The 126,725-nt window shown below is 48.1% G+C and overlaps 2 protein-coding genes across 3 annotated transcripts; both read right to left on the bottom strand.

The window, feature by feature from the left end:
* Nucleotides 1-21,202: 21,202 nt before the first annotated feature.
* Nucleotides 21,203-23,265, bottom strand: GBX2 (gastrulation brain homeobox 2). Of its 2 annotated transcripts, XM_035006562.1 has the most exons (3): nt 22,715-23,265; nt 22,393-22,401; nt 21,591-21,726 (listed from the first exon to the last, which is right to left on the bottom strand). In XM_035006562.1, exons 1-3 carry the CDS (start codon nt 23,263-23,265, stop codon nt 21,639-21,641), a joined length of 648 nt encoding a protein of 215 aa, XP_034862453.1. In that variant the 3' UTR covers nt 21,591-21,638. The 2 variants fall into 2 exon arrangements, with proteins under 2 accessions (XP_034862452.1, XP_034862453.1); XM_035006561.1 differs by lacking the exon at nt 22,393-22,401 and having other exon boundaries at nt 21,203-21,726; nt 22,743-23,265.
* Nucleotides 23,266-41,401: 18,136 nt separating this feature from the next.
* ASB18 (ankyrin repeat and SOCS box containing 18) lies at nt 41,402-102,341 on the bottom strand. The gene is made up of 6 exons (XM_035006798.1): nt 102,102-102,341; nt 82,528-82,647; nt 78,524-78,791; nt 59,427-59,931; nt 43,571-43,684; nt 41,402-42,838 (listed from the first exon to the last, which is right to left on the bottom strand). Exons 1-6 carry the CDS (start codon nt 102,307-102,309, stop codon nt 42,653-42,655), a joined length of 1,401 nt encoding a protein of 466 aa, XP_034862689.1. The 5' UTR covers nt 102,310-102,341; the 3' UTR covers nt 41,402-42,652.
* Between the last annotated feature and the right edge of the window lie 24,384 nt (nt 102,342-126,725).

Here is a 126,725-nt window from a genome sequence, read left to right as displayed (position 1 = left end):
CAGACACACACCAGACACACACAGCACAGACACATTCACACACCACACACAGCACACACCACACTCACACCACATCCACGTTCACACATATACACCACAGACCCACATACAAACAGAGCACACAGACATTCACACACACACACACACACTCGCAGGGTTGAGGGGAACTCGGCACTGCTGCTGGCGGAGGAATTCGGTGATTAACGTGTGTGCAGGGCTCTCTCCCGTGAAATACTCAACGGATCAGGCACCAGAGCGGCTGCCGGCTCGGGGCAGTCTGTCCAGGTGACTCTGCACCGGGCAGGCTGGGGAGAGTGGCCCGGGACCTGTGCCCTGGTTGTGCCCCAGAGAGCTGGGGCTGCAGCTCGTCCCAGCCCCTGAGCTACTGGGCATGGAAAAGACATGACCTTCGAACGGGGGAATACCATGCTCATCGCCAAAGCCACGTACGGGGCTGGTGAAGGCGGGGGCTGTGCACCCAGACAACCTGGGCTTCCGAGGCCCTCTGAGCGCTCATCTGTCAAATGGGTGTGATTTGTGAAGACAATGAGTTAATAATACATGGAAAGAACTAAGAACCATGCTTGGTCCTTCAGGAGCTCACAGTAAGTATTAAAACTCATCATCATCATTATTGTCACAGAAAATTTGGAACATCCAAATAAGGAACATTATACATAACATTGAAATTCTCCCTAATCCAGGGGAGCCTGGGTGGCTCAGTTGTTAAGCATCTGGCTTCGGCTCAGGTCGTGATCCCAGGGTCCTGGGATCGAGCCCCACATCGGCTCCCTGCTCGGCGGGAAGCCTGCTTCTCCCTCTCCCTCTGCCACGCTTGTGTTCCCTCTCTCGCTGTGTCTCTCTCCGTCAAATAAATAAAGTCTTTTAAAAAATTAAAATAAAATTCTCCCTAATCCATATGCAAGCAAAAAAAAGTTATCCAAGATGGAAAAATGTTTATAAAGCAGAAGGAGAATGCGCAAAAACAAGTTATCAGCATGGATAGTGTGAGTCCTTTCTTAGCAGGAAAATATATAGAATTACATACATGTAAATGTCTATATACATAGAGACCCTCCAGAAGAACATGCAACAAGTGTTAATAGGAGTTCTCACGAAGATTAATCTTGATTTTAATTTGTTCTCTGCCTGTTTGAATTTTCTGATTCATCTGAACATCGATGACTTCCATAACTATTCTTAAAATAAAGAAAATGAAATGAACAATTACCACCCCCCCCACCCCGGAGAGTCACTCCCCACTTGAATGTGTGTCTTTCAGCCTTCTAAATTCATATATATATGTACTTTTATTTAAAACATAAAATAGGGGCACCTGAGTGGCTCAGTCGGTTAAGTGTCTGCCTCCGGCTCAGGTCATGATCTCAGGGTCCTGGGATGGAGCCCTATCTCTCCCTCTCCTCCCCGCTCATGCTCACTCATGCTCGCTCATCTTACTCATGCTCTCTGTTGCTATCTTTGTCTCTCTCTCAAATAAATAAATAAAATCTTTAACAAAAAAAAAAGAAAATGAAGTGAACAATTACCAATCCCCCCCGATAGTCACCCCCACTTGAATGTGTGTCTTTCAGCCTTCTAAATTCATATATATGTGTACTTTTATTTAAAACATAAAATAGGGGCACCTGGGTGGCGAAGTCAGTTGAGCATCCAACTCTTGATTTCGGCTCAGCATGATCTCAGCGTTGTGAGATCGAGCCCCGTGTTGGTCTCCACACTCAGCGCAGAGTCTGCTTAAGATTCTCTCACTCTCCCTCCCTCTGTCTCTCCCCACCTCTCTCAAACCAAATAAAATAACATTCTTCAAACTATTTTGTAGCTGACTCTTCTCTTCAAATATTGGTTTTGAAGGTTTTCAAGCCAACAGAAAAGTTGAAGAATGGAATACTTCAGCGAACACTCAGAGAAACCTCATCTGCATTCACCAATTATTCACATTTTCACATCTTGGTGATGTACAGATAGAGGATACACAGACGGTACGTAGACGATACCTAGATGACAATGAGTTCACACACTTGCTGAGCCATTTGAAAGTAAATTACCAACATCATGATTTTTCACCCTTAAATAAATAAGCACAAGGACTTTCTCTGTCGTAACTACAAGACCATTATCACTCCCCAGATAGTTACCATTGATATGATATAATATGCAGTCCATATTCAAATCTCCTCAATTGTCCCAATAATGTCTTTTATAGCTGATTTTCCTCTCATCCAAGATCCAATCAATAATCACACAGAGCCCTTAATTGTCACGATAACCTACTTCTTTAAACTTAAATGAGCATGAACAACTTTTCATGTCAAAAAAAAAAAAACTAATATGATTTAAACACTCACCAGCCAGGAAGGAGGCTGCCTGGTTCCCGGCACTTCACCAGCACCAGCACTAACATTTTATTTAAGTTTTTCCAATTTTAAAGGCAAAAATTAGGATCTCTTGGTTTTTCTGCATTTCAACACTGCTGGGTTGCGATTTTGTATGTTTAATAACACCTGGCATTTTGTCATTGTTCCCCCGGCATCTTCTCTGCTCACTTTCCTCTTGGGGCATTTATCTTTCTCTTAATGATGTTTGAACTTGAAGGGCCTTACCCCCTCATATGTCACATGTTATAAAATGTTTCTCGTGGTTTTATTTCCCTTTTAAACTTTGCAAATTTTTAATGTGCAGAATTTTGACACTTGTGACCTTAACTCAGCGTTTACTTTTATGATTCTTGGCCTTAGTGCTACAATTAGAACGTCCTTCCTCACCTCCATTTCTCTTCTAGTACATTCCTGTTGTTTTCTGGTACTTCGTTACAGTTAAACTTTTCAGCCCTCTTCCGTTTGTGAAAATTGTATGTTTCTCCAAATGGTTAGCTAATCATACCAATTCCATTCATTTTTCTTTTACCAATTCCATTTATAAACAACAGGAGGGAAGTCCTTATTAAATGAATGACACATAAATTATGGAATTTCCATGTAATGGACTAATAATTGGCCGTTAAAAAGAATAAGGTAGACAGATAGGTCTTACAAGGGAAAAACAAAAATTCAGGCTGCAGAGCAGTGCACATACACGTAGCATGTGACCCCCAAAGCAAAGGTGTATTTGTGTGTACACACGTACACACACAAAACACGCTCTCTTGTCCCTCCTGCTCTCCTTTGCTGACTGTTCCTCCTCCTCTTTTGCCTTCCAAATATTTGGAGTCCCAGGACTCAGGCCTTGAGCTATTCTGTACCTTCAGGATCTCCGAAATGACCTCATTTAGGCCCATGGCTTTCAATATTTGCCCCTAACTTCCAAATTTATCTCTAGCCTTCCCTCTCTCCTGAGTTATAGACTCTTCTATCCACTGCTAAGTAGATATTTGGATAGTTAGGAATGCTTTTGGCTACACAGAATACTCAAGTAAACAGAGGCTTAAACAGTACAGAGATTGAATTGTATCACATAAAATATTTTGAGGCAGAGAGTTCAGGGCTGGTGCTGTGGCTCAGCAGTGTTATTAAAAAAAAAAAAATCAGGTTCATTCATGCTGTTATTGTTAGCAAGATGGCTGCCACAGCTCCAGACATTGCATTCACATCCATGGGATAAATGGATGGCAAAAGCCACATCTATGCTTTCTATCAGGAAAGCAAAGATGTTCCCAGATTTTCCACCATCCTCCAGCAAATTCTCCCTATATGACAGTCTCACTGGGCAGAACTTGGTCATGTAGCCATACGCAGAGACATTGTAAGAGAAAATATGGGAGCTCTCTTTCCAGCCTCTGTTCTGTGGGTGGGAAAGAGAAAATAGAGGCTGTGAATAGGTGTTGGGTATGGCCAATAAGTCATAGAGATGACTATTATCTGTCATCTCAAGTGCAGTTTCCAAAACAAAAATCCAGTATTCCTTCCCAACACAACCCTCCCACATATGCCTCATCTTAGTAAGTAGCACCTCATTCTCACCAGCACCTCTTGCCCAAATGCACAGGAACCATCAGGGACTTCTCTCCTTCTTTATCAGCCTGTTCTGTCTTCTCCAAAGATACAACCTAGCGCTGACTGCGTCTCATTCTCTCCAGCTTGGCACCCCTATCAAAGCGCCAGGTTACTCCCATAGCTTCTGCTGACCTCTTTGTTGAATCTCCATCTGGAAGCCAGAATAACCCTTTTAGTTTTTTTAAATTTTTTATTAACATATAATGTATTATTTCTTTCAGGGGTACAGGTCTGTGATTCATCAGTCTTACACAATTCACAGCACTCATCATAGTACTTACCCTCCCCAATGTCTATCACCCAGCCACCCCATCCCTCCCATCCCCCTCCACTCCAGCAACCCTCAGTTTGTTTCCTGAGATTAAGAGTCTCTTATGGTTTGTCTCCCTCTCTGGTTTCATCTTGTTTCATTTTTTCCTCCCTTCCCCTATGATCCTCTGTCTTGTTTCTCAAATTCCTCATATCAGTGAGATCATATGATACTTGTCTTTCTCTGATTGACTTATTTCGCTTAGCCTAATACCCTCTAGTTCCATCTACGTCGTTGCAAATGGCAAGATTTGCTTTTTTTGATGGCTGTGTAATATTCCATTTTATATATAAATGTGGTGTATATATACCACATCTTCTTTATCCATTCATCTGTTGATGGACATCTAGGCTCTTTCCATAGTTTGGCTATTGTGGACACTGCTGCTATAAACATTGGGGTGCAGGTGCCCCTTCGGATCCCTACATTTGTATCTTTGGGGTAAATACCCAGTAGGGCAATTGCTGGATCGTATGGTAGCTCTATTTTCAACTTTTTGAGGAACCTCCATACTGTTTTCCAGAGTGGTTGCACCAGCTTGCATTCCCACCAACAGTGGAGGAGGGTTCCCCTTTCTCCGCTTCCTCACCAACATCTGTCATTTCCTGACTTGTTAATTTTAGCCACAGAATAACCCTTTTAAAATGTAAGTCAGCTCCTGAAACACTTGTGTTCTCAATGCTGATGGCTTCTAGCATCCCTAGAATAAAATCCAGTTGCTTACCTTGTCCTGCAAAAGTCCCAGGCAGTCTTGCCCCTCTCCTCCCCTGACCTCTCCTCCACAAACTGCCCTCCTGCAGGTGCCCTGGTCTTGCTCTTTCTCAAATGTGTCATTTGATGGCCTTCCCATCTTTGCACATGCTGTCCCCTCTCCCATTCTGTTCCTTGTCCTGTAACAAAGAGATCAAAGTTTTATCTATGTTCCAGGAAATGGACCAGAGACATGGGAATTTAGAATATGATCAAAGTAGCACTTCACATCAGTGGAAAATACCAACCATTTAATAAATGAGGAGGGACAATTGGCTATGCATTTAAGGTCAAGTATACTTCAGCTCTTACCCCACCATGTGCAAAAATAAATTCCAGATAGATTGAAGCAAAACATAAAAACAGAAGGTACAAAAATACTAGAAGTGTATAGAATATTTTTATAATCCTGGAGAAGCCTTGTCTCATTGAGATATAAAAACCAAAAGCTTAGAAAAATGGACAGAGTTTGACTACATAAAAATGAAAAGTTCTTATACAATAAAATGCATTATTTTTCTTTTCTTAGAGCCATCCCATGCCCCAAGGACTTTAATTACCTATAGAAACACACAGGACAGAGAAAGAAACACTATTTGGACAATTCTAGTCAGGAAGGCATTCTGTAAGAATATTCGCCTAAAGCCTTCAAACAGTCAATGTCAGGGTCCCCTGGGTGACTCAGCAGTTAAGCATCTGACTCTTGATTTTGGCTCAGGTTGTGATCTCAGTGTCGTGAGATCAAGCCCCACATTGGGCTCTGTGCTCATGTGGAGCCTGCTTGAAATTCTCTCTCCTTCTCTCTCTGCCCTTCATGCTTGTGCTCTCTCTCTAAAATAAACAAATAAATCTTAAAAAAAAAAAGTCATTGTCAGATGTGTAAATCTGGAGTAAGAGAGACTAAAATTTATAATAACCAAGTGCAATTTATGAACCTTGATTGGATGCTGGTCTTTCATGAAGCTATCAAATGTGAGATGTGGGGGAGGCACCTGGGTGGCTCAGTTGATTGGGTGTCTGCCTTTGGCTCAGGTCATGATCTCAGGGTCCTAGTGCTCACTCTCTCTCTCTCAAATAAATAAATACATAAAATCTTAAAAAAAGAAGTGAGATGGTTGAGGAAATCCAAACACAGGCTGGGCATTGGAGAATTCCTGTTAGCCTTCTTAGGCCAGTGATTGTTCAAGTAATGTGGGCCCATGTCTTTATTCTCAGAAGATGCATGAAGGTTTAGAGTGATTCAACAGCCATAAATAATAAAAATAAGTTGCTGACAAATGGAGAATGTAAGCAAACGGTATACAGATGTTCACATGTTGTTCTTTTAACTTTTCTATATGTTTATAACTTTTCAAAATAAAAACCGGGAAACATTTGTAATTAGATGAGGTGTGATAACAGAATGGAGTAGATGTAATCAGCTATGAAAATGAATAATAAAGTAACCCACCATCCCAGTGCCTCCATTGGAGATAAACACTACCTTGAATTTTGTGCTCATCTTTTCCTTGCTTTAAAAAAATACTTTAGTCATATAGCACGTTGCTTTTGTTTGTTTCTGAGCTTTATAAATCTGAAATCCTATTTTTTTTCCACTTAACTGATTTTCTAAGCTTTATCTATGCTCTGTGTCACTAAAGTTCATCCATTTGTACTGTTCCAGAAAGTGAATGGACCACAGTTTATTTATTCATTCTCCTCCTGATTTGAGGTTCCAGTTTTTGCCATCACCAAGCAGGCTGCCAGGAATATTCTCGTACACTTTTCCAGCGCAGGTTTTTGAGAGTTCCTGCAACCTGGTGTAATGCATCTAAGACCGGGCTTGGTGGAGGGAAAGTGGAAGAGGGTGCCTTGGTGAAAGCAGAATGGGTAGAAAAGAGGACATTTGGAAATTTGATTAAATAGGTTTCCTTAAAATCATCAGTTTCTCATTACTCCTTGGAAAGTCTTTGTATGCACCACTGTTCTAGAATAAATAACTAAAAGTAAAATTGCCACGTGGTTGTGTGCATGTTTGACTTCACAATACAAGAGACAAGTCATTTTCCAACATGGTTGTATGAATTTACATTCCCACCACCATCTGTATGTGAGGGCTCCAGGTCTCCACACCTTTGCTACCACTTAGTATCGTCAGGCTTTTAAATTTTTGGCAATCAGATAGATGTAAAATGATATTTCATAGTGGCCTTAATTAAATTTCTCTGGTTACAAATTAGATTGAGCATATACTCATAAGTTTGCTTGTCAATCATGTTTCTCATCTATGAAATATGTACTTTTCTTATTTCTTCCTGACTAATCTGTTCCTTTTTTACTAGTAGCAGCTCTTTTATTGTTTCTTATACCAATTCCTTACAAAGATTTTCTTGTAGTTTGTGACTTTTAAAAAATGCTCCCATTTCATGAGCAGTACATTTTGTAAACTGTTGAAGAAATCTTTTAGAAAACAATATTCTTCTCTTTTTGCTTCTAATTTTTTTTTTAACATGGGGCTTGAACTCATGACCCTGAGATCAAGACCTAAGCTGAGATCAAGAGTCAGACACTTAACTGACTGAGCCAGCCAGGTGCCCCTGCTTCTAATTTCTTTTAGATTTTGTCTTTTACATCAATATCTTTAATCTCTTTGTAGTTTGTGTGTGTGGTGTATGAGGGAAGCATCAGTTTCATTTTTTTCTGGAGAGATAATCAATTGCTTTGGCACTATTTATTTAAAATGCTGTGATAAACCAAATTTCCATATATACATGGAGTATTATATGCACTGGGCCTTCAATTCTGTTGCACTGTTCAATTTGTCTACTCCCGTGACAATACTACATTTCCTTAATTACCAGAACTTTATAAGACTTGATATCTTATAGGATATACCCCTCCACTCCACCTATTTTCTTCTTCAGGTGTATCATGGTTATTCTTAACCCAAGTTCTTCAAAAATCCTCCTAGGGTTTTGATAGGAATGGCTTTGAATCTTAAAACCAGTTTGGGAAAAATTGACACATTTATGACATTGAATCTTTCCATCCACAATCATGGTGTCTCTCTCCATTTATTTTTCTTTCTTTTTATTTATTTATTTATTTATTTATTTATTTGCGAGAGAGAGAATGAGAGACAGAGAGCGTGAGAGGGAGGAGGGTCAGAGGGAGAAGCAGACCCCCCGCTGAGCAGGGAGCCCGATGTGGGACTCGATCCCGGGACTCCAGGATCATGACCTGAGCCGAAGGCAGTCGCTTAACTGACTGAGCCACCCAGGCGCCCCTCTCCATTTATTTTTATAGTCTCTAATGTCTCTCAAGAAAAATTTGTAGTTTTCCCCAATTACCTTATATCTTTATTGTTTTTACATGTATGCTTTCATTTCCCCCTCTTCATCTTTACACCTTTTAATTTTTCTTATCTTACTGCTTTGGTTAGGACCTCTAGTTACAATCCTGACTAAAAGTACTAATGGTGGTTTTCTTATTCTTTTTTTTTTAAGATTTTATTTATTTATTTGACAGAAAGAGACACAGGGAGAGAGGGAACACAAGTGAGGGAGTGGGAGAAGGAGAAGCAGGCTTCCTGCGGAGCAGGGAGCCCAACATGGGGCTCGATCCCAGGACTCCCAGGATCATGACCTGAGCCAAAGGCAGACAGACGCCTAACGACTGAGCCACCAGGTGCCCCTTCTTATTCGTTTTTTGATAGTAAAGTTTATTGCTTAACAAATTTAAAATAGACTGAGAGAAAAATTTGCCCTACCTCTTGAGCCTGGATCCCTTGTCTCTCTTGCCCACAGCCACCTCTCTGAGTCCTTGAGGTCTGGCTTATGGTGGCTGCTCAATCATTATTTATTGAATGGATGTGCTTCCTCCAGCCATGAATGAGTGGCACCTCACTGTCCTGTATCAGTGTCTGGTCTTACAAACTTTTTATATTGTAAATTCTTCTATTATTTTTTTTTAAGATTTTTTAAAATTTATTTATTAGAGAGAGAGTGAGAGAGAGAGCGCAAGAGGGGGAAGGGTTAGAGGGAGAAGCAGACTCCCCGCCGAGCAGGGAGCCCAATGTGGGACTCGATCCCGGGACTCCGGGATCGTGACCTGAGCCGAAGGCAGTCGCTTAACCAACTGAGCCACCCAGGCGCCCCTATTATTTTTATATTATAAACTTTGTTAAAGGATTAAAGTGTTATTTCATTTTGGTCTTAATTTATATCTCTTTGAGTTTGACCTATTTTATCTTATTTTTTTTTAATTTAAAGATTTTATTTATTTATTTATTTATTTATTTATTTATTTATTTATTTGAGAGAGAGAGAGCACAAGCTAGAGGGGGAGAGGCAGAGGGAGAGGAGGAAGCAGACTCCCCGCTGAGCAGGGAGCGCAATGTGGGGCTTGATCCCAGGACTCTGGAATCATGACCTGAGCCAAAGGCTGACACTTCACTGACTGAGCCACCCAGGCACCCCTGAGTTTGACCAATTTTATATGTTTATTAGCAAGTAAAGAAAAAGTATGCATTCCTCTGCCCAAACCCCTCCAGTGGCTTCCTGTATCACTGAAATAAAATCCAAACTTCTTTCCAGACCTCCATAGCCTTCCACGATCAGATGCTTGGTTACTACCTCTGTGACCCCAGTGTCCCACCCACCACTCTCCTCTTTGCCAGTTTGCTCCAGTCACAGTAATCTCATTGCTGGTCCCTCTGCCTGGATTGTTTTTCCCCCAGATCTGTACGTTTCTTGCTCCCTTCTTTCAGGGAGCTACCCACTGTCACCTTATCAACAAGGTTGCCCCTGACTTTCTTATCTAAAATAGCACCTCCCACCCCCTACCTCTTTACCTAGCCTTGTTTTCCTTCCTATCATCTACTTGTCTGCATAACACCTGGTATTATATGACATTCACTTATTGGTTTGCTTAATGTCACTCTCACCCCCTGGAATGCCAGCTACATCCCAAGACCAGAACAGTGTCTGACAAGTAATGTGTCCCCATAAATATTTGTGGGATCAATGAGTTTGCTTTTCACCTTCCATGAAAGGTCCATCCATGCCCCTTCCCAGCTTCCTTTCCCTTTTATTTTAGTCATTGATGTGGAAACATGTTTCTGACAAAGTATTTTTCCCAGTTCCTCCTGATATTTTTAATTGTTTTGTCTTTTTAATGAAAAGGAGGTTCCGTTTTTATATGTAGACAGCTTTGCTATTCTTTCCTTGTGTCCTCCCCACTCAGCAGATAATTATTTAGCTAATCCTCTTTTCTAGGTTTTGAAGGTTTCCTTTTATACATTGAATTCTGTAATCCATCTGTAATTGATCCATGGTAAGGTGGGAGGTGAAGATCTTCTCTTTTTTCCCAATTAGCCAGTTTTAGCAAATACCATATATGTAATAATTCTTCATTTTCCACAGATTTGTGGAACTTTCTTTATCATAGATTCAATCTTCATATATTCTAGAGTCTATTTCTGAGTATCTAGTCTGTCAATTATATAATGTAATCTCATGAACCCTAACCCTACAGCCCATCTGTTTGGATATATATTCTGAATCTACCAGTTGCTAGCTGTGTGAACTTGGGACCATTACTTAACCTCTCTGTGCCATGGTTTTGCCATCTGCAAAATGTGGGTGACAATAATACAAAATTGCCACTTTGTAAGTTCAAAATGCTAGCAAATACCAACCATTTCATATGGTTAAACATAATACCTACCTCATCAGGTTGTTGTGAGGATTCAAGTAATTAATGAATGTCAAGTGCTCAGAGGAGGGCCCATCACCCATGGATATCAGTTGTTTGCTCTTATTAGAGCAAGTGCCCCTCCTCATTATGCTTGCCTTTAAAAATTCCCCAGTCTTGGGGCACATGGGTGGCTCAGCGGTTAAGCATCTGCTTTCAGCTCAGGTCATGATCCCAGGGGCCTGGGGATTGAGCCCTGAGTCAGGCTCCCTGCTTAGCAGAGAGTCTGCTTCTCCCTTTCTCTCTCCCTCTGCCTCTGTCCCTGCTCATGCTCGTGCACTCTCTCTCTCAAATAAATAAATAAATCTTTTTAAAAAATAAAATAAATAAAATAAAATAAAAATCCCCCAGCCACATTCATCTTTTTGTTTTTTCCAGATGTACATTGGAATCATTTGCTCACTTTCACGTAAGTCTTCTGCGACTCTGGTTGGGACTGCATGGAGGTAATCAGTTCATTTGGGGAGCCCTGGCGGCCTTAAGATTCCTGTGCTCTCCCCAGCCATGGGCTGGTCTCTCTCCAGCTGACTCCAGTCTCCTCCCATGTTTCTGCACAGAGCTGAGGGAGGAATAGGGTGAAGCACTGGGAACTCTCCCACCTGGAGAGGGAGTCCGGGGGTGGGGCGTGGATCTGACCTAAGGGCTGGGGGGGGGGACAGGGGGTCATCTTACTAAATCATTATTTCAAGACCAAGGCAACCCTGTCAAGGAGAAATCACGTCAATGAGAAAATTTCCTGAAAGCATCACCGAATTCCTCCCGCTGAGGCTGGTGGAGGCGCAGGGATGTTGGCCGGCTACGGGCCTCATGTGCTGAATTGCTCGGAATCTGTGGGCTCTGACCTCACCAAGGACTTCGCTAAATGTCTCCAAATTGGGCTGTAAACCCCTCCATTGACTTGGTTGCCAGGTGGCGGGAGCAGGGTAATGCGGGGTGGAAGGACCATTATTATTAGTGGTAGTAGTACTATTATTAGGAGCAGGTGGGGAGCGGGGCCAGCACAGCCCCCAAGAGCTCAGGGCTGCCCGGGACAGACCACCACGGAGGCCCTCATGTCCCCAAGACACACTGATGGCATGGCTGTCCTAAGTCCCAGGAAGTGGGATGCTGAACCAAGTAAGTGTGTCTCAACCTTTGGGAGCAGGAGTGTCTCTGAAGAGAGAAAGACCGCCCCTGAGGTTGGGTTCGTTGTCAGCTCAAAGCCCAGGTGCCCTGAGAGCTGTGTTTCCACAGGAGCTGGCCCAGCTGCTCAGCTCAAATGGGAGACGTGACTCCTATGGCTTCGGAAGCAGGATGCGGCTTATCCAGAGCAGGAACACTGGAGCCAAGGGGGCGTCTGGGGCCTCTGCGTGGAAGAATTGGGTGACCCCTGAGAGCACCGAGCTCTCGGCAGTGAGTCTGGGAGAGGCTTGGACACGAGCCCTGCTCTGTGGATTCCACAGGAGGCCTGGAGCTGCGCTGCACAGACTCATTGCCCGGGCAGCTGGGAGAGGTGCTGGTGAATACCTGCTCATCCCACAGCCACTGCCCAGGCTCCCCCAGCCTGTGTACCCTTTTTGTCCACGCTGGCTGGGGATGAGGGCCTTGCCTTTAGCCTCAGGGCACACTGGTCTCCCCACAGTCAAAGTTGCTTCTCACCCTTGGCTCACCCCGACAGTCCTGTCGGGCCCCCCCATGCCTAGCACAGTGCCAACAGAAGTATTCTCAGCCGGGGACAGTTCCCCTCTCCTTGAGGGCACTTTTGGCTGTCACATGATGGGTCACACCTCTGGCGTCCTTGGGACACTCCCACACCACCGCGAGCAAAGACTGTTGTGCCGCCAATGTCCGGGGGGAGGCGCTCTGCATACAGGTGACGCCAGGGTAGGCAGAGTGCAGCCTCCGGGGCGCCCTCAGGAAGCCGGGACACTACTTGGTCCCCTCATCTCATCCCCGGGCCGCCTCCACTCCTTCTGGAGGGAGAGAGGAATTAGGGGGAAGAATGGAAATCTCCTGACTTTACAAATGTGACTTTGCAAAATGAGGCAGGAAGACAAATCTGTCTTCACTATTATTCATTAAGGAAAGTCCTTTATAAATCCCAAATTAACAATTTCTCATTTAAAGATGGGCGATTATCATTCTTTTCTGGCAGTTTATAGCTTTCAAAATGCCGAAATATGAAAATTATTGGTGAGAAAATTCCAGCCATGGTCATGGAAAATAAGAATCCACTTTGAAACTATTGATAAACATTTAAAAAATGATCCACCCTCTAAAGTCTAAAAGCAAAAATCACATGCCTACATGTGAAAGGACTGCTTTAGTATGTTCCAGATGACCCCATGAAGGTCGACACTCTGGACGGCACAGAGCCCTAGCCAGGTTCCTGGAAAATGAGTCTAGCCAGATGGTACACAACCGGAGATTCACTGACCAAGGATCGTGACACCATGGCGTTTGCATTCTGAGTTTTTCAATGCTCAGGCTCCTATCAGCTTTCTAAATAATCCCTCCAGACACCTCTGGAGGGAGATGGGTGTCTATGCAAAGGAGTAACTGCAAATATTAGAGATGATGAAGGCCTTTCTGAAATGAGACTTCACGACATTAGTCATGATTTACACTTCCACCGAGACCTCCCCTGCCGGTGTCCTGCTGAAGACTGAGAACAAGCCAGAGCAGGACTCCCGTGGACAGCCATGCCCCTCTCCCCGGGGGGCTCCTGACTCTGGGCGGGGCTAAGGTATCCCTGCACATGCTGAGATGGTCTCCGAGGGTTAACAGAAGAGGCAGCCTGTTGAGGTCCGAGACTTTGTTGGCCAAGGATGGGAGCCCAGGCGGTCTGCGTTTGAGGCTGTGTACCTGGCCCTCCATGGGCTGCTACTGTGGCAGGACGTTACCATTCACCTCATCTGAGTTACATCATTAACCTCCGCAGAAACCAAGACATCTTGAAGGTTCCACCCTTGTGCCAGGTCATCAGGTGAAGAGACAACGGTTCAGATGGGTGAACTGGTTTGATCCAGTCTAGCTAAGGGGAGTGTCTACAAGGATCTGCCCCCTCCCTTCCTGTGCCCTTTGCACTGTTCTGTGCTCCATCTCCCCCAAGATCTAGCCAATCCCAAGGAAAGATGCTGGACTCTGTGAAGAGAAGGGGAAAGATGAAACAGGACCAAAGTGCCCCCAGCACCCACCCCACCATCCCAGATCCACCAGCAAGAATGCTGTCTGGAAGCCCTTTCCTTCCACCGGCCTCCTCCGTCTGCCACCTCTTCCCCAACAGGCCCATGGCTCTGCCTCCGCCCCTGACTGGGGGGCCGATGGCCTTGTCCTCAGCGCCCAAGTCTTGTGCAGAGACAGAAATCAGGTTTTGCAGTGATCCCAGGACAGACCCCACTGCAAGCACCACCCAGCTGGAGGCGCCTTTCTAGTGGCCTAGCTACTACCTCTGCAGACAGGGGGCCTCACCCCTGCCTCCCCCAGCGGCTGTGAGATCTGAGTGGGCAGGGAAAGCGCTGAGTACAGGGTGGTGTCATTCCTGATTCTATTTGCACTCTAGGCCCCAGCTACCCTGGCTGGAGCCCTGGGAGAGGTGTCCTGGAAGCTAAGAGGCTGAACCACCCACCTTGGGTTCAGACAGGCTGGGCTGGACTGACCCTGCCTGCAGGGAGGCCAGTCCAAGGCCTGGTGGGGTCACCCCCGCCCCCCCACCACCGCTGGTTTCCTTCCGCCCCCGCGTGGCCGGGCTCGGTTTTTGTCATTCAAAGCCAGGGCCGGCGCTCCCACCCAGGGGTCAAGCGGCCACTTCCAAACCCCCAAGGCGCTCAGCTCCCTGCGGGGTCGCCACACCAGGGGCTTGGGCAGAAGTCGGGCTGGGGGCGGGGAGAGAGGGAACGGGCAGGGGATCTGAGTCCGCCGGAGCCCGGGCCCTCCGGCGGGGTTGGGGAGGCGAGGGTGGGGGAGGGAGGCTTAATGGGATCAGGTTGGTGTAATCCCATTTCAGTCTTTGTCGTTCAGGCGGCTGCGGAGACAGAGCTGGGGGGCCGGGCCCTTTAAGACGACGTGCGGCCACACCAGAGACAGACCAGCACGACAAAGGCCCCGAGGGATCCAGTGGCGGGAAATCAGGAGAGGAAGGCGGGTGGAGGAGGGAGGGTGGGCGCCCAGCGTGACGTCCGCCTCCGAGGCTGGGCTCTGCCGCAGGCGTTAGCCTGGACACCAGGCCGCTCTCTCTAGCCTTGGGCGCGCCTTTGGGCAGGGCCCGCAGTATTGGGCGCAGGGCCCAGGAGAGTTACCCCAGCAAGGTCGGTTAGGGTTGAGAAGGAGAAGCGCACGCGGGATGGGCGGCCGCGCCCACGGACGGCCTCCCCGCCTCCATCGAGCTCTGAGCTGCGGGGGCCCCGGTGCGACCAGATCTGCTCCTCTCTCCTTTAGGGACCATGGGGCGCACGATGGATGGTTCGGGAAGAACAGGCTCTCCTCGTGGTCTGACGACCCCTCCCTGAGCTGCCCAGGCCTTGGCTTTCCCCTCCTTAGCCCAGCGCCTCGCGCAGCTCCAGGGTGGACACGTGGAGTCATTGGGATCTGTTCCAGGAAGAGCACGGTGGGAAGGAGTAGGCCAGGGTCCGCGCACTGGTGCAGGTGGGGGTGTTGGTGGTGGGCTGCGAGGTTGGGAAGGAGGGATAGCCCAGAGGCCACACTCGGGGATAGCTCAAAGGCCAGAGGGGGTGTGACGGAGCAGGACATGGACCTCAGAGGCGGTCATCCCAGAGACTAGAAGGCGGGGTGGTGCCTGCACCGTGGAGGTCAGGGGTGTGGGGGGAGATGGCAGAGGCCAAATGCAGTGAGGGGACACGGACTCTGGGGTAGGGGGGCCAGAGACCAGACTCTGGGCCTCCATGCAGCAGGAAAGAAATAGGGTGGAGCACAGAGGCGCAGGCCCCTCCAGTGGGCTTATGGCGGTGGAAGGTATGGTCCACGAGTCGGAGGAGCCCCGAGGCGAGACTCAAGCGCACAGTGGGTGCTCAACTTCGATGGGCGCCTCTGAACGGCGTTTCTGGTTCCTCCAGTGGGGTGGTTCTCTTGGCCGTTGGGGATCCAGGAAAACGGAGAAACACAGCAAGGTGGGTAGAGACGTAGCAGGGAATTGCACAACTCCACGCGCTCACGCCCCCACCCATACGCACTCACACCTGCGCTCGCCACAGAGCCCACTCCGTGGGGAGGGAGCGCTCGCAGGGACCGTTGGGTCCGAGCTAGAAATCCGACCGGCCTCAGGGCAGCTAAAGCAGCACGCGCGCGGGGGTGGGGGGGTGGGGGGTGTCCTGGGACCCAGACGGGGCGGTGAGCCGCTGCAGCGCCCGTAGTGCCTCTCGCCCCACCGGCACCGCGCCTCGCAGGGCGTCCATGGTTGCGGGCTTGTCCCCCACCCCCACCCCCCCGGGGCGCGGAGCTGGAGTGGGCGCCCTGCGTCAAGTGCGCTTCACGCCCCCGGCGCCACCAGGCCGGTCTGCAGCTCCCGCAGGAGACTCTAGGCCCAGTCACGGGGTCCGCCGCCAGTCGGGGGGACATGCGCTCCCTGACCTCAGACCAAAGCCACGGAGGGCGGAAGTCAGCTGAGGTCTCACTTCTGAACTATTCAAATAGGCAATCAATTTTTATGATGTAATTTATAATTTATGCAGGTTGTCTTCATACATATGGTGTTGCTTTTGTGTGTCGGGGTTTCAGGTGCTTTATTACTCTGACGCTGTGATTTGCATTCATGTTAGGTTACCAAGATCATATTTCTCCTGTTTACACCATAAGGGCCCAAAATGAAGATTAATGCCTCCTCCCTTCGCCCAGGGCCGCTCCCTGTAGACCCCAGACCGCAGCTTCCCCCCTCGACCCCAGAGCCTAGCTCCCCGAGAGCCCCGGTGGGTGCCAAGCTTCCAGAGAAAGAGGCCCTGGCCTCAGGGTCTTCCAGGAAGCCGTGCCCTGCAGAGGGTCCAAGCAGGCCACCTGCTCAGGCTGTGCACGCTGGAGCAGAGGCCTGGGGTCTCCCGGGACAGAAAACAGGGGCACGCATACAGGAGCCTCCTTCCCAGGGAGGCCACAACTGGGCGAGGGCAGGTCACTTGGCTGCATGGTCACTCCAGTATCCCGCAGGCAGGCGAGAGGAGAGCCAGTCGAGGTGGACTCTACTGCTGGGCGGCCGGAGGGCCCCGCCCCCCCGCCGGGGCTGCAGATGGCAGATGAGATCTGGGAAGGCTCAGGATCAGGGAAGGTGGTGACCAGATCCTGAGGTTCACCAGAGTGACCCTCCTGACTTCCAGTGCATCCAGAAGCCCCTGCCAAGGGGGGGGGGGGGACAGCGGATAACTCCACTTGGGACAGACCCAGGCAGAGGGAGCCACCGCAGGGACCCTCTGCTAGGCTTGCCCAACACAACTGAAATGGTTAAGCCAATTAAGCTCAAACAAACAGACGCTAGGCTAAGCGGGCTTTGACCCCGAGAGAAACCGCAGTCTTGGAATGCAGGTGCTCGGGCCAGCCATAGACCAAGAGGGAACTGCTGAGGCTCAGGCAGCCATAGGCTCAGGATGATCTTGGGAGGCACAGCAGACCTGGAGGGCCCCACCCCACCCCAGTCCACCCCAGTTAGCTGAAAAGCTCCTGTGAAAGAACAATCCAGGGGGCTGAAGACTAGGAGGCAAAAGCTGGATGTAGAAGCGTGTGCTAAATCTCAAAAATTCCCCTTGGACTAGGGTTGGGGGAGGATCCAAACGCTGGTGGCCCAGGCTGCCCCAAGGATATCCCCAGCCCCTGCTGGGGAGGGTGGGAGAGGTTGCTTGGGGGCCCAAGACCAATCTCAAGAGGGCTCTGCTCAAGGAAGTGATGTGTTTTCAAAGTACCCTTGGTTCTCCAAAGGGTGGTGGTGTGTGTGTGGGGGGGGGGGTCACCCAACTCCCTGGGGAGCTAGGGCAGAGGGTCCCTGGTAGGGTGGCTGTTCCTTCACCCCCCCTGCTACATACCCCTGTCCAGGTTGGTGGACAAGGGGTGCCGGCAGCCCCGAGGGGCTCTAGTGGATGGCTGGGGGCACAGGGCCGGGAGCTCCCAAGCGTAATTATTTGATCTGCAGATGTAAGTGGAATTTATTGTAACAACAAATATAGTGATGTCAAAACCCAACCTTGGATTAAAGCCGGCAGCCAAAGGGGAAGTGTATTAATTTCCAACAGCATCTCAGGCCAGAGCCTATTAGAACAAGCTATTCTTCAGGCCCCCCCATCAGAATTAATCATTGGGAGTTAATTTGAAGCTCAGACAAGTTGCTGTTAATTTAGTGCAGGGAGGACGGGATGGAATAAAAAGCTGAGGTGCTGGCCGAGCCTCGTGGGTCTCATTAATCAGCCAGCTGAGACGGCCTGGCTTGATTACAATTTGCAAAAAAATTCATTAGGGCCCGGGCGATTGACAATTTTTCTCTCTGCCTGTGATGTGACTCATTAGGCAGCCAAATGAAAGCCATGATGACGGCCATGATGACAGCGGCCATCAAGGGCTGCTTGTTTATCTTCCTCCCCTCGGCCTGTCTCTGGGGCCTCGGCCTCCGCACCGGGCTCTCGGGGGCGCCCCGGCATTCAGGGGTTGGGGAGGGGGGGACAGCTTCCCGAGAGCACAGAGAGGCTCCGCATCCTGTCTGCAGGCTGGGGGAGCCCTGGCCCTCTCCTTGTGCTTCCAAAGGGCGGGAGGGCCGGGCAACTTGGTCCCCCCACACCCCCCAGCCGGGTGGGGATTCCTGAAGGTGGCCCCCAGTTTCTAGGGAGCTTCATTTTCCCGCGGGGTCCGTGTAGCCAAGGCTCTGGGTCCCTCTGTGCCTTCTATCCCTACCTTGGGCTTCTGGAGAAGATGAGTAGGAGTTACACCTGTTATGGTGTCAAGGTGTACGGGAAGTGGGGACACTCCAGGATCTGCCGCGGGTACCGGGCTCTCCATACCCAGGGTTCTTCCCGCAGGCCCAGAGTGCCGAGTGGGGGCGCCCCCGCCCGGGAGGCCGCCGCTCCTTCGGCAGGGACTCCGCACCACCGGCCACCGTTCCGCCGGGGGCGCCTATCCATCCCGCCCCGGGACCGGCTGGCTCGGGGCGTGGGGTCGGGGTGGGGGAACGGGACGTGGTGCGGGCGGCGTCTCCACTAGCCTCGAGTGCGCGGTAGCGGCGTGTGGCCGGGGAAACCTGCCTCGAGCACAGGACGCCAACGCGCGATCCGGGTGCGCTCGCCGGCGGGCCACTGGCGGGATCCCGGCGAGCGGCCGGGCCTGGCGGACCCGGCGCAGCCCCCAACCGCAGGCCCCAGGGCCCTGGGGGGAGGGACCGCAAGGAGCCCCCAAGCTCTGCGCGCCCCGCAGAGCCGGCTGAGGCCTTCGGAGGACTGGCCACTCCGTCTTACTGTGCTCGAAAACCAAGTCTTGGGCCATTTTCCGCCCCTGGAAATCTCGGGAACACGGCGGGAAACGCTGCCTCGGTCGCCTCGGTCCCTCACCTTGTGCGTGAAGTGCCGGCGGACGCCTCAGGCCCCATGGCCCTCCGGCGCGGGGAGGTGACGGGCTGTAAGCCGTGTAAATTAAGTCAATACCGGTATTGACCAAGGGCGACGTGTCTCCCCTTCTAGGGCTGAGATCCGTGGTGGGCACCGCGCGCGGCTGCTTCGGAACCTGCTCCCCACGCGGAAGGCCGAGGGTGGCGAAGCCTCTGGCTTCTTTCTCTTCGCCCTTCAGGCTGCAGGTTAGCGGGCCGCGCTCGCGCTCGCTCCCTCGCTCCGCGCCCCTGGAGCGCCCCGGCCCCGTCCACGACGATCTCCAGTGGGCCTGGCCCCGCGCTTCGGGGTCGGGAAAGGAGCGGGCGTTCTGGGCCGGGCTCCGGGGCGCGGTGCCCGGGGGTGAGGGCAGTGGGACTTGGGGGGCGGGGGCCCTTCCCGCGCCCGGTGGGCCGCCCCGACACGGCGGGGAGCTGCCCAGCTCTCGGGCACCCCTGCGGACCCGGCCGCCACCCCGCCTGCGTTCCTCTCCCCCACCCTCTTTGTGCGGCCGACTGCCCCAGAGCCCTTGGGGTGGGGCGGTGGTCGGGGCCCGCCCCTCCGACCCCGCCGGGAGAGGGAGGTGCCCGGCCCGCCTGCGCTCGCTGCCCGCCTCTTCCTTCGAGCTGAGCGCGGCCGGCAAGTCCAGCTCGGTTGGGTGGGTTTCTGCTCCCGTCGCAAGATAAGGCCCGGAGCCTGATTTATGGGCGTTTGGCCCAGCTTGGGGAGCGAGCACAGCTCCTTTTCCGACCGGGGATGTTGGTTAAGAAAACGCGTTTCCTCCCTGGCAGTGGTCGGTTTAGAACACCAGGAGTTTGTGAAAAGCCGCCAATACCCGCACTCGCTTTCCCTCCTCCCGGCGCCCGCCTGCTCCTCTGGCCGAAGTTTGCCAGCCTCCTAGGTATTGATTAGACCATGCAAAAGGGGAGATGCCAGCTTTCTAAGATGAAAATTAGGCTTCCTTAAATTTATAACCCAAGTAGAGCTCTTGCTCTCCACTTAAAAACCTGGTAAGGTGCAGGGTGGCCCGTGTCCAGCCAGCCTGCAGAGACCAGGTCAGCGGACCTTTATCCAGTAGTGGCCCCAGACCAGCCGCCTGGCCATACCCTAGTAGTACCCTCTAAACAGTCAAATCTGGACACACTTATGCGACCCAGAGATTGGTCCTTTTTTCCCCTTCTCTCTCTCTCTCCTTTTTATTATTCACAAGACTGCGATTGTTTAAATGTCATAAGTTATAAGAAAATAAGCTACATTGAAATAAATTAAACACAACGGAGACGTGATTCAAACATGGCTCAGGATGTGCAACCCCAGGAAAGAAAGCCAGGCAGAACCAAAGCAAAGCAAATTTCCAGGCTGCCCCAGAACATCTGCTTTTCAGTCAACTAAAAAAAAAAACACAAACCAAGATAGAAACAAAAATGAGCGTAAACCCCATGGTTTGTTCTTGAGTGTCATGTTTACCTTTGGAAAAGTATGGAAAGGAGGCTGCTATGCATGGCGGATTACAGCAGAGGTTTTGTTTTCTTCTGGACTGTGAGTGGAGAATGTTACTGGGTAGTTTGGTCCTATAACTTTCAAAATACTGCAGCTGAGATCCAGTTTATATAGATATCTATGTACAAAGTAGGATAGTATAATAAATATTTAGTGTGTCTTCAGGTGTAGCTGTAGCCCCTTCAAAAGCAGTCTTTTAAGCCTTTTTTTAATGAATATACTCTCAATGTGCTTGGGATGTCCAAAGTTGGGGGGGGGGTGACTTTGAGTTTTGCTTCAAACATGGCAGAGGCCACCGTGGTTCCCTCCAGAGCTATGGCTTCTCCACGGTGGTCCAGGCCCTGGCTCTCCCTGGACCCTCAGGGTCGGGCCTGCTCCAGCTGCTGATGCTGACTTCTGATAGCGAACCTGCTGACGTGGACGGGGATGGGGACGACGATCTTGGGGTTCCTGGAGGGCTCCCCTGTCTTGGAATTGGCGTTGCCAGCCTTCACGCGTTTCCACTTGGCCCGGCGGTTCTGGAACCAGATTTTCACTTGCACCTCGCTGAGTTTGAGGGCGTGGGCGATCTGCGAGCGCTCGGTCAGTGAGAGGTACTTTTTGCAGTGGAACTCCTTCTCCAGCTCGAGCAGCTGCTCACTGGTGAAGGCAGTCCGCCGCCGCCGGTTCTTGCCCGTGGACGTGGTGCTGCCCGCGGCCCCGCCGCTCGGCGGGGTCTCCTCCAGCGCATGGCCGGGGTCTTCCTCCTTGTGAGCCGCCTGGCCAGTCAGATTGTCATCCGAGCTGTAGTCCAGATCACTCTCCAGCGAGAAACTCTCCTCCTTGCCCTTCGGGTCGTCTTCCACCTTTGACTCGTCTTTCCCTTGCCCTCTGACAGCCCCGACTGAAAGCAAAACCAAACGGCGTTTTATTACATTTCGCACACTGGCCTTCCTTTCCCCTTCCCACCCTCACTTGGGCCTTTTCCCCCCTTAGCGGATTGTCTTTCTATGACATTAACACATTGTGATTTCCTGGCCTTTGAGGGGCAGAGAAGGGGGGGGGGCGTGAGAAAGCTCAAAGGAGGAAAGAAGACAGTACAGACGACGGCCCTTTGCCCAGAACCATCACTCAAGGGGCCGCCAGGCCACGTCTGCACCCTCCCAGCCTCCGGCAGCTTAAGGCATAAGTAACAGGAGGCGTGAGGCCCAAGAGAGCGTCCTCTTTGTCCCCAGGGTGGGGGCTGGGTGAGGACGGAGGGGGAAATTCATGATCCATCTTACCCCCCCAATGAAAATTTAGTGAACCTCAATTTACATCGCAAAGTGGAGACACAGGGAGGTACAGATCCCAGACCGTGTCTTTTTTTTTTTTTTTTTTTTTTTGAGACAGATAATGTTGGTAAAAGGGAAGTTTTGTAGCCTTAGGAGAAGTTCCCACCAGACACCCCAACACACACGCAGACGCACAACCTCCCAGGAATCCGCTTCTCTCGGGCAAGCCTAGTGAAGGGGTTTAATAGGTCTGGGCGCCCCCTGAGCACACGCACTGCTGAGACGCACAGCCCAACCCGCCACCCCTAAGGGCTGAAACCTATCCGGGATCCCAGGTCACGGCGCGCGGGAGGGGGGATAGACTCATCCAAATTCGCCGCGAGACAGATCAGCCGCCCCGCGCAGCAGCTGGCCCCGGGAGCTAAATGCCATCCCACCCCCTAGCTTGTTGCTCGGCTCTAAATGCCCCCCGGAGGCCTCGCGGCACAGCTCCGCCGCGTCCTCCTGCTGCTCAGGAGGGGGGAAGCCGGGGCGGGAGTCGGAAGGGGGCTCGGCCTCGCCCCCTCGGCCCCAGCGGGAACCTGGAGCTGGCTCGCCCCCGCCCCCTCCCGCCCCCGCGTCCGGGTGGCGCGCGCCGCCGACTCACCGAGCGACGCTTGCACAGCCTCGGCCGCGGAGAAGGCAAGCAACGAGCCCTCCTTGGCCAGGAAGCCTTTGCCGTCCTCAGCGTCGGCTTGCAGCGCCTCCGCCTTGTCGAAGTTGCCGCCCCCCGGCAGCGGCTGCGGCGCGAACTTGCGGGCGGCCGCCGCCTCCTGGTGCTGGGGAGACGCCGAGAAGCCTCCGGGCAGCGTAGCCATGAGCGTGGAGGTGAGCGCCATGCCCTGCGCCAGGCTGGAGCAGAAGCCGGTGGGCAGGCTGGGGATCTGGTGGTGAGGGTGCGCGGGCGGCAGCGCGGGCTGCAGCGCGGCCTGGGGCAGCGCGGGTGGCGGCGGCGGCGGTGGCGGCAGCACCACCGGCCGGTAGGGCATAAACATGGGGTAGCCGGTGTAGACGAAATGGCCAGGGCTGGGCTGCGGCGGGCTGCCGATCAGCGAGTCTATGCTGAAGGCGGTACTACTCCCCAGCGGGCGCTGCATCATCATCAGCGACGGCGGGAACGCTGCGCTCATAGACGCGCTCGGGAGAGGCCAGCGAGAGGCGAAAAGTCCCCGCGCCGCGCCGCCGCCAGGAAGCCCGCCGGGCGCCGGGGGCACAGCCGGGTGCGCCGGGCAGGGGCCGGCCGGGACCCTGAGAGCAGGCGCCGCCGACCCTCAGTCCCGGGCGGGTTGCATGCCCGGCGGGAGCGCGTGTGGGCGGTGCGCGGGGTGAGGCCGTGCGCCCGGGAGTGGAGAGGGCACCCGGGCCCCGCGGGCACGCTGAAGCCTCTGCCCGCCGCCTGCCCGTCGGAGCCCGCGCGCGTCTCGTCTGCCACCCTCGGCCCCGGCTCGGAGCCGTCGGTGCGTCCGCCTGTCGGATCCGCAGTCCGTCGCCTCCCGCGGGCCGCTGGGGAGCGCGCGAAGCTGGCGCACTTGTCTTCGGCGGGCGCCGCCAGCACCTTTAAATCGCGCTCCTCTTTCTCATTCACATTTTGCCTGCTGCCCGGCCGGGCTTACCTCACGTGGGGCCGGGCGCCACCGCCTATTGGCTGAGCCGGGAGGGGGCGGGGGCGAAAGCGGGACTCCGCCCCTTCCAGCAGGGCTGGCGTGGAGCCGCCTGCGGGCGCCACCGGCGGAGCGCGCGGGCCCGAGAGCCGGAACCTGCGCGCCGGGCCCGCGCCGCGCAAACTTGAAAGCGGGCTGTGGGCTCCAAAGCTCCACGGCTCGCACCCCGCGGCCCGACAGCCTTGTCGAGGCCTCCGCCCAGGGCAGCTTCCGGGGTCAGGACCTACCGCGGCCGGGCCGAGGGCGTTTTATTTCTTCCTCAAATGCACTGGAACAAACCTGCCCGCGGCTCACCCTACCGCTGGGTGCTGCTGCTGCGCCCGTGGTCCAGAAGAGGTTCCCGGAGTTGGCAACAAGGTCCTGCCCCTTCACATCCGCCCCTCGGGCCCTGGCCGGGAGCTGGAAGGCCCCAGACACGGGCGGGAGCTGGCCGGGTTGCTCGCTGCGCCCCCCGAGCTGGTTCCCCCATCCCGACCTGGGCCCTCCCGTGAGCGATCCCTTCTCATTTTTCATGACATTCTTAATCATCGCACCTATTTACACACTTTGCCTGCGCGCACCAAAATAACAGCCACGATAATTATGATAATAAAGCCAGTCCTTTATCCGCTCCATCCTCGGGGAGGAAGGGGGAGTTGCTGTGCCTCCAGACTGTATAACGTGAGATTATCCTGATGAAAGCTTTATGATGTTTGCTCAAATAAAAGCTGCGTTTTGTAAATAGGCGCTAATTAAGCACGTTGAGAACGGAGGGAGCGCTCACCCCGGCGCCGCCACCCGGTTTCCTGAATGAGGACTCGAGGGCGCGCGGTTCCCCTTTGCCTACTGCAGGATGGAGCCGATTCCCTCAAGATGTTTCCCCTGTCTCAACAATGGCAAAACCCCAGAATTTGGGAGTAAGGGAACTGGCGGGGAGGGAGTGGGAGCTAGGGAGGTGCTTAGGCCCTTCTCTATGACAAAAACAAAAACTTCCAGTGCTTGAATTTCTCTTTAAAAATGGAATCGTTCGCGGCAAGGGCAGCCCGCGCAATGCGCTCCAGCGCGCGCGGGCCTTCCACGCGCCTCCCGGGCCTGGGCTCCAACTTCCCGGGTCTAGACGTTCGCCCGGAACCGCTGACAAGCACCTGGCTCGCGAGGAGAGGAGAGAAGGGCATTGTTGTATCAGTCATTAAAAATCAGCTCACGCCGAGGAGCTAGTGGTTGGGGAGTTGGCCCGTGTTGGACGTGTGTTATGTATCACTTACAAGCACATTTAATTGGGAGATAAAGATAAATCGATCTTTATGAATTTATCGACCCTATTCTTTGAAGCTCTTCTTTCTCGCTCTTCTTTCTCCCGCTCTAACCCCAAGGCCCCCAGGGGGACGTCTTAATTCCAGACCACCTCTTCAGCCAGGAACCCACTGCCCACCCAAAGGGCCCCTGAGGAAAGAGAGGAAGGTGCATCCCCGGCGCTCCCGAGCGCTGGGAAAACTCGCCGGCCCCGCCGCCAGCCGCCCTCCTCCTGCTCGCCCCCCCCCCCCCCCCCCCCCCCCCCCCCCCCCCGCGCCACCGCCACCCGGACAAAGACATCTCGAGCGCGTTTCCCCACTCCAGGCCGCAGTAATAGATGGCTCCGGCGGCAGGCGGTTTGAAAGGAATTCATTAGGACGCCTCTGACTGCACCGCCTGCACTCCCTTCACGCCCAGACCCCGAGGTGGCTTGGGCGGCGTGAGGGGAATCGTTGGAATCCGCGGGGCAGGAGGTGTCTGTGGGGTCTCTAAGCTCTATCCCTCTTTCTGCACTCCTACAAAAGAAGAAAAGGAAAAGGAAAAAAAAAATCGAAGCCCAGGGCAAAAGGCTGGTTTCTTTATGAGCATAATAAATACTCCATCTCATTATGAGATAGTTAACAGGCACAGAGTCTCTGGTATGGTTACCTTGTTTTTTGAATACTAAGAAAAAATGTTCGACTCCTTGCTTGATTTACGTTGCTACAGCCGGGTCTTTTCGCCGCTTGACACTGGGCCTGTGTAAGCTGTTACTCATTTTACCTAGGCAGATTTGCCATCCACTTTGCTATTTCGCCGGAAAAATATTGTTCTAGGGACTTCCGACGCCTGATTACCCTCTGAGAGAGACAGGCATTCCTTTGATTATTTTGGTGATAATTCTACATTTAAAGTTCAGCAAGAAGATTCAGGTCCGTTGAATTATAGCTACACTTGAAATAATTTGATGGCATATTATTTGCATCCATAAATTGCTGTGGAAAGTATTGACTGCGGGGGTTATAATACTAATCTTCTTTTATTAGTGAGTTCAGAGAATTCTCATCAATATGAATTTTATTTACTAGTGTGCTTTTTCTCGAATGCAATGCAGTAATATTTTCTCATCTAATGCTTAACTGCTCAGAAAACGACTGTTGGCGTCATAAAAGGATTCTTGTGTTTCGCCGTGATTAACAAGATTCATTCGGGGCACCTCAGCTACCTGCAAAGCGTTCAGAGCGTGGGGACTGCGGATAATAAAAGCCCCTAGAGTTCTTCCTCGTCTCCTCAGAGAGATTTATGGGTAGTGAGCGACAGGTACATGGTTTATCCATCCTTCGGATTCCTACCTGCTTACCTCCGAACTGCCTCAAACTGCAGAGCCCTTGGGGTGACTCGGCTCAGCCCAGGCTGCGCAGGAAAACCACCACGCGCAGATCTTTGCAACTTTGCCTTAAGAGGTCCCCCACCCCCAGCTCCCTGGGATTAGAAAAAAGGAAGGACACAACCTCAGGCACATCTGGGTCCTCCAACTCTAGTTAACTTTCCGCAAACTTCTCCCCCCCACCCCCAGGAAGGCTCCCGCGGGGATGAAGGTGGCGCACCCCCTGGGCACTTTCCTTGGCCGGTGCCAAGCTGGTGTCAAGATCGTATTAAGCCACTTAAAACCTCAGACGTCAGTAAAAGTGAGGGTAATTAAGTTGTCTCCACGCTTCGGGGCTGTCCCAGTCAATGTTTGCATGCAGGTGTATGGAGGTTGAGTATAAAATGCTAAATGCACAAGTAAATGAATATTCATGTGGCAAACTTGCTTTGGCCCGCCGAGTCCAGCCCCGAGGAGGAAGCACCGCGAACCGCGCCTTTTCACGCCACCGCCAGGGAGGAGGTCGCGGGCGGTCGTGGAGAAGGGCCAGCATGGGCGCCCCAGGTCTCCGTGGGTGCGGAGACACCCGCAGACCTAGCGGGCCGGCTGCTCCCGCCCGCCGCCCAGTCCCAGGAGACAAGCTGGTTTCTCTGGCAACCGTGTTGTTTTTATTTATAGAGACTTTGAGTGGCCTGATCATTCGGTCATTGCAGCAGCTCTTGCTCCTGGCAATCGTTGGGAAATAGCTTGGGATGGGTTTTATTTATGGAAGGGCAATTGGGATTCACACCCAGCAAACCCACAACAGTCCCTCCCAAGCCCAAGACGCACTTACAAAGGGGTGCTTGTGTAAAATTCCCCATCAGACACACCAATTTGCAAGTAGCAGAAAGCATTGAAGCCTCATCTTTTTTAACTATTTTATTCAGCCTTTTTTTTTTTTTTTTTTTTTTTTAATCTGAAAGCCCAAAATAGACTCCATGTGGTTCTAAGTGAAGTCAGCCCTTGGCTGGCTTTGAAATAGCTCCTGCAATTATGTAAAAGAGCCATTCACTAACAGGACGGAATTAAAAGGGATCTCGCCCGCTTCCCTTTCATTGCCAACTTCTCCTGTTTGGCTTTTCAAAGCACTTCCAACACGATGTCTTTCTCCAGGACAAAAGGCAGAACAAAAAAAGTCCCCAAACTTGTAAATTGAACGTCAAGGGAACTTTAAACAATTTAAAGCCCATAAATAATGATAAAGGGGACTGGCAAAAAAGGCAAACCCATTCAATTAATAGAGTTTCCCAAGCAAAGATCAAGTGGTTTATAAAATGAAAGTCTTTGGTTTCATTATCCTCCTCCTTGACCATGCAGAAAGCAGGACAGGGGGGGTTTCTAAAGCGCCCTGAAGAAGAAACACTTTACGGGACTGTGTGTGCTGCGACATTCTTATGTAGAAAGTTTTGCTTTTTGTCCCCCACCCTCAAAGTAGCAGAAACAAAACCGCAAACCAGAAACGTGAAGGGGAGGAGACTTTTTTTTTTTCCCCTGGTGCATTTTCTTGGGGAAGTTGGAAAATGTTCCCGGCAGGCCCGAGGCCGGGAAACCTGACCCTTAACACCTGCGCCGCCCTCCCCACCCCAGTGCGGAGCAACACGCGGAGCCACGGCCCCCTGGCCTGCGAGCCGTGCCCTCGTGGGATTTAGGGGCCGGGGTGAGGGGGTTCCTGCACCGCCCGGGAGCCTGGGGGCTGCGGGCGTGGACTCGCCGACCTGGCACCCTATCCTGGGCTCGGCTGCAGACCCCGGGCCTAGGCGTTCGAGGGTCCCTTTTGGGAATACCCGTACAGGTTGGAGTGGGGAGTGCGTGACCACTGGGGGTACTGGATGGCCCGGGAAGCCCCGCGCCCGCGCTCAACCGGAGAAGGGGGATCCTCTGCCGGGATTGAGCCCGGCCGCCCCGGGGTTCCCAGCATGGGAAGAGGGCGCGTCAGGCGGAGGGGGGCCCCAGGGCTGCAGTTGGAGAACGGGGGCTGAGGCGCAGACGACAAAAGGGACGGCGAGGGCTCGGGCTGGGCTGCACAGGAGGAGCGTCCACTTGGGTCCGGCCCGGGGCTGGCTGCTCGCGGGGTCCGGGAGGCCGAGCGGTCTGCGAAACCCCGGCTCTGGGGCGCTGGGGGAGGGAGGCGCAGGCCGCGGGGCGTTTCTCACCTGGCTCTGTCTCCTCGCATCTGCCCTCTCGGATCCCCGCGGCCCCACCTTTCAGGGACTTCAAACGACCCCCTGCCACCCGGCGCCCGACTTTCATCTCCCCGCACAGCGGGCATTGTTTGCGGGACTTCACAGATATGCTAATCCGGGGGCCGCGAAACGGGCGGCCTGGGAGGCGGGCAGAGGGCACGGAGGGGTGAGGAGGGGCGCAGCCCGGACTGGGGCCTCGGGGGCCGCCTGTCGAGCAGGCCTCCTGGGATGCCGGGGTCCACTACCGTCCCCGCGGCCCGTCGGCCCGCCTTCTCCTGGAAGGCCCCGGGCTGGACACGGCCGGCGTCCGATGGATGCTGAAGTCGGAAGCGTCGGGCTCAGCCGTGCGCCCCGCGAGCTTCCAGCTCCCAAGATGAGACCGTGGGTCGGGGGAGAGGCCGGCCAAGGACTCGCGCGCGTCTCCCCGATGGCTGGGAGTCGGGAGTCCCCCCGCCCCCCCCACCCCGGCCCTCGCCAAGCAGGGCCCCTGCCGCCGCCCCTCGATAGCCCAGACCCTTGGAGGCGGGTTGTCTTTTAAAAAAGACGCGGTTTACCGCGACTTCATCCATTTAACCCTTTCGAACCCACCCTGGAGGGAGCAAGAGAGTGTTTGGGTCAACCGCTACCCGCATCTGGGGCGGCGCTCCCTCTTTAACTTCTGCGGGGACCGAACAAAAAGCAGCCATGGCTTTTAGACGGAACTCCGCTTCCCCTTCTTCCAGAAATACTTGCTAAGCGGAGCCCGCGCTTGCATTGGTTACCGCCCCTTCCGATTGGAAAACAGAACCTAGAGGGCTCCAGACTGGGGCGAGCCATTGGGTGTAAACACAGGGGAGAGAAGTTGGCTAACTGGGGAGGGAGCATGAGAACGGCCTGTGTGCCTCCTGTGGATTTCCGGGGGAAAGGTCTTTGTAAAAGTGAGCTTAGCAGTAAGCTCATCTAGAAAAACTCCAGGTGGATATGTGTGTACCTGACCAACCTAGCTCCGCTGAGGGTTCCCAGAAGGACACTTGTGACTAGCAGGGACAGCAACTCAAGGAGGGCCACCTTAAATGTCAGGCTTTCCCAAGGAGAGGGTGGAAGGGATGTGTGCCAAGGAGGGCTGGGGAGAACCCTTCTATTAGCCTGCAGTTGGAGGAAGCTAACAATAGATACCACCCCCGCCTCAAAAGGCAGGCGGGGACCCTTGGCTTACAATAGAGCACCCAGCTTACAGAACCGGGGAAAAGAAACGTGCTTGCTCCCAAGCCCCTGGGATGGACGCATTCCACATTGGAGGAGGATCCCAGGGTAGATGTCTGACTCTTGTTTGAGGGGCCAAAAAGACCTTGAGCAGCATAGTCAGTGAGGAGGGCAGGGAGTAGAGACTGGCCACAGGACTTAGTGCTCCTCCCCACCCTCCTTGCCTCACCCATCCCCTTTGCTCACCGATCTGAGGCTAGCTGTAGGCCATTGGCCATAAGGGAGTGAGCCGATTTCCTTCAGTGAGGTTTGAGAAGTGAAAATCTAAGTAGCCACCTGCATTTGCCAGGCGGGGACAATCTAAAAACCATTCCCTAGTTTCATCATACACACTCACCGTCTATTGCTCTCTGCTACTGCATGAGAAGCTTGCAGTGGTACAGGAAGGAGACCGTCCTTGTTTTTAGGCCTTTTAATTCCCTGCTGTCTCAGGTTCCCTAAATATACAGCCCCTCGTTGGTGGGGTGATCGCAGAAATAATTGGATATGCTGACCTGCCAGGCCCTGGAAACAGAAGAATCTTGGTATTTCCCCCCGCTTGTCATCTGAAAAAATGCAGGGGAACTGAGTTTGCCTGATTTTGCTGCCAACAGTGATCTCCCTTATGGGAGAGTTCTGGAACTTTAGGGAAAGAAGGAACCAAGAGCAAGGATGGAGAGCAAACTCTGACATCCCAAAGTATTTTCAGCTAGGGGCCAACCTGCTAGAGCACCTGTGGATCACACAGGAGAAAGGGGGAATGAGGAGAGAGGAGCTCTTTGAGGCCCAGCAGGAAAAAATCCAGAAAACTCGAATGCTGTCCCCATACTGTCCTAGGGGACACTTCTGGGTTTTGTAGGAAATGAAAACTTTTTTTTTTTTTTTTTTGGTGGGGCATGTTGTCCTTGTGTGTGTGTGTGTGTGTGTGTGTTGAGAGTGCCTGCTTTTCCTCCCCCTCCCTCCTTCCTTTCTTCCCTCTCCTTCCTCCCTCCCTCCTTCCTTCCTTCCCTCTCCCTCCCTCTCCCTCTTCCTTCCTTCCTTCCTTCCTTCCTTCCTTCCTTCCTTCCTTCCTTCCCTCTTTCCTTCTGTCCTTCCCTCCCTCTTTTCCTCCTTCAGTCCCTCCCACCTTCTTCCTTCCTTCCTTCCTTCCTTCCTTCCTTCCTTCCTTCCTTCCAACAGAGAGTTAAAGAAAGCCTGCTGTTCATACCTTACTATCTAGTGTTTATTCTGCACAGTGACTTTGAAACACCCTTCGAAGGGAAGTTATTCACGTGGGTGTCCACACTGAAGGTGACGGCTGCCTTCAGGGACATTGCCACAGACACCAGGAGAGGGGTTCGGAGGCTGCTTCTGGGGGCCCCTGTGGGTGTCCGATGCCTGTTCAAACCAGCCCACAGCAGAGCAGCGGTCCAGCGCAGTGACAGACCTGAGGATGGGGCAGGGGCAGGGCTGGTGGCCCTGCCTCAGGCTCTCCTCACCACCTGCCCCCCCCGCCCCCCCCCCCGGGCAAGTGTGAAAAACTAGGTTCTGCTGGGAAATGAGCCAAAGCCAGAAGCCATCCTGCTCGTCTCCACCCGGACAAACCTTCTGTTCTCTGAAGTCTGGGACAATAATGAATGGGAAGCTTCAGAACTAGCAGAAATTGATCATGATGGCTCAGAGAGTGAGGGTGATTGACATCATGTGACCAATTTGATGCATTCACTGAGTTCAGGGACTTCCCCTCCCCCCTTGCTCACCATGTCCTCTCCTTCTAGTCATTAATTTTGTTTTTGAGAAGATGAGTATTTTAGAATCTGTTTGTTATTGTGCTGTGATAGTCCTAGCTTATCTTTTGCTTGTTATAATTTCCCCCTGTTCTAAGTTTCTCTCAGACCCACTTAAATTGCAACAAACACCCACCACCACCATCACCACCACAACAAAACCCAAGAAAACCTCAGGACACTTAAGAAATGAGAGACTTTTAAAAGTTCAACTTCATTCTACCCCCCAAAACATTCAAATTCAGTTCATTCCATATCACTGAATGTTATTTGGAAATTAATACTTTAAAATGTAATGAACTGAATACGTTCTTGTATTTTGCAACACAAATTTCACATTGCACATTTTCAATTTAATGATGTAACGAGGCTATTTCCTATCTGTAAACAGAACTCAAATGTGTATTATGTATTTTAATAAATTAATGAGGGAATGACAGGAAACATTTTTATTTGAGGCTTCACAATTTCCAAAGGATTAACAGCCTGAAAAGACGTGGGTGTGCAGAGCGCTCAGGGATCCGCATCGCCCCCTATAGGCCATGGAAGTAATGGCATCTGCTATAGAGCCTGTTTGGGCTCCGCGGTTCCAGGGGAGTAGACGGATCCCCGGCTCCCCTTCTCAGAGATAAGAAGGCCTGAGACGTCTATTTTTTTCATGTCTACAATTGCATAAGAAAAAGATTCCCAATTTCTTTTCATTATAAACGTCCAGGGCACAAGAGGAGCCTTTGTGACAAACGAGGGGGGAAAATCAGACACACAAAGTACTAGGAGATGTGATCCGATTTTGGATGTGGTAATAGAAACCCCACCTCGGGCTCTCTTTAAAACCCAGATTTTCCTGACTCTGACTCATCCTGAGCAGCCTCATCCAGGAAGTGGATGGATAAGAAACCCTCTAACATCTGGGCCTGACCGGCATGGGCGCACCGCCGAGCTCACCGCGGCCTCAGTTGCCCCATCTGCGTAATGGGCGGGAAGCCCGGCCCTCTCCCACCAGCGGCCAGACTGCATTTCTAAAACGGGGGTAATTAGTATACAGCTTCTGCCTCGGGTTGTCGCGGAACCGAATTAGATCACGTAGCACTCCTGGGCAGGGGCCCCGGCCCAGAGTGGTTGCTCAGTAGGGTGGCTGCCCTGGGCGCCCGACCGCCAGCCCGGGGCGTCGCAGAGTGCTGGATGGATGCGGGGCAGCCAGGGCCGCAAGCCTGTGCGCTCAGAGGGAGGGTGTCAGCTTGAGGGCAGCCTCTGATCACAAGACTCTCGAGCATTTAAAGACAAACCACAGGCCACCAATGGAACAGGATACTGTGTAGTATTTAACACGCACGACTGCTGGGGTGGGGGGTGGGGGTTGCAGGTCCCAGAGCTCCGCCCCCGGGTCGGCTCAGTGTCAGCCCCTCCGCACGCAGAGACCCGTGCAGAGGCAGTTCCCCGCCCTGGGAGCTTCCTCTGCAGTGGGCTCTCATCACCAAATTGAGCACCAGAAGGGCATAAAGCACTATCTTCCTAGGGAGATGGATGGCCTCTATGTCATTTTAGACTATTTTATGTTAAATAAAAGCTCTGTAAATTCTGTTAACGTGCTAAACAAACAAACAGACCCTAAATCCTCAACTCTTTGGGGAAGGGAATAGGCAACCTGTGCACTTTACGCTCTTGCTCCCCCCCAAACTCCATGTCCTCAGGGCTCCCATCGCGATCTCACCGTCGGAGTTTTGAACGTGGCTGGGGTACTGGGGTGGACGAAGCTGGGGGGCCGGACGCGGGTGCGCGACCAGGACCAAGGGCTGACCGCTCCTTTCCTCTCCTGGGCTCCGTTTTCGCGGCAGGACCCTGGCTCGAGGGCGCCCCCTGCGGGCCGCGGTCGGGATCGGTCCCTCGGAGCGGGGGAGCCCGGCTGTGGCTATCCCGACGGGAGGGGCGCCCCGCCAAGGTCCCGGCAGGCTGGAGTCCCCCGCACTCCCGCACTTCTGGTCTCTGAGCAGCAGGGGCCTCGAGTCCTCGTTTCGGGTGTGTGTGCTGGGGGCGCTTTTACCGCCCCCCTCCCCGGCTGGTTTTTTTTTTTTTTTTTTTTGGAAAGGAGCAAACATCTCCAGTTTTAATGTGGCCCAATTATCTCGTTTAAACGACTTAAAATGTTTCTCTTTAACTCATTTCAATCTAGTAAATATGCTTCAGCAAGTAGCTAATTTCTCCGGGATGGCTTCGCCTCGCCATTTGCATATAAAGCGCGTCGGGGGCCGGCCCCCTCTTGGGGTGCCCAGGTCGCAGGCAGCTGGGCCATCTCCTCCGGGGCGGGGGGAGGGGGGCGGAACGCCGGGGTTTGGCCCGGGAAGGCGGGGGCCGCGGTCGGCGATTGGGCCCGGGGACCAGAGCAGCAGAGGGGCGGGGCATCCAGGCCCCCCGGAGGGGGCAACCCCTCCTCCGGGCGCCCCGCTCCGCGCCTGCGGCCTCTGCTTCAACCCCCGGGCCCCCGCCCGCTCCCGTCCCAGGGAGGGGCAGCCCTTTGGATGCCACTAGGGCGCGAGGGTCAGGGGCGCATTTATCCCCAAGTGCGTTTATTAAATCGCGTCTGGAGATAGATGGACGTGGATACAGGAGAGGAAATCGCAGCGCTCAGCTGAGCAATCTTCTGGCTTTAAATTCCGAATAAAAGTCTCAAATATTCCCGGGTCAGGGGGGCACCGTCTCATTAAAACCACTCTCGTCCTGAAACTGCAATGCAGACATTAAAGTGCAGTATTTTTCAATTAGAGCTGACGAATTCAATCAAAATTCCATAGATTAGGATGAAATGAGGCATGGGTCATTTACAGGGGAATTTAATTGCCGAGCCATTAGACAAATAGTATATTTGCCATTCCCGCGTTATCCATCATTTTCGACATCAATACCGGGGCCGCATCTCCCCGTCCGCAGCCGCCCGGCGTCGGCTGTAAACACTCCCTTCCCTGTATCTTCTGATTATATCTGATTTCATTTAGGGCCATGGGGGATTATAAATGTTCACGCAATCAAGTTCATTAGGACTTCAAATCGCATTTCTGATTGGGATCGCTCTGCCGCTGTCCTCGGTGCGCCTTTCAAACCCCAGGACGAGGCTTTCAAAAACATCTTTTTGAATTTAAAGCCGCACATCCTTTTGTCTTCCGACGTCCCCTCCCGCTTCCCGCTCCCCCGGGGCGGCCCCCACGCCCCTCTGTCCTCCTTCACGGGGGAGCAGTCCCGAACCCCATCGCCCCGCGGGCGGGACCCCCGCGCCCCCCCAGACCCGCCTTCGAGACCCCCAAGGCTGGGCGACAAGCCCCCCGCGCGGCCGCGGGGCTCTCAGGACCCCCGAAGCATGAGCGGGGCGCGGGGGGGTCGGACCCCAAACGCTGGCGGATCGGGGGTGGGTACCCGGCCCTGCTGCTCGTGCCCGGGTTGGTCGCCGCGGGGAGCGAGTGGGGCGCCCGGCACCTTGGAGTCTCGGGGCCGCAGGCCTCTTGGCGGCCATCGGGCCCGACCCTGGGGACCGACACATGGGATCCCTTTCCTGGCAGACCCCTTTGACTCCAGAAAGGAGGGCGGGGCGGGCCCCAGCAATTCTCTCTTCCTGTTAGCACGCCCAAGAAACAAAGGAGCAGACTCTTCTGGGGAGAGCTCGGCAAGGAAAGCTCGAGACATCCCTTCCAGCACAGTTGAAAATAACAGCTTAATATTAACTGCTTCTCATAAAAATATACTTTCACAGTGATACAGTTACAAGAAGAAACCCTCATTTTACCCCCGTACTTTGTGCTCATCGCTGTTAGCTGCCTCAGTAATTTAATTGGAATGAAACTTGAGAAATGTGTCATTTTTGAAGAATTTATGCATCACTTCCTAGAAATCTCATTGTGTTAACTAGGAGCCTACTGCGTTCTGTTTAGAACCCATAATCACATTTTTATGTGTCTGTATTACGAGTTAATGTGACCTCCTGTCTTTAGCAGATAAAAAAAAAATATTCTTTTTCCATAACATCTACATCCAACTCCGGTTTGCATAAAGTACCTGGAAACCCTGTTTCCCCAATGTTCTGCAAACTTATCAAGTTTCTCTAGAGCAGGGCGAAGACATGTGAATGGAAAAAGTACCTACTAAATGAATAATTACACACCAAATTAAAACCCTGCATTAAACATAGTCGACAGCAAATACTGCATTCTCAATCATGTTTATTGCTTACAAATTGCATTACAAAGAAATCTACTCTTTTTATTGGCGTGATTAAGCAGAGTGTTAGGACTGCAGAAATACCATTCTGTTAGATTAGATGGAGGCTGAAGCCGGGCTCGTTCCATTGCCATGGTGAATGTATAATTTTGTTAAAGAACGCGTTTAACACACAAATGAGGATTAGCTGTCATTATGGCATCATAATAGAGTCCTCTTAAAGTTATATTTATTTATAAAACATTGCCTATAAAACGTGCATATTTAATACAAAAGAAGTAGGCAATTCCATAATCAATATTTTAATTACTGAGCTTTTTATTACAGCAGCACAATTCTATATGATACGTTAAAATTCTGTAGCTTTTCTATGTTCTCCTCCCCTTTTTCCTGTGAGCTAAAACCTTGTTTTCTTCTCTTCAGTTTTGGGGGGAGTGGGTTGGTGGTCGTGGGGAAGACCGTTTGCTTATGGCGCCACCTGCAGGATTCTATGGAAATGGGTTTCAATCCTTGCACTCCTCCGCGGGGCTCTAGGAATGTCACCTCAGGCTTGTTGCAGCAATTCAGTGAAATTAGTTTTTGTTTTAAAATAGAACGATGTTGGCAGTTTCAAGACAAAATCCTGGGGTTTGAAAAGTATACTTACATCCACAAGTAAGATGCGGTATTGATCACAGTTGATACTTTGGGGTTTCTGAATATCCCAAGGGCACATCGAAAATTTGAGTAAGGAATGGTTTATTCTTGAAATAATGGGATAAAAGGTGCAATATTCCTGGTTTATCACTCGGTCCTTGGGCAGCCCTTAAGAGATGGAAAGCACTTGGCAAGCTAATAATATCTGCGATTGCAGTGATTAAGCTTCCCCTCAGTTGCCCCGCATCAGGACAGGTCACTGGAGCAGACCAGCTCATTCTCCAAGCCTATATTTTATACCATTTTTGTAGAGGGTTAAGTGTTCTTTGCAAAAGTTCAACAGCCTGCCCCATCAATGTGTGTCTAAAGGGTTATTTCAGAGATTGGAAAATGTGACAATTGTATATAGTAACCGGGATTAGCAAATGCTTCCGAAGGAGTCAGTGGTTTTGATTTTCTTCAAAACATGCTGCATAGGGGCACCTGGGTGGCTCAGTCGTTAAGCATCTGCCTTCGGCTCAGGTCATGATCCCAGGGTCCTGGGATCGAGCCCTGCATCGGGCTCCCTGCTCAGCAGAGAGTCTGCTTCTCCCTCTCCCTCTGCCTGCCACTCCCACTGCTTGTTCTCTCTATCAAATAAATAAATAAAATCTTTAAAAAACAAAAACAAAAAACCATGCTGCATTGATGATTATCATGTAACTTAAAATTAAACAGCCACAAAGACACTAAAAGACCGGCCCAATGCTGTGTTCAGAATTTTAGACATGACACGTCCCAGGGTGCCATGTCTACATACTGGCCGCCTGTGGACTGTGGATTTTGTCTGGCCATCCCGCTGTGGACGCTTCGGCCTGTGTGGGGCACAGCCAGGACGCATGGAGGCGGACCTCCTCAGGACCACTGCTGGTGGGGACCCTCACTTGTGTATTTTTGAACTCTCAGGGGTCGGATGACAAGTAGTATCGTCAAAGACACTCAATAAAAGCGGAAGGAAACTATTCCTCTGTTATCTTTTTTTAGTGGAAACAGCATTTACTCTTTTGTTACCTTCTGATTCTTGAGCCATGTGAAACCATCATTAAAAACTAAATATGAAGTTGAAAAAAAACAGTTTAGGTCTTATGGAATTGAGTTTATGTAATATACTCAAAGGGAAAAGTAATGATGTCATCGGAACTGCTTAAGAATGGAAAACATTTTTAGATCCTTTAATAAAAATATACCAGGGTACATTTTGTTCACTGGAAGAGAAGTCAGCCAGGATAATTCTAGCTTTAAAGTAGAATGTCTTGGGGCACCTGGCTGGCTCAGTCGGAGGAGCACGCGACTCTTGATCTCAGGGCTGTGCACTGGAGCCCCACGTTGGGTGTAGAGATTACTTAAAAAATAAAAAAAGTAAAGTAGAATGTCTTTTTGGACAATTTATTTCACCTAGCTTACTTCTCTCCCTCCCTCCTTCCTCTTAGTCCTGTCCTCCCCCTCCCCCTATTTCTCTTTCTTATCTATGTAGACTTTCCCAGTCCCCTTGATATGAGAATTTCCTAATACCTGTAGCACATGCTAGACACAATCATCAAAACAAGTTTTTTTTTTTTTAAATACAGATTTTATTTATTTGTCAGAGAGAGAGAGAGAGAGCATAAGCAGGGGGAGCGGCAGAGGGAGAGGGAGAAGCAGACTCCCCTGCTGAGCAGGGAGCCCCATGCAGGACTTGATCCCAGGACCCGAGCCGAAGGCAGACGCTTGCCCCACTGAGCCACCCAGGCGTCCCAAAACAAGTTTTTTGACAGGTATTTTATTTTTGGCCACACAAAGCAAATTGCTAGCAGTAATTGCATTCTGGAAAACTATGAATGACTTCCATGGGATTTGATGATTAAGATAGCCCCAAACAACCCCACGAGGCATTTTTGTCCCATACAGTCATGACCATCATTCGGGAGCAAATGGATGGCCATGGATGGCCACTAGAACCCAGGGGATTTGAATGAATCTCTAGTGCCGGTGTATTTTCTGCCTTTTCTCGTGAAGCTGCGATGTCATGTTCCCGGTGAGCGTTGCTAGGTTCCTGTCGTGCACTGGTGCAGCCTGACCAAGAGTGTGGGACTGGCTGGTGGAGTGGGGTGAGGATGCTTCTCAAGGAAGTTTCCCTATGGTGTGTGGGACACAGTGGGGAGAGCGAGGGGTGGGGAGGTGCCTGAGCTTCCACCTGTCCTGTGACTAAATAAGCATCTCTCATTTGGTGCAGAGCCAAAGCCAGAGAGGGAGTGGCCCAGAAGGGGACCCTTCCTCTCCACAGCCCACCCCACCATGTGCCAGGTCTGTCCAGCAGTCTGGCTGACAAGTGGGTCTTCTTTGCTTGGCTGTGAGCTGCCCAAGGAGGAGGAGCCCGTGAGCCTGTCTTGTTGATGATGGGCCCTCAGCCCCAAGATGAGCAGGCTCAGTCAGGGTGGGTTAAAGCAATGAGCAAAGGACTGATTCAGTGAGTGAATGATTAAACCGGAGGATTTTTTTTTTTTTTTAAAGATTTTATTTATATATTTGAGAGGGAGAGCACACAAGCGGGGGAGCGGCAGGCAGAGGGAGAGGGAGAAGCAGACTCCCTGCTGAGCAGGGAGCCCCATGCGGGGCTGCATCCCAGGACCCTGGGATCATGACCTGAGAGCTGAAGGCAGCCACTTAACTGACTGAGCCACCCAGGTGCCTCACCCCCCAGAAAAATTAAACCCGAGGAACTTTAGGGATTAGCTCTTCTGAGAACATCTACATGTCCTAAGAAAGTTCTTGGAGGTGAAAACAATGAAAAAGGATGAATTTCCTCCAGGCTGCTATAGGAAGCCATCTGGGCTTCCCGGTGAGAATCCTGTTATCATTTAAGCTGTTATTTGGGAAAAAACATGTTTTGGGAAACCCAATAATTGATCATCATTTATCAGAATTTTAGAAATATAAAGTCAGTATGTTTTAAGGGAGTTCTGCTTTGTTCCAGGATAAAACGTCTGTAAATGTTAGTGCATTTCAGAAATACAACCGAACTGTTTTCTACGGTGGGTGGGCTGGGGAGGGTGGCTGGAGAAGCCATCCTGTAAGGACAGCATGTTTGCTCAGCTTCTCATGTGCAAAATCCAGTGAGGACAGGGCTCCCTGGGGGCTGTTGTAGTTGTGTTTCTTACCCTGGACTCTTGTCCTTCCTGTTTGTTCTTATAAATAACATGACTTTGCTTTTCCACTTTTTATCTCTTTCTCAGGCCATTTTCTTCTAATAATAATGCAATCATATAACAGAAGGAACCATTTATTGGGTTTCTACTCTGGGCCGGCTCTGGATCTGGAGCTTTGCGGTCTCTGTATTCAGTGGGGCAGCCCACCAGGAGCAGGGGTGCCACCCATGCTTATGACCCACACAACCTGCCCCCCCGCCCTCCCCCGTACCTCCAGAGTCAGAATCTGCAATTCAGCAAGATCATTTTAGAGTTGGAGAAGCCCTGCCTTCCAACAGTTCTCTCATGGAATTCTGATCCAACAAGAGGGGTGCAGATACTTGCACCTTCCAGCTGAGCAAATCACATCCGATTTCCGTTAAGTAACCCTTCTTGCTCAATGGGGCAGCCCCATCTCTGGGGGGTCACTGTGGGCTCCCACCTGTCCTGCAGTGTGCTGCATGCCTTTCCAGGACAAAGCCATCTCCCCAGAGTCCCACTGTGACCACATCTACTCACCTGCTCTGTGGATCTTAATGGCTTCTCCAGTGAAGTTCAGAATCCCTAGTCTGAAGCCAAGGCCTTCCTAGTCGGCCCCCATGCTGTCCAGCCCTTTCTTCTTCTTCTTCTTTTTTTTTTTTTAAGATTTTATTTATTTATTTGACAGAGACAGAGACAGTGAGAGCAGGAACACAAGCAGGGGGAGTGGGAGAGGGAGAAGCAGGCTTCCCGCAGAGCAGGGAGCCCGACGTGGGACTCGATCCCAGGACCCCGGGATCATGACCTGAGCCGAAGGCAGCCGCTCAACTGACTGAGTCACCCAGGCGCCCAGCCCTTTCTTCTTCTAGTTGCCAAAGCGTGGGGACCTTCCCTTCCAGGACAAATCTCTCTTCCTCCATCATGTCCTGTACCTTCTGGCATGCTGCCATCTCCCTGGGAGGAGGGGTGTGAGGAATCCTGAAGCCATGTGCACACAGGCCTTTTCTAGGTCAGGTGAGTTGTCTGTCTTAGGGATGTGGGGCGGAGGGGGGCGCGCCTGGGTGGCTCAGTCCGTTAAGCGTCCGACTCTTGGTTTCAGCTCAGGTCACGATCTCAGGGTCATGAGATCAAGGCCCGCATCGGGCTCCATGCTCAGCAGGGAGTCTGCTTGGGATTCTCTCTCTCCCTCTGCCCAAACTCCACTGTCTCTCTCAAATAAAAATAAATACAATCTTTAATAGAAAGGGTGGAATGTGGGTGGGTCAGCTGCAGGTGCTGGGGGATGTGGTCCTATCACCCCCTTGGCCCACTGTGTTGAAATCAAGGCTCAGCCTGGCCACCCGCTTTGGGATGTCTGCCCGCACTGGGTAGGCCCTGTCCGGCCTTCTTTCCAGCTCTGCTGTAGGCTTTGTCATGGTGCACACACTGTCCCACCTGTGGGGCAGGTATTCACAAGGCTGTCCGCTCCTTTCCAGATTGCAGCAGTGGGACGCACGCCCTGCCCCACTAGGTGTGTCTCAGCAACACCTAGCACAGGCTCAAAGAGGGAAAAATGGACTCACTGCTTATCCACAGAGATGATCATAAAGAGCTCTCATTTTAGGGGCACCTGGGTGGCTCAGTCAGCTAAGTGTCTGACTCTTAATTTAGACGCAGCTCATGATCTCAGGGTCATGAGATCGAGCCCCGTGTTGGGCTCTGCACTGAAGGTGGGGCCTACTTAAGGTTCTCTCTCTCCTTCTGCCCCTTCCCGGCTTGTGCTCTCTACAAAAAATATGGCATATTAATAGAAAATTTGAGGTCTAGTAAGGCCAACAGATCAAGAGACAATTGCCACGGAAAAGATAGTTTATTACTCACCATTCCCAAGAGAAGGGGCATATCATACCACGGGGGGCCACATGGGGACGTACCAGGGTTGGTCAGGAGGTCGGGGTAGGGGATGCAGTCAGAAGCCTTTATTGTGGTTTTCATGGATGGAACAGTCCAGGCAGGATAGACAGGCCTAGGATCAGCTGGTCTGAATAATTTCAGCAGGCTCTGGGGTATAAAGGCTGTCCCTATCTCTCTGGCACCTCGCCCTGGGACAGTTAGGCCTGGTGGAAGGTAGCCCAGAGTGTGACAGCCCAGTAAAGGTGGTGCTTAAGGGGGCGGTGTGTCCTCTGGACTGGTTGGTTTGCATTTGAAAAGCATGCTTGGGGGTGAGCTGTCTCTAGGAATTGGCTGACCCTGGGAGGTGCAGTCCCTCCAGGGTCAGCAAGGCCCCGGATGTCAAAGCACCAGAATACAGAAAATAAAAGATAGGGTTTATACCTTTGACCCTTAGAACGTCTCTCTGGTTATGTGATGCTCAGGCTGATGGCAACCTCCACGAACCCGTCTATCCTGGCATCTGTCTTCCTGGACCATTGGCCGCAGCTGAATCCATTGGGGTTCGGTGAGGGTGTCAGATAGAAGACTCACATGGGATCACAATGTTGGGTTCACCACCTCTCCCATGTCCTTTAGGGAGTTCTGGGGCTGTAATGTGCTGAGAAGCACCAGTGGGCTCCCGAAGGGCACACTTGTACAGAAACAGGTGCCCTCTCTCAGTATGTTGTCACGTGTTGGGGACAGAGCCTTTCTAGGTGGCCAGGCTTCAGGAAGGGTGGGGCGCTCCTATGAGGCAGTCTGAAGGCTGAGGGGCAGCATGGATGCTGTCAACACTTTGCAGGGAAAATATGTATACCTTTTAGTTCAACTTCTGTTGAAAAATACTTTCTGATCCAAATACTATGATATTTGCAGTCTTGATCCTCATAAGCAACCCAGAGAGGCAGAAAGGCCTTTTATTACCAGTTCCATTCCAAAGTGACAGTGAAGCTCAGTGAGGCCGCTGCGTTGGCCAGGGGACGTGGGAGGTACCATTCGGGTCTGTCCCTCTTCGCCCGTGGTGCTCTCCTCAACACACAGCCTCCACGGATAGCAGCGGTGAGAGCTAGAGCCTTAGTCCGAACGCTCTGGTTTTCAGTGCAAAACACCCTCTGGTTCCAAAAGGAGGTAATTTTGCAGGGACTTTGGCAAGGGTAACAGGGGTACGAGGTGAAAGCACTTTTTGCCAAGTAATTTCCGAATGGCACTGCGGCCAAGATGCTGCAGACAGCGTGGGGTGTGGGCCAAGGCGAAGAAAGACTGGTAGAAGGCCTGGTGCATCTGGAAGGAAGGCAGATGGAACATAAACCCGAGCACACGGACCCGACAGCCAGAAGACCCCACGTGTGCAGTGCCCTCCACCAAGAGGGTGTGTATATTTTTCGGAGGTACAGTTCCTGTGGGGGTCTGAGGGAAGTCCGTTTGGGGTGGTAAGACAGATAACACAGGTTAATCTCCTCACATCCCTCTCTGCTCCCCCCCGCACAGTGCATTTGCTGTTGAGCCATGTGCATAGAACTCAAGTCAATGAGACATGAGGGGAAATCTTCTAGAGGCTTCTGGGAAAAAAATGCCCTGTTTCTTAATCGACGGTGACTGTGGACTCTGTTGGGTACATATGTGGTGCCTGCCGCTGTGTCGGCCACATCTAAGCTCTCATGGGGAGGAGGCGGACACGTAGGAACAGAGTCTGTGGATTCAGGTGGCTCGGGCGGCACCCACCCTTCTCTGGGGGGATGGGGTTACTCAAGACCTGATGCTCCTCAAGCCGAGCCGGGTGGGTCAGGTTTCTGCTCCTTGCAGCCAATAGCATCCCAACTGTAACAACAGCTCTTGGCTGCATGATTCCTCCCGAGGAAAACCAGCGATGCTCAGCTATGCTTCCACGCTTTCCCTTTCTCTGTCCTTCTTCAGATGCTCTACGGTTCCCTGGGGATAGTGTCTAGGCGCACATGGGGGTGAGCAGAAGCACAAGGCTCTTGTACTGAGGGCAAGGAAGGGCGGCTCCCTTACCTGAGATACTTCCTCAGGAATCACTTCCCTCCAGGACTCGGACACGCGGAGCTGAGGGTAGGCGTTGAACAGAGTCTCAATAACTGTGGGAGCCCGGGCACAGGTCTTCAGCACCTGGTTGGAAGTGGTGGGAGACCAAGCTCACGTTGACTGGGTTTTGGGTTCAGGTGGGGGAAGGGCCAGCAGATATGGCGGTGTGTTTGGGTCTCACTTCTGTCACTTCCTGGCCATGGGACTGAGGACAGTGGGGCCATGGGAGTTAGTTCCCAAAAAGCACAAGGCAGCGCTCTGGGAGGGGCCCTGTCTTAGCGCCATGATGGCTGCACGTCCCAAGTCTGGGCTTAGGAATGGCTTGCTCATTCCTGTGCCCAGAAGCAGAGTGCCCAGAGCTCCATGGGCTCTCCTGGCCTCTGCATTGCTGCTCAGAGCAAAGGGGAAAGTTTGGTCCAAGGATGGTGTTTGTAATTTCTTATCTCAACTTTCTAATATGTCAGGACAGTGAGGGAGAAGAATTGCTTTGCTGTTGAATTTTCTCCTCGCTTGGCCTTTCTATTTTATTTTCCGTCCCCACTGGCAAAGGATTCCTGTTTTCTTATTAGCAAGTTTTACAATTCAGCCTCATCAGTTTCATCATGAAGATGAGAACACTATTTGCTTTTTTTAAAAAATAAATTTCTTGTGATGGTGAATGTCAGTGAGCACAAAAGTAGACCTAATGGTATGATGACCTCCACGTACCCACCATCAACCCATGGCCAGTCCCGTGCCATCCACACCCCCGTCACCTCTCCCAGGACTATTTTAAAGCCAATGCAATGGGTCCTGTCATTTCATCTGTAAATATTTCAGTGGGACTCTTGTAGGACACTTTAGGAGAAACACAACATCCCATATAAGACCTAAGAAATTAACAAGTTTCTTAGCATCTTCTAATATATGGCCAGTGTTTAAATTCACAAATTTCTCTTAAATGCCATTATATGAAAAAAAAATTGTTTGAATAAGAACCCAAGTAAAGGCCAACAGGGTTGAGATTGGTCAATGTATTATCAGAGCTCTCATTTTTGTGTCATGTTATTTATTTGTTGAAGAAACTGGGTTATTTGTCCAGCAGTTTCTCAGTGTTGGGATTTTGCTCCTGGTATTGCTGTAGGGTTTTGGAACATGATGCTCTTTGTCTACTTTTTATAAATTCATAGTTGGATTGGGAAGATTGATCAAATTCAGATTTGATTTTGGGGAGGGGCAGGGCAACTTTATAGTCTTCTGTTTTTGAGGTTTAAGATTTACCAAGTGTTGTAAAATTAGTATTTCTTCATTGAGAAAACTGAGGTTAAGCAATTTTCTTAAGATCAGGCACCAAATATCTATAGCAGACAATTAACAGGCAGGCCCAACAGCTGAGCTCACTGGGGCTCTCTGAACAAAGTCAAATAGAAGACAGACCTAAATCACTCAGTATGGTTGCTCCATTCACAGCTTGCTGAGTTCCCTTCAGATATGAAACCCTTTTTAAATATATTAAAACAAAACAGGAAATTAGTATCTCTTTGTTTAGAGATAAGCACTATTAGCATTTTGTATATACTAATGTTTTACACATTTAGACAAAAAATTAATATATACAGTAAAAGTGGACTAATACTTATGCCTATTATTTTGAAACTTGATTTTTGTCCACTCAAAATCGATTGTGAACAATTCAGAAATTACAAATGAGCATTTCAACATCATTTCAGGAGCCATATATTTTATGAATATATTATAATGTATTCAATGAAGTGACTATTGTAAATGGATGTTATAAACAATGAACACTCTTGAATATAATTCTATCTCTTTCTGCCTCCAACAATTCTTATTTAGATAACAAGATAAATCTGTCCCCTTCTCACACTGAATTCCTGGAAGTAGAAATGTAGGGTCAAGGATTATGTACATTTTAAAGGTTTTTAAAACATACTGTCAAATTGTAAGTTTGTAAATGATCACAACTTTCTGAAGAAATTAGTATGAGAGTGTCTCTTTCTCCCCTACCCAAATCATCTCATTATTTAAATTTGATAGATACAATATGGAATATTTACATTTTTGTTGACCATTTGTCTTCCTTTATAAATTGCTAAATTATGTCTTTTGCTCAGTTTTTCTATAGCATGTTCATTTTCTTTAGTAATTTGTAAATACACTTTATTAAGGTTATTTTTTAGTCAGTCATATTTTTTTAGATTTTATTTATTTTTTTGATGCTTAACAACTGAGCCACCCAGGCTCCCCACAGATAGTCATTTTTACAAATAACAGTATTTTCTCCTCTCAGTATAAATATTTCACATTTATTTTTCTTGTCTTATTACATTGACCAGAGCTTTAAAGTTCAATGCTAAAGATTTGTTTATTTACGAGAGAGAGAGACAGATATATCAAGCACACGTGTGGGCAGGGAGAGGGGCAGTGGGAGAGAATCTTTAAACAGACTCCCCACTGAGCTCAGAGCATGGCCAGGGGCTCCATCTCACAACCCTGAGATCATGACGTGAGCCAAAACCAAGAGTCAGATGCTTAACCAAATGAGCCACCCAGGCGCTCCTAAAGTTCAATGTTAAATAACAATACTGATAGCAGGCATCATCATCTTATTCCTAATTTTTAAAAAATATTTTATTTATTTATTTGACAGAAAGAGACACAGCGAGAGAGGGAACACAAACAGGGGGAGTGGGAGAGGGAGAAGCAGGCTTCCCGCGGAGCAGGAAGCCCAACGCGGGGCTCGATCCCAGGACCCTGAGATCATGACCTGAACCGAAGGCAGATGCTTAACAACTGAGCCACCCAGATGCCCCAATTTGCTAAGATTTCTGTATTTAAGAACTAAATATGGTTTGTCATTTCACTTTTTTAACCTACTTTTGTCAGGTTTTAATGTGACTTTATGCCAACTTAGTCAATTTAGAAAATTTCTATCTTTTTAACACCCTGGAAGATTTTAAAAGTACATACTTATTGGAATTAAGAAGGCACAACAGATCTTGCATTTAACACTGTCAAAGCCTGGCCTTAAGCTGCAGGTAATATCAAGTTATTATCACTTTCTCTTCCATGGTTATTTGGTATACTTTGTTTTGATTTTTTTTTTTTGAAAAATATTTTATTTTTAAGTAATCTCTACACTCAACATGGGGCTTGAACTCACAACCCCAAGATCAAGAGTTGCATGCTGTACTGACTGAGCCAGCCAGGTGCCCCTTGATTTCTTCTTGAATCAATTTTGTTAATGTATATTTCCTGAAAAACAATCATTTTATTTTATTTATTTTTTAAAAAATTAATTCCAGTATAGTTAACATACAGTGTTATATTAGTTTCAGGTATACAGTATGGTGATTCAACAATTCTATACTCAGTGCTCATCATGATGAGTGCACCCTTAGTCCCCTTCACCTACTTCACCCATCCCCCCCATGGCCCCTCTGGTAACCACCAGTTTGTTCTCTATAGTTAAGAGTCTGGGTTTTTTTTTTTTTTTTTTTTTGGTTTGGTTTGGTTTTGTTTTTTGTCTCTTTTCTTCTTTGTTCATTTGTCTTAGTTCTTAAATCCACATATGAGTTAGATCATATGGTATTTGTCTTTCTCTAACTGAACTTACTTCACTTAGCATTATACTCTAGCTCCACCCCTGTTGTTGCAAATGGCAACAATCTTCATTTTAAAGAAATTTAGCATTGCATATGTATCAATCAGGGTTCCAATAGGAAATAGATGACACGTTGATATAGGATCCTTCTGGAAGGAATTTATTTTTTATTGATTTTTATTTTATTATTTTATTTTATTTTATTGATACAAGGGCTATTCAGCCAGGTGTGAGTACGGGGGAAGCCAAGGGACAGTGCACTAATGTGGAGCTGGTTTCACAGCTATTTCCACCTCTGGGCCTAAAGAGTGGAGAGTAAAGTGGGCTGTCCAGCAAGAGTAGTGATCTTGGGCTGGGGACACATAGCCAGCCTGAGGCAGAGAGAGGTCCAAGCAGAGACATCTTCTGACCTCACCCTCCTCTGGCTGTCTGCTGGGAGACTATACTGGTGAAACCCAGGAAGGCAGAGGGCCCAGAGCCTTGTCAATGTGTCCATGCAGGTGGAGAGCAAATCTGGATGGGAGATACCCCACTATATCTAGAAATAAGCACCCTTCTTCATTTGAACCAATGTTCTTCCTTGTTTAATCTTGCTGGAATTTCACTAATTTGTTTTTTCAAGGAATCCCCTATTGGCTTTTGGCTGTTCTCTTTTAACATATTCTAACCCATTGATTATTGTGTTCATTGTTATTAATTCCTTTGTCTCTTTCTGACTCCTTGGATTGACTGCTCAGTTAATTTAGTAACCTTTTCAGGGCGCCTGGGTGGCTCATTCATTAAGCGTCTGCCTACGGTTCAGGTCATGATCCCAGGGTCCTGGGATTAAGCCCCGCATTGGGCTCCCTGCTCAGCGGGAAGCCTGCTTCTCCCTCTCCCATTCCCCCTGCTTGTGTTCCCTCTCTCTCTGTGTCTCTGTCAAATAAATAAATAAAATCTCTTAAAAAAAATTTAGTAACCTTTTCTCCCCTTGAGTCATAATACAAGCAACTTCGAAAATGGTGTGGATTTTCCTTTGAACATAGGTATGGTCATAGCCCTAAGTTTTGAGGCACAGTGTTCTATCTTTCCTAAATATTCTGCGATTAATACCTATTGATGCAGTAATTATTTGGGTGTTTGCCATGCAATTTTCAAAAGATTATTTTGTAAAAATTAGCTGTTTGCTATTAATTTTCTGGTGTATTGTATTACGGCTTTAAATGATGCCTGCTTTTGGAGTACCAAAAGTTGTATTCTGTTTGCAGGTTCAAAATTCAACATGCACTTGTCTCATTTACCATTTGAAGCTTCTACTTTGCCCACTTGATCTGTGAAAGACTGAGATGTGAATTAAAAATCACCCAGAATTATTATTTTTTGTTAGTTTCTCCATTTTAACATAATGTTTCTTTGGCAGATAGGTTGCTAATGGTTACGTCTTCACTGTAGACTGCATTTTTTATCTGTCAGTGAATCTTCTCTTCCCTTCAGTCTGTGTATCTCCCAGGAATTCTTCTATGTTGCATATTAATATTGATCCATCATTTTATTTTTCATTTGTTTTTGCTACAATTACCTCTGCCTGCTCTTTAATTTTAACCTTTTTAAAATTTGTTTTGTTTTAAAGTGTTTGAGAGTCTCTGTATTGGTAATAGGGCAGTTTAAGAAATTTATAAGAAATTTATATTTATTGTTATAAATAGTCTATTTGGGTTTACTTTTGTTTAACTTTATTCTTTTTTAAAAAATGTTTAAAAGATTTTATTTATTTATTTGAGAGAGAGCGAGCAAGAGAGAGAGCACAAGCTTGGGGAGAGGCAGAGGGAGAGGGAGAAGCAGATTTCCCACTGAGCAGGGAGCCCGACACGGGGCTCGATCTCAGGACCCCGGGATCATGACCTGAGCCGAAGGCAGACATTCAACCGACTGAGCCACCCAGGCGCCCGTTGTCTGATTTATGTTATACAGATTTGTATTTTCCTTGTGTTTATTTTTATATTTTGGAAGTATGTATCCTATTTAAAATTCTACTAGTGCTTACCTTCAAAATAAAAAATGATGGCCTATATTTTCTAAACATCAAAATTGTATCTTTTGTGTTCTAGATGTGCCATTATCTCTACTCTCCCGTTCCTCTCATAATCAATTCTTCTCCTTCCTTAATAACATCTGGAGTTTTAGTCCTGGATTATGATTATTACAAGATCGTATTTTATGTTATGTATCTCCTCCAGAAATAATTTTTGGTGTTAGCGTTTAGTTTTACAACCTGCTTTTCAATTACTGAAGTTGTTTCTATTTCTATCCCAAGCTCCTACTAGAAGCTGGGGATTGTGTTACGTCAGTGTGATACAGTGACAAGATCTGCCTTCACGGAATTTTACAGTCCCAAATAATAAAAGAATAAAAAAACAATAGAAAACAGGTGCCACGGTACTGTGGTGGGGGAATCACAAGGTACTAGAAATGGTACCTAAGTCAGACCTGGATTCGCAGTGGGTGGTGAGTTGGTTGGTCAGGGAAGATTTCTGGAGGAGGTGACATTGGAGCTAAGACCTGGCTAAGGAGGAGGAGTTACAAAAGTAAGGAGAGTTCTGAAGATAAGAGTGTTCCAGGTGAACCAACCTGGGAGGTGAGGAGGAGCTGAAAATGTTGGCCGGGTATGGAGCCTGACGTGGGAAGTGTGAGCTGGAGACTGGGGACGAAGGCAGGGCATGGGCAGGAGGAGCGCCAACCACTGTGATGAGGCTGGACATGACCTTGAGGACACAAGGGAGCCCTGGAGGATTGCAAGTCAGGGAGTGACAGGATCAGATTTTAATTTCAAAAGCATCACCATGGCTAAAATGTTGAGAACAGTTTCCAAGGGCCATATTGGAGGCACAGAGTGCAGCTCAGGGGACATCTCCACAGGCTAGGAGAGATGGTGGCAGTCAGGATGGAAGGAGAAGGAAGATCCTGAAAGACAGTTAGGAGGTGGAGTTGAGGGAATCTGTGGACTTGAGTTTCCCATCCCTGAGATGGTCTTTCACCTCATCTTTTTGGCAGTCGGAGCATGTCCACCCCACGGGCCTTCAGCCCAGGGCACCCCAGACAAGCTGCCCTTGCTAAGAGCACCCATGGGCTGCTACATCCGGTGGTGAGTGCTCTGCCTTGCCTTGTGCTGCATTGGCCACATCTGACATGGTTAGTCAAGTCCTCCTCTATGATACGTTCTTCACTTGGTTTCCAGGAACCCGTGCTCTCATTCCACCTCCCTCACTGGCCCCTTCTGTTTCCTTGGCGGTCTTCTCATCACTCCCTCTTCTTGATGTTGGCACACCCCTGCATTCAGCCCTTGTTCCTCTTTGTTTTCTGTGTATTCTCACTTCCTGGTGATCCCATCCAGTCTCCTGGCTTTAAATACCATGTGTATGTAAAGAAGGTGTGGGACATATGCACGATGGAACGTTGCTCAGCCATAAAAAAGACTGAAGTCTTGCCATTGGCAACAACGTGGATGGAGCTAGAGAGTATAATGCTAAGTGAAATAAGTCAGTCAGAGCAAGACACATATCATATGATCTCACTTATATGTGGAATTTAAGAAACACACCAAATGAGCAAAGAAGAAAAGAGACAAACAAAAAAACCCCAGACTCTTAACTATAGAGAACAAACTGGTTGTTACCAGAGGGGACGCGAGGGGGGGATGGGTGAAGTAGGTGAAGGGGACAAAGAGTGCAGTCATCGTGCTGAGCACTGAGGAATGTACAGAATTGTGGAATCACTGTATTGTACACCTGAGACTAATATAACACTGGGTGTTGATTCTACTTGACTAAAAATAAATAAATACCACCCACATGCCCCTGGCACTCAAAAGTGTATCTCCAGGTCAGTCAAATCCTTCCCTCAAGCTCTGGACTGTAACAGCCTACTGCTTCCTTGGTATCAAAACAACCCCCGAGTTCTGTTACTTACTCTACCCACAACCTTCCCACCTCAGCTGATGGCAAACCCATCTAACCAGCCTCTCGGGCTGAATGCCTTGGAGTCATCTTTGACCCCTCCCTTTCTCTCACATTGCACATCCAATTTGCCAAGATATCTTGGTGGTTCCACCTCCAAAATACATCCAAAATCAGAGCGCCTCCCTCATGCTTGCCGCCAGCGCCCCTCACGTGGATTCTGGCAACAGCCCCCTAACTTGTCCCTCCACTTCTGCACTCCTCCTCCTGATGTATTTCCTCAGCACAGAGGCCAGAGTGTCCCCATCAAATGTTAGTGGGTCGTGCCACTCTGCTCAAGTCCCTCCCCTGGGCAAAGTCATGACAGTGCCCTGTAAGACCCCATACCATCTGAGCCTCTCCTCCACCTCTGGTCTCATCTCCTACTATCACCAGCTCTCTCCACCATCAGCCACACTGGTCCCCTCATTCTGCACACAGGTCAGGCCCACTCTAGTCTCAGGCTGCATACTGGCTGCTGGTTGGCTGGCCCCTTCCCCCCTAGATACTTGCAATGCCCACGTCCTCACCTCTCTCAAGTCTTGACTCAAAGTCACCCACCCTAGCTACTGCACTGACAACTGCAACTGCTCACCCTTCCCCCCACTTTCTCTCTCTCTAGTCCTTATCATTTTATTGGTCCATTTTTTATGCTCATGGTTTAAAGACTGTCTTCCCCTTAGACTGTAAGCCCCACGAAGGCAGGAATACTTTTTTCCTCCTTGAACTGTTCACTCATATATCCAAAGCACCTAGTATGTTGCTGACACATGGCTGGTACTCAATAAATTTGACTAAATAATCAAATAAATATTAGTATTTTGATGCATTAGGAAGGCATATCTTATGAACCCCTGATATCTAAAAGTGTTTTACTTTTGCCATCAAAATGAAAACCAACCTGGATGAGTCTAAAATTCTAGCATCCAAACTTTTTCTTTAAAAATCTGAAGATGGTATTTCCTTATCTCATGATACTCTGGCAGCAGAGAAATCAGAGTCCAGCCTGAGCTTTATTCCTTTATGAATAACTGTTTTCTGCTCGGATACGTGGCAAGATTTTTCTGTGCTTTTTTTAGAACACTTTTGCTAGAATGTATATAGGAATGTGTCTCCCAGGACGCCCTGCTGGCTCTCCCGGTAGAGTGCGAGACTCTTGATCTCAGGGTGGTAAGTTCAAGCCCCATGTTGGGCATAGAAATTACTTAAAAATAAAATCCTAAAAAAAAAAAAAAAGAAATTAAAAAAAAAAAAAGGAATGCGTCTCCCATCACTGATTTGCAGAGAATATCCATTCAACTTCTAGGAGTTAAGACTTCTAGTGCAGCTAAGTTTTCTTCTATTATGTCTTTAATTACTATTTCTGATCCATTTGCTCTAGGCTCTTCTTCAGTAACATCACTTTTCTGTAGGTTGGCTCTCTACCCTCTGCTTTTCATGACCACCACTTTTTCTTCTATTTATTCATTTTTTTTTTCTTTTGCACTTAGGAAGAGCTTTTAACATTAGTCCTCCTTGTAGTGAACACATTGTGGTTGACTTTCCAACACTCCAAAGGATTAGTCTAATTCAGTCAGGGATTCTCCTTGTCATCTATGGTCTGGGAAAGTGCATGTTTAAGTCAGCCTGGGCCAGTGAAACACATGAGGGCCTCCTCAGGGCTTCCAGAGAAAAGCAATTGGATTTGAAGCTGGCTGGCCCAGTTGTTGCTGGAAGCCATCTTATGACCAAGAGATGAGCCATTCTGAGGATAAAGCTGACTCACTGAGGTTGGAAAAATCTGGTTCCTTGATGGCATCATGGGGACACAGAAACAACCAATCCTAAAGCCTGCCTTGCTTCTCCATTTCTTGTTATATGAGATACAGTGGAGGCTGGAACTAAGTCAGGAGCTGCCCAGCGGGGGCTGTGACCATGAGGAGGAGCCGTCGGGGTGCCAGAGCCTTGGAGATGCAGGTGCTGCTGGCAAAGCTACCAAGGCAGAGAAAGAGGAGAAACACCCTGGCTTCTTTTTCCTTCCATACCTAGTTTTCCACGGTGTCACCTTCTGCTGAAGCCGGCCAGAAGCCAGCTGGTATGGGACTTTGAGCTCAGCTTGAAAGGTCTAGCTGCGCTGTCCCCATCCCCTCAACATGCAGAGTAGACTGCGGGGACACCAGGGAGTGGATCTGAAGGCACACATGCCAAGAGCACAGCTCCCTCACTTACATCACTGGCTCTGTTCCCTTTATGAACCAGTTCTGCTTTTTGCTTCCTTTCATGTGCTCTCCACCCTCCCACTGTATAACCTCGCGTCCTCCATCTTCCTTTTCACGCCATTCTACTGCCTTGTCCCCATAACTGGCTCTGTTTTAGGGACTTAGAGGCTACGTCTTGCACTCTGTAGATGAGGCACCCATGGCACACAGTTTCTCAGATTTTCTCCTGGATCTTCTGATGGGAGGTATGGATCTCCTTTCTGGTCTCTGGATGCTGTCCCCGTTATTCGTTTTTCTGGCCCCCTTTCCCTGTCACGGATCCATTTATTTATCTCCCTATTCATCTGTGATTAAGGCAAGATCAGACATGAGGTCTGTTAAAATGCAGGAGAAGTCGGTGGTGCCGTTCTCATTCCACTAGGGAGCCTGTGGAGGGGCCGCGTGGAGGAAGGCTCACGAGGATGATGCCCAGCCCTGTTCCGCTTCCACATTCACCTGGTGACTGTGCCCCACCGGGAGGTCTCTTCTCCTACCCTCTTTCCAGCAGAGTTAGCAGGTTGCTATGCAACCTGAGTTCCTCGGTTTCCACCTCTGCACTTTGCTGCATCTCCTAGAATGCACTGCATCTCCAAAGGCATCCCCTACGGCCTGGTCGACTTTAAAAACATTTTTGTAATGTCTGCCTGCTTGCCTGAAAACTTAGGGCAGCATGGCAGAGGAGCGGGGGCTCCCTGACTCAGACATGAGGTCATCGTGTTGGTGCTGCAGATTTGCTCTTTCTCCCCACTCCCTTCCTATCTCCCTTCCCTCCTCTTGCCTGTCTTTGCAGATGTGACAGTAGGAAGACAGGAACAGCTGCCCTTCAAAAGCTGGTACTCACATTACCACTGTAAGAATGATCACCACTGGGTCCCTCCCTACCCGAAATTTGTTTTTTTGTTTTTTGTCCCAATCCATTACTATTTTGAAGTCAGACGTAAGCGGGCTTTGGAGCAGGAGAGAGATGGAATGGCAGAGCGAGAGCCAGGCAGGCAAGCGTCTTCCCACCCGAGCCTCGCCCAACCTTATCCTTTCACCAGCGCAGTGTGCCCCCGACGTGTGGATATTTCTGGCTTCCACGAGCCGCCACTAACATGCCATATTCTGGAGCATGGCAGTCTCTGATTTCAGTTGTCCCCCTTGTGCGCTGGGAGGAAACCAGGCCACGAAGAGGAGCGGTTCACCTTGGACCCCTCCAGATCTAGTCTCCTAAGCCATTCCTGCTTCTTCAGACCTTCTCCCGGCTACGCTCACCCGGCCAGTGACACTGCCGTTGGCCCCCTCTCCTCTTTCTGCAAAAAATGTTAAGTGGTCCCCAGGGACTTCACGAGACAGGGAGGCCTCTCCCTCACTTTCCCCCAGGAAGAGCTGCCCTCCCTCGGCAGATGCGCCGCTCCTCCCTGGGGCCCCTCCTCCCTGGGTCACAGACTGTGACCAAGTCTTATTGCCTGTCTCTGGGAATTCATTTCCTGTCTCTCCTCTGTTCCACCTCTCTGGGGCTCCGCGGCCCTCCCCAATCCCCCGGCACTGTGCCCCCTCATGTTTGCCAGGCAGCTGGCTGCTTTCATCATTTTTATGCCAACACAGTTTAAAAATCTCGGCTGCCTCCTTGCTGTCTGCAGAGATGCAGACTCTGACATCCTGGTGTCATTAGGGTCCATGCACACTCTCCTCAGCTAATGAGGCGGCAGAAAGAAAATTAAGGGGAAAAAATCACACAGCCACATTGCTCTATATGTAGATGGAGAAATAAAATGAGCAAGAAAAACAGAGGTGCGCCATTTATGAGGGCTCGCCTCCCTCCTCCCCCCTGGGGAGGGGTGCACACGCAGCTCGGGCGGAGACAGGAATTGGAGTCTGGTTTTTGACTACTGCAACCCCGGGATTCTCCCACTAAAAAGCTTGTGAAATTGGGGGTACCGTGAAGTCACTTTACCTACTTCTGTATGTAGGTAAAACAGAATCGCAAAAACTTGAGGTCCATCCTTCCAGCGTGGTCACTGCCCAGAAGGTGAGGAAAGACTAGAGCTCTGCAGATGTTTCTAGAACCTGTCATTCTCACCGCCAACCTTCATTTCCCCTTGCGGAAGCTATCTGCATGCCTCATCTGGATCGCCACAGCAGTCTGTGCTTTTCCACCCGTCCCCTGCCCTGGCACGTTCTCTACACTTCAGCAGAAAATCATTCCCGGTACTCATTTGATTATGTCACTGCTCCTGCTGCAAATGATGTAATACATCCCCATTGTTCTTAAGACAAAGGCTAAAACCCTTAACCCCTGAAGGCCCTTCCTCTGGCCCCCTCTCACCAATTCCTCCCAGCTACTGGGGCATCTTCCAACTGCGCCCATTGCAGTGCTCCTTCTGCCCCAGGACACTTGCCCGTGCTGTTCCTTCTGCCCGCAAGGGTCCTTCCTTTCTTCACAGGGCTGAGTCTTCAGCCTTCAGGTCTGGGCTCACTCCACCCGTGCTTGGAGGAGCCTCTCACCCCGCCCTCCGCCCCAGCCAGCTCAGGCCCCCTGTTTGGCACTTTCCAGCTGCAGAGGGCCTTGTTTGAGCAGCTCTCTGACCATGGCAACTTCACACTGAGTGTGTGGTGGTCTGAGTCAAGGCTGGCCTCCACTCAGGTGGCAGGCAGCTCCACGAGGGCAGGACATACGCATGCTGCGGTCCAACACGAACTCCTGCCCCGAGCACAGGAGTCCCGAGAAAGGTCTGCCGAACGCGTAAGTGCGGGTGGGACACACAGCCCGTGGGTGTGGTTCGGGGACGAAGGCTCACTGCCACTGCTGTCCCTGCACTTCCCCCGCTCCTGGACCGGGTCCGAACCATTCAGACGGCCCAGGCCAGGGGCACAAGGAGCAAGAGACGTGGGCAAAACCCTTTATTCCAGACCAAGCATCCGACCCCCAATCAACTAGTGACAGTTCAAAACAAATTCGGGTCCCCAGGTGTGTGTTTCCCTGCCCTCCTGCCCGCTCTCCTGCAGGCCGGGCCCCCCGCGTACGCTGACAACTTCCAGGATTCAAACCGGGCTGCAGCCTGCCACTGCGCCCGCACCTGCCCTCGCACCCCGACGCCTGACTCCGGTGTTAACTAGCGGGCAGCCGGGCAGAAAGGCCTGGCACTGTCAACATGCTCGCTTCCCAAGCCGTGACACCACTTTGATTTTCGGGGCAGAGCACTGCGCATGGCTCCGATGGATGCTTCGAGTCCGCCTGCCGCGGTGACGGTGCCTTTGTCTGGGCATGGGGGAGCTGTGATTTATGTCATAAGCTCGCTGTGAAACCTTTGCCTCAGTAATTCTGAGCTCCGTGGGTGTCTCTTTACATCTATTTAAAGCACGGCTGCTGCCCACGGATGGCATGCTCTGTGACATTCCCCGGTGCCTCTGCGAACGCCCCGCCATGGCGCTGAGTCTTGCCTGCAGAGCATCTTTGTGGCTCGTCTGCGCTGGCTGCGCACTCCACGAGTCTGCTGAGCAGAGTCGGACCTGTCCCTTTGATGTCCTGCGTGGTGATTAGACCCGTTCCCTGGTGGACCACGTGCAGGGGCCTGGGGGGGAGGGGCATGCTGCTGCCTGATTTCCAGAGTTTGCCCTGTTTGTCCTGGGGCACGGCTAGAACAGGGGCGCGTGTGTCTTTGTTTACAGCATTCTCAGTGGGGTGGTAGATGCGTTCCCCTTTGCAACCTGCTCCAGACTGGAGCGGCAGGGGCTGGTGGCTGTGGACCCCGGCGGCACTCCTCCGTGGGGTGCCCCCTAGAGGTGTGGGGGACCTCGGCGTAAAGAAGTCAGATCCCCACTTGCGGAGATTTAACCTGCAGGCCACTGGGCCCTAGAGTTGCTGGAATCCCCTTCATTCATTCAGCAACACTGACTGAGGAATTGCAGGCGCAGGCACTGGGGGTGGGGGGTGGGTGACAAGGTGGCAACGCTTTTTTGTGAACGCTTCCTAGTATTAAGATTTCTCAAGGAAGCTCCAATCCCTTCCCAAATGGTGTGAAATTGCTGAGAGATTCATTGTCACTTTTAGGAGCCAGGCGCTTCTCATGGCCTCTTGGTCCCTGCTATATAACAAACGGCCTCCGAATTCAAACCTACCTGCAGCTTGCACCCCCAGTGACCATGCTCTAGTCTCGTGTGGCTGAAGTATGGGGGCATCCCAGGAGAGGGCCCTTGGAGGCCCAGACGGGAGACACTGTGCCTTCTCCTGCATCTCAACGTGAAGGTAGGGTAATTCTTATAGCTCTGAAGACAGTTCAGGTGCTAGAGGTCCTGTCCCCAGGGATGATGTCCGTGGGGCTGCACCTAGGACTTGGAAACCTACAAAGATCACTCAGATCGAATGACTCCAAGGCTAACAGCGGATTATGACTAGTAACTACGGAAATATATTGACTTTTTTTCTTTTCAAGGATTTGCCCCAAATATTTTTCACTTTTGGCCCATTGTGTAAAGCCATTTGTTTTGTGTGTTTCTTGTTCCTTCTGTACGCAGTTTCATGCCAGGAGGGGTGAAGTGAGTAATGCAAACATAGTGTGACCTGGAGGGGCAGCAGGGGTGTCCTGTTTCCACTCTATCAGCTGATGAACTAAGACTGCTAATATTGGGACACATTGCAATGTAAATGATGACTATAAAAGGTAATTTATATTATATTATATATAATATAAATGCTGGTGTTCTTTTTCCAGAATCTGCCATATTGAAATCCTGCAGTAGTAGAGTGTAATGGAGAACAATTCAAAGATACTGTGAGAGGTAGGGGAAGAACCTTGTCACAGTGTTTGTGAGGTAAGGACACACCCAGGGAGTTATGTGGTTGGATTTTCCCCCTTTCACCCATGTTTCAATAGACACAAGCATTACTCGGCACGCATCTACAAGGCAAAGTTGGCATTTGAGAGAGATGTGTGGATTTCACTATTTCAGACCACTTAGAGTGCTGTCCTTTTAAAGTAGAAGATTTTAGCTATTTGGTCAAAACTTACCCAGCCAAAGTATGTCTCCTGCATAGGATCAGTGAGTCTGGGTATGATTTTTAAGTCGAGCACACTCAATTTATACCTAATGGAATGACTTCCCTTCAATGGAGTCTTTTTAGGAGGACGAGCCCTTATTCCAACCAATATTTGGGGGACTTTTCTTTTGGAAATATTTTCCATCTTCTAAGTACTTTCTCTGCTGGGCAATCTTTACTCTTTATCTTTGTCATTTCAGGGTAGGTCTGACACGTGGAAAAAGTGGCAGGCTGCTCAGAGTCAAGTCTGCAAAGTGGGGCTGAAGTCCCAACACAGCCCTGACCCTGAACTGGGCATTTCACCTGGTTGAAACCCAGGCAGGAGAACCTCACGTGCCTGGGTCATGTGCCTGGTGTATTTCGCAGGAGTGTGGTTTGTACTGAATGACAGAGATCTGCACACGTGTCAAGTGCTCTCATTAATGTCATTAGTAAGGTAGGTGGTCAGATTGGGTATTTCGTTTCGGATCAAACACTGGACTGACTTTCATTGTTTACCAATTAGATAAGCTGCCAAAATACTTTGAGCCATGATGGCGTCATCCAACTAAGTGCCCGGGGTCCCCAGTGTAACTAATTTTCTTTTAAAAATTATTATTATTATTATTATTTTTATGTTATGTTAATCCCCATACATCACATCATTAGTTTTTGATGTAAAAAATTATTATTATTTAAGTCGGCTCCACACCCAACGTGGGGCTTGAACTCACTCCCCTGGGATTAAGAGTCGCATGCTCCACCAGCCAGGCGCCCAGGCAACTGAATTTTCTAGCGACTCTGGCTAGGAGGCTTCGGGGCCCTGCCCGTGCAAGTCTGGTCCAGCAGCCTCGGCCTCACCTGGGAACCTGGGAGAGCTGCACTCCCCACCTCCTGCACCTGGGAATCGGGAGCGGCCCTTTGCCTGGTCCCCGGGGGGGCTGCGGGGCCCCTTAAAGTTTAGCAAGCGCATGGAGCCCCGGCTGCAGGCCCGCCCCTGCGGCCCCCTACTTACCTTGGGGAAGGCGTCGGGCCACACGGCGGGGGAGCCGTGGTTGAGCAGCGCCTGCACCGTGCGCTGCGGCGCGGCCTCGGGCGCGCAGGCGGCCGTCTGCAGCGCGCGGGCCAGCGGCGAGGCCCCGCCGTAGTCGAGCGCGCCCGCGTCGGCGCCGTGCCGCAGCAGGAGGCGCGCCAGCTCCGGGCGCGCGCGGCCGCAGGCCTTGTGCAGCGGGCTGCGCTCGTCCTCGTCGCGCGCGTCCGCCGCCGCGCCGCGCCGCAGCAGGAGCGCGCACAGGCGCAGGCAGCGCGCGTGCTCGTCGGGCCGCCGCGCCGCGCCGCACGCCGTGCTCAGGGGCGTCTCGCCGCGGCCGTTCCTCGCGTCCACGCGCGCGCCGCAGCCCAGGTAGAGGCGCGCGTGCTCGTCCAGGCCGCGCTGCGCCGCCACGTGCAGCGGCGTGTCCCGGCCCGCGCCGCCCGCGCGGTGCACCGAGGCGCCGTGCTCCAGCAGCGCCTGCGCGCACCTGCGGGGAGGCCGAGGCGGGTCACCGGGAGGCGGGGGCGTGGCCCCCGGACAGCCCCGCCCGGCCGCCCCGCCCGCCGCTCCCCTCCAGCCCTGGGGCGACTTGGCTCCCTGGAGAGCCGGGGCGGCTCTCCGTTCAGCTTTTGCGTGCCCAGCCTGGGGGAGCTCAGACTGAGCGGGGGAGAAAATGAGATTATGGCCAACCCTGGGGGCTGCAAAGGGTGGAAGTAGCTAGGAACGTTCCTAAGAATCCCGTGCCCAGTAGGACCTTAGGAGGAATTTGTAACGGCTTGGTGCCACTTTGCAAGGTAATGTTCAAATGGCAGTGTTGGAAGCACTAATTGCCTGGGCTCTGTGTCGTAGCTGGCAGTCACAGAGGGCCTGCGAGTCCTGGCTCTAAAGAGGGGCCCTTGGACGGCGGGCTCTTCCTAATCCCGTAGGGATCTCTGCTGTAAACTGTTGGGCTTTGGTGATGGTATGAGGCAAGGCTTGCCTTGCTCCCGCAGAGGACTCTGTGGAGCACACAACCGTGCCTAATTGTGGGGCTACCTTTGTTTCAGTCGGACTTCCCTTGGAGACGGTGAATCTTGGCTGGGCCCATCTGGGTACAGACCCCAGTGGTCTCCTGGGGGGGGGGTCCCAGACTCCCATGGGACCCTGTGGTCTCCCCCAGAGGTGGGAGTCTTCTGCTGCCTCCAGGTCCACCAGCTGGATCCCAAAGACCAGTGCCTCTCTCAGGAGAGCGGCTTCCGCAGAGCCTCGACACCTGGGAGAACACCCACACACCTACCGAAGCGCAGATGGCAGGCTGCTGACCAGGCCAGGCTCACGTTGGGCCTTGGGCCTCGGACCCCAGTGGGAAACTCTAGGCTGAAAGCAGGAGGCCAGCCGCACAGATCCTCCGCCATGGGGCCAGCCCTTGTCCTCCGTGGGCACTGCCAAAACACCAGCCCCACTTCAGAGCCCCGCTCCCGGGTCACCGTCTGGACAAGCCATGAGTGTGCTTGCCTTACCCGTGGAGCCCCGGGCCCCTCTAGCTCATCCACACCCGTTGGTCCCCTTCTCATCTCCGCCCTGTTGGGACTTGAGTTGTAGGCCCCTCATCTCTCAGCCCTCCCTGGCATCCTTCCTTCCCGGGTGGCACTGTGGTCACTCTTAGCATCGCGGCCCCTGGGACTGAGGGGACGTGGCCGTCCCCCATGCCAGATGGCCACGTCTTCCATGGGGAGCCCAGTGGTCATCTACCTGCTCTTCCCCACTTGGCTGCTGAGTGCCCTTGGAGGAAACGGGGGTCTTGGACACTGGCCTCCAGCCTCCCTGGGCCCCGGGGAACTCGCGTTTGCCCGGCAGTCCACTGTTGAAGGCCAGTTCCTCCCTCCTTGCCCTTTGATAGCGACTCCAAACGTGGGTCATTAGCCTCCGCTCCCTATGTATTTCTCCTGTCCACTCTGTCCGCCCTCTCGTCCTGCTTCCTTCAGAGCTCGGGCTCTCTCAGGAGCGGCCACCGGTCCTGCCTTCTGCCCACGAGTCCACCCTGACACCCACTAGGATCTGTTTCTGCAGCGAGCATTCTGTCCTTGCCCCATATGTCTGGGGAAGGGGGTCCCATCTCCAGCAGCTGCCCCCAGATTCAATCCTCTTCTGCCTCCCTGGGGGTCTTGTTCTGTGAATTACTTGTTCTTTGCCTTTTCCTTGTCACCCAGCTGCCCCGTACGTATTTCAACTGGTCACTCGGCCCCGGGGACTCCACCTCGGCAATGGTCACCGGAAATGCCTCCTCCCTCCACTCCCACTGTCACTGCCCTTTGCGGAGGCCCACATCATTTCTAGCCTGAGCCTTGGCCACGGACCCGTACTCTGCGCCCTGCTCTAATCTAACGAGCTCCATACTACCCAGAAAGAGCCTTTCCAGTGTGACTCAGACATGCGCCAGCTGAAAACCCGAGGGCTCCTCCTGACCACTGCACAAAGCCCGTGCTCCCGCCCCACGGGACACGGCCTGACCCAGCTCCCGTGGGCCTCCGGCTTTATTTCCTGGAGCTCCACCTTGTGCTTCAGTCCTGCCTGGCCAGGTTCTTAGAACACACCTGCTGTGTGGTGCCCTCAGGCCTTCTGCAGGCCGCTCCTTCCTGAGGGCGGTGCACACATTCCTAACTTCCCCTCCTCCTCCTCTGTGTCGCCTTCCCTGTGTCACACCCCTGGGTTGTCCTATACCGCGTACATGAAGTGCCCGGGCATCGCATTTATCACACCACATTTGAAACGTTCACTAGCACGTCTGACTCCTCTCAAGACCGGTGGCTGCTTGAGGGTAGAAGCAGCGGTTTTATTGGTCTCTGCGCATCTGTTCCTTTTGGCAAGCTAGCCCGCCGTGGGTAGTTGCCCAAAGCACGTCGCACCAAGGCATCTGGCTAATGAACATCCTTCAGGTCTCCTTCCTGCGGCTGCTGTTTTTCCTGTTATTTACCTGGCTGGGGCTCCGAACGAGATCCCCTGTCGAGGATGTCCAGGCAGGAAGTGGTTGCTGCCCTTCGATCCGTTCATGTCTCCACCCCGGGTCTCTCAGTATTTTTAATTCTGTCTCTCTATTTCTCTAGCCTCCCTATAGCAGTATCTGGAGAAGTGGTCTGTCTTGGGGGAAAAATCTTTACAAACAAGTACAGTTTGATGTGAAATGTCCTCTGGGACAATAACCAGCTAAGAGAGGATGCAAATTTCACAATCAGAGTGCTTCACATTTGCTTCCTCCTTGCCTCTCTGGGAGGCATTTTGAACAGTGCAGCAGGAGGTGAGAAATCAAGGGTTCTGTCTCATTTTGCCGCTGAGCCTGTGTGTGCTCACAAACAATCACAAAACATTTTCTTCTACTATTTTTTTTTTTAAAAAGCGCCCAGCCTCTCCAAAGAAGTCCGCTGGGAAATACAGCTGGGCCTCTTTTCCCCATCCAGAGCCTAACTGGCGGATGGCCAGGTTGCTGTTTGCAACAAGGATACCCCTTCAGAAGAACGAGGGCACCGGCCCAGCCTCCGGAGGGCTGCAGGTGCCCTTTTTTGTTTTTAACGAAGAGCCTCTAATTGGTTAAACCTTGGCACTTCCTTCGAGCAGGTAATGATGTAAGTCGCAGACCACAGGCGCGAGAGAAACAACACAAACAATTCAAGGAGGCAGATCTCTGAGGGTGCACACTGGGCAGTCATCAAAAATGAAGGTGTGGGAGCCTGTTTAATGACATGGAAAGCTATTTGCAGTGGTTATGTGAAAAGAGTAGGTACAAAATAGCACTGAACGTCTTGTTTAAAAAAAAAGGGGGGGGCAGGGACGTATAGGCATCGAGAGCAAGCAAGCCCAGAAGTCGAGAGGCCTATGTGTGTTTACCTATGGCTGATGGGGTGAGGGGTGCTTTGATTTCCTTTTTGCTTGCCTGTATTTTCAAAATTTCCATAATGAATCAGAGTTACAGTTTGAGAGGGAGCAAGAGAGGTTGATAATAACAAACCCATCCCCCGCCGGCTGTTGCAACAATTCCTGGATTCTAAGAATGTCAGCTGAGTTTTCCAGGTTCCCAGAATGAGCTCAGAGTTTCCACTGCTCTGTCCAGGTCCAAGCCGTGCTCTCAGAAAGTATGTATGGCAGTACCCCCGAGAAGGTGAGCCTGAAGGCAGGCAGGGGCTGTGAGAAGCAGAGTGATAAAGTGATTAACAGTCTTGGGGACCTCCTAGACCTGACCTTGTAGGTGTCAGGGTCTCCAGTGGAAGAGGAAACGGCCCAGCAAGGAAAGCCCCACCCAAGCTTTTGCAGGAGGCTGTGGGCAACTCAGCTTTGGCTGAGTCCTTTCCTTGGGGGCAGGTTTTGTGACCAGGTTTCCTACTATCCTGATAGAAGGGCAAATCAGGAAGGCCTGGGGCGAGTGTCCGATGGTCACTGTCAGGACCCGAGGGTACATTCCCATCTAAGCATGTCAGAACCGACTTGTCTCTGTTTTACAGGAATTCAGGAGACACTGTTTTGTCTGAACAGCCCCTGATCCAAAGCAGCTGGGGCGAACACTAACACCCCCCATTCCTCATCACTATCTTTGATAATGATCGTGGTGACAGGCTGTTACAGGGGCCCAAGGTTCACAGTACACGGAAAAAGTAGCTTGAGCCAAAAGGCAGGAGTTAATAGAGATGAGCCCATCAGGGGCTGTTGAATCAGTGTCATCTTAACTTATCTCTAAGTGGGGAAGTAGGACTCTGAGCCCACATCCCACACACCGCTCCCATCTACCTTCCAACGTCTTCCTGGGGCACTGCCTAGTTACCTCCTAGGTGCAGAAGTCCACACCAGTCCTTCACCTGGGCTTTTCTGCTGTTTCCTCGCTCCTGCACCGTTTGAGACCACCTGCCAAGCCTCCCTGCATCCCATGAGGCAATCCCTGCTCCAGGCTTTCCTTCTTCCATCCTCCCTCCTCCTCATTACTCGGTTTACACAAAGCCCTCAACAGTGGAATTTCACAGCCTCTGGACCTGAGCTGAGAGGTTCCCAGTACTTGATTTCTCAATTTATTTTTAAACAATGTTATCTGCGGTTTTTGCAACAAATCTGCATTGTGGGTGGAATTCGCAGGTGGGAAAACTGAGGCTTAAAAAGGCCAGTGACTTGCATAAGGACATACAGCCAAGGTTTTCCTCCTCTGACTCCAAAGCTCTCAGCCACGCCACCCACCTGCTGCCTCTTCCCATTGGTATCGTCTGTTAAGCACTCTCTCTGAGCAAGGCACTGTGCGAGGCATTTTCCGTAAGTTATTTCTGGACTTTTCTGCCAGTGCTTCCTGCATTCGCTCGTTCATTCAGTAAGTGGGGGACGCTGTCCGTGCTGTGTTCCGTCCTGCCCTCAAGGCAGGGAGAAGTGTGTCTTGTCTGAGCACTTCCTAAGAATTTCTGGACAGACTTGCGGCAGGACCCAGAAGGCGGGACAAGGCAGGGGAGGTCACCAGCCTTGGGGACTTGGTGCTGAGGCCACAGCAGCCTGCTTCTCACCCAGTTATGCCAGCAACTCTGCACGCGAGATCGCATTCCTCCCAGCTGCACTCAGTTTTTGAGGTTTGTGCAATGATCTCAAGGGTAGGGACGTGGGAGATGAAAGAACTATTCAAAATCACATGAAATTCAAGATTCAGACACCTCGCTTCATCTTTTTCGTGGGGACAGAGACATGGCTCCTAAGCACTTTGTTCGCGTGTTAAACATCTGTCTCCTGAGCAGCGTGTCCTATGGCCGGAGGTCGCCAGTGTCCTTGGACAACCCCAACTGCCCTTCACCATTCTCCTTACACGACTGCTGCCCAGTCCCTCTGACAGGCAGAAGGGGTTTCACGCTGGATGATGTGCACAGTGAGTGTTATCAACCCGTCTCCTTGGATCATCATTGCTACTCTGTTTCCTCCTCAGAGCTGACGTGCAGGCTGATGGGCTGGAGACAGGTCCCCGGGGCAGGGTGGCTGGAGCCGCAAGGCTGGGGTGGAAGCCACCATCTGAGCCCTGGGCAAGAGCCAGCCTGTGGGGGGCAGGGGACATGGGGGAGAGACTGAGGAGAAAATACAGCCCTGTTTTCTAATGAAGCCATTGCAAGAAGTTTCCCTCCTGTGGTTAGACTCCCCAGCTGGCTCCGAATGAGGGACGGGGAAGCCACTGCCCCAAGATTTTGATGGAGGAGCAGTTTCACTTTATTTCCCTGGACCTTCTGCTGAGGTTCTCCTTTGGGGACCTGCCACCTGCCCTTTTCTGTTCGGTCTTTCTTCTCTTTCTCTTTCTTCAAGGATGCTAAGCTGTGAGACTAAACAAGCATACGAGTTTACAGTTGAAATGGCTGATGTGAATGGACAAATCCTTCAGGGTAGGGGGAAGATTGAGAGAGAAATCGGCCGGCCATTTCCATCCGTATGGTTTCTCTCGGAGCAATGGCCATCACATTTTTTTCTGAAGTGAATGATGGCTGTGGCTGGTGATGGTATCTTGGGCAAATTCTCCCCAAACTGCAAGTGAAACCCTGCATTTTGGTGAACTGAGAAATGATTTAAGGAACAAACTGTGAATTCTGCTTCCTTGCCCCTGAAGTAGTATCTGACTTTTTAGAAGCTTCACTATAGTGTCCCTTCATCAACAAGAAACGGACAACCTCTCTCTCCTCCCAATATACTGGATGAAGAGGAAGACCCAGAAGCATCAGAATGATAAGCAAAATGAAGAATGAGCAAAAGAAGAAGGAAAGACTCGACTCCTTCTTTAAGCAGGTGTAGGGATAAGGTGGGGGGGCTTTGAATTGGATGAGAGAAAAGTTTTATGTATGTACGCATGTGTGAATGCATGTGTGTATGGATTTTAAAGTGAGGGAAACTTTGCAGACAGAGGAATGCACAGGACTTAAGACTAGAGTTGTATAAATTTTGACAAAGGAATACACCTGTGTAAGTAACATCCCAGTCAAGATGTCGAATGTTTCTATTTCTCCAAGAAGTTCCCTTGTATTTGCTACCAGTCAGTCAACACCCCCATAGGCAACCACTGTTCTGATTTCTCTCATGATTTAATTTTGTCTTTCCTAGAATTTTCTCCTTTTTGGTGTCTGACGTCTTTTGCTCAGCATAATGTCTGTGACGTTCATCCATATTGTTGCATGCATGAGTAACATTCATTTTTATTTCAGAGTAATTGTATGGATATGCCACAATTTTCAAATTCTCTCTTCTATTGAGATTGACGGACATTTGGGCATTTCTGTTTTTTTGGCTATTATGAATAAAGCTGCTATGAACATCGTTTTAAAAAAAATATTTATTTGAGAGAGAGCACAAGCAGGGGGAGGAGCAGAGGGAGAGGGAGAAGCAGACTCCCCACTGAGCAGGGAGCCCGATGTGGGACTTGATTCCAGGACCCTGGAATCACGACCGGAGCCTAAGGCAGATGCTTAACCTACTGAGCCACCGAGGTGCCCTGCTATGAACATCTTTGTGTAAATCTTCTTGAGGACATATTTTCTGATTTCTCTTGGGTAAATATCTAGACGTAGAATTGCTGGCAGGTATATATTTAACTCTAAAAGAAACTGCCAAACATTTTTCGAAGTGATTATATTATTATACACTCCCAACAACAGTGTACATGAGTTCTGGTTGTTTGGCATTCTTGCTGATGTTCAGTATTTGTCAGGGGTTTTGACTTTAGCCATTCCAATGGGTGTGAAACAGTGAATTTTTCCTTGTGGTTTTAATTTGCATTTCCCCGATGACTAATGGTGTAGAGCACCTTTTCATTTGCTTATTGGTCATTTGCATATCTTTCTTCGAGTGTCTGATCAAAGGTTTTGCCCTGAGGGTAAAGGTTTGATTTGGCCTGCATTACCTCTTTTCATTCCTGACAATGAGTTGTAGATGTTCAAATAGGACTTGGCAAGTGACCAAGAAAGCTGACACATCTGCCTGAGAGGCCATCCAGGGTTGGGGGGAGGGGAGTACACCTATGATAGTATGTGTCTGAAAGGTGGTGGCTAGATAACAGAGTTTTTGAAAAGAACTTAGGTGGGGATGCCTGGGTGGCTCAGTCGTTAAGCGTCTGCCTTAGGCTCAAGGGAGAGGTGATCTTTCAGCGTTGGTCTCTCTTACAACACTTGGCTTTTGACAATTTCCACTGTGTGTCACCTTACTAGCAAAACATAGGCCTTCGATGAGCCTCAGTTTCCTGATCTGAAGACTGGGGATAACAATGCCTTGCCGGTGTGCTGGAGGACTGTAGGAAGTAAGACAGTTAGTTGCAAGTGCTCAGGAATGTGTGATGTTCTGCAGATAATCAAATCACCCGATGAGGACGGCCCCTCTCTGACACCTTGCTCTTTAATATCCTTCTGATGCCTCCAACTCCTGTTGGATCAGGCCATGTTTTCTCCCCTCAATATATCACTCACTAATCTAGGGTATGGAAAGTGTGGACAGTCTTCTGGATTATGTATCAATGCCCGAGAGCCTGGTAACTCTTATGCAGGTAACTCTTCCTGTTATTTGGTGGAGACTTTTGGGGTTGGTGTGGCGACTTTGAACAGTTATCCATGCTTGAACCTGACCAGAGTGTGCCTTTCTTGCCTCAGGAAATGTAATACCCTCTTTCTCTCTGCTCAGATTTCAGCCTGCCTGGTCTGAACTAGGAAAGCATTGTCCAGTGATTTTCTGCAATGATTTTAAAGGTAATTAGCTGCTTTCCCAAGTCCAGTGCTGGCTTATGAATTATTTGTTATTAAGTTAAATTAATCCAGCTGGGACAAAAAAAAGTAAACATGCATGCTTTTTACTCATATGTTCGTGAAGGAAGCGAGTCCTTCCTTCCATTTAAGTCAAGATAACTTTATATGAAAAAAAGAATCAGGACTCTACTAATTCTTTTCTCATTTTAATTATTTCAGAATTTAAAAAAGGGTCACGAGAGGAGTCTGATAATAAATAGGGCGAGGCTGACATGCAGGCTACTAACGTGAAGAGAGTAACTTTACTGGAACTTTTCTTTTTGGGAAAATCTCTTCAAAAGGCTCCTAGATTAAAGCTTCGATATCCCTTTTTGTGTGTTGAATTCTGAATTCTGAAGCTTGCTGGTTGGAAGGAAGCACAGATAATTTTTCTTTTTTAATCCCAGGAACTCAGAGACTCAAAGGTTTTAAAGTCCTGCACCCATGGTGAATTGCTGACTAAAAGGGGTTGGAGCAGAAGTGGGTCCCTAGGTGTGGAGACCATTGTCATCAAGAGTAAGAAAATGAAATGGCTCTGTATGTAGGTCAACGACCCCCTCTCTACTGTAAGGTAAAAAAATTAAGGATGACCTAAAATCTACTATGTATAAAAAGATTCTGGAGAAAGTAGCTCTTTCTTGTCAAAGTGATAATATGTTTATACTACCTGAAGCCAGACCTCCTCGGAGTCTAACTTTAGGGGGACTCTTTAGAGCTGAAAAGCTGTGGTCGAAACCCCAAGCCCTTTCTGACATCTATTAGCTTTTTATCCTTCAAGGTAGTTGGCTATGTTATTGTAGAGGTGTTCAATGGAATCCACCAGCATTTCCCATTATAATCATTGATATCGAAGGGATTCTCAGTCAGCTGTTGCATAGTTCAGCCTGAACTTCTGGTATATTCATCACTTATTTCAAACTTTCCCCCACTAACCAGGATTTAAATAAGTCAAGACTGTCAAATGAAAGCACCAGGGAGAAATAGTCACATAGAGAGATACGTAGAGGCAGAAGAGAAGTGAGAAGGAGAGGAGGAGAAAGAGGAAGACAAAAGAAAAGAGATTTAAAAAGCTCCACATTAATACAGAGGCATTTTAAAAGTCCTTATTAAACCATCTTCTGGACCTGTATGATTTCTGAAAAACCAACTGAAGCCAGGAAATTAGTTCCTATCACACAGTGTATAAGCTGTCGCTCTAGTGGTCTGCATATGTCTCAGCTCTTTATGATCCCCAGATGTGAGCTTGGTGGCTTGTTGGAAGAGCTATTGATGGGATTCACAATAATTTGTACTCTGAGTAGGTGTTTCTATCTCATTTCTTAGTAAAAAGCAATACTTTTCTAATATTGTAAAATGGGAGGTTGGAGCCTACGGTGTAAAGCCAACTTGGTTTTAAAAACTCTTCTTATTTTAAAATTATTTTAGATTTATAGAAGAGTTGCAAAGGTAGCACAGGGAATTTCCAAATGCCTCTTACCGAGCTTCCCCTAAAGTTAAGCTAGAAAGTGGAGAATGCCTGCAGCTGAGGGCAGAAGTGGATCACAGGGTTTGAACTTACCAACATAATGGGCAAACACTGAACTGCTTGACCTCTCAAAGGACCTCTGGGCTCCCAGACTGGGGCTCAGTGAAGGGGTCCTAGACAGAGCCCAGTGGACTCAGAATTGAGGAGCTGGATCTAGGAGTCTGGCGAAGCCAAGGCAGGTGGCGTTTGCAAGGCAAAGTACCCGGCAGGGGTGTTCTTCACAGAGAAAGAACTTTGCAGAGGGTCTCCCTGAGTATGCATTTGAGTACTGATTAGTGTATGTCTGTGAGGGAACTGCTCAAGACTGGGGGAAATAGCCCCCCAAAAGGGTTAGAGAGAATTGTGCTCATAGCATGTATGGGTTCAGGAATAGTGCCTGTTCTCAACAACCAGAGTGTAAAACCTCAGAAATAATGGGGCATGGATTAGAGTACTAAGAAGGGTGTTGTCTCAGTAGTGGGGAAAAAAATCAACCTTAGACTAAATACTGCTCTGATCAAGACCCAAAAAGATTGTAAAGTATTTCCAAATAACTTTACATTCCAGGGCAGAGATCAAGAATATTGATAGGGATACAAAAATATCCAGCACCCAGTGAAATAAACAAAGGGAAAAAAAAAAAAAACTCAGTCCCTTAAAACTGACCTAGATGATAGAATTAGTAGATAGGTAAAACAGTCATTACAATTATTTCCATATATTTGAGGAGCTAGAGGAAAGACAGAACACATTAAGTAAATGTGTGGAAGATATAAGAGACTTAACACTGGACTTCTAAAGTTGGAAACCATGACTGAGATGAAAAATACACTGGATGGAAATAATGGTAGATTAGGTATTTTAGAAAAAAAGATAAACCAAGTACATAAGAAAAAAATGAACAGAGCATCAGTGAGCTGTGCAACAACTTTGAATGGTGTCACATACATGTAATTGGAGTCCCCGAAAGAGAGGAGGGGATGGTACAGAAAACATGTGAAGAAATAATTGCCAAAATTTTTCCAAATTTGATCAAAAGTATAAGCCCACAGATGCAAGAAACTCACTGAATCTCAAGGACAAGAAACATGAACATCGAAACACATTATTATCAAATTGCTTATAATCAGTGATAAGGAGAAAAGAGTTAAGCTAGGAAAAGGACATTATTACAAAAGAACAAACATAAAAAAGACAGATATCTCATTTAAAAATGGAAGTTAAAAGATAGTGGAGCTGTGTCTAAAACACTGAAGGAAAAAAACTCTGCCAACCCAGAATTCTCTACCTAAAAAAGCACCTTTCAAACACTCAGGGGAAATAAAGACCTTTTCAAACATACAGACACTGAAAGGATTCACCACCAGCATATCTTCCCTATAAGAAATATTAAAGATAGCCCTTCAAGCAGAAAAAAAATGATACTAGATGAAATCTTTGATCTATACAAAAGGATGAAGAAAACTGGAAATAGGAACTCCCTGGGTAAGCATAAAAACTTTTTCTTTATTATTTCAATATATTTAAAAAATTATTGACTAGTTGAACAAAAACAGTAACAAGTTATTGTGGGACTTTTACGTAGAAGTAAATTATGTGATACCAATAGCACAAAGGCTCGGAGAAGAGAAATGGAAGTATACTGTTGTTCTATATGTGAAGTAGTATGGCATTACTTGAGTGCAGACTGAAAAGGTAAAGATGTATACTGTAAACCAAAGCAACTACTAAAATAACACAACAAAATGTTGTATAGGATAAGCCAAAACAGGAGATATAATGGAATCACAAAGCATCCTCAATTTTTAAAAAAGATTTTATTTATTTATTTGAGAGAGAGAGAGAGCATGAGCAGGAGAGAGGGACAGAGGCGAGGGAAAAGCAGGCTCCCCGCTGAGCAGGGAGTCCGATGTGGGGCTTGGTCCCAGGACTCCAGGATCATGACCTGAGCTGAAGACAGAGCTTAACCGACTGAGCCACTCAGGTACCCCCCAAAATCCTCAATTAATACAGAAGAAGGTAAAAAAAAGAAGATAAAGGGAACAAAGAATGGGTAGAAAAAAAAAAAAAGCAAGATGTTTGATTTGAACCTAGCCATGTCAAATCACATTAGATGTAAATACTTTAAGCATCCCATTAAAAGGCAGAGACTATCAGACTGGATTTAAAGAAAGATCCAATTATAAGCTGCCTACAAGAAATCCACTTTAAAAATAAAGACACAAACTGAGGTTGGCCTTCAGTCAATTGTCAGCAAGAAACTGAGACCTTCAGGGGCGCCCGGGTGGCACAGTCGGTCAAGCATTGGACTCTTGGTTTCGGCTCAGGTTGTGATCTTGGGGTTGTGGGATGGAGCCCTGTGTTGGGCTTCTCGCTCAATGCAGAGTCCACTTAAGTGTCTCTCTCCCTCTCCCTCTGCCCTCACCAAGCACTCTATCTCTCTAAAATAAATAAATAAAGCTTAAAAAAGACCCCTGAGACCTTCAGTCCACAGTCCCTGAGGAACTGAATCCTGCTGATGACCCTCTGAGTTTGGCAGCAGATTCTTTTCCAATTGATTCTTCAGATGAAACCCCAGGCCTCAGTGACATCTTGATTGCAGTCTTGTGCGTGACTCTTAAGTAGAGAACCCAGCTAAGCCATTCCCAAACTTTTCACCCACAGAAACTTTGAGGTAATAAATGTGTGTTGTTTCAAGTCTCTAAGTTTGTGGTGATTTTTTTTTTTAATTTTTTTTAAGTAGGCTCCAAGTCCAACATGGGGCTTGAACTCATGACCCTGAGATTAAGACCTGAGCTGAAATCAAGAGTTGGGGGCTTAAATGATTGAGCCACCTTGGCGCCCCGTGGTGATGTTATGCAGCAATAGAGAACTAATATAGATGGAAAAAGACATACTAATGATAACACTGTTCAGAAGCAATTTATATTAACATCAGACTAGATATATTAATATGAGACTAAGTAGTTTTTATTTTATTTATTTTATTATTTTTAAAGATTTTATGTATTTGACAGAGAGCGACACAGTGAGAGAGGGAACACAAGCAGGGGGAATGAGAGAGGGAGAAGCAGGCTCCCGTGGAGTAGGGAGCACAATGCGGGGCTCGATCCCAGGACTCCAGGTTCATGACCTGAGCCGAAGGCAGACGCTTAATGACTGAGCCACCCAGGCACCTGAGACTAAGTAGTTTTAAAAAAATTTATTTTATTTTTAAAAGGTTATTTATTTGAGAGCGAGAGAGCGCAGGGTGGGGAGGGGCAGAGGGAGAGGGAGAAAGAATCTCAAGCAGACTCCACACCAAGCATGGAGCTGACATGGGCCTCGATCTCATGATCCTGAGATCACGACCTGAGCAGAGTTGGACGCCTAACCGACTGAGCCACCCAGGTGCCCCAAGACTAAGTAGATTTTAGAGCAAAGAATATTACTGGGTGTCATATGCAACTGATGAATCACTAAATACTACCCCTGAAACTAATCATACACTATATATTAACTAACTTGAATTTAAATAAAATCTAAAAAAAATGATGGAGGCCAGTTCTTCAAGAGGACATAACCGCTGAACATCCATGTACCTAATAACAAAGCTTCAAAATATTTGAAGCAAAAACTGATAGAACTGTAGAGAGAAACAGACAAATCCATGATTGTAGTTAGAGATTTCAACACCGCTCTTTCAATAACTTGTAAAATAAGTGGGCAGAAAATCAGTGAGGATATAGAAGACTTAACACTAGGCAACTTGACTCAGTTGACATTTATAGACTACTTCTCCCAACAACAATTCCTTTCTGGTGTACATGGAACATTTGCTAAGACTGAATATATTTTGTATAATAAAAGAAGACTCAAATTTAAAAGGAGCAAAGTGATACAAAGTAAGTTCTCTAATCACATGGAATTAAATTAGAAATCAATACTAGATATCTGGAAAATACCCAAATATTTGAAAACTAAATAACACACTTCTACATAATTATGGTTCAAAGAAAAAAAATAAAAAGAGAAATTAGAAAGAATTTCAAACTAACTGAAAGTGGAAAAGTATGACATTAAAATTTGTGGGATTTCACTAAAGTAACACATGGGGGACATGTATTGCACCAAAAGCATATATTAGAAAATTAAAAAAAAATCATCGAATCAATGACATTAGTTTCTATCTTCAGAAATTAGAAAAAGGAGAGCAAATGAAATTCAAGATAATCAAAGAATGGAGGGTAATAAAGGCCACCGGGGAAGTTAGTGAAATAGAAAACAGTAAAACCAACCAACCAACCAATGAAATCAAAAGCAAGACTGATCAGGGAAGAAAATAAAAGAAACAATATAATGAATTCTAATATCATGAATGAGAGTGGTGATATTACTATAGATTCTACAGATTAAAAGGATAATAAGAACAATTTATGCCAATAAATTCAACAATGTAGATGAAAGAGCTAAATCTTTTCAAAGATGCAAGCTATCAAAGCTCACTCAAAAAGAAAGAAATATTTTGAGTAGCACTATAGCTATTAAAGAAATTGAATTAGTTAAAAAACCTCACAAAGAAAACTCCAGGCCCAGATAGCTTCACTGATGGATTCTACTAAACATTTGAGAAAGAAATAACAATTTTATGCTAGCTCTTCAAGAAAATAGATAAGGAAGAGACACTTTCCAACTCATTTTTGAGACCAGCATTACTCTGACACCAAGACCAGATAAAGACATTACAAGAAAAGAAAATTACGGACAAATATCTTCCATGAGCATAGATACAGATTAAATTTTTTTCCATCTAATCAAACCCAAGAATTTATTAAAAAGGATAATACTCATGATAGACTGTAGTTTATCTCAAGAAGGCAAGGTTGGTTTAATATTTGAAAAACAATCACTGTAAATCATCATCATATTAACAGACTAAAAAAACACACATCTCTAAATGTGCAGAAAAGGCATTTGAGAAAATTCAATATCCAAATATCCAAACTCTCAGGAAGCTAGGAATAGAAGGGAGCTCTCTCAATCTGAAAAAGTTCAGCTATAAAATCCAACATCTAATATCATACTTAATGGGGGAAGACGTAAGGCTTTCCTCTAAGATCAGGAATAAGAAAAATTTTCTGCTCTTTACTACTTCTATTCATCATTGCAATGGAGGCTCTAGCCAATGCTATAAAGCCAGAAAAGGAATAAAATGCATCAATAGAAAAAGAAGTAAAACTGTTTATCCAAAGATCACATGGCCGCCTACATAGAAATCTTATGGAATTTACAATGAGTCATGAGAACAATTAGTGAGTTTAACAAGGTTGCAAGATACGAGATCAATATGCAAAAAATAAATTATTATTTTATATAATAGCTACATATGATTAAAAATTTAAATTAAAAAATACCATTTACAAAGCACAAAAAAAATAAAAAAAAATATTTAGGGATAAATCTGACAAATATGCGCTAGCCCCATACACTGAAAACTAAGAAACAGCAGAGAGAAATTAAAGACCTAAAGAAATGGAGAGCTTTATTGTGTTTATTATATCAATTCTCCCCAGATCTATAGATTGATCCACAGATTCATAGCAATCCCAGTGAAAACCCTGCAGCCTTTTTTGTAGAAGCTGACAAACTGGTTTTAAAATTTATATGGACTTCCTGCCTTGCCTCCTCAGAGTGGAGCCACAGACTATAGAACCATTCAGCTCAAGTCTATAGTTGGCTGCTCAGCAACTGGATATCCTACAACTCCCACTGCTAATCATCTGGCTCCTTTCATTTAGGTGTTGTCCTTCCTGATGTGTGGGAGGAAGAGTTGGCACCTTTGGCTATTCCTCTCTTCACTGCTTCTGTAGGTGATAAATGGTCTGAATTTAAGGGTGGCTCTTTGGGTCTTTACCACCTGAAACAGTCAGACCTTGTCCTGTCCTGTGTGTACATGACAAGAGAGTCCAGAAAGAAACCAACACATATAAATAGTTGGTTGATTTTAGACAAAAGTACAAAGGCAATTCAGTGGAGAAAGGAAAGGCTTTTTGACAAATGGTGCTGGAACAATCGGACATCCACGTGCAGAGAAAAAAGCTTCAATCCATACCTCACACCATATCCAGAAATTAACTAAAAATGGGTCACAGACTTAAATGTAAAATATACAGTTATTAAATTTATAGAGGAAAATGCAGGAAGGAATGTTTGTGACCGTGGGTTAGGCAAAGATTTTTTTTTAAACGTATAATAACCCAAGATAATCCCTAAAAGAAAAAATTGATAAGCTGGATTCCACCAACATTAAGAATTGCTGTTCTTCTGGTGCCTGAGTGGCTCAGTTGGTTAAGCGACTGCCTTCGGCTCAGGTCATGATCCTGGAGTCCCTGGATCGAGTCCCGCATCGGGCTCCCTGCTCGGCGGGGAGTCTGCTTCTCCCTCTGACCCTCCCCCCGTTTCATGTGCTCTCTCTCATTCTCTCTCTCTCTCAAATAAATAAATAAAATCTTAAAAAAAAAAAAGAATTGCTGTTCTTCAAAACACACTTTTAAGACAAGAAAATATAACCCACACATCAGAAGATAATATTAACAAATTACATGTCTGATGAGGGACTTGCAGCCAGAATATATAAAGAAATCTCGAAATTTAAGAAGAAAACAGCCCAATTTAAAAACATGGACACAAGGTTTAAACAGATACTTCATTAAAGCAAATACATGGATGTCAAATAGGTACATGAAAAGAGGCTCAACGTCCCTTGTCATTAGGGAATTTCAAATCAAAGCTATAATAGTGTACTTCTACACACCTATTAAAATGTCCACAATTAAAGAGTGACCATACCAAGGACCACTGAGGATGTGAAGGAACCAGAACACCGTTGGTGGGAATGTAACATGACCCAGCCACTTTGGAAATCAGTTTGGCAGTTTCTTAAAAGGTGACCTTTTAATCATATCATAGGACTCAGACATTCCAATCCTAAGTCTACATCCAGAAGAAAGGAAAGCATACACCCGTACAAAGGCTAGTACACAAATGTTCATAGCAGCTGTATTTTTTATGGCCTCAGACTGGAAACAATCAAATGTCTTTCAACATGTGAATGGATAAACACATTGTGGTATTCCCAGACCACGGAAGACCACTGAGCAATGAAAAGGAGTGAATTGTGGATCTGTGAAGCAACATGATCGCGAAGTAATTATGTTGGGTGAAAGACCAGACAAAATATAAAAGTCTGGCAAACTCAGACTAAATTAGAGTGACAAAAAGCAGATCAGTGGGATAATGGAAGAGATAACAGTGGGACAGGGAACCTTCTGATGGGGATAGGTGCGTGCACTATCTGGATTGTGGGGATGGTTTCATGAATGCATATATATGTCCACATTGATCAAATCCCACACTTAAAACGTGCAGTTTACTGTATGCCAATCACACCTGAGTAAAGTTACTTAAAAAAATACATTGTTAGAATATTGTTTCCTTCAGTAGCTCTGAAGACCTGGGGGTCCTCGAACCTTTCTGAGTTCCTGTTCTCCTCTAAAGTGACAATGGTAGGTGGTGCCCCTCCTTGGGTCACCGAGAGCCCAATAGCCCTCCCTGTCTGCTTTTACAGCGGTGATTTTATTTAATCCTCACCCCGGTGACAGAAGAAATGATAACCCCAAGAGCAGGGACCAGAACATTTTGACTAAAGAAGTGTCAAGATGACAAAATGCAAGCCGGGCAACCCAAGCATAATTATGTCCTGTGCTAGGACGCGTGGCCCCCCGCCGCCTCTCCCGGGCCCTCGTGGGCCCCGTGGGGACCGACACCCTGCAAGGTCAGCCGCGGGGCTGGACAGGCAGCTGCAGGCCGGGCGGAACCCCGGCGCCTGGGCAGGCTGTGGGCTCGGTGCGCTGCGGTGCCCCCGCGAACGCCGGGGACAGCTCGGCTTCCCGTGGGACTCCGAAGCCCCGCCCGAGGAGCTAACCATTTATGTCACACTGTGACAATTATTCTGCATAAAATTATCATTAAAAACCCTAATTTTTCAGCCTCCAACCCCGCCAGTGGCCTTTTAGCATTCTTCAGCGCCGGCGTCTGCAGGCCTGTGATCACCGCGCTCATTACCTCGGTGTGGCGCCTCCCGCCTCGCGCTCGCAATCAAGCGCTAATTACACCCGCCCGCGGGCCGGGGGCCGGGGGCCGGGGGCCGGGAGGTCTGGGTCCGGGGTCCGGGGTCCGGGGTCCCGGGCCTTGGGCCGGAGGAGGATCAGTACTGTCCCGGGGCGTGGCGGGGGCTGGGTCTGGGGCCTTAGGAGTTCGGGGTAGGGGCTCAGGTCCGTCCGGGGTCCGCGGTCGAGGATCAGGGGTTCAGGGTCTGGGGGGGGGGTGGGGGCCGGGGTAGCGCCCAAGGGCGGGTCGCGGTCCGCGGTCAGGGAGGGTGACCAGGTGGAGCGGGCCATGTGGCCGCCGCGGGGTCCCGCGTCTGGGTGGGGTCAGGGCGCAGGAGGTGTCTGAGGTCCGCGGCCAGGGCGCGGGACCAGCTGGGTTCTGCTGCGCTGTGGGGGCCGCAGGGTCTGGGGCGGGGTCTGGAGGTGGGTGGGGCTGGCTGGGTCCCGGAACGGCGACAGCGGCCCGGGTCCGGCGTCGGGGTAGGGTGAGGGCGCGGGGTGTGCCCGTGTCCTGGGGCATGGGCCGAGGCTGGGTGCGGGGCCCAGGGATGGGGCGGGGACCCGTTGGGTCCTGAGGCGGGACCTGCGGGGCCTGGGGGCGGAGCCAGGGGCGGTGGGCGTGGCCTGCTTCTGGAGCCGCGGCCCGGGTCCGGTCCGGGTCTGGTGCCGGGCCGGGCCGCGTGTCCTTACCCGAGCGAGGCGGCCGTGCGGCAGAGGTGCAGGGGCGCCAGGCCCTCGGCGCTGAGCAGGTCGGGGTCGGCGCCGTGCTGCAGGAGCAGCTGGGCGCAGTCCGTGTGGCCCCCCAGGCAGGCCTCGTGCAGGGCTCCCTGGCCGCCGGGGCTGGCGTCGGGGTCCGCGTCGCGGCTGAGCAGGTGGCGCACGCAGGCCGTGTGGCCACGGGCCGCAGCGATGCACAGGGGTGTGGTGAGCTCGCGCTTGTACTCTAGGGTCCAGAGGCCTGGCGGAGAGGAGCGGTAAAGGGGGGGGGGGGACGGGGGGGGGGGGGGCGGTGTCCGTCAAGGCCGAAATAGGGTGAAACCATCTCTTAGAAGTAGCTACCAGGTGGGCATGTAGATACATAAAGATACACATAGACCATATAGAGATATACAAAGATGCGGAGGGTTGGGACCAAGAAACCCAGTGAAACCCAGTGAGTTCCACAAATGAGGGAGGGGGGTGGATATCTTCTACCCTAGGGAGATGGAGGTGGGAAGACAAAGGCAGAGAGAGGCAGAGAGAGATCTTTTTTTTTTTTTTAAGATTTATTTATTTGAGAGAGTGAGAGTGAGAGAGAGAGAGAGAGTACATGATGGGGGGAGGGTCAGAGGGAGAAGCAGACTCCCCGCCGAGCAGGGAGCCCGATGCGGGACTCGATCCCGGGACTCCAGGATCATGACCTGAGCCGAAGGCAGTCGCTTAACCGACTGAGCCACCTAGGCGCCCCGAGAGGCAGAGAGAGATCTTGGGGGAAAACGGGGAATGAAGTTGGAAGAAGGAGAGTCAGGAGGCCCACGAGAGGCACACTGAGGAGGGAGGTGGAGACGCAAGGGGGAGAAAAGGAATAAAAAAGAGATTGATAGGGCCACAACTGAGCCAGAAGGAATGGAGGGTATTGAGAAGCAAGAGAGTCTTGCCAAATATGGGGGTGACTGGGGACTTGCCTAGGATTTGAGGAGTGAAGGGCTGACCCAGCGGGTGGATGGTGGGAGAATGTAAGGCAAGAATTCACGTTTTCCAGGCTCTGAATTAGGGACAGCTTGAGGCAGGGAAGTGAGCTGTGGATTTTTCTGGAATCCAGCTCTCTCTCATTGAACCCCAAACTTATCCCTTTATCATTAACAGGAGAAGACAGCAGACAGAATAAACTGACCCGCCGAGCCAAGGTTGCTCAAGGAAAGGCCTTAGAAAGTTTAGTCCTCTTGGAAGCGCTGGGTTTCAGAGGCTCTCTTTGATGTGGTGTCCACATTCAGCACAATTCTGGTTTGTTTCTTTGCGCTTTTTAGGGTTGTGTGTGTGTGTGTGTGTGTAGGTTGTTCTTTCTTGGTGGATGAATGAAGCAGGTGCTATACATTGTACTTGTCTGAAAACTTTGGGCTTTCAAAAGGCCCATGGAAGGTTGTTAGCGGCCAGGAGCGCTCGTGGAAATGGGGAAGCAGTCCCCGGTGAATACACTTCAAGGGACAGGATTTCACATGGCAGGAATGCCTTCTGATAATGATGGAAGAATCGATACCATGGCTGTAATGAGCTGCAGAGGAGACCCTTTTCACAGGCCACCTCCTTCCTGGGACCCATGCTGAGCAGGTTTTGAAAGACCACTCATAATTACCTACCTGCATGTGGTGCGGAGTTCCAGCCTGCCCTGTGTCCCCAAGGCCCAGCCTGTTGCACACTCGGTGGGGGATGTGGGGCCTATTGTCCTGGTAGTGGATGATGGTGGCCAGAGGCCCTGGGGATGTGGGCCTGCATGGGTTTGGTCTCCCCTTCCTGGGGAAGCCCGGGGCTGATTTGGAGGGGGATGGATGCATATGGTTCTTGGTGATAGCAGTGGTCTACATTCCTAGAGGGGCCAGCTCCTGGTTTTGATTGTACTCATTTTCCTGAGCTAGGAAGTCTACTTACTGGGTGGGTGGGGGGCTAGGAAGGAGGTGCTCCATTCTCCAGGGCACATCAAGTTCCCAGCCCAACTCTGCCTATGTCAGCAGCCCTGTTCACCCAGCCTGGATTCCTGAGACTTCCCGTGGACTGATGGAAGGGGTCTCGGGTGGGCCTTTAGCTCAGCCACTGTGTAGGGCCAGCACCCCTGTCCAGGTCCTGGGAGATGGTGATAAGCTTCCACAAGGCCTTCAGGAAAACCTGACTTCTGAGGCAGCTGTCTGGATCAGATAGCTTGAATCTGCTGCCTATAATTCCCACTCCCTGGTCTAGGTTCTGCCACCAGGAGGAACAGAGACCTAGGATTCTCCCCATGTGGTACATCCTTCTAGACATCAGCTGCTCATGCCAATGCTTTCCTTAGACTGCCAGCTGGATGAGGCCAGCATCCCATCCTGGATGTACTGTGGTACTGGGGGGCTGCTAGTGTTACCCCCTTGCCCACGGCCCCCTTCAGGGGAAGCTGTAACTGGCCACCAGCAAGTTCTCGTATGAGAGAGGGCGCTGTTCCCAAGCCGAGTTTGGTCATTTCTGTGCCTTGGGTGAGCTGCCGGGGAAGTGGAGTGGCTGAGCAGAAAAGAGCAGGAAATGCAGCAGTCCCCAGCACCACCCACCTTCTCTTCCCAGTCCCCATGGAGGCCACAGGTCAGCACTGGCTCTCAGGGCTGCCCCTTCCGTGGCAACAGCTTATCGCCTTGGTGGGCAGCATGTCCTAACTTCTGTGGTTCAGATGTGCCATAGAAAATCAGCAGAACTCAGGAGTGGAAAGAGTAAGGAGGAAAAAAGGAAGGAGCCTTTGGATTCAGACCATGGGTTAACATTAATACCTATTTGAAATGGCAACATTGGAGCATGGTGAGTGTGTCCAGGGCTGGGAGGCATGTGATTAAAAAAAATTGCCATTGATCGAGCATTTGAGCTGTTGGCTTTCTTGGTCGAACTACCACCCAGCTCCTTGGAGGAATGTGTGCCCCTGTCTGGGACAGATGAAGGAGGGGAGGCCTAGAAAGGCTCCGGGACCCCCTGAGTTGGGGGTGGTGTGGCCCAGACCACAACTACACTTGCCTTCCCTGAAGCCCCCACTGCCTCACTGGTTGCTCTGAGCTGCTTAGCCCTTTGACAGTTTTGGGCTTATTTCCTTCTCCCCACGGGGGGTATAAAAGGGATGATGTCCATTCTTTGGAAGCTGACCTTCCATTCTTTGCCTGTCCGAACCCACAAGGCAGGTACACGGGACACGGGACATTGGCCGTTGGCCCACTGACCACAGGGTCTCAGATCCTTTTGGTCTGGCAGAGCTGCAGTGGATTCCAACACATGAGCCCTCTTGGTAAATGTCTTGCATCTGGACACCCCAGGGAAAGGGTGCCCAATGCAGAGTGCCAGTGGAGAAAGCCCTGGCTGCAGCCTGGTGGTCAGCAAGTCTCTTTATCCCAGGTGTGGGGGCGGTTAGGGGAGTGTCTCTCTCCTTGGCGGGCTCTCTTGCCAGCCCAGCACGTAGTGGTGTTCAGGCCGCAAGAAGGCACTCAGACATATGACTTAGGGACCTCTGATTTCTTCCCCTCCCCCTCCCTCCCCCACTCGCAGGCTCCCCTGGGTTCCCAGAGGAGCACCAGCTGAGTGCTCTCCCTCTGTTGATGTTGGCTGTGCCCCCCAGCCACCCTGCTGTAGCCATGGTGTTCGCAGGTTCATAGAAGGACCTCGAGCAGAGCTGCATGCCAGGGGACCTGCCTCCCTGGCTGCAGACACAGGCCCTAGCAGATCAGCACCCAAACCAGTGTTCTCTTTTAAAGACCAGAAGAACCTTCCAGCCTCAGATGGCCCCTTCTCACCCACATTTTGGCCTTTCTAATTTGATTTCTCGCATCTCATCATCTAAAACATTGTGCGGACCAAATTTCATTTATAGATGTCCCTCACTCGCGTCCGCTAAATGCGGCGCCTATGTGAGCAGTCTGACACCAGAGTTACACATCCAGAGGAGTGTTAGTAGCTCCTTAAACGTAAATAGCTGAGCTTTAAAGGAAAAAGGGTACCTGACAGTCCAAATGTGGCTGGGGATTTCACCCGCCACTCCATCTCATCCTTCTTGATCTCAAACACCACGTTGGCATCCTGGAAGAACCGGTTCATGAGCTGCTCCAGACGGCTCAGATCTCCCATGACCAAGGCAGCATGGTACTCGAGCACTGGGGACCCAGCTCCAGCTTGAGGCTCTTTTTCCATCTTCTGAAAGATTTGAAGTTCTCCTCTAACTGGCTCTGGCCATCTCTCCATTGTAAGGCTGTTGGTTTCAGAAAAGTTCTCCAGGAAGGGGAAAGATGGTCTTACGGAGTGTGAGCTATTTCTATTGTCATTACTCAATTGTCATCCAGTTGGGGCTCGGTGGTGGTGTATTTATAACTCCTGCGGGCTCTGATGTGATCATGGTTACTTGATATGACCAGCATCATGTGACCACTGACATGCCAGAGTGCTCAGCCACCCCCTTGTGATTATATAGATTCAGCTTCCAGAGACGGACACACCTGTTTATCTCCAAAACAGCTCTCCACACAAGGGCAGACACCCGAAAATGGGTGGGGCTTCTTTTCCTGCTCTGTAGGGTGTCTTCTTGTAGTTGGCCTATCGCTTTCTTTGCTGCTGTGAACAAGGGTGGGTGGACGCGTGTTCTGAGGGCTGTTTCAGCCCTGAGCATGTATAAGGGAGCCCCAGCTGGATGCTGCAAATGGCCAGGCTCTCCGCAAGTGTCCCTGCGTGGGAGGCTCCATAGGGCAGACCAGGGATTCCCAAAGGCATCATCTGGGGCCCCTGGTGGCCTGTGAGTTCCTTCCAGTTGTTGAGAACTCATCCCCAAAAGTGCATCCCTTGCTGAAGATGGGAAATGCCACAATTTCTGTTTCCTAAATGAATGGTAACAGCTTTTTATTAGCAACTTACTAGTTATTTGTTACAGCTTAGTGCAGGGCTTTATTTTATTGTCTAAAAATTAATAAAATCATCTTTTTCTCATAATATAGGTAATACACAATTCTTACATCTTTTCTTCCCAATTCTTGTTTTTCTCCTACTAGGAAGTTGGGATGGGCCACTGTGGTTGGGTGATCGCATCCTTTGCCATGTCTGGTGTCAGTGATGATAAAACGTGTGACCAGAGGCTAGAGGGAGGACGGAGGCTCAGGGAGGGTGCTGCCTGGATGGGCCAAAGGGGACATGCTGGAGCATGTGCCTGGGACAGTTACGCACAGAGCTGCTGAGAGAGGGTAAGAACAGGAGCCACCACCCACAGGGTACCAGCGTCGGACATGCACCTGTGGGATCCTGTCGCTATATGGTGTTGCAATCAAAGGAACGACAGAGATGACAGGAAGAAAGACTTGAAGTCAAGGAATAGGGGTCACGGGGGAAGCACATCCTTCACAGCCACACTTCTTAAGCACCCTCTTCCCCCATGTTCCTGTTTCTTGATCTCCTCTGTACCTCAAAGTGCCCCTTGACTTGCTCTGTTCTTCTAAGCACGCCCCCCATCCCCCAGCCTGAGCATGCTCTCCGTATTGGCTCTTTGTTTTGAACAGTAATTTGGCCTCTGGAGGGCCCCTTTCACCAACACTTTGCACAACAATAGGGGGCCCAGCAGAGTACCCTCAATCTTCCTTAGAAGAGGTAAAAGGTGGAGGCAAAATCGCCTGCATTTATCATTTAATAAAGATATGTTTCTACCCTGGTTATATATGCCTACCCTGCAGGCATAAATGTACATGCATGGACTGATCCAAGGCCTGGAGTTTCCCTCACATGGTAGAACTCACATCTCCTCTGCAGAAGAGGGCTGCGGGGTTCCTGGGAAGAGGGAGATGTGCTCATCTGTCTGATGCCTTCATGCAGGCAGATAAGCTGTGTTGACTGTGTCCCCAAAGTTGAAGGGCTCTCATTGGTGACAGACAGCGTGGGGATGGGAGGGAAATGGTCACTGCCTGAGCTGGCTGCCATGGGGACTGGGTTTATTATCCTCACTGTGGTTGTCTGACGCCTGGGCCCAGGCTCAGTACAGAGGGTGCAGAAGGGCCCATTGAGTTCAGCTCTTAGGGTGTGGGGTGAGCTGCAGCTGCAGGAGGAGGCTCCTTCTACCCAAACATCCCCAGCAAGTGGCTCTCTGTCCAGGGGCCCCATAGGTGGGCAGCCTTGGTGCCATATGAAGAAGAGGAAACCGGGACTCCGAGATTCAGGTAACTTGCTCAAGGTTTCTTGATCCTGAGATGGTCAGCACCCAAACACCTCACTGTGAGCACAAAGACTTCCTACCTCGCCCTCACTGCTGCCGTTGACCATGACACATTTTAGCACAGGGATCGGTAGTCCCCTGATGGTGTGTGGTGTCTCAGGCCTCCAGGTGTATGCATTTGCTGTGCCCTATGCCTGGCATTCTGGTGTTCCCCTTGTCCCCTGTCTGGTGCCACCCATTCTTCAACGCTCAGCTTAGATTCCCTTCACCTCTATGGCTAGTCCTGATGTCTGTCCTGGCACTTTGTCCATGCTACCTGGCTCACTGTTGGTTACTGCTCTCGTCTGTGCCCCTACTTGACCATGAGCTTCTGCTTCTTAGTACCTAGCACAGTGTTGTCACTGTGGTCCTCGTCTGGTCCTCAGTGCAGATGGTGAAAGAATGAATGGATTGATCTCTTTGAAATTTGCTCAAGTGCATTGAAATTCCTCTTGTTCCTGGCCATCTGCTACCTTTATCCCTTAGGGAATTTAGATGGTAACCAGGCCCCTTGGCTGGCCAAGGACAGGGACTCAGATGCTGGGTCTGAGGTTCTACCTCAGATCTGCGACCTCTACTGTACACTCTACCCTTCCCCACATGTCAAGATGCCTTACCATGGGCGCCTGGGTGGCTCAGTTGGTTAAGCAACTGCCTTCGGCTCAGGTCATGATCCTGGAGTCCCGGGATCGAGTCCCGCATCGGGCTCCCTGCTCAGCAGGGGGTCTGCTTCTCCCTCTCACCCTCCCCCCTCTCATGCTCTCTCTGTCTCTCATTCTCTCTCAAATAAATAAATAAAATCTTTAAAAAAATAAAAAAGATGCCTTACCAAATTTCATAGGACTGTCTATTGAATGCTTCATGGGGGCTCTTTATTTTTTTATTCCAGTATAATTAACACATGGCATTATATTAGTTTCCAGTGTACAATACAATGATTCAATAATTCTATACATTTCTCAGTGCTCATCATGGTAAGTGCACTCTTAATCCCCTTTATCTATTTCACCCATCCCCCCCCACCTTCCCTCTGGCAACTACCATTTTGTTTTCTGTATTTAAGAGTCTTTTTTTGGAGGGGGTAGGAGGATGGGTTAGCCTGGTGATGGGTATTGAGGAGGGCACGTTCTGCATGGAGCACTGGGTGTTATGCACAAACAATGAATCATGGAACACTTCATCTAAAACTAATGATGTAATGTATGGGGATTAACATAACAATAAAAAATACTGAAAATGAAAAAAAAAGAGTCTTTTTTTGGGTCTCTTTTTTCTTTGTTTTGTTTCTTAAATTCCACATATGAGTGAAATTATGTGGTATTTATCTTCCTCTAACTGACTTATTCACTTAGCATTATACTGTCTGGGTTCACCTGTGTTGTTGTAAATGGCAAGATTTCTGTCTTTTTTATAGCTAATATCCCATTGTATATAGATACCTCATCTTCTTTATACATTCATCCATCAATGGATACCTGGGTTGCTTCCATTATCTTTTGTACATAATGCTGCAATAAACATAAGGTTGTATATATCTTCTTGAATTAATATTTTTGTTTTCTTTGGGTAAATACCCAGTAGTGGAATTGATTACTGGATCAAATGGTAAACCTATTTTTAATTTTTTGAGGAAACTCCGTACTATTTTCCACAGTGGTTGCACCCATTTGCATTCCCACCAACAGTGTATGATGGTGCTTTTTCTTTACATCCTTGCCAACACTTGTTATTTTTTGTGTTTTTGATTTTAGCCATTCTAACAAGTGTAAAGTGATATTACTTTGTGGTTTTAATTTGCATTTCCTAATGATTAGCGATGTTGAGCATCTTTTCGTGTGTTTGTTGGTCATCCGTATGTCTTTGAAAAAATGTCTATTCAGGTCCTCTGCTCATTTTTAATTGGATTATTATTATTTTTTTGGTGTTGAGTTGTGTAAGTTTTTTATATATTTTGGATTTTAACCCCTTATAGGATATATCATTTGCAAATATCTTCTCCCATTCAGTAGGTTGCCCTTTTGTTTATTGATGGTTTCCTTTGCTGTGCAGAAGCTTTTTATTTTGGTGTAATCCCAATAGTTTAATTTTGCTTTTATTTCCCTTGCCAAAGGAGACATATCTAGAAAAATGTTTCTATGATTGATATCAAAGAAATTACTGCCTATGTTTTCTGCTAGGGATTTTATGGCTTCAGGTCTCACATTTAGGTCTTTAATCCATTTTGAGTTTATTTTTGTGTATGGTGTAAGAAAGTCGCCCAGTTTCATTCTTTTGCATGTTTCTGTCCAGTTTTCCCAGCACCATTTGGTGGAGACTGTCTCTTTCCCACTGGATATTCTTGCCTTCTTTGTCATAGATTAATTAACCATATAAGCATGGGTTTATTTCTGGACTCTCTATTCCATTCCATTGATCTATGTGTCTGTTTTTGTGCCACTACCATACTGTTTTGATTACTACAGTTTTCTAATGTATCTTGAAATCTGGGATTGTGATACCTCCACTTCAGCTTTGTTCTTCTTTTTCAAGACTTCTTTGGTTATTTATTTATTTATTTTTTGCAGTTCTCTTTATATTTTAGGATTATTCGTTCTAGTTCTGTAAAAAATGTTGTTGGTATTGGGATTGCATTAAATCTGTAGATTGCTTTGGATGGTATGGACATTTTAACAATATTGGTTCTCCCAACCCATGAGAATGGATCCACGAGGGCTCTTTAAAACCTCATTTCACATGTTTTAAATTTTACCTCCCTCGTCTCCATCAGCAGGGGCAAAGACAGAATCAGTTTCATCAATGGAACAGCTGAGATTTTTTTCAAGGCCCCCCTGTGTGCCTAAAACACTGCTGGGTGCTGTGGACAAGGCAGTGGTAAAGAATATAACCACGTCTGCAAGGAACTCACATCCTCCATCAGACATAAGAGGCTTGTGCCTACAGAAAATGACAAAAGGCAACACTACAGAGACCATATCCCATATCAGTTGTATGCTAAAATAAAGCCAACCACTCTCCCCACTTCATTCATATACTATGCAGTCACTCTATTAGTTCTTCAGATTTTTCATCTCTATAAGCTTAGCCATTTTGCCATGTTATTTTTCTCAGATGGATTGTGATTAGATTCATTTCTGAAGGACTTATTCATACACAACTATAATACACACAACTATAGAATGATCCAACTTGGACTTCACTTTAAACCAGAGAATTCCTTTGTTCCTGATATGTTTTGTCATGGGTTATTTTTAAAAGGGGTGGGAAAATTGGAGGTAAGTCCAGGGATAAGAGCCATTCTGGCCCGTGTTCTGTGGTAAATTTAGCTTTCCATGCATTATATTTGTCAATAGTGCCCTAAATATCCAAGCTTGATTTCGGTGGGTAGGGAGTAGTAGTCCAGAAACAGACACGGTTCTTTGTGAGAGCTTTAAAAATAGCTCGTGGGAGACAGAGTTGATTTTACAAGTAGGACATGTAGATTACTTCAGGAGCATGACAGAGGTGTCTTGTTTTTGTTTTTTTAAAGAGCAATAATAACCATATGTGTGATTATTACATTAAAAAAAAAAACAAAATAAAACCCCAAAGACCCTACAAACACTTATAAACCAATCCATTCATTCATCTATTCATTCCATAAGCATTCATGGAATATTATGCTCTAGGGTGTGTGGTTAGGTTTTGGGGATACAGAGACAAAAAATACAATAATCCTACCCCCAAGGATCACACAGGAAAGAGCAGTGACCACAGGACCCTAACATATAGGAGTTTTTTAGTCCTCCTTCCCACCAGCCGAATGATGTCCTTAAGTGACAGGTGAACGGCACTGTTTCCTGATCCAGCACTGGGCTCCTTCTTGCCCATTGTACAACAGTTCTCTCCATCCATACCTTGCTCGGGTCTGGCCATTTTAATTTCATTTTCATTGTCCTCACCCTTCTCAGCTTAGTCAGAGCCAATGCATAAGCTTCAAGATATGACTCGAACCTTATCTTCTCTGCCTATTTCAGTCCTTATGAAAACTCAACTTCTTCCAAGAGTGAATTTGTATATGATGTTGCTGAACAATTACCAAAATCCTTGAGGAATTGTGATATAACAGAAGGACCAGAAAGACTAGAGTTTTAGTTTTCAGATAAGTAAAGAATTTGCTTCCTCAAAGCCTGAATTGACGTCAATGCTGGGCAAGATCCCTAGAAAGGATGAAAAAGATGGTCTGGGAACATTTAGAAAAGGGAGTGGGGGTCCTTGGAGCTTTCTGGGTCACTAGGAACAAGTCACCGTGGATAAAAGAATTTTCCTTTGTGACATGGAATTATTCATTAATATGTAGAGGGGATGTAGGCATGGGGTATAGTTCTACCTGCAGTGGAAAGTTTCCTGGAAACCTTTTAGAGAAGGTGGAAAAAAATATGGGTCTTCTTTTAGGAAAGTCTTGCTAAAAACTCCAACTTGAGAAATAATACACATGGTATGTGCAGAGCGATGGTTCAAATCTTGGCCGTAAAGTGGAACCATCTGGGGGGCATTAAAAAGATAAGGATGTCTGAATCCCAACCTGAGAGGACCTGGTGTCACGGGTTGGGGAGTGCAGCCTGGCCAGCAGGTCTGTTAGACACCCTCCCCCCACCCCACAGGCGCTTCTAATGTGCAGACAAGGTTTTCATTCTGATCCCGTAGGATATATGCTTATGGATGATTTAAGTGAACATATAGAATATAGATGCCCCAAGGTGACATTAAAATCCCAGTCATATAGGATCCCATTGTCCTCTGAGTCAGGTGGCTGAGACCTTCGCACGATGCTGGGGGCTCCTGTTTATGATACTAGACTTTTCCTCTTGATTTTAGGGTCAGAGGTTAGTGGTGCTATTGTTGATATTTATACCCAAATTTAGGTGACATAAATGCAGCAAATTATTTGACGGTATTTTAAGCCGTTCAGAGAGCATATCGGTACAGAGTAACTTGTGTCAGTCAGGTGTCAGTTTGAGTTCCCTTCCTCCCTGGGGCCCTGACCGAACCCATACTTTGCCTCCTTGTGTTTTTCTTTGACCTCCCTGTCCGCTCAGGCTGTGTATGCTCTGCCCTGCCCCCAAGCTGGGGCACAAAATTAGCTCCTTAGTTTTTTGGTTTGGTTTGTTTGCTTTTAAGCCCACTACCAACATTATGTAGGGAGTTTGGTGACTATCCTGAAGATATGAAGGGCCTGGCACCATGTGCACAGTCTTACCCCTCCTCTCTCCTCCATGGGCACTTCCTCTGTCTCTGGCGCGACCACTAACGTCCGCCCCCCTCCCTCCTTCCCCTTCACTGTAGTTGCATGCATTCTCAGAACCTGCCAGTTTCAGCTTCTCCTCCAGGGACCTGGTCCAGGGAAATTCTTCTGAGCAAATACAGCACCCGTCTTGAAAGAGAGGGATTCTGATGAAAATAATCTTCTCCAAATCAGTATGCTTATTGGTTTTAGTTCTTCAGAAGAACTATCAAACGGTACCTATTTGATGGAGGAGCTTCACTTGTATCTGTGGACCACTTTAGAGTACGAAACAAACTTGATTGGTGGCCTTTTATTGCATATGGTGGAGTAATCTTGGGAAAAGAAGGACAAAAATCCAAATAGGGGTCGGTACCCAGCTTCTATCTGGACAACTCAGTGAATGGACTAAATATCTCTAATAACTACCCAGGTAGTCAACTGGATTTAAATATAATTTTGCAAAGAATATTTTTGGGACTTAAATGATAAACATAATGTTTTATCCATAGGAGACACAAAAACTGAAGGGTAGGTAACTAATGAGAGGGAGTTCTGGCCTCGGGGTCAAATGAGATGAAAAAGTAAAATCCACCTTAAAATTATAATGAGATATACAAATGGTAAGTGTTTGAATGAATTATAGTTATTATTCTCAAGTGATGTCAGGATCTTTGTATCCTGCCATTGAACTGATGAATGATTTTCTTTTGCTCAGAGGTATCTGAGGATGAGCTCTGCTGGTAGTTGGTGGAAGAATCTAGTTGAGCTTGAAATGTGGGTTTTATTACAGGCTCAGGCTGTTGTTTCTCCAGGACAGAGACTTTCCATGTGTTCAGGCCACGAGGTAGAGTTTCCAGGCTGCAAGATGCTCTGCCATTTCTTTGTGTTCTTGGAGAGAGCCAAACGTATGGATTCTTTCCTGGGCCATTGGGCAAATGTCTGCTTCCTTCTGGGATCAAGTGTCCAAGTAAATGGACAAGCTAGGACAGCAAGTCATTCCCCAGGTGGACATTGTGAGATTCTGAGCACTTTCTCAAATATGCGAATGTGTATTGTTAGCCTGGTCAATTCATACTTCCTACATGGATCATTTCTATAAATGGTCATGTATGAAATCCGATCAGACCCTAGGATACTCACATTACTACTGCTTGGCCAGTAGTTAAGGTCTTACAGTGAACTACTTTCACTGTAAAGCATTTTTTCTTGTTTCAGTCCCCACTCTCCCATTTAATTTCTAAAACCCACTCCTCCTTCATCCCCACTCCCTGTAGCTTTTTCAAATTAAAAAAAAAAGTTTTTAGAATAATAAGCTAGGCGGGTGTGTAAGGCTCTGCTTTTAAGAGCTCCAGGACACATTCACCCATCTACCAGAGTTAGTCACACAGACATTAATATAAAAAATGTTAAAATATCTCAACCTTTTCTCTGAATAACAATGTTAGCACAGCACACCTCATTTAACAAAACATTAAAACATTTTACTTCCTCAGATCAAGTATATCTATTAATAATGACTTAAATTGTCTGTACTGATTTCACATTATTAAGAAATCTCATTCCCCTCATGTGGAAGAACACAATATGGCGGGGGGGGGGGGTGCAGCGGGAACACCTCGCTAACCTATTTTCCGGACATTGCTACCCAGCCCAACGAGGATCATGCCAGACAACAGAGTCACTTCTCCTTACGAATGTGGTCTTATCCAAAGGTCAAGTGCTGCTTTCATCCATAGCCCAGGAGGGCTTTTTTGGAAGCTCAGAAACAAAGGTGCCCTTGAGTGCCGCAAAGCCACGGTGGTGGAGTGTGAGACAGAACAGCCGGATCCTCAGCGTGCATAGCCACGAGTAAATAGCCCTGGAAGGACATTTATAGACTCTGGGGACGTTGCTGGAAAGCATATTATCGAAGCTTTCCCTGATAAAGGTGACAAAGTTTCTTTACGACTGTCATGGGGATTTAATTACATGATAAAATTGCAGCTCCTGCCCTCTTGAGACAAATTGCATGTTAAGACTGATCGTTTTTTTATGAATCTCACACAGGGAGCAAAATACTTCTCTCTTGAAGTTGCTTTGATCTGATCATTATATCCTGTCACCCTTCATATACCTTCTAGAAATGAGACCTTGGCTGATCCTGCAGTTGAAGAGGGCGGGCTCCTGGTGGGCTTGCTTGGTTGCTTTGCAACTCTGCATGGAGCAGAGTGGGGCCAGTTTTTACCCAATGGATTTAAAGTCGACTTCACTTATTCTTCCATTGGTAAAAGATGAGAACTTCGGGCTTCCAACAGAAAGATAGGAAAAAAACATTCTAAGACATGTAAATGATTATTAAAGACATACACAATATAGAATTTTACTAATTTCAAATGCAAGTTAAAAATAAGATTTTTTAAAAGTCAAATTTTGGAAAACTTTGCTGAAACTGATGCTTCTTAGTTTGCAGGTGGAAGGGTAAATTTCTGTGCAATTTGGAAGTATTCTATGTTGAGCTTATACATACAGGGGATTTTTTCAGGTGCCAGCAGCCTAGCAGCCTACAGAAGCAAAGAGGAGAAGTCCTTGCCTGTAGGAAGTGTTGCACTTCGTGGGCGAGATAGAGAGGCAACCAGTAACTAGTGAGCGGGATGAGATCACTGCCAACAAGAGGCACAGGTCCGATGGGGAGAATGCATCAAGCAGAGCATTATAGTGACGGGGAATAGGGATGGGACAGGCTTTCTCCACAGGTGACATCTGAGCAAAGCACAGAGGGGGCTGAGGGACAAGGCTGGCTCATGTCCCCTGGAGGGTATCTGTTTCCTTTCCTTGGCCTATGGTGGGGGTGAGGAACTGTATCCTATTATTTTTGGCTGAGCAAGAGGCAAGGTGTAGCCTCAGTACCGCATCACATGGGGCCATGGGTGCCGTCTGGAAGGGGGGGTCAGGCAGAGGGGGGGATGTGGGTAGGAAAGAAGCAGCGGCCAGTGGGCCCAGGGGGTCAGAGCCGAGGTAAGTGGCAGGGACTAGACCTTCAGCAGGCATGGAGATGGGCCGCCCAGACCCCACTGTTAGGGAAGACTTGTCGCCCCAGATGGTAACTCCTTCGGGGTTTGCCTCAGCTGCAGAGAGCCTCCTCACTCCAGAATACACTGTGACAGGGGTCTCAGCTCCAGAGCTCCCCCGGGGCTGGCCACGCATGGCACTGTGGGGTCCATGTCACAGATCAACTTCTCCTCTGTCAGTCTGATTTTCTCCCTCTCTTCGTAGGTGTTCATGCCCTGCAAATATCCTGTGATGCAAACTCCACTCAGCTTCAGACTGTGAGCCCCTGAGGCTCCTGGGCCCCCTGGAAGGATGCGGGGGGGGGTGTGTGTGTTATTAGAGCAGATGAAGACAGGAGAGCAGAGAGATGGCCTGCCCAAGAGCCAAGAAGGGTGTAAAGGATTGATGGTGTCATTCGGGTATGGTTTTGACCACAGTTTCTAACCACTGGTAAAGGACCTGGGATTTTTTTTTGGTCTCAATTTGCCATGGGCTGATTCTTTTTTTAATATACAATTAAACTTAATTACAAGAAAAAATATAATAGAAAAAAGTCCATTGATCACACACTGTTGTACTGTCAAGTTGCTGTCAATATTTTTAAAAGCTTACTATCAATTTCCATGGCAAACACTTGACAAAGCATCATCTGCCTCCTGCTGTGCTCTGACTAGTGCTGTTATCCATCACTCACTGGGGTACAGGGTGGGTGAAAGGGTGCTGGCAGAAGTTGTGGGGTAAGTTAGCTCCTGGCACATCTTTCAGGCCCTTGAACACTTGCTATAAAATTTCAATGGGAAGCTGTTGGACAGGGGTCACCAGGCTTTTCTGTAAAGTGCCAGATAGCAAATATTGTTGGTTTTGTAGGTCATATGGTCCCTGTGGCAACTATTCAGCTCTGCCATGATAGCATGAAAGTAGTCAGTGACAAAATGTAAATGAATGAGCATGGCCAATCAAACTTTACTTGTAAAAACAGGCAGCCAGCCCTCAGTCTATAGTTTGCTGACCTTTGCTGTAGACAGTAGGGAGCTGCTGCAGGTTTGTGGGAAGGGGAGAGACATGTACCTCCAAATAGGAAACTGTCGTTGCACCCTTCTCTCTGTGTGCCTTTCCCACCCCTCACTCCAGCAAACCTGCTCTCTATTCTCAAGGCCAACTCGACTCAACAACAGTCAGCAGAGCATACAGATACCCTGGCACACATTTGGCCTATTGCTCTCACCTATATCTGGTTCCGGTTTGCTGAACTTCTTGAATCTGTAAATTTATGTCTTTCATCAAATTTGGGCAATGTTTGGTATCTATTTCTTTAAATATTTTTTCTGCTCCATTATCTTCCTTCTCTCTCTCTTGGACTCCAGTTGGATATGTTAGATCTTCTCAATTGTCCCACAGTCTCTGTTCGTTTTATTTTCTATCATTTTACTTGCTGTTCATCAGGTTGGATAGTTTCTGTTGATCTATTTTCAAATTCACAGACCTTCCTCTGTTAAGCCCGTTGTTGACTAGAACAAGGCCGAACAAGGCCAACTCTAGCTTCAAGGGCGGTGGGCGCATTGTATTGCCTCAGGGACTCAATTAGTAAAGAAGGAGGCACCTTCTTGGCACCAGTCTCTCCACTGCCATCCCTCCTATGTAGAAAGAGTTTTTGTTTTTTCCAAATTAATGATCTCATTCCACTGCTGAATGGATCCTCACTGCCTTTCCAGGTAAGTGTAAACACCTGTCTAAAATTTGTAGTCTCACGAAGTACTGTCCCAACTTACTTGCCTTGACTTTTCTCCCTCTGCTCTGATTTACACACCCTCACTTCCAGGCAGGTCCCTCTTCCTTGCACAGGGTGGTATGCCCCTGTGTGCTCCACGTTTGCTCCCTCTGCTCCCTCTATTTGGATTCCCTTCCTTTCGATCATAGCCTGTTAAGAACATGTCCATCTATCAAGAGCCAACCCAAGAGAATTTTAGTGTCCCCCATACGCTTTTTTGGTCTAATTAATATTTATTATGTACCTACTGTGTGCCAGGATTTGGTGACTAGGACAAACCCAGTCCCTGTTCATATCCAGTTGCTGACTTTGGTATTGGAAATTAATGGGCAATGGGACGGAGAAGTAGAGCCAGGTAGTGAATTTGCCACTTCCAGTTAGTGCCTTAGGAATGTTTTTCCTGAGCAGAGCACACCGTTGCAGGAACCATAATCCTCCTGAGAAGGAGAAAAGCCTCGTTCCTATCATCCTCATTTCTTTTTGTCCTTTCAAAACTCTAGCGTGCTTGGGAGTGATGCTAATAGAAGTATGTCATCAGCATACATTATTTCTTTATTAGGCTGTTTCTCAATTTTGATTCTGAAAATATCCTGATTTAGTCTAATTGCAATTTCACTGTGTTCCACAGGCAGTGACAATTCATACTGGGGGGAGCTGAGACGTGACCCTGTAGGATTCTTCTTCCTGCCCCATATGCTCTGAAGCTGGACCATTAGCTCTAAGACATGCATCTCATCTCATCACAGTGATTCAACCTGCTTCTGGGAAAGAAAAGAGCCTAGGGTGTGTATCTGGTTGAAAGCAAAGAACTATCTTTATTCTAGGTGGTGGGAGATATTTTTCTGTATCTAAGGCAAAAGCTGGAGCCATTTTATTCCTAAATAATTTAACTATATTCAAAGATAATCTGATGTTATTGTAGGAAAGTGTATTTCTAATAAATTCCACTTGATCTGGGTGAATCAATTCAGGCAGCGCATAATTGAGTCTGTTAGCAAGGACTTTAGCAAGAATTTTGCAATCAGTGTTAATTAAGAAGATGGGACAATAATTTGTGCATAATTCCGGATCTTTTCCTGGCTTGTGAATCAAAGTAATAAGAGCAATGCTCCGGCTGGTGGTGGGATAGTGTCATTAGGTGCTGATTTATAAGTACTTAGAAAGGTTTAATTTCATTTTGCTTCGAGCAGGGTCTCCCTGCCCCCACACTGTCGGCTCAGGGTGTGCAGCCGAGATGGCGGAGCGTTTCCCTCTCTATCCTTCCCTGTCGCCGCTGACCTCCTGCTTTCCATTTCTGTTTTATTTGGCAGCCAAAGACCCCACTTATTCATCCATGTTTTTTTCTCAATACTCTTATTTGAATTATTTGAAATCAGAGACTCCATGCTATTGATGTGTGTGGGTATGAGTATATGTGTGTGTAAGGTAAAGGAAAAGGGTTGTATGCAGCTTCAGTGGGGAAATTTGTTCATGGATCTTCCTGCAAAATGTGTCTGGGTGGGTATGAAGAGCCCTTGACAAAAACTCAGGAAACATACCTTGTTAACACACTGCTGCTAACTGGCTATTGACCAGTGGAGGAACAAATGTGAGCCTCAGTGTCCCCACCTGTAAAATGCAGCTGTAAGACGGACGAACTACAGGCATCACGGAATGCTGGGAAGAGCATTGGATCGATACTTCCTACAGCTTTGGGACCTCGGGCATGTAACATCACCTCTTAGAGCCTTGTTTTCCTCAGCTGGGTAAGTGGGAAAGACAAAAGCCCTTGGGAAATGCATACTTCATGAAGGTCCTTGCTAACTGTGATTCCTCTCTCTTTGCCTCCACTTAGAGCTGGTTCCAGTTCTAGCATGTTCTGGTTTGGAGACGTATTCTCCCTAACAATTAGAACGGGCTGGCCCTGTGCCAAGCTGCTGCTTATTTGGTGCATTCAAGTTCACAAACCAGTCTCCCACCAGCCCTCCAGGAGATACCTTCCTTCCCTCACTGGTGTGGAATCAGCCATCTCTTTGGCCTCTGTTAGGATGCACTGCACTTCCAAAGGCAATGGGGTTTTGTCAATGTCCTCCACAAACACAAGTCATTGGTCTCAAAACCTTAGCGCAATTTGTAAAGACCCTGAGAGATAGGGAGGATATAAGGATATAAGGTTCAGAGAGATGGACTGACAAGTTCAAGACCACAGAGGCAGTGATGGAGCCAAGGCAAGAACCAGGGTCATCTCACTGTTAGTCTCTTGCCGTTCCCAATACACCCTGTCTCAGAGCCACCAGCAGCATGCATGCTTCTGTCATTAGTTCAAATATGACTCCTACAAGGGAGGGGCTGTGCTCATTTAACTGACATTTGACTGTTGGGTTTGTCCTGGGTGATATTCTCCTCCATGCGTGGGGAAGGGGTGGCGGATGTGGCCTTAATGTGATGGTGGACTCGGTGTTAAGCCTGCAGGGGTGCTGGTTGGATGCGAAGTTGAATTCCACAAATAGACCCCATCTTGACGTGTAGCACATGCCTATCACACGTTCCCCACACTCATTCCCCACCTATATACCTGCTGCTGGATGCGATCTCTTAATAAAAACCCAATTAGTATTTCTTTAACTTGCCTCCAGATGCTTAAATACCATTACCCCAAACACAACATAATGTCTCTAGTTTTCTGTTTCAATCAAGAATTCAAGTAGCATCTTGACTTGTATATAATATATCAGCAGCAAAATCATGGAATGCTGACATCCTTAATAATAGCAATTAGTAATCAGTTGTTTCTTAAGTAGTTTGATTACGCCAGTTACCAAATTGTATAGTTGATGCATTTGGGGGCAAGAAGGGTCTCGCCACCCCTCCCCCAGCCATCCTTTCTCCCTTCCCATGTCTTAGTGGTTAGTGAGCTGATAGGCATTGAAGAGAGGCAAGGACAAATGATACAAATGTCACTAATATTAAACAGCAGAGACTAGGTTTTAGCCAAAAGTAGAATTAAATATTTCTTTGCAGAAAGACTAACCCCAGTAGTATCTATGGGAAAGCAATCTGTGCCCACCCACCTAATGTCAGCAAAGGAGCTTAGCCTGTCGGTGCCAGGCAGGATGCACAGATTTTGAGCTCCTTCTCAGGGCAGAGACCCTGTGCTAGGCGCTGGATACCAATAAGCATTCGGCAAGGATCTCACCTTCAAGGAGTTGTTTTTAAGTTTTAAATATCTGGTGGGTATAACAGTTAGCCCAGCAAGGCCATGTGTTTCAGTAACTAATGGAGACTGAGGGCATTATGTCCTCGTGGAGGGAGGAGAGTCTCCAGCAGAGGCCATCGACCAAGCAGGGTCTGGAAGAAAGGGGTGGCCTGAGCAGAGGAGGTCCTCACATGCCTCAGAATTTGGGTGCAGCCCTGGTGGGAAGGTTCCTATTGGAATGGGGTGGATGGCATAAATGGGGGAGCTGATCATGGGGGACCTGTGTGCTCAGCCCTGTTCAGCTTATCTCTCTCTCTCACAGACACACACACACACACACACACACACACACACACACAGCATGCCCCACTCCCAGTCCATCCCAGTCCCTCCTTGCAGGGGCAGGTGGCTCTTCAGGGGACATGGGAATTGTGTCTTTAGCGAAATCCCAGTCGATGACCATTCCTCTGACTCTCTACCAACTGTGTAGGGAGGATCCATGCTGTACTTTGCCCCGTGATCTGCTAGGGCTTAAAATTTCAAGTTCCTCTGACCTCTGCCCTCATCAAGGAGGGACATGTACACCTGGGGAGGCTTCTCCAGAAAAAGCCATTCCCACCGTTTCCTCAGCTGGTGCCTCTTTTTCTCTATGCTTTTATTGTGACACTGACATGGATGCATCAGAATAAATTATTATTATTTTTTGTGTTCCCTTTGGTGGAATAATAAGTTCACAGTGCAATGAACATGGGGATTTCACTGACAGATAAAAGGTCCTTGTGTGTTCATAGTGACGGGAACACAGGAGAGAATGGTTACTTTTCTTTGTCTTCTTTCTGCAAATCGTCATCTTTGAACAATACTCAGAAACCTGTCAACCAGGGTTGTCCTTGGGATGGAAACTTTCCTCCTCTCCCCTAAATGAACTTGCCAGCATGCTGCTTGGCTCCTCCCTCTCCCGGTCCGTGTTGGTCCTCGCTGCCCAGCCCCAATCCCCATCAGTTCTTCACAGTATCCATTCCCGGTATGGGCTGCATTTCAAGGTATTGCCATAAGTTCTGACCACTCTTCAAGCATTCTAAAGACCCCACATGTATATTTAAATCCAAACAGTTCTTGTTCCTGCCAAGCACGGTCCCCAAGGACTCACAGTGGCCTTGAGAAAGAGCTCATTTGCTCCCACACTCAGCAAAAAGGAACCCACGCTGCATTGCAGGCTGTGACAATGAGTGTTTGGGGTCATAGCCTCAGAGGAGCGCAGAGATGGACGGGACTTCAACAGTGAATCAAGTCAGCGTCTCCCAAAAAAGCATCTACAACCTACCAATTCCCGTGGTGGCAAAACCACAACGAGCCTTGATTATACGATTGTGTCGAACTCCAAGCGTGTGATTCAGCAGGAAGCATCTTCCAAGCTCATTCCACCATGGACCTCTGTTTGGGAAGCCCTAATTGAATTTCATGTCACTGGCCCAGAAAGGGGAAGTGACTTTCCTAAGGTCACACAGCTCATTGGTGTGCCTTAATCATTCAGGGTATGATCACCCTGAAATGAAAACAACCCTGAACTAACCCAAGCCCTTAAAACATGTCACCAGCAATGAACTTTTCTTGCCCTTCTGAATGGTGCAGTTCGGCGGGGAAAAGTATATACATATGTGATTTAGAACGTAATGGGTTCATCGTGGGAAGGAATGAAACTCTCTTAACACAAATGTCATTGCTTTCACGTGTTCAGCAAAGTTGCGGCACGGGGACAGTAAAGATGGTGCAGGGCAATTAGTCATGTGAAAAGAATGATATTTTAAATTGGGGATTTCAAATACACAGATCCCCAACCAGCTTCGTAAAGGGGCTTTGTAAAGGGGGATATGGAGAGAGGGGACTTGCTTTTAAGCACAGCAGAAAACAGCGGGCTTAACCAGGGGTGTAACAAAGGTAGGTGCAGTTCAGGGAAGCCAACTAGGGGTGGCACAGCCGAAGTGGGCACCCTCATCCCTGCGTCTGAAGGGGCAGGCAGGGAGGTGAGAACTGTGAGCCAGGAGCTGAGCCTTTGGCACAAGGATGGAGTCAAATCGCAGCAGAGATCCAGCAGGGATCTGGAGCAAATACCCACTTTCCCTGCTCCTCTTAGCACCTTCCCTTAGCTGCCTCCAACAAGAGTCAGAGCGCTTGCGGCAGGTGATACAGTTCATAAGGTCAGCTTCACAGGTGGGCACAGGGCAGGCAGTGTGCGGTGGGGAGGGTGGCAAATGCAAGACATAGAGCTCAATGCTCCTGGCGAAACTGCAGTTTATGATGACAATCTCCCTCCTCACAGCCCAGTGCAATCTCGTGCACTGGGGAGCGTACCGGGCGCTGGCTTGGTGAGACTGCAGTGCCTGTCTGCGTAAAGCTAAGGTCGGAACAAAGGTGTGTTGTTCTTTGGGCTCGTGGCTCCTGGGCCCTCACCCTGATCGTGGCCACAGATATTAGGAAGACCAAGGAAAAGAAGAAGCAGGAGACGGTTGCTCCCTAAAACCTAATGCAACTTGCTTAAGTCCCCAGTGAAAGGCAGCAGAGGGGGTACACGCACGCCATGAGGGAGCAGAAGGACTGTCACCCCCTCGCGGGACGGATCTGGATCTCCCTCTGCATCACACGGAAGCCCCACTGGCTAGCACCAATGCCCCAGGCACACTCCCTTTTGATATACTTTCTGCACGTGGGAGAATGTGTGTGTTTGTGTGTGTGTGTATATGCAGGTGTACATGTATGTGCACGCACACATGTATGTCAGGAGGGACTGAGTCTAGTGGGTGGGGAAGAGCCCTCTGTACACCTTGTCCGGGCCAAGCATACCTGACAAGCTAGAACACGGCACTCATATATGGAACATAAGGAATAGCACGGAGGTCATTAGGAGAAGGAAGGGAAAACTGAAGGGGGGGGAAATCGGAGGGGGAGACGAACCCTGAGAAACGAGGGACTCTGAGAAACAAACTGAGGGTTTCAGAGGGGATGGGGGTGGGGGGATGGGTTAGCCCGGTGATGGGTATTAAGGAGCGCACGTATTGCAATGAGCACTGGGTGTTACACGCAAACAATGAATCATGGAACACGGCATCAAAACCTAATGAAGAGTACTCCATTACAGTAGTATGGTGACTAACATAACATAATAAAAAAAAAATAAAGTAAATCTTGCACCAGGGCAAATAGTTCCATTTGTTATACAAAGAAGTTCCGCAAAATTTTTGACAAAAAAAAAAAAAAAAAAAAAGAAAAAAGAAATGGGGAGAGATTGCCCTTCTGAATAGACAGGTCCCATGTGAAGAGGTCTACAAAGAAAAACAAAGCCTTGTGGCTAAGACCTTGTCCAGAGCAGCAGAAGAAGGACAGGTGGGCAGGCAGTGGACAAGGACCAGTGCACGCTTTTCCAGTTCAAGGATAAATACTCCTCACCAGCAAGGTTCAGGGTGTGGTGAGACACACACACTCACTGTCAGAGGAAATAGAAACCCTTTCAGAAAACAGTTGGGCAACTTTTCTGTCCTTGTTTATTTGTGCTTGGAATTCTGCTCTTAGGAATTTATTTTAAGGATATAACCTGAATAGGAAAAACAAAAGCCATACGAATGCTAATAAAGATGCTAATTATGGCATTATTGATAGTAGTAAAAATGTAAACAAATATTCCTCTCTTGTAGGCATTTGGTTTAAGTATTTTGTGATTAATCGCCTCAATAGGTGATTGAAATTAAGAAGACTATGTAGCATCATGGAAAATACTTTAGATATAGTAACTCAACAGAGCAGAACACAAAATTACATCGAAGGCATGGCTGTGGGGGGGGGGCAGGGGGGATTTACACATGCATTAGGAGTGGGGAAAGGAAAACAGGGCCTGTGGGAGGATGCGGGTGCTTTCCCTCTGTTCAAGCTGTTTGCAGCGCGGGCCAGGGGTCACATAGAGACACACACAGTGTATGCCGCACGTGTGTACGGATATGAACCAGAACCAGACAGGCAAGCCCCCAGCAGGTGCCTTTTCACCCATTCACCCTTGCACCTCCAGGAATGGCCCGCCCCGGACACACGCTCGGGATGGGGAATGTCGCGACAGATCGTTCTGACTACCTAGGAGCACGCCGGCGGGCAGCGGAGCCGCGGGGTCCTTCATCCAGTCGTCATTGGCCAGTTCTATGGTGGCGTCCACGTGCCCCACTTCGGTGCAGATCAGGCGGCTCACTGTCTCGTCGTCCCTGGCGTCCAGGGCAGACTTTAGTCTCCTCACTAAGTCTGAGTGGAGCGGGTAATCCGGAAGGCGGTCAGAGCTGGACATGGTGATGCTGTTTGTGCATTGACCACACTTCTCTTCTCAGTGGAGTCCAAAGGTAGCAGCTGTGCCGCGCAGGGCACTGTGGGCGTTGCTATAAATAGGACAAACCTGGCTCGCGTTTCAGGGGCTGGGGAGGGACACTGGCTGGAGGCCTTTTTCTTCACGGGGCCATGGGAATTCGGCTTCCTGAAGGTCTCGGTTAAGGATTATTCTAGACATGGGGCAGTAGACATGTTGGTAAGTGGGGGAAGAAGAAAAGGGGACAGCATTTTAAAAGAGAACTCTCATAGGTACTGTTGAACAATGACTTCTTTTAGCTAAGGTGAGATTCCGTCCTGAAACGGATTGAAAGGAGAAGTAGTAGCTGGAGGTCCCCTTTCCTTCTTTCCTTGAACATGGACGTGATGTGTGGAGGTGTGGCAGCCATGTTATAGCCATGAGGTGACAGTCAAGAGTGAAGGATTAACATACCGAGGAGAATGGAATAGAAGGAGGGGAAGAGATGGCTTCTCAGTGACATTTCTGGACCTTTGCTTCAGCTCTGGGCCGCCAACTACCAGACTTCCCGTCTTTATTCCTTGAGCACGGTTCACGAGTTTTCAAGGACTTGCAGCTCAAAGTGTTCCTGGTTGATGTAGGTAGTGTATTCAGTCTACCTTTAAAGTCACGGGAATGTCCTGGTTTAGTCTACAGAGATGTAGCGGAAGTGGCTCAGCCTGACATAAAGAATGTGGATGATCTCCCCAAGCCTTCTGGTCTTTGGCAATTGAACTCTTGCCTTCCTGAGATAAAATCCCACTGTATCTTGCTTGGACAGCAGCCAACCCCAAAGTCCTTGAAGGAGGGGCAGTGGCATGGTGGGTTTGCTCATCAATGAGCAAGTAGCCAAGGCCACTTAATGGACTGCCTTCCAGGGTCACAGGAATTGAAAATGGACCTTGCTGGAGACATTCTGGGAATCCTCGGCAATGTGTTTTTGAGATCTTAACTCAGTGGATCAGTCTTCAGTTCAGATGTCTGATCAACTTGTAGAGAGGGTGGTTGGCCTCTGATTCTTCCTTCCGCCAAAGAATTATGTTTTGAGAGGGATTTTTGAACCTGAATTTCCACGCAGAAATGCTTGGCACTATCAAATGCCTTATGTTTAGAAAGAAATATAACAACACCAGCACCATTTGTGTAAATACAAAGAGAGGGAGGGTAGTGGCCATAGGAAAATTACCGGAATTTGGGTAAGGTAATTTAAAGAAAAAACCCAAGAATTACTGAGATTGCTATCAAACTTCAAATCAGAAGGGAGGTAAAGATGAAGCACTTGTTAGGCAGATAATAAGATGACAAAGCCTCAAAATATGGCACTCACTGATCTTAATTACCAAGCTATCTGCTGGGTGTTTAATCAGTAGCACATATACTATGCTAATTATTCTGGCTAATTTTGTTATAATGTAATTCTTTATCAACCCTGCTATGTATAAATTAGGAATTGAAATGTAACTAACACAAATTATATTTAAGGCAACATGAGTTTTTTTATTTCAGGGTGAAATCTTCTAATCTTTATTTCTTTATCTTTCCTTTTTTTGATTAGCCCATGTGAACCGCCCCCTCCACTGCCCACCCTGCCTCAGTGCCCAACAACCTGACCGTTATTTGAGGAGAAAGGAGCCCAGCACCAATATCCTCCCCCTGACTTCTTGGAAATCTTATATATGACTATCTCCTTCAGTGATTGTCCTTGAAAGGTGCAGAATGTATTTAAGCAATCAGTGGTAGACAGACACTGGCTTTCTCTGAATCAGATAAAGGTTGCTTCATTGTTCTACCTTAATGTTTAAATAATCACCAGAGGGTACCATAATTCACGTATTTTCAGTGATATATTGTATGTGACTTATGTCAATTTGTTTACAAATGTGTTTAGTTGAGAACTAATAACACAGATCCTCACAGAAAAGCACAAACATTATCTAGAGGGTTTTTTTTTTTTTTTTTTTTAATGTCATTTGAGCTTGCATCCAAATGAGATCAGGCTGGTACAGAAATTGGTGGAGCTGTGCAGAGCCCACTGGCATGCCTTCAGAGACTGCCAGCCATAGAGCTTTTTTAAAAAATCAGTATTTTTGGTTTTGAATTATTTTGCAGCAAAATAACAAGCTTGTTGAATAAATGGGTACAGTGTGGGTCTCATTTAGTCTCAACACCATCAGTGAGAGTCAGCTGCCAATGGAGGATCGTGGTCTGGGAGAAATGGCCAGTCCCAAATACTCATACCCCATTGTGACCTCAGGGTAAGGGACAAGCACTGGGCATATTTGGATTAACTCAAAGTGACCATGAAGAGGATCCATTTCTGAGACTGATTTTCTTCTTTGACCCTGAAATGCCCCTGCTATTTCCTGAGATTCTAGAGAGCTGCTCCTTTGACACATACGTTCCCCACTGTTGGCCCCCAAGTGCTCTTAGCTCAGACCTCACCTTTAAGTCCAGCTGCAGAGGCTTCCAGCTCGGGGCTGCCCTGGGGCTCCCTTCCCAGGCCATGCTCCTATCTCTCACGATTCTGTCCTCTCTCTGGTTCCTGCCGCTTGATTCCAGAGTCTCCCACTTCCCTGCTCCAGCAACATAGATGCTTCTCCCTGTGGTCAGAAGCTTTTTAATTTCGCTGAAGTTTCCTCTAAATCCGTTTTTAATGGGTCTCTGATAGCTTTTCAGGCCTGATGGTTTCAACCAGAACATTTGTGTGAATGTATTTACCATTGTGTGGCTGGACTGGCTTGCCCATCAACCCACTGGGCCACGGGGAGCCACTTTGTGAAGTGACATTGTTATGTGGTCTTTATGGGCAGCTCTTTGTGCAAGAAGGAAACAGAAGCCCCTTTCATTCCCTTTGTATTTTCGAAGGCTTGAAACAACACAATGGGTTGTGGGCACAAACGAGATGTGATGAAAGCCATTTACAACTTTTGTAAGGTTGTTTTTTTTTTTTTTTTTTTTTTCCTATTGGGGCATGATTTATGATGGCCCAAGGATGGAGTTGTACAATTGGAGATGCAGACATTTCCATTAATGAAACCCTCAAAGACAAAGTAACAAATGAGTTTCATTCAATAACCACTTCTGGAGCCCTAGCATATGCCAGGAGTATAAGCTACTCTATACTACATACTGATTATAGGGTTCATGACACACCCCAGGCACTCTTCTAGAGGTATCGCGTCTATAAGCTTATCTTCTCCTCGCAACAGTCTTGTGAGGTAGCGCTATCATTGCCACTTGACAGAGGGAGAAGCTGAGTGGGGAGACAATTTGCTTGCAGTCACATGGCTGCTAAGTGGCAAAGCTAAGATGCAAATACGTGCAGTCTAAGTGTTCTCCTTAAAACTCCGGGTCAAGCTTCTCCGCTGTCTGACCCCTCCCTGCAGTTCCCATTCTGCTCTCTTGTAATCTGTTTCTTCCTCATCCTTCCTTCTGTTCTTTTGCCTTTTTTGAGATGGAGTCTTGTGAGGAAAGATGAGGAAACAGTGGGAGGAAGGAGAAAAGCACAAGGGCAAGGTATGGACTGGGAGTATTTGGGGGAACTTTGGGAGAAAAAGGACTAGGAGCAACTCTCATGTATGCAGGAAGTGGACAAAGAAAGAAGGAATCTTTGGTTGCTGGATGGTGTTCCCTTAAGCCAGACATTGTGTTGAGACTGGACCACCAGGGCATGGCTTTTTAAGAGTCTTACCAGCTAATTATGGGTATCAGTGCCATTGACTGGGAGACAGACAGCAAAGCATCCATCAAGTGCAATGATGGGAGGTGAGAAGTTTGCCTTCTGAGGAGTGAACGTGAAAATCAACAGATAGTGCAGTCTTTGGGGATGCAGAAGAACTGTTTGAGGGCAGTAATCTGCTTTCAAATTTTAACTCTTCCCATTTCAGATAATATTAGCAACAAAGGAAAAGGAGAAAAATGGAGAAAATCTATGTCAGTGGTTGAACTTAGGGCAGAGGGCATCACCATGACAAAAATGCTGAGCAATTTCTGTGAGAAATAGCACAGGCAAGATTGAGAAAGGGCTGACCAGCTCACCGTGGGCGTGAGTGGAAGGAAATGCAGAGAGGAGCCCTGGGGTGAGTATGGGGCTGATCTTGCCTCCTCAGCGGGTTCAGAGAGGGGCCCCGAGAACCACAGTGCTTCCAGAACACCAGCATCTCCCGTCACATTCCATTCCTGTGCCCGGCACACGCAGGCAGAGGCAGGTAGTTTCTCGGGGGGATAGTCATGCATGTTTCAGAAAGGGGCCCCATATCAGCCATTTCAAACTAGGAACAATCCAAAAGTCATCAACAGTAGAATGGATAGATAAAATGTGGTATATTCCTGCAGGGGAAAAGATAGAGTAACGAGGAGGAATATACCACAGTCACTTGCAACAAGTGCTTGACTCTCACAAATATAATGTTGAATAAATGAAAGTTGCCAGACACAAAAGAATAAATGCTGTAGGACACCATTTACATAAAATTTTAAAACAGGCAAAGGTAAACTATAGGGATAGAAGTCAAGACAGTGATGACTTTTTCCAGAGAAAGTAATAGTAATCATAGCAGGAACAACAAAGATAGACCAACATCGATTACAAATACAATTATAAAAATGCTATGTAAAATATCGACAAATCAAATCCACCAATGTATTGAAAGAATAATACATGTGACCAAGCAGTGTTTATTGTGGGATTGCAAAATTTAACTTTAAAAAATCTACTAATATGTTTTATCTCATAATATGTCAAAGGAGAAACAATATCGTTATCTCAATAGATGCTAAAATAACATTTAATGGCATCTAACACCCATTTCTTTTTTTAAAAAGCTTTCATTTATTTATTTATTTATTTTAAGTAATCTCTACACTCAGTGCAGGGCTTGAACTCAGGACCCTGAGATCAAGAGTCACATGCTCTATCGATGGAGTCAGCCAGGCACCACCTAACAGACATTTCTTATTAAAACTCCTAGTAAGCTAGAATTAAAGAATGTTCTCCTACATGATAGAGGTTATCTTTCTAAAGGTAACCACTAACCTCATATTTAATGCTGAAACAGAGATATTTTTACTATGATCAAGAACGAAACAGGCAAGCTCACCATCATCACTTCTTCCCTGTCTCATTTGGAATCAATTGAGTGGAGGCATCAAACAGATGCAGCCCAAAAGGTCAGCTTCATTATGATAAAGCCAACTGAAGAAGGTGGTTTCAGATCTGAAGCCAGAGAAGCTGGCTAGCAATCCCTGAATTAGGCAAGATGCATAGTCACCGGCAGCTCTGACCTTCCTTTCCCCACCCACACCCGACTAGGACTGACTCTTTCCAGGAAGCAGAGAGATCAGAGTACCTTCTCAGATGGGCAGACCCATAGAGAATCCAGAAGGGGTTGAGCCATGGGAGCTAATTCTTTTTTCCCAAAGATACCAATAAAATGTTCCCAAGGGAAAAGATAGGAGATGAGAGGGAGGCCAGGAGCTCTATAAAAGTTCAAGTTTTACATATGGCAGCATGAGGCCAAGGGGACCTCTGACAGTATTCTGTGCTCCTCGAGAAGTTTTAGCCAGTGTGATAAGCAGAAAAAGAAATAAGAACAATAAATATCTTTAAATAAATCAGAATGACCAATTATTATCTGCAGATGATGCAGCTCTTTGGAAAACCCAAGTGAATTAACTGAAAAAAATATTCATTTGAACTTCCAGAAATGTTCGGTAAGCAGGCCTATTGCCCTCCCCAAATGAAAAAATTAATAACTTATTTATATATTACAGCAGAGTTAGAAAACTGGGCAAGGTGTGGGGGAGGGAATCCTGGAAAAATAAATTCATTCCAATGTCCAAGAAGCTACAGTAATTTGTAGTGTGGTTGTGGCAGAAGAATCTAAGGAAGATCAATGGAAGAGAATAGAAAGTTCAGAAACAGAACCAATAAGGTTTCGAATATGAAATCAGACATTTAAGTCATCAGGAAAGGAAAGATTTCAATAAATAGAACTGAGATAATTGGAAAAATAAAATGTCAAATTTGTCATATTATACACCAAAAGAAATCCCAGATGATTTAAAAATTTATTTATTTATTTATTTAAAAGAAAGATTTTATTTATTTATTTATTTGAGAGAGAGAGAGAGAGCATGAGCAGGGAGGAGAGGGAGAAGCAGACTCCTGGATGAGCAGGGAGCCCGATGTGGGGCTCAATCCCAGGCCCCCGGGATCGTGACCTGAGCCAAAGGCAGCCACCTAACTGATTGGGCCACCCAGTTGCCCCTAAAAATTTAAATAAGGAAAATAAAACCATGTAACCATTAAAGGAGAATATAGATGCATACTTTCATTACTTTGGGATGAAAAAGATCTCTCTAAATATTAAAATAAAGGCAGAATCTGAAAGAAGACAGATTTGCCCAAACAAATAAGTTTAAACTTTTAAATATCAATAGCTCTAAAAGCAAATGGGAAGAGCACTTGTGAGAAATAGGAAAGATGATCAAACCTTCATATGTAAAGGACTTCTTTTTTTTTTTTTTTAAAGATTTTATTTATTTATTTGACAGAGAGAGAGATAGCGAGAGCAGGAACACAAGCAGGGGGAGCGGGAGAGGGAGAAGCAGGCTTCCCGCCGAGCAGGGAGCCCGATGTGGAACTCGATCCCAGGACCCTGAGATCATGACCTGAGCCGAAGGCAGACGCTTAACAACTGAGCCACCCAGGTGCCCTGTAAAGGACTTCTTAATAGTCAATAAGCACAACTCCAAATCTCCAATGGCAAAAAAAAAAAGGCCAAGAATATTTATGGATGTTTCACAAAAAATAAGTTAACATGCCAATAAATTGCTTTAAGTAATGTTAAACTTCATGAACATTCAGAACAATGCAAATTAAAACAAGATATTAAACTGACAAGGTTTCAAAAACATGTTTATTTGTGTGTTGAAGTGACTGTAAGAAAAGGGGCATTTACAAACACTTCTGGTGGGTATAAAATTTCTGGAGGTCAGAATGTATAGTGTGATTTTAGTTTTGGTACAGTATGTGTGATAGTATGCTTAGAGAAAGATTGGAAACACAGATTTCAAATATTAACAGTGGTTATCTCTAAATGAGTATTTTAGATTTTTATCTGTATTTTCTGTTTTCCACGATGAAATGATTACTTTTGTAATCATGCTGAAAACACTAATTTTTTTAAAGAAAAGAATACATATGTGTTCTAGTTTAGGAAACTTTGAGGAACGAGTAAAAGACGAGAGCTTCCCCTGAAGGTACACAGGGACGGTGATTAGAAGTGTGGTGCAGTGTGGGAATTAACAGACCAACGGAGCGGGGGAGATGGTGGAGAAATAGTCCTCAGTGGATATTAGATCTTAAAATTGTTGAAGCTGAAATATTGTCACTGGGATGATTGCAAGCCATTTCTGTGGTGGGATTTATCTCTGGGAGGGTCCACTTGGTGAACCTCTGCAAATTGGAAACAACCCAAATATCCAACAATAGGGATTTGGCTAAATAAATTATGGTACATTGATTCAGTGGAGTTGTACAAAGCTATAAAAATGCTGCAATGGTAGAATATTTAATGGCATGGAAATTCGTTTAAAGTTTATTGTTAGTGAAAATCTTGTTTCAAAACAATGCATATTGTGAACCAATATTTATAAAAACACGCATTTATTTAAAGACTTGAAGAACATATTTTATTCTGCTCACTTAATTGCGTTTTTTTTTTTTTTTGGTATAATGAGCATCTATTTCAGAAGAGAACACACAGTAGATAGAGTTTATATAAAAATGTAAAAAGGGAGACTTGTTCTCCGGTCAGCAAGAATCAGCTCTAAAATGACTGGATGAATAAATACATCCAAGAAGGAATCAGTTAGAAGAGGGTTGATCAGCAGAAGACAAGAGGAAAATGCTAATGCCAAGTCCTGCTCAAGGGAGAAGATCTCTGGCCTCTGGACCCCAAATAGTAAAGACCCACAGGTCATTCCATCTACTTTTCAAGATGGAAGTTTGAGGGCACCCTAGCCTGGTGCTGTGACACATTCCAATCACCCCTTTAGTTTTCTAGATTTGGTGCAGGTAGTTGACTCGCATGATTATGGAGACTGAAAAGCCCCACAGTCTGTGGTTTGCAAACTGGAGATCCAGGAAGGCTGATGGTGTGTTTCCAGTCTGTTTGAAGTCCTGAGAACAAGGAGGACCACTGGGGCAAATTCCAGACTGATGGCGGGGGCAAGACCAACATCCCAGCTCAACCACTCCAATGGGCCCAATCAAGTCGACACATAAAATTAACCTTCACGAGGATGAACCTGTAATTGTGAGATGCAGAGATCTGAGCATTTTATATTCTAGGAGGTAAAACCTTATATAGAGAGAAATATTAAAAATTCTCCGGAAAGGGGAAGAAAGTGATGGAATTAGGGCTGGTGACTGAACAGTGGGGCTGGTGAGGGGCTTGAGTTGGGGCCGGTGATGAGCACAAGGGCTGGTGACACGAGTGAATGTAAGGCTCAGGCTGCAGAGGAGCAGCAACATCCCTGATGCTGAGGGAGGGAGGATGGGACAGGTGTCCCAAAGACAAGGTAAGTTTGTCCTGAGAGTCCAGATTCTTGTGGGAGGAGGTCTAATGGTGTCTTGTCTTCCGTGAAATAAGAGTGAGAGTCTGTGGCTGAGAGGGGGAAGAGGGGATTGGGAAGGGAGTGTGAACACAGCAGTGGAAATTAGAAATATATGTTGTGGCTAATGGAAGAGGTTGGTCAGGAGCAAAGGGAAAATTGGTGGATGGCACTGCAAGCCGGTGAGTTTTAGTGGCACCTACAGTGGAGGAAGCATCCTGCTCTGAGCTCATCATGTCTTACTCTTCTTTCACCTGTCAGGAAGGGTTAAGGAGGGACATGGTCTCTCTCTCAGTAATCTTTAATCCAAAACCATCAGCTCAGGGAACTCCGATTTTAGGCTACAGAAAGGCTTGTAGAGCAAGGCTCCTGGTTCTGGGGCCAGGTAGACAGAATGCATACCATGGAACTTGATCGGCCCAACCAGTAATGGTGGGGAGATGACTTCTTGTTGCAATCGTCAGAGAATTTATGGGCAGGTGGCATTTGAATGGATTCTTGTGGAACAGGGAAGCTTTTGATAGATAGCAAGGTTCCCTCCCAGATGGAGGAAGAGAATGAGCAAAGGGATGTGGAGGGACCACTTGGTGTGTAGACCAGGCCAGCAGGGGTGGAAGGTGTGTGTGGGCATGGTGTCACGGGAAGGGGGCGTGGGTCAGCATGCGGGGTCCTAAGTGCCAGGGATGGGCTGTTATGAGCAGTTCTTCAATTACTTAGAGGATGTTTGCAAAATGACCAGAGTGATGCTTTAGGCAGATTAATTTGGCATAGTTTATAGGAAGGAGAGGAAGGGGAGCCTCGGAATAGGGGGCAGGCCTCGGTGTCGCGACATCTAAAGAGTGGCTAATGAGTGGCAAAACAATGAGATTAAACAATCCATGTGATTATGCATTTAAACTTCTAATTTTAAATCCAGCACCCTAATTAGGCATAAATTATTTTGCCATTCAAATGTATTCTGGCCTGAAGCCCCCTCTCTGTTGGTGGCAGGAGGGGAGGAGGGCGGAGGGGAAGTGAGCACGAGCCAACAATCAGAATTGTTTGTACTTTCTACCACTGAGCCTCGAAGGCATGCAGCCGTTCCCCACGTATCTTATCTTTTAAATTGGGCTCGCCCTTTGCCATCCTGGCTGATTTTGACCTTCTTTGAGAGGTTGCCATTCCAGGATATGGACTGTGTTCTTAGCGGCACTCCCTCCGCTCCCCCCACGTCTGCAGGCAGAAGGGCGCAGGAGGAGAGCATGGCAGAGTCCAGCTGGAGTGTGGTGCGGAAGGGTTCTGGGGTCTCCATGTCTGGAGGAAATCAGAAGCCCAGGATCACCAAGAAGTATTTCCAGGCACCAACCAGGGTCATCTAGGACATCTTTCCATCAGGGAGGGGACGTCCACACCCAGCTGGGGTGGGGGGGATGAGCAGCACCATTGAACTTCTATGGGTGCTTCAGACTCTCTGAAGGGAAAGTTGGGTAGAATCAGAGAGGGAACACAGCAAGGAGGGGACACTGGTTTCATGTAAATGTGCAAGAGCCTCCCGTGCATGCGAGAACTTGTGGTTCTGCCCATTTGCTGCTTCCCTGCAGACTGATGGGCCAGGGGGCTAATCTGTCATGCAGTGGGAATCCTGTGGCCTCACCCATTCTACCCCTGCAGGGAGAAGTGTGTGCCGGGAAAGAAGAGGGGGCTCTTTCTCTTGGTGTCCTGCCAGATGGTCTGGGGTTGCAACAATCCAGGCCACTTGTTTCCTAGGCTAGCTCTCCCTGAGTGGGAGTCCAACACTTCTGAGTTTGGGACCCCACCCATGTGTGGAGGTCAGGGCAGAAGAGTTGCCACCTTTCATGAGTCTGCACTCAATGCCTTCTCTGTTCCTGACCCTGTAAGAGGGTGGAGTCAGTAACCACAGAGTCTCTCCTCCCTAGGTTTTATAACCCATCGACAAGACAGCTAGACAACTAGTCATAAATCTAGGGAATGTTTTTAATGGACTACGTCAAAGGGAAAGGTGGAAGAGATGATGTGTAAGTGAAGGAGTTCATAGGAAGAAAGATTAATGTGATTTTGGGATTTATTCTGAGGACTTCCTGGAGGAGGTGAGAGTGAACCTGGCCTTAGAGCAGAGCATGGTTTGGAGAGACAGGGGAGGGCTTCCTGGTTGGGACACCATGGCAGAAGCAGGGCCAGGGTGGAGGGCAAAGGAGTGACCAGGACTGACTGATCAATTTATGAACTCCACCAGTGATCCTCTGGTCCAGCCCCGGGAGTGGGGGCACAGCTGTGAACCAAAGCAGCAAGGTCCCCACCCTCCACGAGTGTCCACCACGTGGGAGACAGAGGGTGCAGGGTGCCCCGGAGGAAAATAACAGGGTGGGAAGCGCAGGTGTCCAGGATGGTTTCTGTTTGCTGTGGGTGATTAGGAGAGCTCCTTCGATGAGGTGACATTGAGCAACGCGGAGGGAGGGTGGGGGGAGAGAGAGCCTTGCAGACGGCGGAGGGAAGAGCGTCCCAGGCTAGCGGAACAGCAGGTGCGAAGGCCCCTGAGCAAGGAACACGCTAGGTGTGTGCGAGAAGCAGCCAGGACTCCGCGGGCTGCAGTGCCGGGAGAGAGTGAACAGGGCCTGAGTCCTGGAGGGGCTTGGTGGTCACTGTATGGATGCCGGCTCCTCTGCGGGGAGCGATGGGATGTGGCTGGAGGGTCTGGAGCAGAGTGGTGACTCACTGCCTTGGTTGCTGACCTCAGGGCAGGCTGCAGGGACGAGGGTAGAACCAGGGAGACAAGTAGGAATTTACTGCAGCAATCCAGGGGAGAGTCGATGGCGTGGACTGGGGCATTGGCAATGGAGGGCATGGCAGGAATTGGGGATCTGAATATAGGTGGAAGACGGAGGAGACGTGAGGTGGAAACCCTTCCCCAGGATGAACGAGAGCTCCCGTCCAGGGCTCCCTGAGAGGGGCAGACCTCAGTGGGGGGCTGGGGAGGATGTCTTCAGGGTGGTCTGAAACCTGCTCGCAGCTCCTTCACCCATTCCCTGGCAGGCCTCGGGCCAGCAGTGGGGACAGATGACTCCCCCATCCCTGGCCACACGCAGACCTGCCTCCATCCAGCCGCTCACTCCTGCTGTGGGTCCCGCGGTCGTGGCTGCTGAGCCCAGGCCTCCCGGCAGGGGGCAGCAGCGGCCAGCCGTCAATCTCGGCTGTTCCGGCCGATCGCCTGGCTCACGCCCAGGCTCAGAAGGCTCAGCACAAAGGCCTGGTAGGAGAGAGACCGGGTACACTCAGCAGGATACTGTCTGTCCGTCTGAAGGAGGAGTGGGATTGGCTGTAGGAGTTGGAACCACAAGGGCCTGGGATTTAAATCCGTCAACTTGAGATGGGGCAGAACCCCCTTGCCATCTTAGTCAGTCTTTAGAGCCAGTCCAGGTTTACGGTTCACCAGCCAGGTGCCTTGGGCAGTTAACTGATTTTTCTGTGCCTTCGTTGTCTCATCCATAAAATGGGAGGAATGGAGTGCTTTCTTGTTCTGATACTCGAACAGTGCTGGCCCATGACAAGGACTCAGTGAATGTTCCTTTATGGTTCTGTGAACGTTGTTCAGTGAGGCATGAATGCACACCCTCTGTGAACAGTGGGCATACGAGGACCTTTAGGGGCACAGGAGCCTCTCCCCTTCCTTGCAGGGGACAGTGGATCTATTCAGCTCATAGCTCGTGTGCATGACAGTGCTCCGTACTTACCCCCGGGCGGCCCCAGGTAAGAAGTCCAGGCCCTGTCCTCCCAGGGTTCTTGGACTGTAGTGACAACCTCACCAGGGCAGAGGGGGGGACGGTGTAACGAACAGCACAAAATATCCAAGGCTGGCTGCAGGTCACGGGGTGGTGGCTCGGGTCTGTCCCCTCTTGCTGGGATGTGTGGTCTGCTTCCCCAGGTGGGCTTGGATGAAATGATCTCTAGGGTCCATTTTAGTTCAGAAGCCCTTGATGTCTGAACAAGTTCGTACTTCGCAAGGCAGGTAGGACGAAGATAAAAAATCAGCGAACATCTCCTCTGCCAACAGGACCTGAATTTCCGTTAAATCCCTGCTCCAAAGCCAGCTTTTTCTGCTGCTCCGAAGGCCAGAGGAGTGTTGCCAGGTGGACCTAACTTGCCAAGCTGGACCCAACTGCCGGCAAATAGAACAAGCTTCGCTTTGTAAGGTAATGAGAAGTGGTTGCCAGGTTGTTATACTCTCTCCTGGAGGTTTGGGGAATGGACACAAGGCTGTAACCAAGAAGAGCAGATCAAAGTGTGTTTGAAAGGAAATAGCCCATTTAAAAAAATTACAGTAAAATATACATAATATAAAATTTGCCATTTTAACTAATTTGAAGTGTATGGTTCAGTGACTTTCAGTATATTCTCACTGTTAATGCAACCATCCCCACCACCCCTCTCAGACTGAAACTTCCCAGACGGAAACTCTGTACGCAGTAAACTCTAGCTCCTTCTTGCCCCTCCCCAGCCCTTGGTGACCACCTTTCTACTTTCTATGTGACCTTGACTATGCTAGGATCTCACATGAGTGGAATCATATTTGCCTGTTTGTGATTGGCTTATTTCTATTTCATTTAGTATAAGGTCTCCAAGGCCCATCCGTATTGTAGCATGGGACAGAATTTCCTCCTTTTGTAAGGCTGAATACTATTCCATCGTATGGATAGACCGCATTTTGTTTACCCACTCATCTGTTGATGGGCACTTGGATTACTTCTACCTCTCAGCTCTCATGAATATCGCTGTTGTAAACACGGGTGTGGACATGCCTGGAGCCCGTCTTGCTCCTTCCTTTCACCGTGGGCCCTTACCCCTGCTCAGAGGAGCTGCAAAAGTTCCTATCCCCAGAGCTGGGGCTTCTCGCAAACAAAGTGATTCCAATCTGTTCACTTTCTCAAACACCCAGGTGTCTTCCAAAATGCTGCAACATAGAACAGAGAAGAAAGGAGTGTGGTCTGGAAAATTGTAAGCCAAGAATTCCTTAAGGTCCGTTTCTACCAAAATAGAGTCTTAATATGCTGGCGATAGCACCGTGTGTTAGAGTCGGCACGGGGTATTAGGATTAGGACCACATCCTAATGGAGCCTCCAGGACACATTAGCCACGTTATGAACACACTCACCCCCTTCAAGTAAGTACAGACATTAATCTGTTGAAGAGCATTGCACAGAAATATTCTTCCAGAGCCTTCAGAGATCTGGCAGAAACAACTGAGGTTTTGGCTTGTGTGTTTGGATGCTCTTCTTGACAATAGTTGTCCAGTAAGTGCAGCTTATTCTAAAGGCTGTTTTTGCAGGTCTTTCTGTGAATGTTTGAGGATGCACATCTCCCGATTTTTTTTTTTCCCGGCAGGGATGCATGCTTTCTATTCCTCTAAAAACAGCACTGAGTTTTTTAGTTAATTAAATTTAGTTAAAAGGAGGGAAAGTGGGCAAAAGATGCAAACAGACATTTCCCTGAAGAGGAGATGCAGATGGCAAATAAGCCCACGAAAAGAGGTTCAACATCATTAGCCATCAGGGAAACGCACATTATAATGACAATGAGATATCGCTGCACACGTAATCCGGAGGGCTAAAGTAAGAAATAGTGACAACCCCAAATGCTGGCGAGGCTGCAGAGAGGCTGGATCCTTCAGCCATCACTGCTGAGAATTTAAAACGATGCAGCCACTCTGGGAAACATCATGGCAATTTCCTGTAGAACTAAACATGACATTTTCACAGACCCAGAGATTTCATTCCTGGGGCGTTTATCCCAGAGAAATGAAAACTTGTGTTCACACAAAAACCTGTGCACAAATATTCACAGCAACTTTTTTTTTGGGCGGGGTAATAACCTCAAATAGAATAACTTAAATGTCCTTCAACAGGTAGGTGGTAAGCAATCTGTAGCACATCCATACCACGGAGCCCTACTCGGCAATAAAAAGGAATGAACTGTAGCGTAAATTTTGATTCATTGTTGCCAGGGGTTAGGTATGGAGGAGGCAGTGGGGAGGGGGCTGGGGTGACTCGAAGGATGGTCGTGATGGAAATGTGCTGGGTCCTGAGTGTGGTGGTGGGCGCAGCAACGTGAATGTAAAAAATTACATAGAACTACACACACACACACACACACGACTACAAGTGAAGCTGGAGAAATCTGAAGAGGAGCAGTGGAGTGTGTTTTGTCAGTGTTCTTGCTGTGACATGGTACGTTGTGCTATAATTTTGCAAGACGTTACCACTGGGGGAGACCCGGTGGAGGGTGCACATGATCTGTCTGTATTATTTATTACAACTGCATGTGAATTTACAATTATCTCAAAGTAGAAAGGTTAATTAAAAAAAAAGGAGAGCGCTGAGCTGTCAGACTTCGTTTACTACCTTTAAGATGGACGTTTGCTCCACCCGAGGGTGGCCCCCGCCCATTCTGATGCTTACGGTGCCCGTAAAGTCACCAAGGAATGGGGACAAGACTGGTCAGCATCAGCAATTGACTTAGTAGACAAGGAAACACTTATGGGCAAGTTGCACCAATGGGTAAAACTTCCAGGAACCAGGTTTTTTCTCTCTGGGATTTGCAGATGTTTCGGGAGAAAAGGAAAAACACAACTATCTGCAAGCATGGTGTGTAGGGTCTTGAACATATTTTAATTTGCAGGTGGAGCCATGCGATTGTATTTGCAGTCAAAGCTCGAACATGTATCTGGTTACCTGAGCAAAAGAAGATTGCAGAAGGAGGACACATAAGGATAGAGAATACATTAGAGAAAGAATATGAGACAGTAATGTGGGTGTTGTCTTTACTGTTGTTCTATGCAAAACAGCGAAACTGTCCATAGACGGACTTGTAACAAAAGCAGAGGTTTATGAGGGCTGTGTTTATCACTTCTGCAGGGGCTGGAGCCCTTTTGTCCACTTACTTAGCCTTTTGATGACCTCAATTAATGCAGAGGAAGATCTTGGAGAACCTTGGGGATCGTTTCATGTTCTTGGTGAAGTTGTTTATAATACTCTATCAATGGGGTTGGCCATAGACTGCAAGTCTGTGTCCCCCCAGAATTCCTGTTTTGAGATCTACCCTCTAATGTGATGGTATTGGGAGGTGGGGTCTTTGGGAGGTGATTAGTTCATAAGGGTGTTGTTTATAAGCCACTGAATCTGTGATACCTTTATTGTAAGAGCCCAGATGGATGAGTACAGGGTTAAAAAAATATATATGGCAAATAGCAAGCTCAAAACGACAACAACAAATAACACACACACACACGCGCACACACACACACACACATGCAATCCTACTGTAGGTAAGAGTACGGAGCACCCGAAACTCAGATACTTTGCTGGTCAAGTGTAAATTGCAATAACCACCTTGGAAAACTGTTTGGCGAATATCTACTGACACTGAAAACATAGGGTAAAGCATACACCCAGCAATTCTACTCCTGGGTGTATGTCCATCTTATATACATACACTCTTTAACCGAAAGTCTTCTATGAGAATGCTCTTCGTGACATGAAGAAGGAGCTGGAAATCACACAGACACATAGCACCAGTAGCATAGTTAAATAAACATGTTCCCATAATGGGATAGTCTGTAGCAGTGGGAATGAACAATCTGCAGCTACATGCACAGAATGGATGAACCCTGCAGAAGGTTTGAGTAGAAGAAGCCAGAGCCAAGAGTACACAGAGTGTGATTTTATATAAGGTTCAAAACAAAGTAAAAGTAAGTGGCGGTGTTAGAAATCATGACAGCGGTTATGCCTGGAAGGGGGGTAACTGGAGAGGGGAACAAGCGGCTTCTGGATGCTGCTTACACAGGGAGCTTCGGATGGTGAAAACTCTTTGACTTGTCCATTCATCACATGGGTCCTTTCTCGTTATGTGTTATATGCCGATTCAAAATAGATATAGAAATTAGATATAGGGATATCATGGCATTCTTTCCTTCACAAACAGCTTTACTGAGATATGTTTATTAGTATAAATAGATAAATGATAGTATAACATCATGAAAAAATTGGGGAGAAAAGCCACCACAATATAAGAGTGATTACCTTCCACGGTGCCTCATTACTTCTTATTTAATATAATGTTCTAATTGGTGGTATTATGGAAGTCTAGCCTTTTTCTGACACTTTACTTCTTTGGTGAGGACAGGGGAAGGGGGAAGAGCAGATGTTTCTGCTGCAGCTAACAGCATGTGTTCGGTCTAGTCCTATGAAATCGGTTTCATAGGTCAAAGTGGTTGAGGATAGCCCATCGAATAGGGTTCAACCTAATAAGTTTTTAATTGCACAATTTCCAGATATAACCATTCCTTGAACTTCACAGTATCCTCTTTGAGTGAAGTGTATAAAAAGAGATTTATAACTTAGGCTTATTTCCAGTGAAGTTTTCCATAGTTTTTCATGTTACCTAGAGACAATTAGCCACATGGAAGTTAAGATTGTATCCTTGTTTTGAATCATAAAAAATGTGTTGCTCATTATCAAGATTCAACAAGGAGCCTATAGATTGTTTTCAAACCTTTGTCGTCATGTATTTCCAGCTGGGAGAAAGACAGGGGAAGAACAAGTGCCACGAGGTATATTGTGCGTGGGAGTGGAGACAGGCGGCCTTAAGCCGGCAGCCCAGGGCTCAGAGGACAGGGCATTTTGCCAGCCCTGCAGCTTTTGTGCCAGGGTGGAGGCCAAGCAGAACTTATACCTTCATGAGGTATAAGTGACATATAACATTCTATTAATTTCAGGTGTGTAGCATAATGACTTGGTGTTTGCAAAATGATCACCACAGTAAGACTAGTAAACATTGGTCATCATACATAGTTAGACAGTTTTTTTTCTTTTGATGGTAACTTTTAAGATCTACTTTCTTAGCAACTTTCAAATACACAATACAGTAGTATTATTAACTAGCATCACCATGCTATGCACTGATCCCCAAGATGTATTATTTATACCTGGGAGTTTGTACCTTTTGAGCCCCTTCACCCATCTCCCCCATTTCTTTTGCACATTCTGTAACATTTCTTTTTTTTTTTTTTTAAGATTTTATTTATTTATTTGAGACAGAATGAGCGACAGAGAGCATGAGAGGGAGGAGGGTCAGAGGGAGAAGCAGACTCCCTGCCAAGCAGGGAGCCCGATGCGGGACTCGATCCCTGGACTCCAGGATCATGACCCGAGCCGAAGGCAGTCGCTTAACCAACTGAGCCACTCAGGCGCCCCTCTGTAACATTTCTTAATCATGAAAGTAATCATCAGCTCTTAGCTCCACCAGGCAGAATCACCGAGTCTCCTTTAAGCTCTTGGTCATCGCGGCCACACAGGCCAGTGGCCTCTAGCACCTTGTCACCTGTCACAGCCTGCAACACTGCCCCACCTGTTTTATTCCCCACAGTGGTGATCTTTGGGAAGATCTGAGCACTCCGAGGGTTATCTTTGAAAGTCAGAATCTTTCTGAGTAGAACGTCCGTTTCCTGCAGGCCCTGCCACCTGGAAAACCCGTCTTCAATGTCAGGTGGTACCCAGCTTGGCAGAACCCACTTCCTCTTGGCCACTGATCCATCTCCATTGGGTGCCAGTTACTGTCTTCACTCTGGCAAATGTCTGAGCACCCATGACTTGGTCCCTCTGAAACAAGCAAACTATGGGACCATATGGACCATTATCGTGACATTTCTTCTGTCAGGGAGTGAGTCCATCATCCTGAAGATGCTGCTGTGCAGATGGCTGTCTAACTGGACATGGTTAGGCAGGGCACCTGGTTATATACTTTGTCTCAGGTGCTCCTGAGTGTGGCCCACGCATGTGGTCATTTGGCTATTTATCTAATGGCGATAATGCCCACAATGATCTCTGGTTTGCCCCCTTTCTGATTCCCAGTGCATAAGTGGTGCCTAGAACAGAACTCCTGAAACTTTATGTGTATTTGAGTCACCTGGGGTGTCATAAACTGCAGATTCTGATTTAGTAGGTCTGGGGTGGAGCCCAAGATGATGTATTTCTAATAACTTTTTTGGGGACCAGCTGCATCAGTATCATCTGAGAGCTTGTCATAGATACAGAATCTTGGGCCCCAATCCTGACCTGCAGATAAAGAATCTGCATATTAACAAGATTCATAGGAGATTCAAGTGCATAAACCAGCATGAAGAGGCGCTGCTCGGGGATGCAGCAGTGCTAGCCACTGTAAGAGGCCCGTCTGCAGGTGACCCTATACACAGAGCAACTGCATTGGGTTATGCTGGGAGCCCTCTCATGCTGTGCAAGTCCCTTAAGACCAATCTGGATCAGTCCTCCTTTACCTTTCAGGGGACTTTGATGACCCACCACCCCTCCCTACTCTTCCCATCCCTGGTGGTATGTTTCCTATTGCATAAACACTTTCCAAATCTGCCATGGTCCACTATGAACTCTTCCTACTTAGTAGGCATCTGTTTTGTGCAGTGGGCCTTCTCCCCACCTTGCTATCTGTGTTCCCTAAAATTCCAGAGACCCCAGGGAGAGATGGGGTCTGGTGGGTAGGATCTGAGGACATTTTGTTGACCTGTAGCCACCCTAAGGCACCCTGGGGGCAGCCACGTGCCACCAGCATCTAGTTTCAGCTGCCCTTCACAGAAGTCAGGCCCTGGGCTCTGGGGATGATGTGCAGGAAGAAATCTTAGGAGAGTTTATTGACCTAATAATGCCAGCAAGACACCTAGGTGAAAGCACTATGGGGTCCCCTTGTGTCTCCAAGTAGCCAACTTTCAAGAAGATTTTATTGGCCCCAATATACTAATATCCCCTCCACTCTCCTGGTTTGGCTTCCTTCTTATCACCAAGACAACCTCCATTTCATAGGGATTCATCAAGGCAACCAGGAGGAAGGCTTTGACAAATGTTTCCTATGACAGGGGCCTAAGCTCATCCCTCCACACTTGATGGAAGTCATTAGGATTTAGCGCTTCCAAATTATGTATGTCAGCTGAGATGTGTGTGCATGTGTATGCAGGTGCACATGCATCTACATTTGGCAATGATGGTGGGATGATAAGGTAAATGCAGCGGTCGTATTCCAGTATAATGGCCAAGACAAAAAGAAGATCATGGGCAAACACAATTATTTGGCTCTGGAGAAGTCCCATCCAGTCCTAGTTCTGATAAGGAGAGAAGGAGAAAAGCAGATGTCAAGTTTTCTATTCTTCGGCATTTCTTCGAACTCTGAATATTAAGCCTGTCCAGTTAATATTCATCTCTTGAAATATCGGGTCTTTGCAGCCTTAACTTGCTACTATTACTCTGTGTATAAATTATCATAGACGTTAAAATAGGTAATATCCCCTTCCTCACAGCATAACCCCCTCTCATCCCACAGCCCATTCTCTCCGCCATTATGACACATGCCCCTGTAATAAAGTGGGGTATCTTTATGAAGATGGGGGACTGAGCTTGCAATGGAATCTTCACTTGACCATCAGAATGTTTGTTTTCAGAGGTGAGTCTTGTCCTCCTTCAGCCTTGTGCATGCGGTACTGCCTACATGAAGCATCTGGTCCCTTAGGGTGTTCAGGACTCAAGGGGAGACATTAAGATGGATTCATCTATTCCTGGATTCTTGGTGCTAAGGATTTGCCCCTTAAGCATCTAGCACAAGAAAAGCCCCTTTAGAGCATCCATCTCCAGCATCCTCTCTCTGTCCTGTGGTGCACCAGTCATAATTGCAGGTGGGAAGGTAGAGCACCATCCAGAGAGTGGGGAGGGGTAGAGGTGGAGGCTGGTTAGTGCAGGCCTCTGCCCCTTGAGCTATGGCAGTGCTTACAAATCTCCACTTGAGGGCACTGTGATCCCAGTATTGTTTTGGTGTCCCCTTCACCTGGGCCCTTGGGCTGGTGGCCAACTGGTCCACCTCTTCATCAAACTCTCAATGTGCTGGTTGAGAAATGAGAGCATTTTCCATTTTCCTCAAGGATGGAGGCCTTGAGGCAGGTGACTGGCATGCCCGGTATCTCTGCACAGAGACAACATTGGATGTCCTTGGCCACTGGGGAGCCGTGTGAGTGAGAAGAGTTGGTCCAATCTCTGCAGGGGTGGTAGTTCTCTGGTGCTGCCAATGCAGGGGTGGCTACCCCAGGTTGATCTCTGATTGGTGGGGGAGGGGCTGGGCCTACCTTGCTCCCAGGGCCGAGTGCCCGGGTGGAGTGTCCAGCCTCAGAAGCCAGGCCTGAAGTAGCAGCAGAATCCTGTCATCCTGGGGTCATCTCAGTATCAGTTGAGCTCAGGAAGACCTATCATTCCTTCCCTTCCTGGAGAGAGGAGAAAAACTAGGAATAGGCCCCACCAAGGCCAAATGTAATCCAAATTCAGGTTTTGAACATTTGGAAGATGGCACAGGCCAGCCTCTGTAGGAGCAACGTGCTCCCCGGCAGTCCTGAAGTTCTCCACCCGCTGGACATGGCACCACCACGCTCCAGGGACAAACACAAAACCTTAGTCATTCCATTTTCCATCAGCTCATTTCCATAAGCATTATTTAATCCAATGGCACAATAATCCTTCCCTTGTGTATGTGTGCGTATGTATTATGCAAGATCCAAAGTCACCTGATGCCATGAGGAAAATAAAAACTCTGCATAGGGCAGAAATAATTTGCAAGGCCGACTTGGGTAAGAGTGTTCTCAAATGAACTCCAGTGGACCCACAGCTTTCAGAGGTCCACACAGGCCCCCCTTTGAAGAGCTGCGTAACAAAAGGCCCTGGCTGGGTACATTATAATTTGCTCCAACTAGTTCCAAAGTACTCATATTTTCAATGATGTGAAGAGAAATACTAATGTCACAGGACGTGGGCATTGTGCTTAGAATAAATACACACACAAAAGCTAAATGTGGGTATTTTAGATGTCTTGTTGGGGAGGATGTAATTGCATTTACCTTAGAGAACACTTTGAAGTAGGAGGCTAACTGTTTTGTATAACGGTAACGTTCCTCATCAGCTGATCTGCCAGTCGCAGAATTCACACAGGATCAATTAATTTCCATGGGGAGTAAAATCTACCTTTCAAGAGGGAGGATGTCATCCTTTCTCTGGCTGTTTGATCAAGCACCAACTCACCTGTGGGGATGATGTACTGTGTTCAGAGGGCCCTGGGAGCCCCCAAGACTCCTGTGGGTCTGGGCTGCTGAGCACAGACCCGCCCCCCCCCCCCCCCCCCCCCCCCCCCGTCCCACGGAGGCCCGGGTGTTGGGCTGGTATCAGCTTATGCGCAGGCCAGGTGCTGCTGGAGTGCAGCATAATGAGAGCTCCCCACCCTCTGAGCCTCATAAACATTGGAGCCTGGCTGGTGGGGTGAAGCACCACATCTCACGGAGGATGGGTTGAAAGTGGTCCATGCTACTTCATACCTAGGGTGAAATGTTGCTCCCCAGTTTCTCCCTGTCCCAGGTCAGAGGGCTCAGAGTGGGTGTCTTGCACCTGCTTCCCGGCTGGCCCTCCCTCCTAGCCTTCTTGTCAAGGATGAGCTTGTCCTCCATCTTCCCCACATCATTCACATTTCTCCAGACCAGAGCTGAACTGACTACTTTGATCCAATATTCCCACTTTCATAGGGGTCCCCAAGGCCCAAGGGCTGTGGTGGCAGGTGACAGTCGTCACAGTTTAGCAGATATGAGGCTACTGGACTCAGAGTCAAGATAGCACAGAGAACAAAAGGAATGAGGAAGACCAGAGGGACTGCGGGGTTGGCAGATGGGTAGGGATGTGTGTGTGGGGATGGTAACTGGGGCTCCCCTTTGGCTCCCTGGGTCTCTTCTTTGAGGCCAACTCATGCTTGGATGACCCACACAGGCCTTGGAGTGTGACACAATGCCAAGCCAGGCCCAGAGGGGGCAGTGACTGTTACCTGGGGATGCAGGTGGGGGTTACCAGTAAACTGTGTAGCCCCCCTGTGTCTATTTCTTCTCCTCTAGAATTTCTACTCTTCGGATATTGTAAGGTGCTTCTGCCCCCTTACTTCCTGGGCCTCCATTTAGCTGAGTAAAGCATGCTTGTTTCCCATGAATTTTTTCATTGTCAATTGATTCCTTACAACTTACATTTTTCATGGTTCAATGTGACCTGATTTTTATTTATTTTAAAAGATTTATTTATTTATTTTAGAGTGAGAGAGAGTGCGGGGAGGAGGGGCAGAGGGAGAGTGAGAGAGAGAATGCCCAAGCAGACTCCCTGCTGAGCACGGAGACCTGTGTGGGGCTTGATGTGGGGCTTGATCCCAAGATCCTGAGATCAGATCTGAGCAGAAACCAAGAGCTGATGCTGAGCCATCTGTGCCACCCAGCTGCCCCTGTTACCTGCTTTTAAAAAACATACCATAGGATTCCAGATGAGCTCCCTAAGGACATATGCAGAGATAAGGTTTTTGGCACAAAAATTGTAATCAAAATTGACAACAGGGCAGAGATGCTATAGAATGTATTATACTAAATCTTTTAAATTTATGGCATTTTAGAGCTATTTTCTTTCTAGCCTGCTTTCATACAGAGCAGGCTAGAGGCCCGAGCCTCCATTTTTAGACTTTGATCTCATAGTCAATTGATTCCTTAAAATCCTAGTTTTTAAAAAAATATTTTATTCTAATTGCAAATGCATTAGTTAATTAACTGCAAATGCATTTGTTAATTAATTGTGGTATGCAGTAAATGAGAAAAGTCTGGGAAAAACTCCAAATGACAAGGAAAATAAACATTCTTGTACACCACTTCCTAGAGGTGCCTGCTCTTCTCATTCTATGTATATGTGCGTGCACCCTAAAATGCATCATCCTGATCATATTTCATCCTTGGAGCTGTTTTGTTAAACATGGCAAATACCAAGGGAGATTTTCAGAGGGAAATTTGTAGCTCTAACAGTGTATATTTAAAAGAAAAAAGGCTAAAATCAATGAGATAATTGTCCTCAAAAACTTAGAAAAAGAAGAGCAAATTAACCCCTAAGAAGTGTGGAAAGGAAGAAATGGTAAAGATAAGCTCAGAAATCAATACAATTTAAACATTACAAAAGCGACTCCTTGAAAATGATGAAGGCCTGAAGAGACGAGCCAAGGAAATGGAGAAAATGCATAAATAACTGACATTAGGGATTCTACTTCACATCCTACAGATTTAAGGATTGTTAGAGGGTACTGGGAACAACTTTATGCCAATAAATGTGAACATTTAGATAAATTAAATGAATTCCTTAAAATATACAACTTACCAAACTGACACCAGAAGAAATAGATTCTGAAGTGCTTTATAATACTTTAAGAAGTTAAATTGGAAACTGAAATCCTTTCCACAAAGAAAACTCAATTTGCCTGTAATGCTACCAAAAATTTAAAGATGTAATGCTAATCTTGCACAAATTCTGACAGATAGAAAAAGAAAGAATTCTTTCCTACTGATTTAATGAGGTGTTGATATGAAAAGCCAACAAGAGCATTGTGAGAGAAGAAAATTATAGAGCAATTTTATTTAAGAACATAGCTGGAGATATTCTATGCAAAATATTAACAAAGATAATACAATTATTATAAAAAGCACACTTCAAATGCAACCTTTTATTTGAAAATGCAAGGCTGGTTTAACACTCAAAACATCAGTTACTACACATGAGTCAGAACAAGTAAATTATAGCATGGTGGCAATAGGACATAAATGGGACAGAAAGACTGTAGCAAAGGACGCAAAGAATCAACTAGCTGTTACATAGGACACAAAGAATCAACTAGCT

Source organism: Mirounga leonina, unplaced genomic scaffold (assembly GCF_011800145.1).
Source record: "Mirounga leonina isolate KUSES-001 unplaced genomic scaffold, KU_Mleo_1.0 Mir_151, whole genome shotgun sequence".
Lineage (NCBI taxonomy): Eukaryota > Metazoa > Chordata > Mammalia > Carnivora > Phocidae > Mirounga > Mirounga leonina.
Note: the sequence above shows the minus strand (reverse complement) of the source record. Positions and strands in the feature narration are given on the sequence as shown.

Coding starts and splice junctions, on each gene's coding strand:
- GBX2 (XM_035006561.1), bottom strand. CDS start 23,265: ATGAGCGCAGCGTTCCCGCCGTCGCTGATGATGATGCAGCGCCCGCTG. Junction 21,727..22,742: donor GGCTGTGCAAGCGTCGCTCG/GTGAGTCGGCGG, acceptor TTTTGCTTTCAG/TCGGGGCTGTCAGAGGGCAA.
- ASB18 (XM_035006798.1), bottom strand. CDS start 102,309: ATGTCCAGCTCTGACCGCCTTCCGGATTACCCGCTCCACTCAGACTTA. Junction 82,648..102,101: donor CGCCGGCGTGCTCCTAGGTA/GTCAGAACGATC, acceptor TGGTCATGGGAG/ATCTGAGCCGTCTGGAGCAG. Junction 78,792..82,527: donor AGCCACATTTGGACTGTCAG/GTACCCTTTTTC, acceptor CCTCTCCGCCAG/GCCTCTGGACCCTAGAGTAC.